General features: G+C 39.5%; 6 protein-coding genes across 12 annotated transcripts; 2 read left to right on the forward strand and 4 right to left on the reverse strand.

Annotated features, from left to right (window-relative positions):
• Positions 1–7,816: 7,816 nt before the first annotated feature.
• Positions 7,817–15,995, reverse strand: LOC111142258 (C-type lectin domain family 12 member B). The gene is made up of 6 exons (XM_022495304.1): positions 15,863–15,995; positions 13,709–13,807; positions 11,455–11,673; positions 10,796–10,950; positions 10,580–10,695; positions 7,817–8,049 (listed from the first exon to the last, which is right to left on the reverse strand). Exons 1-6 carry the CDS (start codon positions 15,951–15,953, stop codon positions 7,899–7,901), a joined length of 831 nt encoding a protein of 276 aa, XP_022351012.1. The 5' UTR covers positions 15,954–15,995; the 3' UTR covers positions 7,817–7,898.
• Positions 15,996–26,098: 10,103 nt separating this feature from the next.
• LOC111142326 (C-type lectin domain family 1 member B) lies at positions 26,099–33,191 on the forward strand. Its single transcript, XM_022495367.1, has 6 exons — positions 26,099–26,288; positions 26,895–26,993; positions 28,016–28,135; positions 28,290–28,441; positions 31,101–31,207; positions 33,047–33,191. The coding sequence occupies exons 1-6, from the start codon at positions 26,225–26,227 to the stop codon at positions 33,189–33,191; spliced, it is 687 nt and encodes a 228-aa protein (XP_022351075.1). The 5' UTR covers positions 26,099–26,224.
• Positions 33,192–36,888: 3,697 nt separating this feature from the next.
• On the forward strand, positions 36,889–49,669 carry LOC111141957 (C-type lectin domain containing 9A). The gene is made up of 6 exons (XM_022494844.1): positions 36,889–36,979; positions 38,628–38,708; positions 44,634–44,780; positions 46,711–46,862; positions 48,449–48,570; positions 49,242–49,669. Exons 1-6 carry the CDS (start codon positions 36,889–36,891, stop codon positions 49,372–49,374), a joined length of 726 nt encoding a protein of 241 aa, XP_022350552.1. The 3' UTR covers positions 49,375–49,669.
• Positions 49,670–55,282: 5,613 nt separating this feature from the next.
• Positions 55,283–77,409, reverse strand: LOC111142197 (C-type lectin domain family 1 member A). 3 transcript variants are annotated; one of them, XM_022495215.1, is made up of 6 exons: positions 77,295–77,409; positions 65,255–65,353; positions 63,254–63,430; positions 59,753–59,904; positions 57,503–57,621; positions 55,283–56,194 (listed from the first exon to the last, which is right to left on the reverse strand). In XM_022495215.1, exons 1-6 carry the CDS (start codon positions 77,407–77,409, stop codon positions 56,044–56,046), a joined length of 813 nt encoding a protein of 270 aa, XP_022350923.1. In that variant the 3' UTR covers positions 55,283–56,043. The 3 variants fall into 3 exon arrangements, with proteins under 3 accessions (XP_022350923.1, XP_022350924.1, XP_022350925.1); XM_022495216.1 differs by lacking the exon at positions 65,255–65,353; XM_022495217.1 differs by lacking the exons at positions 63,254–63,430; positions 65,255–65,353.
• Positions 77,410–84,041: 6,632 nt separating this feature from the next.
• Positions 84,042–96,861, reverse strand: LOC111142231 (C-type lectin domain containing 7A). Of its 5 annotated transcripts, XM_022495270.1 has the most exons (6): positions 96,759–96,861; positions 94,960–95,058; positions 93,525–93,662; positions 92,337–92,488; positions 90,461–90,579; positions 84,042–84,498 (listed from the first exon to the last, which is right to left on the reverse strand). In XM_022495270.1, exons 1-6 carry the CDS (start codon positions 96,859–96,861, stop codon positions 84,363–84,365), a joined length of 747 nt encoding a protein of 248 aa, XP_022350978.1. In that variant the 3' UTR covers positions 84,042–84,362. The 5 variants fall into 5 exon arrangements, with proteins under 5 accessions (XP_022350978.1, XP_022350979.1, XP_022350981.1 ...); XM_022495271.1 differs by lacking the exon at positions 93,525–93,662; XM_022495272.1 differs by lacking the exon at positions 90,461–90,579 and having other exon boundaries at positions 84,421–84,498.
• A 35,533-nt stretch (positions 96,862–132,394) lies between these two features.
• LOC111142260 (oxidized low density lipoprotein receptor 1) lies at positions 132,395–140,845 on the reverse strand. The gene is made up of 6 exons (XM_022495306.1): positions 140,758–140,845; positions 138,726–138,827; positions 136,804–137,049; positions 133,225–133,364; positions 132,805–132,920; positions 132,395–132,539 (listed from the first exon to the last, which is right to left on the reverse strand). The coding sequence occupies exons 1-6, from the start codon at positions 140,843–140,845 to the stop codon at positions 132,395–132,397; spliced, it is 837 nt and encodes a 278-aa protein (XP_022351014.1).
• Between the last annotated feature and the right edge of the window lie 3,334 nt (positions 140,846–144,179).

Here is a 144,179-nt window from a genome sequence, read left to right on the forward strand (position 1 = left end):
TTCTTTCTTTCTTTCTTTTGTTGATAGATGAAATAAAATGGAGTCATTTACGTCAAGGCGTTTTAAAATTGAAGTGGAAGACCATGAAGGAGGTGGGCCTTAGGCATGTCCTCACTGTTCTCCTCAAGTGGAACCATGAACTTTTGACCTGGGCCAAGCCGCAAAGATTCCAAGGACTCTGTGCGAACATCTACAACTAGCTACAATAATGGACTTTTGTTCAGCGAAAGCCTTAGCTACCAATTAATGTTTAGTCAGTGTTAGTTTTCTGCTGCCAACACTAATGAAAATTCTTTTTGAACAATGTATACAAGCATTCCTTTTTTGCCTTTAAAAACCCCTAACTTTTGTTTCCTAGTGGACACTCTTTGGGTTGCTGCCCAAACCTGTGTACCCTGAATTGCAATTATTTGATCCCAAATAAATACTTACTTATTGCCTTCTGACAATTTCAGGTTGACAGGTGGTTATACCAGTCATCCCATTTGGCCTCTCTTTGGCAAAAGAATTGGGTAAACTAGCACTCAGCCTTCAGGAGGAACATTCCCCACTGGGTAGGTGAGGACGTGGACTAGGGATGCCCCTCATCCCTCAAGAGCTCTCTCCTGTAACCCAGTCTCTCCTAATCGTTGTCCTATTCCAGGTCTCTGGCTACACTGAAGGGCACTGCACAGTGGGTATAGGGAGCACTGGTACCACTTCAGTAGGCCTTGGGTAGCAGTGGGTCTCCAGATCTGCACATCTAGAACCCATCCACAACCACCAGCATAGCCTCCAGGGTAGTGGCAGCCCATCCCCTGATTGTCATTCGCAGGAGGCAGCTACAAATGGGCAAGAATCTGTCACATTGGGACTTGCCACCTGATGGGATCGTGTGCTCCTCTAGCAAGCAGGGCTCTGTGGTGTTCCTTATTGGAGAATCCCCCAGCCCACGCCAACCTCTACTCTGGCAGGCATCCAGCATCTCTGGCTCTGCCTTCAGAGGTGTGTGCCCATTTGTATAGTATAGGGCTTAGAATAAAGCAGATGCCTTGTTCTCCCAAGATCTTGCCTCTCCTGCTTCTCCTGACCCTTGCTCTGCTCAAGGTCCCTGGAGAAAGAAGAGGAGGAGGAGGATTGGAGGCACAGAGAGACAGAGAAATAAGACCTTATTAAAAGTGACATACTTTAAAGGGACACAAACTTCTTGGGAACTTCCAGCCTCACAAAATCCAGCTCTAGGTGATAAAAAACAAACAAACAAACAAACAAACAAAAAAAAAACTTACATACATAATTTTAGGGAGAAGCTAGGTACACAAGTACTATTTTCAACTGTGTGTGTGTGTGTGTGTGTGTGTGTGTGAGTGAGTGTGTGAATGGTAATTTTGAGCCAGTTGTATCATATATATTATATAGATATAATTTGTCTTGTTTGGGTCACATGTCTACCCCTCAAACCAACCATGTTTTACCAAAACATAAAGTTCAGATCTGAATCCGTGGTCGTCTCTGTTGCTATGAGGGAGGGGATTCAGGGTGCCTGGAGAATAGAGAAATAGAGAACCTCAAAGACAAGAGGACATAATTTCCAAGAAAAAATAGCAAGGAGGAACTCAAACCTAGATGCTGAGAGGATATAATCAATACTTCTCCATTAGGTTGTTTCTCTATTCAAACACAAACTAAGCTAAAAAAATGGAAAAATAATGCAGCAAAACACATTTATATGTAAAATTTAGGTATTTGTTTAAGGTTGAGGTAAAATCAATATTTAAACAGAATTCTGAGGAACAGATGTCAAAATTTGTCTACAGTTTTTCTTCAATAAAAAGAATTTTTAGGGGCACCTGGGTGGCTCAATGGGTTAAGCCTCTGCCTTTGGCTCAGGTTATGATCTCAGGGTCCTGGGATTGAGCCCCGCATCAGGCTCTCTGCTCAGCAGGGAGGCTGGTCCCCCCCTCCCCGCCCCACCGCCTGCCTCTCTGCCTACTTGTGAACTCTGTCAAATAAATAAATAAAATCTTTAAAAAAAGAGATTTTTAAAAAATTTCTTTTATTTCTAAAAAAAAAATCTTATTTTAACATAACTTTAAGTTATTGCTACAGTTGTTGCAGGGTTCCTGAGTTCTAGTCTCACAGAGGTGAAGAACAAATCTCGGACATAAAAGGGTGAAGTGAAGTGAAAGTTTATTAAGCGAAGGTGAGAACAGAAAGGAAAGAGAAAAGCTCTCTAGAGGGATAGGGATCCCGAATGGGTTACCACTGAGTGTTGCTGGCAGTCTTTTATTGAGAACTCACTGGAAAGATTGTGGCCTTGAAATTCTTGTGCCCTCTTGGTTTGAGGAAGGACTATTGATGACATCCTTAATGGCTTACTTCTTCTCTGAGGTTTGGTCATTTTCTGTGATTACAACATAGCTGCACCCCCAAAAATAATAAAAATAAAAATAAAACACTCCCTAAAATCCTAGGCCAGGTGTTTGCTTATCTCTGGTTTTGGACACCTCAGCATTTCTCCACATTTGGGATTTATGTGAGCCTGTTCAGGGGAGTCAGGGCCTCCTACCTCTCCCTGACCAGACCTTAACCCTTTCCTTACTCACAGTTATTTCTTAGAAATGAACAAAATAAAACTTTGTGACATTTACAAATGATCAACCAAGTTTGTAAATTGAGTTAATGAATTAAAATATTTTTAAATTCTGTTTATCTGAATTAAAATCATAAAATACCACATAAGAATTGAGTCAAAAATATAAGTCTATGTTTTCAAAGGAGTTATTGGCCCCCTTTGAAAGTACCTACATTTTTTTGTATTTACAGAGAATTATCTGATTTAGTGAGGGTAGGTTATTTTGATTATTTCACTATAAAGTACTTGATTGAATGATGAAGCCAATCGCTTAGGGAAAAAATCAAACTTGAAATATTATTCCTCTAATAAAAACAATTATAAAAGACTTGAGAATCTAGGAAATAGACCAGAAACTCATGACTTGTCATCATTACCAAATAAACCTAATAAGAATTTAGAAGTTCTATCATATAAATAAATAAATAAAAGGCATATAAACTGCCTTTGCTCAGTATTATGCAAGTTCGAAGGCAGAGATTAAGAGCAGTCCATAGTGTCTACAAGTTTTTCTCCTGGCTATTAGTCTAACAGTCCACAGGTGGCTGTTTTTGCTATAACCTTGATTTATGCTTTCTCTGATTATGAGGTAATTCATTAAAAGTGGAGCAAACATCCAGAATATCAAACCACAAAACTTTCAAATTCCTTAGCTTGTGTACCCCTTCTAGTCTCACTGGTAGTCTACTGCCTCCTGCTGGTGAAGACTAGAAGCCTCCTCTGGTCTTTCATGACTTCTACTTCTCCACCTAAAAACCCAGCACCAGCCCGGACAACGAATAATCACAGAGGCTCTGGATGGAAAACCGCCAAGACAACTGCCTCCCCAAGCTAGAAAGAGAACACATTCTTTCCAGGTGTGGCTTTTTAAAAATAGGTGTTTGGCCTCCCAGAAACTACTTGTTTTGGCCCTTAAAATAGAGATTTACCTTGTCAGCTTGCTGCTCTATTAAGGGACACTTTCCCATTTCAGGACCTGGGGAGAGAAACTGGAGGTTATGTTCAGGTCTGCTGTTCTACTATCAATTCTACTACCCAATTCTGTTCTACTATCCAATTCTGTGCCAAAACTGGGACATTAAACTTAATCTTCCCATCCTCTCTCAGAATGTGTCCTGTGGTTTTTACAGACGGCCTTTTCCTCAGGTATTTGAATTTTTATGTTTATATATTATTATTATTATTTTATCACAATTGGTTTCATAGCCATCTAAATAATTTTTTAGGAATTTTAAGAAAGTGTTGGTAGTCCCAACAGATCTGGGAAGCATGAACATTAGCTACAGACCATATTTTATTATCCATACAGATTTGATTTATACCCATAAAGTTACATTTGCATATACAAATATAAAATGCATCCCAACCTGAAGAAATAATGAGAACATGAAGAAAACACAGAGCAGCTTTTGGGTAAATACACCCAAAGCTACCATTATCAATCCTTCTTCAGTATTTCCACATACAGCACTCACCAGATACCTCTAATATTATACCTATGACAGTGTCTATGAACACATTCCACTCTCACCTCTAACGCTGAACCTGAATGTTGAGAAAATAATTTCTCTATCTCCAAGTTATAGACAGAGACTAGAGGAAAATCCCCTAGAGAAATACCGAGTTCTTCTGTTCCTCAACATAGTAAAAAAATATCCTTTCATGTCAAATTTTCTCTTGAGTCTTTGGGTAATCTCAAAACAAGTATTAATTTAGAGGTCGCCATTTTGTTTAGCCCTATTGCTTCAAGATCATTAGGCTCCAGGACTATGAAAACTGAAAGAAGATCATAGGTTATTTACACAGAATAAAGTTAGAAATGATCTGCTGGGCCATTGAAAATGGCTTAATGTGTGAACCAGTGTGTATCAACCCCAGTGTGTTCTCCTCTTAACCCTCGTCTTTGTAGACTATTGAAAATCATGCCAAGATATATTTTTGAGAGTACTCGGGAGAAATGTACTTTATTACATTTATATTTTATATATTTTGAAAGAGAGAGAAAAAAACATGTTATTACTTCAAGTTACTCGAGCAGCAAGCTAACATGCCTGGGGAATGAAGCGTTACATTTGCTTTGGAATCACATTGCTAAATATGACTCCCTCTTCAGTCCTCTGCTTCACAATGAATTCTCAATTTTAAAAGTTAATTGTGTCCTCTTCCTGCCCAATTTTACTACCATCATACCTGCCCTGAGGAAAACAGCATTACTAACATGTCCTTCACGTCTTTCTCCACACATAAGCGAACGTATACAAGCTTGCTTACACATAATCTGTTCAGCATGAGGCCTCGATTATACCATAGACCCTAGCTTTAGATAATAGTTGATATGCCCGCTGTCTCAATGCCATGGAATCCTCCCCAAGGGAACTAGCTCACTTCCTCCTTTAGTATATGTTGGAGGGTTGGTTATTTTACCAACACAGTAGCCCCGCACCAACATAACGGTCACTAGAATGATCTCACTCCAGTGGTTTCCAAACTTAGCTGAAAATTATAAACATAAAAGTAGCATAAGTTTTTTTTCAATAACCAACCCCACTGATAATCAATTCAATCAGTCTTCAGAGGTGGGATAATCTCAGGCATTAGCATTTCTTCAACACTCCTCAGTATAATTTCAGTGTACAGCTGATTAGAAAACTATTTCCACAAAGCCAGATGGGTCAGATTGCAAAGCACCTGTCTACCATGACCACCTCCTCATTAAGGAGTTGTTGGACAAGGATAGGAAAATGAAATAGCTGAGCTTTGTAATTACTTTTGTCCCAATTTTGACCTTCCCTGACCTAATTTGGCCTACACATGACAAACTAATTTTACTGACGTTGCAGGAGGCACCATTCACTGAAATGATGGATGTGTTGACTAAATTTGTTGTGGACATCATTTCACAAAACATACACACATCAAATCATTGTGTTTTACCTCTTAAATGTATACAGTGTTATATGTCAATTATAACTCAATGAAGCTGGAAAAAAATTTAAAAATAAATAAATAAATAAATAAATAAATTTAAAGGCAGAAAAGAAAGAGCCTCCGATTTGAGGATGATTTCACCACCTTTGCTTCTGAATATGCTTGCTTAAGGAAGCTAGTATTGAGGTCTTTTATCTAAACGTTGTCAAATACCCAGGCAGAGTTAAGAGTCGCCAGAGGACTTTGTGAAACTTGCAGTTTCTGTCATTCTGCCCTCCAGTCATTGAGTCCCCAAATCTGACATGTGGCCCTGGAATCTGTCCTTTTAAGGGGGACTATCTGTATAAATCTTACATGAAGACAAGTTTGGAAACCTCATAAGTCCTCAATGAGGGAAGGATAGTTATCCAAAATAAATACAAAACATGGCCTTTCCCCAGGAATTTTGACAGTACATTTGTGCGTGTGTGCGTGTGTGTGTGTGGGGGGGGGGATATCTCCCAGGAATTTTGTGTAAGAAGGAGAGAATAAGAGAGAAATTCCTGTCATATGCCATGTCTTATAAGCCAAAGTACCAGAAAGCAATAAGGGATAACTTATTCAGGCAAAGAGATTGGTGAATTCTCAAGAAGACCTTTGGGTTTACTCCTCCACTGTAAAGGCTGCCAGGGATGACATCATGGTGGCAAGAAAGCAGGGAGACATCTATGAGCAATAGGATGTGATCCAATTCCAGAGCCACTCTGAGATCAGAAACAGAAATGTTCTCTTTACTGAGTGTGAAAGCCAGAGTGTGCATGAGAGAAGAATGAAGAGATACAAGATACCAGGGGTGGTGGTGGGGCAGCATGTAACCTCTTTATAGGAACAAAATAACCAACGAAGATATTTTAATTACTAAGAGCAGATCTTTCTATGGTTAGAAATAGAGGAATAAAAGAAGAAATGATCTTTCCCACGGGAATAAGGAAAAACCCAAATGTGTGGGAGTGAGGTGCAGAGCTGTTGACCTTTAAGGAATAGTTTTATCTTTGTGAGAAAGACAGTGGCAGTAAGCTACTAAAGAAATGAAAGACTAAAGTTTCTTTTTAAATCTGTGTGTATGTAACTTATATTTCAGTCCTGTATGATAATTACTAAAGCCTGTTCACTTGAACTATGATGAAATAATTATCTGTTTTAAAATTTGTGCTTAAATACATTTTGCTTATAGTTATCACCAAATTTTCACATTAGACTTTAATTCCTTTGTTCTAGACTTTTTGTCAGTGCATATATAAATTGTCCATTAGCTCACAATTTTAAATCTTTAGAGTATAACATGCTGCTAGATGTCCGTATGGTGATGTTCTTTTAAAGAACTCTCAAAATATTCTGAAAGGCACCTAGCTCAGAACTCAGATCCCAGTAAATTCTAGATCTCTGATTTAGACGAAATCAGTATTGCAAGTTGGTTTACTGTTTTCTTTAGCCTATACATAGCTATGCAATTACATGAGGAGCAAGTGAATACTATCTCCTTCTGTGTTATTCTTAAACCAGCAATTTTGTCCCAGAAAAACTCTCAAGCTCTAAATTTACAAGGTTTGGCATCTAAAGTGTAGGGACACTGACCAACTACGTTAAAGGAAAGTTCTTGAAAGTAAAGTATAATGGCTCTACTCTCTTCAAGTAATTTTTTTAGAATTTCTCTAAAGGAAATAACATTTATGGAAAGATTATAATCTCCCATTAATAATATCCAGATTACCAAACAATAACCTCAAAATGACTTAGTCTAAATAAATGAGAATGCAAATATTAAATGATATGTTACTTCACCTATATTACAAAGCTGGTACATGGGTGCAAACAAACCGTTTGCTAAGATACTAGGACATTCCCCAATCACTTGGCACAGTGAGCTGTGCTAGAGCTGCTGCTCTAGCCACCAGGATCCCTACCCCAGAAGCCCCCAGACCACTGTCACAGCAGGGTCTCCCAAATGTCATTCCAGAGCTGCGCCTTGTGTCAGTTCTGCCTGTTAAACATTTACATATCCCCCCTTTGCACTTGTGCATATGTAATAACGCAGGAAAAGAATCTTTTATTTGAGAGAGGGAATTCAGTGAAATGATGCTGAGATAGACTAATAGGGCCAGAGAAGGGCTATAACCCAGGGTCCCCAGCAATAACCAGAACATCAGAGCAGAAGGCATCAGATGATAAGTGGAGAATGTTCTGTGAAGTTTATTTGCCTGAGTTTAAATACACAGTCATTTTTTTCATGTTTTTGGCTCTAGTGGGTAGCTTTCTCTTTCTTCACATGAATTTAAACCCAAGTCCCTTACATCTCGGCGAATTTGGAAGAAGCATATTAATCCAAGTCTTCAATCTTCACTAATGTAGCCATCTTCTCACAAATCCAGGAAATTTCAGCACTGCAGCGGGAAATATAAATATTTCCTTTTTGAAAATAGGCACATCCTTTGGATCCATTGATCTGGGCATACTCTTTAGTGCTGAATCTGAAAATTAATCCACTTAAAATTAATTACAAATTTCATATTTCAAATTCGCTCACAACTCAATGTTCTTACCAGTTATCTGAACTTTGAGAGACTTCTGTTTCCATAGCCTATCAAAGTTCTTAAAGCTGGCAAATCTGAGTATTTCATTTCAAGTTAATCATAATCCCAGGTAGAATTATTTAAGAATACTTAAATCTGGGTTGAGAATTCGTCTCCTCTCCATTACCATGGTAAGAAGTACCCAGTACAGATTATATCAGAAGTACCAGAATTTCTTTGCTTTGTAACTTTATTAAGAAAAACAGACAAATGAAATCATATTCTGGGTAAAAAGTTACAACATTTCATTATGAACAAATAGAATTCTGTGTATACATAATTTTATGTGGAAGGTGAAGAGAGAGTAAGAGGGATTCAGACAGAATATGAACGATGATGTAGATGGGACTCTGATATCGGTCCCTAGTTCCTCTGCTAAGGAATTGTTGATAACTCCTCAATAATATCATTACAGAGGCGCCTGGGTGGCTTTCGTTGGTTAAGCCACCACCTCTTGATTTCAGCTCAGGTCAAGATCTCAGAGTGATGGGATCAAGCCCTGCCTTGGGCTCGGGCTCAGAGGGGAGTCTGCTTGAGATTCTCTCTCTCCTGTCTCTCTGCCCCTTCCCATGCTTGCTGTGGGCTTTCTTGCTCTCAAATAAATAAATAAATAAATAGATATCTTTTTTTTTAAATGTACAAAATTATGCTCATCAGACCTAAATCTCCTATATGCCTTTTTACTCAAATGATCTGTGCTACATTGCGGTATCCTTGCTTTGGTGTTGGGCTTACTAAACCCTCCCCTTGGCATATGCCCTTGCTGAGAGCAGCCTTACTCAGTAGGGAAGGTGATTCTGAAGCTCAGTTCCACCTAAGTGTGACAGCCACAGCCTCAGAGCATCCTTGTCCACAGACTCCAAACCTCACCACAGGTTTGGAGGGGACCTCCTCCTCCATATTTTCACTAGGAATGAGTGGGGGGATCCTGGGATGATGACAACTCCTTTGGGAGAGGGGACCCATCTTCTTAAAGGGGAAACAGCTGCATTTACAGGGTATGCTGGTCCTGTTCTGTAAAGCCTCAGTCTAGCAGCAATACCGCAGGTTAGTTGGTAATCATCTCATGCCGAGTATCGCTCTGTTAAAAAGAAGTAACTGTCGTTTTTGTTTGGGTGTTTATTACTTTGCACGTGCTTGTCACCATGATTATTTGAGTGAAACCAGAATCAGTGACTTAATATGACCAGTAGTGGACATTAGAGAGTGAGAAATTGGCATGAGTAGAAAAAACCGTGATATCATTGTGGGAAATGGGTGAAGATAAATATATCCAGGGAGAAAGTATAGACATATCATTGTCTAAACTGGCAGTCATAGCTGAAACCCAGTAACCTTGATGGAAATGAGTGATTATAATTCAGCTTAAGGAAACTGACAGTATGCATTAAGGAGTAAGTGAAGGAGTAAGTAAGGAGTAAGTGAATAGGTGAATAATTTAATGCGAAGGGAGGTGGAGGAAAAGCCTATCACACCCAGAAAGGTACCAGTGCTCTTATATTTCACGTAATACACAAATGTCATATATTACATTAAAAGTATAAATATCATATATCATTTTAATATAGTTGGGATAATATAGTTGGGAACACGGCTGTGTTCCTCAAAATATTTGTTCTGTAGCTGCTAAGAGAATTTTATAAGACTATGTGTTCCTTTCTGTATTTTTAATATAATACCTATTTTTTATAACTTTAAATAGTTGTAAAAACTGTAATTTTCAAAGTATCATATATCCTGTACGTATTTTAAATATTTCTCCAAAACCTTGAAGTGGCAGACTTAACTCATTTTAAGACATGTAAAACATTTGCCATGAAATCTAATTGATCAATCTCTATCACAAAACCAAACTAATCTATCAATTCAGACTTACTTGCTGCTAGAAAATGGCTGACAATTATTGAATTTAAATAAATGAGTTAATGTATGTTCTTATGATAAACGCCACCCTCGGGATTTTAAGTATTGGAGCCAGGGGAGCTGAGAGGCCAAGCTCATGGTCACAGAAGCACTCAGTCCTGACTTTGGCACTCAGGAGGTAGTGACCTTGGGCAAGTTATTTAATCTCTCTATGATAATTGTTTCATCCATAAAATAGGAATATAACAGTGCTTTTATCACAGAGCTAATATTTACATACCCCTTTGAACAAAGTAAGTATAAATATTATTTGTTAAATCAAAAAAATAAATTTAAACTAATAGATAAACTTCAGTGTCTTGCCATGAGTTTGTCACATACACAAAATTAGATACTCTGGCTTTCATTATTTCTTACTGAAGCTTTCTTTTCCATGTGTGTTGTACTCTTTTTTTGTATCTAGATTTATAATTCTTACAATTAGCATTGATTTTCTTAGCATTCCGTTTTTCAGTATCCTTAGCTTACTTTTTCTCCCCCTGCTCCCCAACAGTTAGAGACTTACAAGGATGGAGAGGGACCAGAGCCATCCTCCCATACCCAGCTTCTTCCAGATGGGTCCCATGACAAGCCCAACCAGAAGAAAGAGAACATGGGTAATGGCTGGGACTTCAGAAAATCCTAAGAAGAAGAATAGGGACAATGTCATGTGTGAACCACATTCCAGAGTGCAGAAGTAAGATGTTAATTTCTCTAACCAGGGAAGGAGAGTCAATCAGACCTTTTCCTCCAAGCTATCTATCTTCACCAAGGTGGAGTTCCTATCCATGCAGTTCTTCCTACTGTTAGTCCAGGTCCTCTCCTCATTTGTTGCAAAATAATAGCAGCTCTTCTGGTACCATTGCCACATCTTAGGACAAGGATTACACTTGTGGTCTGAAAAAGAAATTACACCCATTAGTACAAATAATTAACACTGGGGGGACCGGGGAAGGTTTTAGAAACTAAATAATTGAACTTGACGACAGCATCTGAGACCCAGTGTTCTGGAATCATACCACTTTAGGAGCCTGTGGAAATGAAGTCACTCCCAATTATGGGTTGCAGCAACAGGGATTGAAATTCTCACTTCAGGGCTCAGTTTCCTGGCCTTAGAATTACAAGCTCTACTTTTAACTTCTTAAAACATCAAAATCACCTAAAAATAGTTCAAATTTTAAGAAGCTGAAGTATCCAGGTTGGTATCATTCCAAGGCGTTTCCCAAATTCACCTCTGGTTTTTCGAAAACATTAAATATATTGATATCTTCCCTTGTCTTCTATAAATTTAGTGTTATATCAATAGAGGTCATCGGAGAACATACCTTTCTCATGCTATGAGGTGGTGCATGTGATCAATGCCAACAGATTGGACCCGACTGTCCAGTAGGTCCCAATTACCTGAATTGTGAATGATTAGCTCCTGGCAGAGTTTGATGGCCATTTGTCCCTGTCTCTTCAAAAGACTGGAGATCTGTGATTTGAGAAACTCCTCCTGGGTGGGAATATTCCTGTAGCTGTTCAGCTGCTCGGATGAGTTATCCTGCTGTTGGTGGATGATTTTTTGAAGTTGACTTAATTTCTCTGAATCTGAGTTAATTTCATTAGATGTCTGCAAAACTCCAAGACATAAAAGGAGCTAAGTTCATATATCCTCCCATTCTCATCATTGCCATCGATAATTCTTAACACAGAACCATTTCTCACGTTACTTAATATTTTTCAGTAGCTCCCAATAATAGAGGTGTCACGGAAGAAACACACCAGATGCCTTTCTATTCCAAATTGTTTGGAGCTCATCCTCACAATTTTATTGAGATTTTAAATATGATTATACTTGTATTAAAATAATAAATTAATAATTTTATATCTTTGACATTTAATCTAAGGCAGTGCCAAGCATTTTTCCAGTCATTTAGTGGAATACTTTTCTTTTTCCTCTTTGGAGTTGGTTCATGTAATTGTTGTTTTAACAGGAACAGAATCCTTTAAGGCAATGATTACCTTAAGGTATAGTATACAGATCACTTTTATCAGAATCACCCACATATTTGGTTTTATTTTAAATGCAGATTTTAATTCCATATTAGACAATTTCTGGCTCTGGACCCATAAAATCTGCCTTTTTTTAAAAAAAAGTTTTTATTCATTTATTGGAGAGAGAGAGAGAGCTTAAGCAGGATAGGGGCAGAGGGAGAGGGATGGAGAGTATCTCAAGCAGACTCCATGCTGAACATGGAGTTGGATGTGAGGCTTGACCTCATGACCCTGAGATCATGACCTGAGCCAAAACCAAGAGTCAGAAGCTTAAATGACTGAGCCACCCAGGCATCCCAAAATCTACCTTTTTAATTAATAGTTCAGGTGATTCATGGTCACAATAAATTAAGAATCATTACACTAAAAACACTACACTTCAGGAAAAAAAAAACACTTTACTTCTATGGTGAACCAATGAATATGTATCATTTCATCTTAATTTTTTTAAAAGTTGTATTTATTTTGAGAGAGAGAGAGAGAGAGAGAGAGAGAAAGCATGAGTGGGGGGAAAGGCAGAGGGAGAAGCAGACTCCCGGCTGAGCAGGGAGTCTGATGATGTGGGGCTCAATCTCGGGAACCTGGGATCCTGACTTGAGTCAAAGGCAGAGGCTTAACCAGCTGAGCCACCCAAGTACCCTTCATCTTCATTTTAAAAATATGCATCATTATAGAAGATCAACTGCTAATCCTCATAATGGTCAGCTATTGAATATTAGTAACTGCTGCTAGAACCCTGTATTTCTTTCCAAAAGAGCAAGCTACATCATTAGGCCCTATTTATGTGTCCAAATTGGTATGTCTAAATTTTAAGTATCTATGAAGTCCTACATATATAAAAATAAATGAAAGTAGCAAGGAAGATACTAGTGTCATTCACAGAATAAACTTTCTTGACGGCAAGTCCCCCCAAAAGGGAATACTGTGCCACTCACTACTCTGTCCATCATATGGTTAACAATATCCTACAGAGTATGGATTCTCGAGACATTCTTCCATTTATTGTTAGTTCAGAACTCCCTACCCTGTTCAACCCTGATGGCTCAATGAAAGGTCAGAACCAAAATAATATTCTTTTTTAGCTATTGTGCTTGGGAATGAAGCTTCCATTGTTACATGGAGGTGGTTCAACTTTATGCTTAGAGGGTAATGTATCTCAAGCAACTATTCCTCCTTGTTTGTATCTCTTTTTCCATTATAGCAGGCAAGCTATTTCTACACTAGAGTGGTCTTGAGTGAGTGGGTTAAGTCAGTCTTGTACTAAGTCTTCAGGGTGAATGAAATGGCATGTTCTTCCTTGAGTCCAACTCCCTTGGCTCCTATTTCTTACCACTGGGATAATAAGTGGATGCGTGTCTATGCGGAAAAGAAACTCCTTATTCTAACCAGTAATGAGAAATGTAAAAGTTGTCTTCATAATCCAGTCTAGTTTATCAAGAGAAAAAAAATGGATTCAGGGCAAAATCCTCATAATAATTAAGTCTCTCCCTTGCTTGTTTATGTTAGAGACTTGGAGAATGAAGGAGCTATGATTACATAATATAATCAAACCGGAATTTACATAGTTTATAAATGTATTTCCTAATCACTTTTCTTGGGTTTGATGAAATATACTTACACATAATCCCCAAGGTTACCAGCCCAATCAGCAGCATCAGACAAAGAGTTAGCAGACTGAGGGCAGCCTGACGCCAGGTGGGGGAAGGAGCTGGGTACCCTGAAAAAAGCCAACAGAGGAATTACGGTTACAAATGAATTTTTTATTTCTCTCTTATTCCTTTAATGCTCCACCTAGAAAATACCTAAAATGATGTTCAGTGAGGGCCCCACCATCAGTTCTCTTCCACTTCTCTTCCCCACCGTTCTCCTTTCCTTTAAGAGTGTCTCCTAGGGACGCCTGGGTGGCTCAGTGGGTTAAGCTTCTGCCTTCGATTCAGGTCATGATCCCGGGGTCCTGGGATTGAGTCCTGCATCGGGCTCTCTGCTCAGCGGGGAGCCTGCTTCCCTCTCTCTCTCTGCCTGGCTCTCTGCCTACTTGTGGTCTGTCTGTCAAATAAATAAATAAAATCTTTAAAAAAAAAAAGTGTCTCCTAATTTCCAGGTTTTTGTTTTACATCATCACACACCCTTCTTCTTTAAGTTTACTAAATGTACGTATGAGACCTTGTGGAAACTGCTTCTCTGGATGATCCTGACGATTGAAGAGACATCAAGTTTCTGAGACGACAAACTACCACGAAGCAAATGTTATAGTGCATTTTATTCTTATCTATTATCCAGGCTGTTTATCACCTCATAGATAACGAATGAGTATGGAATGAAAGACAAAACAAATGTGCACTCTAACCTACAATGTTTCTTTTTTTTTAATGTTCTTTTTTAAAATTTTATTTTATTTTTTCAGTGTTTCAATAACCTACAATATTTCTTAATTCAGACTCTAACAGCAGCTAGCCCAGTATCTCAGACAGATGGATTGCAAATTTCCAGGTGTGCTATCATACACATCACACCCACGACTCCTTTTCTCTCAAGGATTACAGCTATAATTTAAATAAACAAATAAAAATGTATAACCACTGTTATTAGACCCATGACAAGCCTATTCCCATTCTCTTTGTTTATCACCCCAAATTACACACACACACACACACACACACGTGCATGCATACACACACACACACATACACACACACAAAGTAAAAATAAATTCAAGAGAAAAAGAAAGTAGTTCCCATATTTTAGATGATTTAGGGCAACAATATGAACTGTCAACAGATTCTTGAAAATAAGGGATACAGTCTGATATACTAAACTGAATTCCTGACCACAGAGATTAATATTTCTTCCAACAAGAGATAAGGGAATGAACCAAAAACTAGCACTGAGTTTGGGTTTTACCAGTTGTGGGAACATGGTTAAATCATTTAATTTTCTTCAGACTCAGTTTTACCAATATTATTCCATTTACTTCACAAATACTTTGATAAAAATATGATATAATGCATATACAGTACTATATGGATATTGTTATTATTGATCCAACACTATTAATTATGCTAGGAATTTCCACTCCCCCCAAAATTTTAAACTACTTACAAAATGGAAACTTTTTCTTGTCTTATTTCTGACTCTCTTGTCCTCCCATTTCTCTCTTCAGTTATTTATACCTTTGAAAAGAAAAATTTCCTCGACTTTCTCTATTTTAGTGACCTCCAATCTGGCTACTAAAAAAATATTTGCCGGGCATCTCTCACAAAGTATAAATATAAGGACTTCATTTGTAAAAAGAATTCTTTTAGTCCCCAAGTTCAATTTCTCTCATGTCAAATGTTTCACTATAACACAAATACATAGTGATATCACACAATTTAAAGAGATCTTAGAAGTCACATGTTTTCTGGCCAAAACTGGGAACACTCATTCTACTCGTGTATTTCACAACTCCGTCTCCATTTTGGAGATTCCACAACACACCTCTCTTTCGCATCAGAACCAACGCATTTATTTATTTTTTTTTAAAGATTTTATTTATTTATTTGACAGACAGAGATCACAAGTAGGCAGAGAAGCAGGCAGAGAGAGAGGGGAGGAAGCAGGCTCCCTGCTGAGCAGAGAACCCTATGCGGGGCTTGATCCCAGGACTCTGGGATCATGACCTGAGCTGAAGACAGAGGCTTTAACCCACTGAGCCACCCAGGCGCCCCAGAACCAAAGCATTTATAACCCGTCCATTTCCCAAGGTCACATCATGCTGTCCCTGACCTCCTACCTCTTTTCCTTAGGTTATTTCTATCGCGGGTATTTCCCTCTCCAACAGAATCCTGAAATGTGAGTGTCGCGTAAGTCACTTCTTCAGACATTGTAGAAGAAAGCACTACTATAAATTATGTAATTAATGTTTCAATATCTTCAGGCCCAGGAACAGGTCGTTCTTCTCAAGGCTGGGAGCTTTTATAAACACACTCAACTGACCCAAGACACACCCCACAGCCCCTCTGTAAAGACAGAATGATAATCAGGGGTTTTTTTGTTTGTTTGCTTTTGTCTTGTTTTGTTTTTGCAGAGAAAGCAAGAGAAATCAAATAATTCTTTTTAGAAATCAGAATATCATAGATCTGAATCTGTCTGCTCTTTGCAGCATTGTTTCTTGTGAAGCTAAAGGGATACTAGGGAGCAGAGCAGAAATGGTGGTTTCTGGGGGAATCCCCATGATCTCCAGGGTAGAGGCTGTTCTGAATTATTCAATAAAGGGTCAGCTTGTCATTTTTACATGTGTCAAAGGCCAGCTAATCCTGTATGAAGACACTGGATCTGGTTTACACTCACACATATCAGAGAAATATGCACATGACAGGAAAAGCTGTGTAAAGACCACCCATACCTGCCCACTGTTTTAAAAATACAAGTGTGTGTGTGTGTGTGTGTGTGTGACAGAGACAGAGAGGCAGGCAGGAAGGGAGAAGCAGTGGTAATGGAGCATAGAGAAGAAATTGATAACCGTTAAAACTGAGCATGGATGGGTGCTCCCTTTGGCAGGGCTAAACCCCACAGAATAATCCCCCTGTGAATAACAACTAGCATGTGGTATGGTACCTTTCCTTTTCCTTTCCTTTTTTTTTTTTTTTTTAATTTGTTTGTTGAGTTGGTTTTTAACCTGAAGATAACCAACAGTCATTTTGTGCAGCTAAAATTCCTATAGAAAACATGCAGTCTTTTGGGTTCGAAAAATCGAAGATGGAGTTTGGGGCAACAGTAAGAACAGTGCTGGATACTCACATGGACCCCGGGATATGGGGAATCCCTAGAGCACCTTTGTGCCTTGAAGTCTCTTTGAGCTACAGGTTATATACATTTCATTTTAAAAATAATATGGGGTGAGGCACCTGGGTGGCTCAGTTGGTTAAGCGTCAGACACTTGGTTTCAGCTCAGATAATGATCTTAGGGTCCTGGGATTGAACCCCTTATCTGGCTCCCTCCTTAGTGAGGAGTCTTCTTGTCCTTCTCCCTCTGCTCCTCCCCAGGCTCACACATGCACACTCTCTCTATAAAATAAATAAATCTTAAACAAATTTTAAAAAATTATAAAATAATCAATCTGTTTTTTTTTTCCTTTCTTAAGACAAAAAAAAAAAAACAAAAAACAAAACCTGAAAAGGTGCTTCCAATAAAACTGAATTGCAACCACTTTGGAAAACGGTGTGGAGATTCCTCAAAAAATTAAAAATAAAGTTACCCTATGACCTAGCAATTGCACTACTGGGTATTTACCCCAAAGATACTGATGTAGTGAAAAGAAGGGCCATCTGCACCCCAATGTTCATAGCAGTAATGGCCACGGTCACCAAACTGTGGAAAGAGCCAAGACGCCCTTCAGCAGACGAAAAGATAAAAGAAGATGTGGTCCATATATACTATGAAACATTTCTCAGTCTTCAGAAAGGATGAATACCCAGCTTTTGTATCAACATGGATGGGACTGGAGGAGATTATGCTGAGTGAAACAAGTAAAGCAGAGAAAGTCAATTATCATATGGTTTCACATTCTTGTGGAACATAAGGAATAACATGGAGGACATCAGAAGGAAGGGAAAAATGAAAGGAGGGAAATCAGAGGGGGAGATGAACCATGAGAGACTGTGGACTCTGGGAAACAAACTGAGGATTTTAGAAGGGTGGGAGGTAGGGGGGATGGGTGAGCCTGGTGGTGGGTATCAAGGAGGGCATGTACTGCATGGAGCACTGGGTGTTATAGGTAAACAGTGAATCCTGGAACACTGCATCAAAAACTAATGATGTACAATAAGGTGATTAATGTAACACAATTAAAAAAAAATCTGAAGTAAACTCACTGCAGAAGGATTTAACTGTGATACTTTTTTTCAACAACATCACATGAGCAGTAAAAAGCAGACGGTTTATATAGAAAGCGTTCTGGTTATTATTTGAGGAATATGAGAGAAAAACAGCCCATCACATGTGTAGTTGGTCATTTAGTCAGTTGGTGTCAAACTCTTGAAGGACTGTATTTACTTCTAATGCCAGCATCACTTGTAAAATTTACTACTTCTATAATAAAATTCATTGTTGTTGAGAACTTGTGGAAGGCAGAATAACAGCCCCTCAAATCTGTGCCTGTTCCATCCCCAGAATCTCTCAGTCTGGTAGTTCACATGGCCAAAGGTATTGCAGATGGGGAGAAGATTGCAGACCTTGGGATGAAGAAATTATCCTTCACTACCTGGTGGGCCCAATTTAGTCACGAGTCCCTCAAAGTGGAGAACCTTTCCTAGATTCAGTCAGAGAGCTCCAATATTGTTGGCTGAAGGTGAAGGAAGAGGATCAGGAACCAAGGAATGTGGGCTGGAAGATGCACGGTAGGGATTGGAAACTCCCACAGAGCACCAGAAAGGAACACAAACGCTGCCACCCCCCACCCCCGCAGCCTTGATAATACCTCTGTGAGATCATGTCAGACTTCTAACACACAGAACTCTGAGGCCATAAATTGAGCTGTTTAAGCTGCTATATTTGTGGAATTTGCTAAAGCAGCAACAGGAAACTAACACAGAACTCTGCTATATGTGAGCAGAAGCACTAAGGAATCTTTTTTAGAGTTTCCTTTGGGGTAAGAAGGCGATTGCATGACTACACTGGGGGATGATTTGATGTAGGTTTTTGTTTTCAGGTGGCAGAAGGACGGATCTGAAACTTCCAAAGATCTTCCTGTATGTGAAGATTATCTTCGTCGAAGTTCTCCAGAATAAATTGCACCTTGTCTTAGAGGTGTGAATGAATTTCCAATAGGTTGCAGAAAAACAATGTAAAAATAGCAATTCTTCAATAATATTTATGTATGATTTCTAAAAACATAAATATACATTTATTTCTCATTTCTATTTTTTCCCAAACTGATGTGTGTTCAATCAAAAAAAAAAAAAAAAAGTGGAGGCTCTGAGTCATAATCAATTAAACTCCCCTGCCAAAGATGTAGAAATAATTAACAAATCTATGTTGATGTTTATTATTCTAATAACTTAGGTAAAAGCAGAGACCATCAACATGAGGAAAAGTTAAATTGAATACGTGATTATGAAAATGAGAACTCAGAATTTTTTTGTCTCATTTTTCACTTTCACCAAATTTTGCAAAGACTGAATTTTCATTTTCATTGCCCTAATTCTTTCACCTTCAAGCTCCCTAAGAAAGCATTTAACCTCTTACAGTCTTATCCAAAGCATACATGGGTAAAACAGTGATGAGGAATCTCACCTAGTTGCTAATAATTTCTCTAAGAAAAAGGACTGGTCGCACTTTCTATGCACTTCCTGTTACCATGATTCTAAAAGTCTTTTTATATATTCTTAGCTTATAATTTTATTAATTTAGAAATCACTGCTTATACTTGCCTCCCTTAAAAATTTCCAGCATCTCTGTAGCTCATTTTAGCAGGTTATGTTATCAAATATCATATCTTTTTGTAGACGTCTACCAAATTTAGGACATTTCTCCTAAATCACCATTAATCTCCTCATTAACACATCCGAGGCTCTTTCTCCAAATTCATTTTACTCATCCTATAAGCATCTAATATAATTGATTATTTATTTTAACTTAAAATTCTTCTCCAAAATACCCTGTTCTATAGGACACCATTATCTTGTTTTTCTTCCTACTTCACTACCTAATCCTCTCTCAGATTTGCTGGCTCTCTTTATCAGGCTCCAAAATGCTGTTGTGACCCAGAGTTGAGTTCCCGGTCCTCTGTCCTGTTTGTACTCATCCCTGGATGAGCTCTTTCAGATCCATGGCTTAGAGCGACAGCCATGCGTAAGGGATCTCCAAATATATATATATATATATATATATATATATATATATATATATATATATATATTCATGCCATGGTGTGATCACCAGACCCAAATATCTGACTGAAGATTTGGCATACTTATTTGCATATGCTATAGGGTTTTTAAATGTAACACATCAAAAAATAAATTAATAAACAACTCCTTCCCCGTGGTTTCACTCTATGCTTCTCTCCATTTCAGTAAATGAAAACTTCGCATATTTCCTAAGCCCCAAACTCAAGCTTCAAATTTTCATGCTGCTCTCACATCAAATCCCCCAGAAAATACTGTTCATTGTGAAAAATAAGGGAATGCAGGTATTAAATATGGAGCTATTGTTGGTCCGAGATACATTAAAAGAAATACTGAGTTTACACAATAAGAAGTTACCCTCTAACTCCCTTCTTCTGTGATCATTCCATGCCCACATATTACATGCCTATTCCAGAGAACACTTTCAAAGTACTTTCAAAATATCTAGCGATTGGGCAGAATGGAAATTAATTCACAAAAAGGAATGGAGAAAATGAAGATTAAGTCCAGAAGGATCAAAGACCTAAAGATAAACGCAGAAAGAAAAAAAATGACCACAAGGTGGAGCTGGAGGATAAACACATGATAGAATTTATTTGGGGGTATTTCTTGTTTTGGGGCTTTTTTTCCCTAGGACTTATTTTGAAATGTGTATTCATCCAATCAGGAAAATCAAATATCCCGATTAAAATAAAAGGTCATGCATATATATTGATTACCTTAAATCTCAGATCAACATTTAGTTGTCCAGCGAAGTGAACAAAACCTGGGTCTGCCCCAAGCTTCTCCAGTAAAGCTCTATTATTTCTTTTTTTTTTTTTTTCATAATACTTATCATGATCTGAAATTATGTTGCTTTTTTCTTCCTTTGCTTTTTTCCTATCTATGTTCACCAGCCTCCACTAGAATATAAGCTCAATAAGAGCACAGCTTTTGTATGTTTTTCTCACCATGTTATCCCAGGAAATAGAATAGTGCTTGAGACACAAAAAGTGATCAAGAAATGTTTGTTCAAATAATGGATTAATTCATGGTCCTTGCAATGTACATTTTATAGTGATTTTAACAGAAGACTTTACTTTTTATTTATTTTTTAAAATTTTTGTTTTGTTATGTTAGTCACCATACACCATTAGTTTTTGATGTAGTGTTCCAAGATTCCTTGTTAATGAATACTTTATATCCCAATATATTGTAACATGAATCCGCAGTTCAAATATGCTTGATCACTTTGCTTTCCTTGATCACACCACACTCGTTCATACTTTCACAGCTTTGTTCAGATGTTTGCCCCACCTGATAAAAAAAGTATTCCTTTCTTCTCTCTCTTCTTCTGTAATCTTTGCCTTTCCTTCAAATCTTAATTCAAGGCTTATATATTCTGTTTGATTATTATTTAACTTTACAGATATTTTGTATGCACATGTATGATAAACTTCTCATTGTGGTAGATGCTGTCTGACACATTTTCCCCTTTATTTTTTCTGCTCTGTAACAAAACATTCTGCCACAGTTGTCATCTGATAGTTATTCATTGTTTAGCTCATGAACTTTTATAGTTCTTTTTTTTTTTTAAAGATTTTATTTATTTATTTGACAGACAGAGATCACAAGTAGGCAGAGAGGCAGGCAGAGAGAGAGAGAGAGAGAGGGAAGCAGGCTCCCTGCTGAGCAGAGAGCCCGATGCGGGGCTCGATCCCAGGACCCTGAGATCATGACCTGAACTGAAGGCAGAGGCTTTAACCCACTGAGCCACCCAGGCGCCCCTAGCTCATGAACTTTTAATAAAACATGACACTTTTCAGTCCACATGTTTAAGCTTTCCAGAAATGAAAGAGAAAATATGAATTATGCTTTTTTTTCATGACAGGAAATTCTAGTTTTTATCAAGGATAAACGATGTTTGGTATGTGTGTTGAAGGCTAGTAAGTCAGAGGTGAACCAACAATATTAATGCAGAGGATTGAGAAAGAACAGGACATCACTGATAGTTACATCTAAGGGTTAGCATAAAAGTGATGTGCCTTAAAAAGTCTGAGACTCTTAACTGTAGGAAACAAACTGAAGGATTTAGATGGGAAATGGGGAGGTGGTCAGAAGGATGGGGTAACTGGGTAATGGGCATCAACGAGGGCACTTGACATAATGAGCACTGGGTGTTATATGCTATGTATAAATCACTGAATTCTACCTCTGAAACTTAAGAAAAGAAAAAAGAAAAAGAAAGTTTGTAAAAAAAAAAATCACCAGTTACAAAATTCTCCTTTCCTTTATATATTTTTTTCAGTTAAGAGACGTTATTAAAGCATCCATAATAGTCAACATCATTTTCCTTTGGTCTTTCTCTTTTACACACCCACTAGCCCTCATTATGTATTGAACAGTCTTATCCACAATGTTATGAATTCCACTGATTTCTTATTGAATCTCTACCCTGTCATTGTGAGTCTTGTGTTTACTCATTCTTCAGCTATAAACATAGATAATGGAGTCTGGACAATCCTCAAATTTGAAAGACTTTATAAAGTAGTTGAAAGAACTTGGAAACTAGGTAGATGGTACTGCTTTTTACAAGCAGTATGATCGTAGAAATGTCTCCAACTTTCTTAACCTTCCCTTTCTACGTGTGTAATATCAGGATGACGATGCCCTCATTTACCAAATATCTACCGGATGGTTACTGTATGTTGGACACTAATTTAGACCATGGTATATATTCTTTGGGGATACATGACAAAAATACCTGTGTGTGTGTGTGTGTGTGTGTGTGTGTGTGTGTGTGTGTGTGTGTGAGACAGAGAGGGAGAGAGAGAGAGAGAGAGTTAAGTGTAATGGAAAAGAGTGAAACAAGAAAGAGGAACAGGAAGGGTGCATGGGTGGCTCAGTGGCTTAAGCCTTGGACTCTTGATTTTGGCTCAGGTCATGATCTTAGGGTCATGTGATCAAGCCCCAGGTGTGTATCTGTCCTCAGTGCAGTCTGCTGGGATACTCTCTCCTTCTCCCTTCCCCTCTGCCCCTCTCCCTGCTTCTGTGCAACGGCTCTCATAAATAAATAAATAAATAAATAAATAAAGAGGGACAGGAATGTGGGCTGGCATATGGTAGGATTTGGGAAGTCGTTCTAAGTACAAACAAATCAAGATTAGATAGCTAAAATCTAAGACTGCTCCATAAAGAAAAATACCATGACTTTCTCCATGAATATTCACTGCCAATTTCAGTGTCTGAAATTGTTAAAATATATTTGCTTTAAAATTAAAGAGATGGTTTTATTTAAGTGCCTCTTAATCTCTCAAATACTAACCAAAGATTTTTATTCCAAATTCAAACTCATCAGAATATTTGCAATAAGGACTTTTTCTGTTATACTTTACTAAGCCAAGAAAAGAGGGGCAATAAAATATACAAACATACCAATGACAGACCTTGTAGGGTGAGTAAGAGATATCTAACAAAGTAGAACCTGGTTGGTTCAGTTGGTACAGCATATAACTCTTGATCTTGGGGTTGTGAGTTTGAGCCCCATGTTGGCAGAAGAGCTCTCTTAAGAAAAAAAAAAAAGTGGTATCTAGCAAAGCCTCTGGATTTTGGAAAAGGAAAAAGAAAAGTTTATAATCTCTCTTTCTTTTTCCTGCAGTTCTCTGCTTAATTTTTGCTGAGTAACTCAGCTTGTATTTATAGCCTATGTAGAGGAAGAAAACAGAACGAAGACTAATGTTATCAGGGACTCCTTTGACCCTGAGGGACTCTGTACTCAACCAGCATATTTCCTAACACCTCCAAGCCAAGTTGGGGGCTTACAAATAAAGGCAAATATATTTTTGTGGAGCATAGATATGGACATAAGACCCTCAGCCTGCGACTAGTGTATCAAATATCCAAAACCCAGTGATGCATTGCAATCATTAAAAGGAAAAAAAAAAAAAAAGAAAGTCCCGAGGCTGAGCTATGGGTAGGAAAGGAATATCATCTGAGGCATAGGTTTCTTAAATGTACAATGTTAAGTATTCGTGAATCAAGTAAGTCCAGCATATTCTTTGCTATTTGCAAGAAGAATAAATGGGATATTTGATAACTCATCCAATTGTCCAAGACCTAGAAATGTGGAAACCACAACAAATCAAGCTATTATGTTTCATACCTCCTGAAAGTATCTGCTAATTGAACATGAAAATGTTTACAATAATTGTAAAGGCTTCCAAATGTCCATGGATCTTGCACTTACATATTTGATTTAATTTAACTATAAATTTTCAGAAGTTACATATTTGGTTACTAAGAGAAATGAGTAAAAGTTGATTGAAAAACTAACTTGAACTAAACCCTCCACATTCTTTTCTGTGACTAAGTCACAATTATTTTTTCAGGATTTCTGAAAAAAAAGCTGATGTAAGATAGTGACAGGAAGAACATGGAACAGAGGAGTAAAGGTGGAAGAAAAGCCTCAGAACTTGGTGTATGAATAAAGGGGGCCAGAAAGGGAGGACTAGAATAACTCCCAGGCTGTGCTGGGAGATGGGGGTTAGCATGCACTGCTAGGAAGAGCTAACAGTCCACTTTGATTGAATGAGAAATTATGCAGATGGAAGCAGAGGTAGATTAATGATCGACTAAAGATCTGGATTTACCCTGCTTATGACTGGGAAACACTGAATATTTTACCTGAGCTACAAAACCCAGTGAAAAAAATGGGTGTGGGGCTTAAGAAATTTGATTATTTGATTTTCAGTACTTTAATTAGATTTGATATTTATTAAAAGTGGGGTTTTTGAACAATGATTGGTTTTTAGTGAAAATATTTAAATCATGCTAAGTTTAGGTTCCTTAAATCAGGCAATGCCTTTCATGTTTGTTTGTTTGTTTATACTTTACCTCACTTTTAAAATTATTTGAGTTGTGTAGGGCAAGAAATTTTAAGATGAAATATTATTTTAAGTGAATTGACAAAGAATTCAGAGTGAAGGAGATAACAGAAAAGAAGGACAAATATGTATGAGATGTACCAAAGGGAACATTAGTAATCAAAATACCTGCTGTGACAACTTACGTGATTTCTATAATGAAAAGTAAAGTCTAAGACACTACTAACTAAAGAAACCATAAAAATAAGATTATTTATAATAAAAATGCCTAGAAGTTACTTAGAAGTAACTTTCTGGCCATAAAGGTTTAACAAAAAAATAAAAAATACATATCTACTCCAAAACTATATAAAAGCTACCCAATGACAAAATAGACAGCACCCTCACTAATATCCTTCATTAGTACAGCAGCTAGCCTTCTCTAGCTATTCTAATTCCTTTCAATGTGAGCTGCAGTAATAATTTGAAAACCCATTTTATAGTTAAATGTGTTTAACTATAGTTATAGTTACATATAGTTACTATAGTATAGTCACACTCCAGTGTGAAGGGCACTAGGAACCTGTCCCTTCCACAAATAGCTCTTCTTTGAAGCACCACTGTACTTGAAATTACACAATTTCATGTAAGATTTTTCCCTTCCTGAATGTTCACTTTAAAGTGAAAACATTACTGAAAGACAGTAATCACTAATTCTATATTATTTCACTTTATTTGATTGTTTTTTATTTGATGCCTAAATCCAAGCAGTATGAAGTCTGCCTCCTGTGGAGTCCTCAAATTTTTAAACAATATGATTTGTGAACGATGCAAGAATTTGGATGAATTCTAGATCATAATTAGGAATGGCATCTTCGAACACAAGACCTTGAAACATCTACTCTAGGTCATTTTTGATCAAATTACATTAGACGTGCTCCTCACAATGGAACAGACTATGTATCTGCTCGTGTTTTATCCACGAATTTTCGTCAGAAAGCAGTTCATTTAAACAATACTATTTAGACTCCACTAAGGTTAAGATGAAGCACGAACTTTTGTTCTTTGAAAGGATATAATAAGGAGACATTCCTTCATTCAGAGTTGAAGATAAGAAAACAGGAAACAAATGTGATATCTACTCCTTTACTGCAAGTTATTATTTTTATATTTTTATGCTCAAGGTCCATGTATCTCTGAACAGCTATGAAAGGGCTTCCTGGAAGAAAAAAGATCCAAAAAACAAGAACAAAACAGGACCAAAAATATGTGCCCCAACTCATATAACTCCACCTTACCAGAAAGAGGAGGAACACGGACTGGCAGGCACTGAAATCTATAAGAGTGGACACTGCAATTTTGCAAAGTCATTGAACCCTGAGCTCACTTGCAGTCCAAGGGAAGCCATGCTGGACGAAGATGGATACATCACTTTAAATATTAAAAATCGAAAGCCAGCTCTCACCTCAGGTAAGAATACACAGAACCAGGGATCTGGAAGTTAATTATTGAAATAGGTCAACCCCACTTTCCTTTTTCTACTAGTGATAGCACGTATCATTTTATTTTATTTTCCCGATGACCTTCCTGCTCTACAGAATTTGAGTAATACCTACTTAGGCTCAGACAGATTTATTTAGAATATAAGCAATAAGAGATGAAAGCAGAGAACTTTATGTTAAGGCTTATACAGTTTAATGTTGGGTAGAATAGAAACCAAGAGAATAAGAGGAAAGAATGTGTTATAACCTCATTTTCTCAGTTGTTGGCAAATAGGTGTGATTCTTCATTTGTTGCTTATAAAAGCAATTGTTTATGGGGTTGGGCACAAAACAAGACACAAAACACAAACCTCTGTTTTGACTCAGAGAAAAGTCCATTGAAAAAGGACCGATGTGTGGAATTGGAATGGGCTGTACTTTCTATTGATGATCCCCAAAGGAACACCAGCAAGACCTGGCAATGAAGCTATTTACATCACTCAGAATGCCTTGAGAGGGCAGGGGGCAGGGGTGACACTGCCCCATAGCTACGCCATACTGCCTTCCCCCTAACATCTGTATTCTATGTCTACAGTTGACCCTGCTTCCTCACCTCTGTGGCGTGTGACGGCTTTGATTCTGCTGGTCTTGTGCATGGGGTTAGTTGTTGGGCTGGTGGCTCTGGGGATGATGTGTAAGTATTGACTCATTGCAAAAGATTTGTTCTGAGGAAAGCACAACCTGAGTCCTGGTGTATGCCACTAAGCTTGATTGTCACTGTGTGTCTCTTTGTTGCTGCTTCAGTCATCTTATACTTGGCTGCCAAGATATTCTCAATAATGGAGAGCTCTGACTTTTCCTTCTGATTCAAATCACTTTAAGTGAAATTATTTCAAGAACTTTAAACTGGTCTTTAAGATCCCCCTTAATCTAGATTCACACTATCTTCTCTTTTTTTCTCTCTCTCTCTCTATCCTGCATATCTTCAGTTCCAGCCAACATGGACTTTTCTGTTTCACAGATAGATCCTCTTTCCCTGCCTGAAATTTCTCTCCATTGTATTCCCTCTTCCTAAAATGCCCTCCTTCTCACTTTGTTTAATGAATGCACTTACTTTCACTCAGAAGCAATTCATATCCCATCTCATTTATATATATTTTCTTTTTATAAATCTAAAAGCCCGCAGTATCACATTACCATCCATGTAGCTGTTGCCTGTTTGTGTGCTTGTTTATTTGTTCACAAGATATTTTGGAATCTTTTGTTCACCATTGTTTATTCACTTGAATATCATACTATTTTGGGCACAAGAAATTAGTGTTTTTTAAATAAATGGATATTTTGATATTACATGAAAAACAAAATAACAGGTGTCATTCTCCTCTGAAATCTGCTTAGAAATCTATATTCAAAGGAATATCAAAACATTCATTTTGGGCATGCAATTTGATCATGGCATTTTTCTTGTTTGTGATTTTCTTCTTCATAGAGTTCATGTCTTCTTTTGGATAAGCATCAGGTGTCAGTTTTGCATAGTTCTTAATTTGTTCTTTATATCCTCCTTTACCCAGACCCCTTTGCAGTACTCATTTACTCATGTGTATCTAGTAAACACTTTCCAGATTGGCAGTTCTACTGAAATTAAAGATCTTTGAAAGGACTTTGCATCACCCATGCGATCCTGATTACAAATTATTATCTAATTTTTACACCTAGCTGTCAGAGAGCTAAACCACCAACAAGTGGAGAATAAAAATGTCTCAGGAACTCTGCACCAAGTAGCAAAGAAGTTCTGTCAATATTTAATAAAACAATTGGAACAAAAGAACAGTGTCAGTAAGTATGGTTTTGTAACCTCTTCATCTCCCCTCCCCCCCTGGAGTAGTTCTGTGATGTTATCTGTAGGGAATCTGGAGATCTGCAGAAGACACTGATTATGGGGAAAGTGAAAGTAAAAAGTATGGATTCCTCTGCTTGGTTTCACCTTAAGGCCATAAATGCAGCCCATGTGACAGAAACTGGAGATATTATGGAGATAGCTGCTATGGATTCTTCAGGCGCAACTTGACATGGGAAGAGAGTAAGCAGTTCTGTATTAACATGAATGCTACTTTGCTGAAAATTGCCAGTCAGAACGTTCTGGTAAGGAGATTCCTATGTCACGTATACTCGAGTCATAAGAAGAATCTTAAGTGAAACATTCGACTTTAAAAAGTATATATGTATATTTTTTCTCTTGTCTTCCAGCCTGTGCTAATCTGAGAGCCTTATCAAGCCCAGTAGAAATGACCACATTTAAGAATAGAAAGGGTTAACATGAACTAATGAGACTGAGAGTTCAGGTATTATCTCTGTGACAAGTCATTTCACTTTTCTCAGTTTCCTTGATTGCATTTACTAATCCATAAAAGGATCTGAAAGTACAAAGAAACTCTAACATTGTAAAATATAAATAGCATTGTCATCCCAATATTACATGAGTCCTTAGTTCCTGCTAAATTGTTGAACAATTGAACTTGAACAAATGATGATGCAGACTTCACCTTTTCATAGGCTCTTCCATAGTTTTGGGAATAATCTCATTTGTGAAACACGCAGGATTTCAGTTGAAATTTTTCTACTAAACATGTCTCCTCTTCCACATTTTCCTCTTAAACAGGCTCCACATTTCCTCTAACAAAGGCTCTACTTTGAAACAAAATATGTTCACATCCACTTATGCACTCTCCCTTTATTATTTAATATAGCCTTTCTCTTTTTTGTGAATCCTGGGAACAAACCAGAAACCAAGCCTTGGAGTCTCCCTTCTGCCAAATAATAGATTTATTAAAACATTTTTTAAAAAGCAGAAATTATTTATGGTGCTTAACCTACAACTTCCAATATGGTATTTATTCAGATTCTGTATATTAAAAATAAAAGCAAGTAGAAGATCTGGTTTGGGCTGTGTGCAGACATTAAATTGAACTCAAATAGTCAAGCCAGTCATATTCTACAGAACTGCTATAATTGATTAACAAAACTGATTATACTTTTCCTGAGATGAAGTCCACAGTAATGGACCAGACATGAGGAGATCATTCCCTTGACACTCATGATCATTTGTTGCCTTGTTATTCTAACTGCTGTACCACTCACTAACTGCTTTTGTGGACTCAAACTCATAGAGAAGATATTCAGGTAAGTAAATTAACTTTCTTTCCAATCAGGCAAAATAAGAGTGTCCTAAAATCTCAATTTCAATAACAAGAGGCTAAATGGAAGTATACAAATATGTCTTGAATCTTGGTACTCTAAACTGATACCAGGTTGGAGGTTTATACATGAGAGAGGAAGTACTGTCATTTTTGAGAAACAAAGAATAGTTGAATTTCAGGGAGAATATACTTCGTATAGTGAAGTATGGCATGTGGATGTATCTTAAAGAATGGAACAGGAGTTAACAGAAAGGGGTAGCTCACGCTTTAAAAAAACAAGCAATGGGGTGCTTGAGTGGCTCAGCCAGTTAAGCATCTGACTTGGTTTCAGCTCAGGTTGTGATCTCAGGGTCCTGGGATTGAGCCCCATTTTGGGCTCCATGCTCAGCGGTGATCTGCTTGAGATTCTTTCCCTCTGCCCACCCCCTGATCACATGCTCTCTCTCTCAATCTAAAATACATAGATAAATCTTTAAAAATATAAATAAATAAGGGGCGCCTGGGTTTTTTGGTTGGTTAAGTATCTTCCTTTAGTTCAAATCATGAGCCTAGGGTCCTGGAATAGAGTTCCATGTAGGGCTCCCTGTTCAGAGGGAAGTCTCCCTCTGTCCCCTCACCCCTGCTCATGCTCTCTCTCACTATCTCTTTCTCTTAAATAAATAAAATCTTTAAAAAATTACAATAAATAAATAAGCAGTCAAAAATCACTTTCACACGTTATCTCTTACTCTGTGTTTCACTTCTGTTAAGAAGCTTGAGTCATTTTTTTATTTGCCAAGAATGCACTCTCACCTATCTGTTTTTCTGGGAGATATGAGAGTATATGACTATTTGACTCTTTTTAATTTTGTTACCCATGAATTGATTGATTGACTGATTGATTTCTCCATTAATTTGCCAAATATGCCCTGGAACTATTCCAGAATCTGAACCTCTGCAGTTAATAAAACAGACAGCAGTCCCTAACCTCAGGAGCTTATGTTCTACTTGGAGAAAGAGGCAATAAACAAAACAAATGGATATAATGTATCATATAGTAAATAGTGATAATTCCTAAATTAAAAAATGTAAATTAGGAAAAGCAAATGCTGTTTGTAATCCCTTTGAGAATGACATCATATAATTCCTTTTACTCAATCAACCAAAACAAATTAATATTTACAATGTAAATATTGTAGGCTACTACAGAACTAAGTTGAACAAGAATCCAAAGCAAGTAGAAGTTAAATGTAGGGAGTAATAATGTTTCACCAACAATATATTTCTTTCTTTATTTTCCTTCTCTAGTCATTCACCATTATCTTATTTAAGAGCCATATTTGGTACTCCATTTGAAACTCTAGTCTTCAGTCAATGGAAGATAAACATAAAGAAAGGTTACAATATCTGCATTCTGTAAACATTTTTTCTGTATTCTACAAGCAATTTTTTATTCTAAAACAAGTGAACTTGGCACAATTCTAAATATTAAATATAATTAATTAACATTCACATAGACATACATCTAACTTGTTGTTGTTCAGGGTCTTACCATGAATGTCTTTACATCGTTACAAGAATTGTGCAAGCAGGTTGACCATTATATTTGTCTGTATTTGCAATAGGAATACATGAAGTCCAGGACTGGATTAATTCGTTGGGTTGGATTGTCCCGCAAGAACTCTACTGAGGTCTGGATGTGGGAAGATGGCTCTGTGCCCTCCAAAAATGTGTAAGTCAATGGACATTCAGAATACAAGGCACAATGAGCAGACTTTTATTCTTGAGATCCTCTACCTTCTTGAAAGCGAGCTACTTAAAAGTTGGAGGTGGCTCCATGACCTACTGTGTGCTATAAAAGCAGCAGCACTCACTGACACCCTACTCCTAATAAGTGAACCCTGGTAATAAGACAATTCTACTGTACTTACCCTCCCATTCCTATGCTCTTTATCTAAGTCACAATCCACCTCTGTTCTGGTATTTTTCCCCATTCATTTCTACCCTCAAATTTACCATTGGAGTATGTGTGTGTGTGTGTGTGTGTGTGTGTGTGTGTGTGTGTGTGTGACTTGATCTGACTCCCTTCACATATTTTTAGAACAAAATGATCATTCTTGTTATTTTATGGTTGAAAGTGATTGCGTTGAGGATTCTTTTCACTTTTCAGTATCATTTTACCTACTTTTCCTCCCCAGGGGTCTCCAAGATTCAGGCACACCATCATTCACAAGGTGGTTCTAGTATTCATATCACAATGCTCCATCCTTCTACAGATAATCCAGGCAAAGGAGGCATTACAGTAAGAGTTATTTAGTGTGGGTTTCCAATCTCCAATCTCAAGACCTTTGGTCATCTTGTATATCAAAACTGTAAGGTCTCTCCAGTTAAAATTAAAACTGATAAACACAACTTGTATGATCTGATCATTACTTAAATTTTTAATTCATTTTTTTCAACAGATACTTAAATGTTTACTGTGCGTAGGAGCAAAGGATACTGCAAGTATAAGCAAACTTCTTCATAGATCTTGAGCTTTATCTCTTATCATTTGCTGCCTCCTTCACAATATTGCAGGCAAACTGGGAAAACTCTATGCTTTCAACAAATAAAACTTGTTTTGTTGTCTTAGGGCTTTTATACTTACTGTTTTCTTCTAGAATGCTCCATGTCCAGACTCCATGATGGGCTCCCCCTTGTGACTCACATGTCTGTTTAAACATCACTTCCCCAATGAGGTCAACCTTAATTACCCAAACAAAATTAGGTTCCTTCCACCCACATCCACTCAAGTCCATTATCACACCATTTCATTTCTTCCTAACTCTTACCACTCTCTGAAATTTTCTATTTATTGGCTTCTTACCAATATCCTCTTACTATGATGTAAGTTCCCCAGTAGAAGGGACCATGTGTCTGTTTACTCTACCCATACTGGCACACACAACAACTTTGGCATGTAGTTGGTATCCCATAGATATTTGGCAAATAAGTTAGATCTATACATTCTTTGTTCCCTTGTCATAAGCAGCACAGCTGGGCATATAGACAAGTTAATAGGCGATTACAATAGACGGTGCTGCCTTATTTCTGTTACCCTACAACATAAATCTTCATTTCAAAATTATTTAATCAACTTACTTTTCCTTGAGCTTATTTCATCTTTGTGCAGCTATTTGCCCTACAGGGCTCTCCTGTCTCCTCTCTGTTTACCTAAATCCTACCCTTCTTTCAAGATATAACCAAAGTGTGATCTTCTATGCAAAGATGAAAAGATAAAAGCCTTTCCTGTCATTTCAGACCCCATCCATCTCTCTCTCCCTCCTACTGTTCTTACTGCTCACCTTTTGCTTAGTCAAAGCTGCACTGAATAGCTATTGACTTAAGCAGATGTACGTACTTCATATTCACAAGCATACTGAAAATTTCTCAAGGATCTGACCATTGTCTTTTACTTTTATCCCCATGCTTTGTATTTCCACTTTGTGGACAAAGTACTTTCATACAGAGTTGAATTGTTGACTACTTATATAGCTTTTAGAGGAACTCATTCTACCTTTTCCATTCACAGGTTTGAGCTTTCTGGAAATGAAAGAGAAAATATGAATTGTGCTTATTTTTATGATGGGAAAATTTACCCTACCTTCTGTAAGAACAAGCATCATTTGATGTGTGAGAGGAACGCAGGCATGGTGAATGTGGACACACTACTTTAATGCAAAGAGATGGGCGAGATGTCACAGACAAGTTCTTGATTATACAATGAAAGATCTGGGTGGACTCACTAGCCATAAAATTGCTTATTTTTCCCTTTATTCCCCTTAGAGTCATCTTTATATTATCTTTTCTACCAATACCACCTCATCTTTTCTTTATATATCCCCTTTTACTAAGGGATGATTTCATCCCTTCTTTATATATCCAGAATTCTGTCTGTGAGTTGATCATTTGTTCTCAATTCTTCTGTTTCCATGGACTTTCTTCGTGATTTCCATTCCTAATTATCTCAACATGGTATGATTCACCACATCTTTAGACATAAACATATACACTTTAAATTGAAATAGGAAAGGCTAGGACTTAAGTTGTGCAAAATATCTAAGTCTGAAAGACAGCATAAAGCAGTGGAAAGAATACTAAACTTGGAATCAGTAGAACAATCTAGATGGTGTGATTACTTAAAGTACAACCATGGGCCAACTAGTCATGTAGCCTCTTTACTATGCATTTTCTCATATTTCAAATAGTATAACACCTATGACTTCACAGTTGTACAACTTAATAAAACACTAGCTATGTCAGAAATTCCATAAAGGCCAACACCGTGACTTTCCCATTTGTCGTTGTATGTGAAGCACCAAGCACAATTCTGGCTCACTGGAAACAGGAAAATAGTTGTTTCTCATTATGTGAGAAGCACACAATCTGTAAAACACTAACAATTATAATTTGGATTCCAGGTCCACCTTTGGTCAGATTCAACAGCAAGGAAATTATAAAGTTTCATTCTGTGCAAGGAAAATAAAATTTCTGTGCAAGGAAATTGATAGTGTTTGACTTCTTAACAAGGCCTTTAGGCAAGTAGACAAAACAGCAAGTACAAATGCTTTATCTTTTCCTGACAGTTCTATGCTTGGTTTTTGCTGAGTAACTCATGAAGTATTTATAGATATGTGGGGAGGCACACTTTCACAGGATAATAGGCAAACATTGCCCTTCTTTCCCATAGCTTCCCTGAGGCTCTTTCTTCTCACATCAGTAGTAATAAAATTCATGAATATGAGTCTCAAACATCTCAACTGAGATGTTTGTTAAAACATGTGGATGTTCGGGTGCCTGGGTGGCTCAGTGGGTTAAAGTCTCTGCCTTCAGCTCAGGCCACGATCCCAGAGTCCTGGGATCAAGCCCCACATCGGGCTCTCTGCTTGGCGGGGAGCCGGCTTCCCCCTCTGTCTCTCTGTCTGCATCTCTGTCTGACTTGTGATCTCTGTCTGTGAAATAAATAAATAAAATCTTAAAAAAACAAAAACAAAACAAAACATGTGGATGTTCAAACACAGATACTTAAGGTTCTCAGTTGGAAGGCTAAGGAGACACTGAGAACTGTGCTTTTAATAAGCTCTCTTACTTGATTCTGATACAAGTAGTTTTTAAATACATTTTGAAAAAATTACATTGACACTTACTCCTTATGTAGCTTTTGCTAAGTTACTCTGTTTCCTCATTTACGAAATGGGCTTAACATTACTATTTTACTCTTAGGTAATAGCAAGGATCATTTAATATAGTATATAAAGCACTGAGCAGAGTATCAAGCATGTAATAAACACTCAATAAATATGCATTATTTTATATGTTTGAGTACTAATACTCAAAGACACTTGAATCTTTATCTTATTTTAGACTATCAGTAAACAAGCAGATTTTGGGGGACTGAGGAAAAATAACACAGGTACCTCAGATTCTGCTTCTACTTCAAATGTCTTGAGATCTTGGGTTTTTGGGGATAGTGTCATTATTTTACTGTTTTTTACTTAATGATTTAGAGAAATGGAATAGGAATTAATAACTCAGAAATTCATCCAAAAAACAACCAACCATGTCTCTGGACTTTCATGTTTTATACCTACAAATGGAAAAACATATATTTATATATTACTATATGGCACAAGTAAATTTCAAAGAATAATGTCTTAGCTTGTGGCAAAAATCCAATTAAAATATGTTAACCAACCAACCAACTATGCCTACAAAGATTCTTTTTTCTGGTACTCATATCAAAGTCATCTTACACATGAAATCGGAATAGCACAGATTTTAATAGTACAGGCTCTGTGATCAGACAGCCTACTTTCAAATACTAACTCTTCCACTTACTACCCAAGTGAACTTCGGTAAATAATTTGACTTCTCTGTTCTTCAATGTACAATTAAGTTACAATGTACTCATAATAGTACTTACTTCACAGAGCTGATTTAAGAATCAAACTAATTCATGTAAAAGCCTTTTGAAACAGCACTTGGAATGTAATGAATAATAAGTAACAGGTGGTATGATCTAAAACATCAAAAGCAATAAAAGTAACATTAGTCCTTTATTGGGAGAGCCCAATGTTTCCCCCAAAGAAAATTATCAGAGAATATACTAAAGCAGAAAAAACTAGATCTTTCTGAGCTTGCTCTTTAGCGCTGATAAAATTTGAGAGCTCCTGGAAATTATTGACAACTCATTAAACTTCTGTTCCTGTGCTCCCGACATTAGTCTTAATGCATATTTGATATGTTCCTTCCTCCTTTTGTCCTCAAGGTAGAAATCATTATATAAAGAAGGCTACAGAAAGTTACATCACATTATTTTTCAGGTCAAAATCTCAGGCCATTTGAAATATTTGGAGACTTTGCTGGATATTCTCCATTTACATCTTAAGAGCCTCTCAGCCCCACTCTGTGCCTTGGGAGGCAGAACTCAAATGAACAGCACTATCTGGAGCAACTTTCCTCTGGCTTCCAGTAAATTTACTTATTGAGAAGTACTTGCAATAATCAAAGGGTGAAAGCAGAGAGTGGTCAGGGTACTACTCATTCCCTTGGCTCTCTCCTTACCATGCCATGTTTGGCAAAGACTGCATGTTCTGTATTTGAGGTCATGGCCCCTATCAGATACCCTCCCCTTAACTCCTCGGGCCTAGGGGTAATAACATCCTTATGAATAATGCATAAGTCACCTCTTCTTTCTGTTCCCATTAGTCTTTCTCTAAACTTTACAAACAGTGTCTTGATTCAATGCCCTGAGATTACTCCTTGAGTATGTCATTTGTTTTCCTTTGTTATACACATCAACGATTGATCTAGCAAGATACTGAAACAAAAGAGAACATTGTAATTTTGCAGATTGTTGAGATTTGCGAACTATAAATTACCAATACATGACCTTTGGCCATCAGGACAAATGGCCAATACGTGAATGATAATTAAAATATCAAGTTTCTTAATGCTGTAGTCACAGGATGTGGCAGAAGTGGCCATCTATCCACTAAATAATTCATGCTTCTCATTTAGAGTACAGTTGTCATCAAAAGTTTGCTAGCCAGGGAAAAATTACATTTATCAGGCCCAGCCTTTTACATCCAAACACGGGCATTATGTTCGTGGATGTAGAACCCAGAGGCCATTTCCAGTTCAGTTTCTTTTCTCATTTCCTTCTTTAACAAGTTGTACTTTGGCCTAAACTTCATAAACTTTTACTTTCTAGATGAAGATGCACCTATTGTATCCCTTAAACCCAAACATAGTTTCCCACTGATGTGAGAAGTAGCCAATTTCAGTTCTTTCATGAGCCTGCTTCTACCACAAGAAGAGTTGTTTGTCTTAGCTTCTTGTGTGGCCTGCCTTACCTATCGCAGCATTTCAGACATGCAGGAGGAGGACACATATGCCTCTCTTCAGTGGGATCCCCCAACACCAAGTCCTTACCAGAAACATCTGTCTTCTGTCAAATATTCAGGTAACCATCTGATTATTTAGTCCAAGACTTTGAAGTTTCTGCTTTGTTTCCTGTTCTGTGATGAGCCCAAGGTGATTTTTCTAAGATAACCCACATGTGCTTCTGATAATGTGCATTATATAATAGCATTAAAAAGTGAGGTGATGTGGAAGAGTAAGTAAAGGTGCAAAAGGAAAAGAACAATGGATTTGACAAATACATAGTACCTTTTTCCCTCTCTCCTGCTGGAAAGACAAAGAATTCCGGGATTTGGAAGATAAATGAAAGAAATCCTATATATTTTTATTTTTTATTATTTTAGGTCCTGCATAAAATGCCCTGAAAATTATCTGACAAAAACTAGGAAATAAAGAGAAAACACAGGTTGAAAAACTGACAAAACTTAGCAACCTGGAGCTGTGTGCTATGGTGATCAGTTCTGCTGTTCTTCTTTAAGCTTTCTATTAGCTTCTTGTTATTTTGATAATAAATTATCACAGACCAAGGGGATTAATACACTATAAGTTTATTATCTTATAGTTCTAAAGATCAGAAGTCCAAAATAGGTCTCACTGGGCAAGGTGTTGTCAGGGTGCCTTCCTTCAAGAGGATCTAGCCAGGGGAGAATCCATTTGTTCTAGAGCTGCATTTCTTGCTTCACTTGGCTCATGGCCCCTTTCTCCATCTTCAAAGCCAGCAACACTATGCCTTCAAGTTTCTTTCTGCTTCCTTCATCAGATAGCACCCTGACCACTGACCTCTCGCTTATAAAGGCTCAGATAAAACAGGATAATGTCGCCATCCCAAGATCCGTAACTTAATTACAATTTAAAGTCTCTTTTGTCATATGAGGTAATATTTACAGGTTCCAGGGAGTAGGACGTGGGCATCTGGGACAGGAGCATCATTCAGCCTACCACATAATCCAAAGATAACTTTTATCTGATTTTTTCTCTGATTAGTGTTAACAATATAACAAGTCACACATTCTTTATTTTTCTTTCCTGAAGAGATGCAAAATTACCTGGGGTGGGGGAGGTATTCCTCATTCAAAATTGTATGTTTAAAAGAAATAGCTCTGAATCAATCGTGTTCAAGGGGTGCAGAAAAGAGATGAGGAGATGCACCACAGTGTTTCTGCTTTCAAAAACGAAAGCCTGCATTCTGGTTTGCTATAGTCTCTAAAAGATCGTTGGAATATGTAACTAGTTGGTAAGGTTAAGACCTCATGAAAGGATGAGAGGAGTAAATTACTTAACCTATTGGATTTGACATCTTTCAACATCCAGGCTGTTCTGGGGTCCTTGGGTGGTTCAGTCAGTTAAGCATCTGCCTTCACCTCAGGTCATGATCCCATGATCAAGCCCCACAGTCAGTAGGGCTCTCTGCTCAGCAGAGAGTCTGCTTCCCCCTCTGTGCCTTTCCCTCCCCCTGCTTGTGCACTTGCACTCTCCCAAATAAATAAATAAAATCTTTAAAAATATATATATATTCCAAGTTATAACTTGCATTTCAAAAAGTTGGAATTCTTTTCTCCTATTACCACAGTTCCCATGGCGTCAAGGATTCTCTAGTAAGAATGCTCATTCTTTCACTGAGCCTAGTTTCACACGGGCCCATCTCTTTCATCTTCTTTAACTCCGTGTCATTGCCCTTTTGCTTTGTTCAGGAGCATGGTGTCTGGTGGTGGTGATCTCATGTATTCTCTGCGTGGGCTCAGTAACAACCTCTGTTTTCTTGGGGATCAAGTGTAAGTACAAAAGCATATCTTCAAAATAATCTATATACATGTATTTCATATACTTTATACACAATTATACATTACAAAGAAGAAGTCACTTAAAAAAGGGGTCAGGAGAAGGGGATAGATGGTGACAATGTCAATGCTTATTTTTTGTTGGGTTTTGTTTTGCTTTGTTTTGTTTTTTTGATGTTGCCATTCCATGGATGTAGTACTTATTAAACAATTTTTTAACTCCCAAAACAAAAATTGGGTGAAGAAAATATTTTGATAAGGATAAAGGAAAGCTAGCCAGAAAGTAAAGTATTTAAAATTTTTAGTAATTTCTGGAAATTGTCTACTAGTAAAAGTTTTGGCTTTCTTTTGTTTTGTGTTAATAGTTATAAATACTTCTAAAACATTTAAATATTATTACATAAATGTAAAATATTTTTACCATTGGCTTTTGTTCAAGTATAGTGACTATACTATTGCTACCAAGCCAGTCATTTGCCAGAGTCATCTCACACATTCTCAAAAACATTCTTAGGGCTTTTATTATATAAAGTTAGTTACAGAAACAAGAGTTGTGTTAAACAAGAAGCAGCTGGTTCACTTCAAATTTCCTAACCAACTGCTTATCCTTGCTAGTTATAGATTATGTTACAGACAGTAGATTTTGAGTTATAAATATCATGTTTAATTTTTAATAATTGTATCATCTTAATGATCATTCCATTTCAACAAAATGGAATGTTAAATGTTTTCTCCACAAAAATTTTCAATGTAAGAGAAAGGTAAATACTAATATTTAAATTATATATATAGGGGTGCCTGGGTGGCTTGGTGGGTTAAAGCCTCTGCTTTCGGCTCAGGTCATGATCTCAGGATCCTGGGATCGAGCCCCACATCGGGCTCTCTGCTGAGCAGGGAGCCTGTTTCCTCCTCTCTCTCTCTCTGCCTGCCTCTCTGCCTGCTTGTGATTTCTCTCTCTGTGTGTCAAATAAATAAAATCTTAAAAAAAAATTAAAAAAAAATTATATATATATAACCACATATGATGTATATAATCTAATATACATAGTAAAAAAAAGGACATGTTTCTGACAAAGAGTAAAGAATGAAATCTATATCCTGTTTAAAGTACCTTGATATCAAAGTAATGAATGGGTTAATTTACAAAATTAGTCTTATATACTATTAAAAGTGCATCCATAGATATCTGACAATAAAATAACTGATAAAAATCAATGATGCTACATTGATATAAAAGAATACACTGCAGTAATTTAAAGAAGTCTTCTAGAACTATTGTTACTAACATGGAGTTATGGTTATGCAATATTTTACCATGAAATAAGCAGATTAAAAAGTCAATTATGGAAAAATATAGTTTTATAAAATTGTATGTAAAATAGATTTTTTTTACATACAAATATGGAAAAAAGTTTCAATAGATATAAACTAAAGTTAACAACTGTTATTTGAATGGTAGTTTTAAATGTAAGAAGTAATTTCTTGCTTTCTTTCTACTATTTTGTTTTTTTTTCCTACCATATGACCTATACTAATTACATTCTATTTAAAAAAATCTATAGTGAAAAATAATTTCTATAAAATCAGATTTTTCCAATTGTTTTTACTAGTCTTTTTTGTTTTCCTTCTTTTTTTTTTAAGATTTATTTATTTATATGACAGAGAGATCAAAGGAGGCAGAGAGGCAGGCAGAGGGAGAGGGGGAAGCAGACCCCTTGCTGAGCAGAAAGCCTGATGTGTGGCTAGACCCAGGACCCTGAGATCATGACCTGAGCCGAAGGCAGAGGCTTTAACCCACTGAGCCACCCAGGCGCCCCTCTTTTTCATTTTCTTAATCCAACAATTAGATGTATCATATAACATCATATAATAAGTGATTTTATTTGGGGGGCTTTAAAAACATTTGTCTTACAATCCCCTAAGTAAATGTATTGTTTAATCTATATTCCTAACTTGTTACAAATTTATTACAAGCCCAACACCAGTAAAGGTGCATTGCTTCCCATATAAGGGGAAACTAAAGAGAAGTATCATTTCCCTTTCTCCAGTTTTATTACAGTTTTATGTAGTACAACCTTTTCAGATAGTAATAAACAAAACAACAACAACCTCAAGAATATAGTTGATCTAGAAAAAGTTCATCAAAATTCAATATTTTAGAATAATACTTGAAATTCCTAAAAGGAAATCTCCAAACATGCCAGATTATAAATAGAATAAAATAAATAATATCAATCTCTTACTCCCCACTCTGGTTACATCCAACCTTTTGCTAAGAAGGAACATAACCCAACCCACTAGCAGCTGGGATTACTTGAACCATTCCACAAATGGATAAGACATAGCTCCTGAGCAAAATATAGAAAAGAGGGAGAGAGTCCTAGAGCATATTGAAAAGATTAGTATAAGTGTAATAGTAGACCTCAAAGTAGAAGACAGAGTTAGAAAAAAGTAGTATTATTTTAAGGCTTGCTGGATGAGTTGGGTTAAGGACATTGGGGAGGGTATGTGCTATGGTAAGTGCTATGAAATGTGTAGGCCTGATAATTCACAGACCTGTACGTCTGGGGCAAATAATACATTATATGTTAATAAAAATAATTAAATTAAAAAGAAATAAAAGCAAGATATTTATATGAAAAAAAAGATTGACTGGATGAATATTTTCCAAAATTGATTGAAAACATTAAGTTATAGGTTCAAAGAAAATCAATATCCATATTAAGAAAAATATTTAATAGAATAGGAATAAATACTGTATAAAATTATTTTTAAGAAGAACTGACTTGGGGGTGCCTGGGTGGCTCAGTGGGTTAAAGCCTCTGCTTTTGGCTCAAATCATGATCCCAGGGTCCTGGGATCGAGCCCCGCATTGAGCCCCACATCGGGCTGTCTGCTCGGCGGGGAGCCTGCTTCCCTTCCTCTCTCTCTGCCTGCCTGTCTGCCTACTTGTGATCTCTGTCTGTCAAATAAATAAATAAAATCTTTAAAAGTAAATAAATAAATAAATAAAAATAACTGACTTGGGGCATTTGGATGATTTAGTTGGTTAAGTATCTGCCTTCCACTCAGGTAATGACCCTGGGGTCCTGGGATGGAGCCCTGCATCGGGCTCCCTGCTCAGTATGGAGCCTGCTTCTCCCTCTCCCCCTACCTGTACTCTCTCTCTCTGTCAAATAAATTAAATTTTTAAAAATATTTTAAAAAAAGAACTGACTTAAAAACCTTGTTAGACTTATAAGGAAAGAACTCTAAAAACTATAAAAATAATATGAAAATGGGAGGCCTGGCCTTACCAAATATTGAAATAAATTGTAAGTCTAAAATAATGAAGACTATGTGGTACTGACCTAGGAATAGATAAGCAGGTGGATTGAATATCATGAACACAATAGAAATATATCAAACTAGTTTATTGGAAATTAGAGTAAGCTAAAGATGGCAATTAAAAGAGAATGAGAAAGGGGTTATTCAGTATATGATTTGAGACCACAATGTCGCCATCTGGGGGAAAAACTTGGAAGTCATACCTCATAAATTCCAACAAAATAAATTTCAGCTACATCAAAATATGGAAGTGAACTATACTTGTAAAAAGTATAATCTCAGGTGTAAGACTTTTGCTCAAAATGACCCAAAAATCATCTGATGTATGTGGGATAAACTACCACAAACAAAGTCAAAAGACATACTGGGAAATTCATGGCTCATATCATGTATTAGCTATTCTTACCCATTAAATGTAAGTGCACTAACACATCAGTTAAACTAAACAAGATTGGTTGCTAAAGAAGATTCCCAGAACCTGAAATGACAATGCTTACAAATTTATAGTTTATTACAAGAAAAAGATGCTGTTTAAGAACCACATTAAAGTAAGGGTATAGTCTGGGGAGTCCAGACAATGCTTACAAATTTATAGTTTATTATAAGAAAAAGATGCTGTTTAAGAACCGCATTAAAGTAAGGGTATAGTCTGGGGAGTCCAGGTACAGAGAAGTACTTTGTCCTCCCTCTGTGACTATTTTCTCAGGACACAATTTCTCTCGAGTCAGGAACCACTGATGTGTATGTGCGCTAAACACTCTGGTAGCAGAGAGCCCAACATGGAGTCTTGCTTGGTAGTTTTTATATTATGCTGACCACATCAGCATATTTCTTTCTTTCTTCTTCTTTTTTTTTTTTTAAGATTTTATTTACGTGTTTATTTATCAGAGAGAGAAAAAGAGAGAGCATAAGCAGAGGGGAATGGCAGGCAGGCAGGCAGAGGGAGAGTCAGGCTCCCTGCTGAGCAAGGAGCCCAATGTGGGACTTGATTCCAGGATGCTGGGATTGTGACCTGAGCCCAAGGCAGATGCTTAACCTACTGACCCACCCAGGTGTCCCCACACAGGCATATTTCTTCCAGGTATCCAGCTTCGATAGAAGAGCCTGCTCAGGATCTCATTGTAAGAGGGGCGAATCATCAGTCACGCGGCATCAGCAAACAATGCTGACAAGCTAGTATCATCTGACCAAAAAGTCCTCAGACTGATGATTATAAAGCTACACTATTCATCAGTATACCTCACACCTTGTCCAGAGGTCAGTGCCAGGCAGGAACTTTAGAAAACTAACAGGCAGGAGCTTAGAAACACTATGCAGGCTGATCCCAGTCCTGCTCCAATGAATTCTCATAGCACAATATCTTTATTGTATAAAACAATAACAAAAAGACTAGAAACACAATGAAAAAAATTATGTAATTACATATAATTATACAGTTTATAGAAAAGGAAATGCAACTAACATTTTTACGTATGAGAAAAAGTTTCAACACCAAGCATAAAAAGGGAAATGCAAATTCAAATAATATTGAAAAACCATTTGCAGCAACTTACGTGGAGGGTAATTTGGAAATATCTAATACAATTTAAATGCAAATAAACTTTGACCTAGCAACTTTTCTTAAAAATATACTTACATATGTGTGAAATTATGTGTGACTAAGGTTCTTTATTATAGTATTTATTTTTGGAACACCAAAGGATTATAAGTAGTCTAACAGTCAGTAGGGGGGCACATGGGTGGCTCAGTGGGTTAAGCCTCTGCCTTTGGCTCTGGTCATGGTCTCAGGGTCCTGGGATGGAGCTTCATGTCGGGCTCTCCGCTCAGCGGGGAGCCTGCTTTCCCCCCTCTCTCTGCCTGCCTCTCTGCCTACTTGTGATCTCTGTCAAATAAATAAAATCTTAAAAAAAAAGAGTCAGTAGGGAATAACTAACATAAGTCAATTGAATCTGCTAAAGTTAGAATGAAAGATTGAGAAAGCTCTTTATACAGTGAGATGGAATTATGTCCAAAATATATTTTAAGTGGTAAAATATGAAATATGAAAATGTGAAAAACCATATACATAGATCGTTACTGTTTGTATAAAGAGGGGGCATTTTATATTCATTTACTTGTAAAATTCAGAATATGTGTGGAAGAATTAAAAAGAAATGGGTAAATTGACTGTGCTGGGGGAGAGGAGTTGGGTGCATCTGGAAGGCAAAGGGGTTTTTTGCTCTGTATCCTTTGAAGTTTTTTATTCTTTTTTTAAATTAAAAAAAAATTTAAGATTTTACTTATTTATTTGAGAGAGAGCACAAGCAGGGAAGAGGGACAGAGGGAAAAGGAGAAGCAGGCCCCCTGGCAGCGGCTAGATCCCAGGTCCCCAGGATCAAAACTTGAGCTGAAGGTAGAGGCTTAACTGACGGAGCCACCTAGACACCCCAAAGTTTTGATGCTTGAACAGTGTAAATTTTAAACAAAACCTTAATGCAAATTGAAGTCACAAAAATAATAATTTCTAGTTGTCCTTAGTCTGTATAGAAGAATTACTTTGTTCTAATTTGTCAGTATTTTTAATTGAGAATTATTGTCATTTATCGTTTGAAGTGTTCCAGGTGTCCACTATTGCAATGAAGCAGCAAGAAAAACTCATCCATCAGGATAGAGAACTGTCGAACTTCACACAATGGAAGAGAAACCATAACCTTCAGATGAAATGTTGCCAAACCTTGAGGCAAAAGTCTTTCAGTTCAGGTAATTGATATAAAATCAGCTTTCAAAATAAAATAAAATAAAATAAAATCAGCTTTTGCTGTGCAGATACAAATGCAGGCACCAATTCCTCAAAAGAAACAGGGCGCACATTTTATTGTCTGTAAAATTGCAGACAGAATTTTAAAATTAGGAGGGACGTAATTTTGATCCACACTCCAGTTCAATTTTTTAAAATATATATTTACATATTTCATTAGTATGTGGAAAATACTGAGGTCTCAAGAAATGCAGATTTAGAATCATACAAATTTCAAAGGGAAATGTGTAGGATTAGCAGATTGGGGTTTTTTTTTTTAAACATTTTATTTATTTAGTTAATAGAGACAGCGAGAGAGGGAATGAGAGAGGGAACACAAGCAGGTGGCTTGATTCTAGGACCCTGGGGATCATGACCAGAGCCAAAGGCAGATGCTTAAAGACTGAGCCACCCAGGCACCCCTGGATTTTTTTTTTTAAGCAGCATTTTATGTTTTATGCAATCACTCAAAGTTTTAAGTATATTTTTAATTGTAGTTCTAAATTCTTCAATATGCTTAGTTTAAACACTGCTTTAGATTCAAATTTAGATATCTCTTTGAGAAGAAGAATCATTTTTTTAAAAATCAGAGTATTTACCGTAACATTATAACAGTGCAGGGTTCAACTGTTTTTTAAAAATTCTATAAAGTTACTTCAGTTTTTATCTTTTATATCTCTTACTAGAATCTTAAACCTAAAACAGCCTTATTTCTATGTGTGGTATAGTTTGTCATGTATTCTGTGGTGACTTAATTGACATTAATTATCCCTATAGTGGATATCATTTAAATTATCACCAATTAGAGAGCTCAAAAAACCACCTCCTGGCTGAAATTTAGTCAAATAAATGTTTACAGAATCACTGGGTGCCCAACAGTGTTTTTAAATAGAACAGGCTTAGGCAAGCATGAATTAGCCCTTCCTCTGAGCCATTAACCTTAAGACAATGGTAATAACCATTGTGGAGAACTACAAATCTAATATGTCTTCCAACATTTCAGCTGCTTTTTTCAACACCAGTCTTGCTGTAACACTAGTCAAGACACTGATTAGCATAGATTCCAAACAAAGGATACTGAGAAGCTTTAAATAACTCAACTTTTGGACCCTGGACACTGATAACAAACTATTTGTGACCTTAAGTAGAAGGCCTTTCTGTCGAAACTAGAGTTCTGGAAATTTCAGTGTCTTTCCCTCTGTGCAAGAAACACTTGGTCAAGTTCTTGCTTTTTGGTGCCCCTTTTATAGTCTTGAGCACAATTCTTTTGTGAATATATTCTTTCTTAAGACAGCCTTCATAAAACTGATTAAACCACATGGCTTACTTCTAAGTTACATCCAAGTCCTGAAAAAGCTTATTGGTCTCTTATGATTTTCTTCAATTTTCCTCACCCACATATTTTCAAATCAGTCTTCAAAGTACACTGTTTGTCCTGTCCTTTCTATTGGAAACATTTTCATGTTTAACTCTCAGAATTTACACATCAACTTGAAACTTATTATCAGCTTGCCTAGTGGTCCAGTATATATTCCAACTAAATTGGGCCAGTAAGAGTAACAGGCATGAAACAATAAACAAATAATGAAGACTATACATAACATAAGCTTAAAGAGGGGAAAGATTTATAAAAATAGAATAATCAGCTCAATTGTATAGAAGAGGAGCCATTTGGGATAAGATATTCTGAAATTAATTTTATCTTAAGCTAATTCTTACAGGCCTGTTGCAGTTGGAAATATATAAATCTTTCCATGGTAAGACCAACTTATCTGACCCATTTGGTTACAATGTTCAGCTTCACTTGGGGGTGAGACAAAGATTTCCTTTGAGGATATGCGCTACTAATATTTTTATAATAACTTTAATAAAGTAAAATGTTTCTATTCAAAGCCCATAACTGCAACCCTTGTCCAAACAACTGGATTCAGAATGGAGGAAGTTGTTACCGTGTCTTTGAAAACTGGAAATTTTGGCACACCAGTAAAGAGGACTGTTTGAAGGAGGGTTCTAATCTTCTACAAATAGACAGCAAAGAAGAAATGGTAAGCACCCTCTTATGGTTTCATATCATTCTGAAAATACCCTGATACACATTAAAAGAAAGGGCTGATTCTAATTAGACAGGATTTCTTAATATTCTGTAACAAAACTATATTTAATATATATAATAAGGGTTTAAAAGAGACAAAGTAGGAATTACCGAGGTTTGTTTTCCTTTTCATTGGACAAACAAACATACAGGAAGTTATCCAGATTAAGGGAAATATATTAGTTGTATGTCCCTTTTTAATGAAAAAGGAGAGGGGGTAAGGAGAATACCATTTTGTTGCTTGTTAATCCACTCTAAGATATATATATATATTATAATTTTGTATATGTTTCAAATTTGTTATTTTCAGTGCTGTAGGAAAGGGTAACAACCATTAAATTTTGTTATTAAAAGAAAAGCAGAAGTATAGAAAGGGAAGTGATGTCACGAAATGGTGAGGTCTATAAGAATAAGCACTAGGTAAACGAAATATTTAATTAACATTAAGTCTACTTTACTAACATCTTTTTTTTTTCTTTTTTTTTGACAGACAGAGATCACAAGTGGGCAGAGTGGCAGGCAGAGAGAGAGGAGGAAGCAGGCTCCCCGCTGAGCAGAGAGCCCGATATGGGGCTCGATCCCAGGACCCTGGGGCCATGACCTGAGCCGAAAGCAGAGGCTTTAACCCACTGAGCCACCCAGGCGCCCCTACTTTACTAACATCTTAACAAGCAAAAAGAGTTTTCCTGAAATCATTTTACCCCTAAATGTGTGTGAAATAGAATATACAGTTACACATTTCTGGCCCTATTAAAAATGTATGCTTGCTATACTCAATAATTAAAGTTCATTTCTCAAAAAATGATGACAGAACAATTCAATTAAGGGGGCGCCTGGGTGGCTCAGTGGGTTAAGCCTCTGCCTTCCACTCAGGTCATGATCTCAGGGTCCTGGGATCAAGCCTGGCATCGGGCTCTCTGCTCAGCAGGGAGCCTTCTTCCCCCTCTCTGCCTGCCTCTCTGCCTACTTGTGATCTCTGTCTGTCAAATAAATAAATAAAACTCTTTAAGGGTATGTTAAGGATATGCAGTTAACCAAGGCAACTTGGACTTACAACAATTATAGGTTTATACTATTTTTTCTGTGCAAATTTGGTGACAAAAGGCAATAATGTTTTTTCTAACAAAATACGCCTACAGGTAATTTGCCTCTGGAATATCTTAAACTATTTCTCATATTGAAGTATACTGGGAAAGAATGATCTATGTGGTCTATGATGTCAAGGATGTTTTCACTTTTCCTGTTAATGAGTTTCAGTATAACACCTTGTTTTGACATATATTATCTGCCAAACTCTGAATCTGTTAAGATTATTTTAATACCAGATGCCTATTTTCTGTATAGTCCTTAACACCACACCTATTAGATGGCAATTTTAAAAAGTCTATAAAAGGCATCACTTCTTTTAAAACCTTTTATCTTGGTCTCCACCTCTAAAGTTCCCATTTCTGTCTGTCTAGGAAAAATGCCACACTTTATATTTCATGATAGTTTGCTGTTGTTTTCCCCTCAGTTCACTGTTAGGTCTGTTTCTTCTAGGACTTTATCACTGACAGCCTGAGTAATGTCAAAAAAGGCTATGATTACTGGGTGGAGCTGTCTCATGATGGACTCAGCAGACCTTGGCTTTGGAAAGATGGCTCCCCTCCTTCACCTTCCCTGTAAGTGTCTGAGAGAAATATTATAAGAAAAAGAAGAAACATGAGGGAATTCCAAATTTTATTTTATTTTATAACTCAGATTTTCTCCAGAAGACATAGTCAGCATGATAATTACACAGGCTTTTGATTGCAATCAAAACTGAGGCTTCCAAGTCTTCCTACTCCTTGGCCATGCTGCCATTAAACTCCAGCACATTCACATCAAAACTTGAGAATCTGAATGAACAGTATAATTATCACAGATGTTTCCTGTGTATTATTTAATGACTAGTGAGTGGTCAGGGAAAGAAATTGTCATAAGTATTAAGACATTTCCTTATTAAGCTTTTTACTTTTATTTATTTATTTTTCCCTATTAAGCATCTTAGATAGAGCTAGGGAGATTAGTGAACAGAATTAGGTGCTTTCGTATTTTGAGAATTAAGTCAGTAGAGAGATCCCAAGTTAGAGCCTATTTTTGTGGATCTATTTCCTTTAATATGATGTTTTTTTTTAATATTATGTTAACATTTTTATTGAGTAAAAACATCTCTATTACTGAAGAAGGAGGGTGCCATAGGAGGGTACCATATTAAAACGAAACAAAAAGCTACCCACCTCTCATCATTACCCACAAGAACAACACTGTAAGCCCCCTACCTAATGTCAGATTCACTGACTTGCTTCTCCAGATCGCCAGTACAGACACTCCAATCAACTGGCCAGCTCTGTGGATATCTCAAGGACAAGTTCCTTTCTTCCACTAACTGCAGCAATTGGAAATATTTTATCTGTGAGAAGTATGCTTTAAGATCCTCTATCTGAAAGAAATTGTACCAGGAAAATCTATTATGATAGTTATGTTGAACAGGACATTGGAAAACCTGCCACAAAATTCCATAAAGCAGATGCAGAAGTGAACCTATGTGTGGGCTATGATACCACCTACCTGGGACTCAAAACCTATCTCTATACTTACACTTGGCAATTTTCTTCAATACTTTCCAGAACTTCAATTGACATTGTTTAAATTGCCAAGAATTAAACCGATTTATAGTTTCAGAGGACAAAATCCTGAAAGGTTGAGAACAAACTGAAGAAAAATAATTTCTTTGTGCTTGCTTTCTTTCTTTCTTTCTTTCTTTTTTTTTCCCTAGTCTAGAATGACTATAAACTCCACACAAAAACCTATAAGCCACTGGGAGACGGAAATGTATTTCTAGCTGACTGGTTTTTCTTTTTTCTTTTCTTTCTTTTCTTTTTTTTTTTTTGGATGTTGTTCTTTTATTTTAAAATAAATAAATAAATGTGGTCTTTTAAAGTCTCTACCTGCCAGATTTTCTATACATTTTCTGTTATCAATCTGGTAGGATGGTTGGACAGAGATATGGATTTTCAAATTAGAAGGAAGACAGGCAGCTATCTGCTGCTAGTAAGACAATACCTTTTTAGGACTGCAGAATTCTACTGGACACATGAACCACCAGCTCTTCATATAAGTGGAAGGAATAGTCAGGCTGCCAATACCCATGCATCTCCAGTAAAAGACAGCTGTGAACTCTCTTCCTCCCTCTCACTAACCATCCTCACCACTCACAAATCAAAGGGTTCAGGTTGGAACTCTCAAGGTTAACACTCTAGCACTTCTTTTCTTAGTTTTTAATTTTAATTCCAGCATAATTAACACACAGTGTGATATTAGTTTCAGGTGTACAATATAATGATTCAACAATTCCATACATTCCCCAGTGCTCATCACAAGTACCCTCCTTAATTTCCATCACCCATTTCACCCATTCCCCCTACCCACCTCCCCTCTGGTAACCATCAGTTTGTTCTCTGTAGTTAAGTGTGTTTCTCGGTTTGTTTCTCCTTTTGTTTTTTCCTTTGCTCGTTTGCTCATGAAGTTCCACATATGAGCTAGATCATATGGTGTTCGTCTTTCTCTGACTTGTTTCACTCAGCATTATATTCTTTAGTCCCATCTGTGTCATTGCAAATGGCAAGATTCCATTCTTTTTTATGGCTGAGTAATATTCCAATGTGTAGTGTGTAGTGTGTGTGTGTGTGTGTGTGTGCGCACACGCGCACGTGTATCACCTCTCCATCCATTTATCATTGATGGACACTTGGGCTGCCTCAATATCTTGGCTATAGTAAATAATGCTGCAGTAAATAGGGGTGCATGTAACCCTTTGAATTAATGTTTTTGTATTTTGGGGGTAAATATCTGGTAATGTGATTACTGGATTGCAGGATATTTCCATTTTTAAAGGTTCTGAGGAATGTCCATACTCTTTTCCATGGTGGCTGTGCCAGTGTGCATTCCCACCAACAACACGCAAGCGTTCTTTCTTCTCCACATCCTCACTAATGCTTGTTGTTTCTTGCTTCTTGTTTCTTGAGTTTTTTTTATTTTAGCCATTCTGACAGGTGTGAAGTGATATCTCATTGTGATTTGGTTTGCATTTCCCTGGTGATGAGTGATGTTGAACACCTTTTCATGTGTCTGTTGGCCATCTGGATGTCTTTTTTTGAGAAGTGACACTGCAACACTTGCAACTATATCTCTCTGTGTCTCAATTTCTTCATTGTAAAATAATAATAGAATTTATTTCAAAATATTGTTTGAAGATTAATGTATGAATATATGTTAATAGCTAATAGTGCCTTCTTAGCGTTTGATGCTATATCAGTGCTCACTTCTATTATCTGGAGTAAATCACCAGTCATCTCTAGGCATCTAGAAACTAGACCAGATAAAAATGACCCTTTTTCTTGCTCGTGTTACAGGAATATTGAGAAGGTAAAGCTTATATGTAAAATGTCAGCAACTGTCTAGACAGAATATCTGTTTTAAAGTTAATGAATCTCCTCAAATGAAGCCATAGACAATCTGTCTCTTAGGTCTGGAGGCTCCTTGGACATAGATTAGCTTTTCCCAAGAGACAGGAGATATGAAAGTATCTTATGATCCATAAGAAGAAAAATTCACTAGTTATTATTATATTACTTTTCTACCACTTAACATCCTTAGAATAACTTACTACATGGTAAATTCTCATTCAATACCTGCTAAATTCAACATAATTTTATTTAATCTTTCGATTCTTCACAAGGAGTAGTTGAACTACATTGGAGTCTCATCTTTCTTTTTGATAAAGAACACCACTAAAATAAAGTAAAATAAAACCCAACTCATGGAGATAGTGGAAATCATTTAAATGAACTTAGAAGTCTATTTTTAAAAGGTGACCTTTGAAGGATTAGGTCCTTTAAGGGTGGAAAGGGCATGTTTTCATGTTTTTATTTTTGTTTTAATTTACCCTTGACCTGGAGTTTAAATAGTGGGCCTTTCAGTAAAAGGGATTTTTCTAATTTTTTGCTGAACCTAGAGAAAGAAAATAGCATGGAAAACACAGTATAAGTTGAGTCCTGTGTTTGGTTTTCACAGCTGACAGCTGGCAGCTGAATATAATAACTTGGAATGAAGGAGAAACAGTAACAATTTTTAGTGGTAAAGACTGTTTGTCTTCTAGATTCTTCAGAGTATTGTCATGGAACTATGTTTAGAGAAAGGATAGGAAGCATTTAATAACTCTTTTAAGAAAAAGTACAATGAAGCAAAAGGCAAACATCCTTTGGCTGATGTCATCCCATTAATATGTGACGTAGTCTCTGCAGGTCAGAATCTTATCCACAGTGCAGCTGCCATAAACTCCTACAAATCTCCTCTGTGGCAATGAGTGGTAGATTTTTTTTTTTCCCCTGCAGGTTGCTTTTGGTCCAAAATATCAAGATCTTTTTCCAGCCACTGGTAAGACATTAGGCCTTAGCACTGGGATGACAAGTTTTAGTTCTTGGTCTCACCAATAATAAATTGGAAATTTTTGACCCATTTCACTGAGATCCAAGTTAGCTTTAAAAAGGGGGGAGAAGGGGGGCCTGGGTGGCTCAGTGGGTTAAGGCCTCTGGTCTCGGGGTCCTGGGATCGAGCCCCGCATCGGGCTCTCTGCTCAGCAGGGAGCCTGCTTCCCTCTCTCTCTCTGCCTGACTCTCTGCCTACCTGTGATCTCTCTGTCAAATAAATAAAATCTTAAAAAAAGGGTGGGGGGAAGGGGAAAGGAAACAGAAAACTCTGTCCTACCAATGTGAAGAAGCTTTTTTTATACGCTACGGTTAAACTGCACTAAGTGTGTAAAAAAGAAAAACATTAGAAAAGTGATATTGATAGAATAATAATATTATTAGATCCTAAAAATCTGTACATCCTATGGACCTTGTAAAACAGTTACATACACCTTAAATCAGATTATGATGTTTTCCATATTCTTCAAAAATGAGAGAATCCCTTTACAAAGTATTTGACTTTCCAAATATTAAGGCCAAAACTGAGGCAATCTACTAGACTCTTCTACCTTTTTCAAAATCGCTTCTGTCCCCAAAGTAAGATCTCCCCTTATACTTCTCACACATCCTGCTATTGCAGGACTCATGACCTGTTTCCTGTTGATAAGTTTCAAGAGCTAGTTCTATATCCTCAGGAAAAGAAATAGCTCATTGTGTACCCTAGGGAACTCAGATCTACCAGGAAAGGCTATGTTCCTCATGTGACTTTTCCTGAAATTTCTTCGTAATTACCTAAACACACAAGAGCCTGGAAGAGAAAACTTCTTCTCCAGCCAAAAATTAATTCATGGGGCGCTACACTCTGATTCTCCATGGAAAAATGTTCTCAGCAAATCATGTCCTGATTATATCCTATTCCTAAATTTTAAAAAAGTTTGTGGAGAAAATGTTGTGCCATACGAGTCTTCTGTTCTTGGAGTATTTGCTCATACTGTGATTAGCGTTGTGAGTTTTGTTATACAGATGATGGGATTGAGGACAAAGATGGAGAAAAACAAGGTCAAGAATAGCAAAAACATCAAACAAATTCTATTTTTTCCCCTTGTCATCCAACCTGCCCTAGACTGCACTTATATAGGACGCCAGGGGTCAACACAATGTGTGTCAGGTCCCTATTTACAACTTAGTCCACAAAGTCATTTGACTTTCCTCCGGTTAACCACATTTTCTTCCTGTTGTAACAAGACTTAAATTACATTTAACTGCTTAGCTGAAGTCCTCATCCACACTTCCTGTTACAACTTTATTATATTAACTTGCATCCATTAAATATCCATACTGATCATAGAAAATATTTGGTACTATCCACAGCCTTCCAATGTAAGTGCCTCTTTACAATTTACTAAAGAATACAGGTCTCTAAAAAAAGGGTTGTTTTTGCTTGTTTGTGTTCCCCTATTAAAAAAAAATTACTAAATCCTTTTTCTACATATTTTTAATATCCTTGACATTTTATATTGCAATTTGGATTATAAAACTAATTTCACATTTACTTCATTTCAGCTAACAACAGCACCATGAGAAAATTATAAACATTTACACTTTATACTTAATGAAATAAGCTTAGTGAAATAAAGTGATTCACCCAATAACAGATCAAAACACGAGATTTAAAACTCTAATTTTATGACCACAAAGACAGTCTTTCTGCATGACACAATGAATCAACACAAAATCTGTTCAACACTGAAGAAATTTCATAATCAACAGAAAACCAAAAGGAAAATTCATAAGGAAGAAATGCGCAAGTAGTGATTGCTAAGTAACACAGTCTTATGAAAATGAATACAGAAATGTTCTTATCATATGTTTGCTAATTTAATGTCATTTCACCATGTGATAGGTGTTTACTGAAAATAAAACTGAAGCACCCTAGTTTTCATTGCTGAAAAATAAAGATTTATACTAGATGATCCTCACTAGCATTAAACCCCTAAAACTCATTTATCTGTAAATCAACAAAGTCACTGGATGTGATGGTCTTATTTGCAGTAATCCCTGTTAAGATTGTGCATATTGGCATCCTGAGCAAGGGGGCACAACACAAGAAACCAATGATGTGTGCAGATGTCACAGTCTCTCTTCCACTTTCCATGACCTTATTGGATAATTCACCCTACTGAGATTTTATTTACTCATTTTTAGCTATGTGTTGATGGCAAACTAGCCTCAAAGGATTTCATCTAAGGAAACTGTTAAAATCATCTTCTTGAAGACAGCAAGTCTTTCTCAAAGATTTATCTTCCTCAAATAATCAATACTGTTGTAGAATCCCTACAAATTCTCCATAAGGCACAAACAACCAAAACACAGATTCCTATCATTTTTGAAAAGCATCTCCACACTGAAATTGTCCCCAAATCACAAATCTATTCTCCAATCACACACATTTCACATTATTTACATTTATTATTATTAAATATCCAGTACCTCAAAGGCATAAACACGGATCAAATGGAAAAAAAATAGGAGCTGAAACCAAACTATTATAGACCCACATAAAGAGACTGATTTTTGCTCTGGTCTTCAATCTTTCTGAAGGAAACATCAGGGACAGTAATTTGGATATGGAACTGAGCTGAAGATATTTTTTTCCTGGAAGAATTTCCTAGGGAAAGGACAAAATCATTGGAGTACTTTTTTTTTTTTTTTTTTTTTTTGAGCAAGAGGTCATGAGTGGGGAGGGGCAGAGAGAGAGGGAGAGGAGAGAAAAAAAATCTTAAGCAAGTTCCACTCAGCAAAGAGCCTGATACAGGGTTTGATTCCAGAACCCTCAGGTCATGACCTGAAACTGAAATCAAGAATCGATGCCTAACTGACTGATCCACCCAGGTGCCCCAGCTGTTGGATTCTTCAATGGATATGGGGAGATAAGTTTGGAAGAAGTTAAGATTCTAATAAAGAGAATTATCCCAGTAGGAAGCAGGTCATAGACATGGCAGATAGGGGCTTTATTGAGAGACTGGAAGGGAAAAGTATGGTGGGAAACAAACAGAAAGAATTAATTATGTATTTAGAAGCATGGTATAGAAAATGATTGTTAATTTCTTACAGACTATTTGACATTTGGGGCAAACAATGTTATGCACATTATTTCCCCTACTTCAATAAGTTTCTCACTTCTCCAAATATGAAGGAAGACATGGAAACAGGAAGATGATACTAGATATTGAGAAGGAAGAACACTAGAAAGTGATCTCTAAGTCAAGAAGGTGAATTACAATTTTGCGAGATTCTGGGACTGGTTGTTGGTACATGGGATTTCTTTGTGACTAAATACATGCATGAACCCAAGCTCAGAAGTTCTGGGGATCATGAAAATCCCTCTTGCACCAGTCAGAAAAATTGCCTCTCCTATTTTTTTTTCCATGTTCCAAAGTTTCAAATATCCTTTGCATTGACTTTGCTTGACTCAACCTTTTTGTTGAATTGTTGTATAAATATGGACCACATGGGAGAAAATAGGAACTGAAACCAGACTCTTAGAGCTGCACATAAACAGACTGACTTCTGTTCTGATCTTCAGTCTCCTTGAAGGGACCATGATGTTGCAATTATGGTGGGAGAATCCATGGCTCAGGGAAGCTAATGGAAGCTCTCGGGCTTCACTGTGGCTGCCCTTCTTTCACATGCACACCGCCTCAACTCTTTGCAGTCCTTTGAGAAAGCCTTTCCATTGAGGATGGTCACACAGTCTCTGCTTCTTAGGCTGGTAAAATCTACTATAATCTCAAACCTTAAAGAGAAAAAAAAAAAGGTTTCACTGAATCATAGTTTACTTCTAAAATGAAATGTTAAATACCCTGAAAGTACATAGGGAGTACTCCTAATGTGATAAAATTAGAGACTAGATACACGGAATGAATTTACTGGAGAGATGGGGTTACCAAGCTCTTTCTTTTCAGCCCCTTGATTTCCATACTTGTTCCTAGAAGCATCAGTTCATCTAAAACAAAAAACCGTTTGTAACTAAAACTAAGATGCATACTATAATCCAAATTTGTCATATTTTGCCATCATCTGAAAAATCAGCTACTTTCTCGGTGACTCCATTTAATTAACTATAAAATAAGAATGATTACATTGAATATGTCTTATCTATTGGGAGAATAAATCCCATATGATATATATAGAGAGAAGAAAGATGTCTGTCCAAACATGGCTTCAAATTGTAATATATTTTACAACAGATATTATATTGACCTATTTCAGAAAGATATCATGCACAATCTCATCTAAATACTCACATAAGTAAAACCAATTTTTGGATAATTTTGCTCCTTATAGCCTCAGTAAATCTATTCTCAAGACTGTATTTTTAAAAATTTTATTTATTCATTTATTTGAGAGAGAAAGAGAGAGAGCATAAGTGGGGGTGGGAAGCGGAAGGAGAGGGACAAGGAGACTCCACACTGAGTACAGGACCATTAGATCATAACCTGAGCCAAAACCAAGAGTCAGATGCTTAACTGACTGGACCACCCAGGTGCCCCTCAGAAACTGTACTTTTAAAAATGTGCTCCCTATTACGCTGCACAGAAAGCCAGGAATTCTGAGGTCTTATATTATCTCTGGGTATTGATAAGTTGTGAAGTTGTGTGGTCTTACCAAGTTATCATCTTAACCTGGGTTTCAGCTTATTCATACATAAAATCTCTCTTCCCCTCTTCCTCTTCCTCCTCCTCTTCCTTCTTTTCTCTCTCTGTGTCTCTGTCTCTGTCTCCCCCACTCAGCAAATCCCAAATACTTAATAATGCTCCAAGATATATCAGAGGCTGAAATGAAAACTCTGAAAGCATCCAGATAGAGAACTGTCCTTACTATTTTACTAACATTTTGTATGTCTCCTTAACTGGTTTATAAATCAGTCAAAAGCAAGCACTATGCTTTATCATTATACATCCCTGTACATCCTCCTACAAACATAGTATCCAATACAAAGTGGAGGTTTGATTAATGCTTATTGAAGCAAGTTGCTGAACTCGGTCACTCAAGCTAAGTTCTCTACTAAATTCTTTTCCCACAAAATGTTCTGAAGTCTTACAGTTCGGGGGAGTAAAGGGCTCCATCGGTCCACAGCCAGACTTTGCCACTGCCGTTGCGAGATAGCCCTGTCCAATAAGAGTAGAAAAACTCAGAGTAGCTCTGAGGCATGGCAAACTCCTGCGAAGGCACACAAGAAGATCTTTAGGTTTAGAGATGTTATACTGTGTAGTTAGAGAGATGCGTAGGGCCAGCCAGCACTTTTAATAGGAAAACAGGACATGAGTCCTGCCCCACGTAGGTGATGGTATACTTGAGGGAAAAAGTGTCCATGCTCAGGTCAGTTTGTTCAAATTGAAGAATTTATCTTGTCTTACTAAGTCTGATATATACTAAAACCAAGAATATATTCTAAATAAATATAAAGAATATATTCTAAAACCAAGAATCACATCAACGAAGATTTATAAATGACCCATTATTTTCAAGCCACAGGGTAAATGCTAAGACTTATATAAAAAAAGACAAGGGGGCGGATTTACAAAGAGAGGTGGGTTGACTGTGAAATGGAAGAATATGGGAAGAAAAGTGTAAAAATGGGGAAAGTAATCTTTATAAATACCTGCAAAGGGACTGACCAGGAAGAAGAGAACAATGAATATACTTTAATGCAAAAAGAGGTAAGAGAAAATTTGGAGGGATGACATATGTCTCAGACAAGGAAGGGGAGAAAGAAATTTTTCATATATATATGTGTATTTATATTTTTATATAGTATTTATATACACACATATATATAATTCCTTCTCTAATATTTATATTGAAAATTTTTTGAAAATTTTTAAAGATTTTATTATTTATTTATTTATTTATTTGAGGTGGGGAAGAGGGACAAGCAGACTCTATACTGAGCAGGGAGCCCAAATTGAGGCTTGATCTCATGACCCTGAGATCTGACCTGAGCTGAAATCAAGAGTGAGACACAACTGACTCTTCACTATACTATGAGTTCTTTAAGGATACATACTTTGTTTTATGTCCTCAACCCTTCAGATAATTAATGGCATAGTTTGGTTCAATAAAAGATCTTTGGAAATAGATATGAAACTATCACTAAGCAATAGTCATCTAGTAGGCATATCAAAGGAATTGCAGTTGAAAATACTTCCAATTTATGGTAGACACCTCAAATTAAAAGTTCTAAAAATAAGTCATATGAAAATGACTTAAATGTATATAAATCTTTGAAGTGCATGAGACAAAAGCACTATATAACTTTTACAATATTTCCTACCATTATATATAATACAATTCAATTATAATAAACCTGTGTCCTTGGTTTGTGCTAGAGGTGGAGGAAATGAAGAGAATAAGAAAAATTAGGTGGGCTTACGGTAGGACACATTGTTTCAGTCAAATAAATTACCTCCTTTTCTGCCTAAATTGAGCTGCTGAGAAAGGACAAAAAATGTTATTTTAGTAGAGAGACATTTCTGAGTTACATTCACCACAGATTTCAGAAAAGTGGGTAGGAATTAAGATGTAACTAGAAGGATGACAAGAATTTGCATAGTGAGCGAAGCATTTATTTCAATTAAATAATCCTTTGTTGATAAATTACTCTGTGCCAAGATTTCTGCTAAAACAATGATAAATAAAAATTGGTCACAATGCTTAAGGGAGGAGATCCAGTGGCGCAATTGGTTAGCGCGCGGTACTTATACAATGCTTAAGGGATTAAATACAAAGGCAATAATAAATATTTTTTAAAAGGGTGGGAAAAATCACATGATTTTACAGTTTGTCTTAGTTGCATATACTTAATACATGTTAATTTATAATTTTACTTTCATATTTGCCTCAACTAGTCTATTTTAGGTATAAATTTCTGGAGGACAAGATATTTATCTGCAGGTTATAGTAATGATTTAATTAAATGTTTTTCAATTAAAAGCTTTGTCTTTTTATAACAGAAGAACAGGAAATGCTATTTTCATCTTTCTAACATTGCCTCAATACCGCCTTTCTTGCCCAAAACAAAAAAGGTAAGAAATTAAGGAATTTTTTATTTGATTCCTGACTGGTGGGGATTTTGAAGAGCTTCCTCTTAATGGGTTTTTGTTTTGTTTTGTTTTATTTTGTTTGTGGAGAGCAGAACAGTTTTTATATACTCAAGGAATCACTCAAAACAATAGGAGTAAGAGATTGCAGTAAGGGCGAAAGTCTGGGGACACTGACTCCTTAATATTCTTGTATAGCTCTTTTAAGGATCTCTTTTTGAGAATAATTCAAGCACTGACCAGGATCTTACCAGCACTTCCTGTGTGTTTATTTTCAGCATGGTCGCATTCTCAGCAATGCAAAAATATTCACAGCCTTGCCAATTCTTGCTCTCTATATAGAATCGGTAGCATTTGTCCCCATGCCACTTCCATTCTTCTGGACAAGGGCTGCATCTGTGCTCTTGGAAAGAAACCAATTTTAATACTATTTTCTATTCAGGTCTGCCGTCTTCCTGTCCTGGAATTATATAGTATTTGATGACTCAAATATTCTTAATATTTAGAGTACTTTCTTTTAGATATTTAATTGCCCAGGAATGGTAATGACAAATGCTTATAAAATACTCTCCATATGCCAGAAACTATAATTAATACTGAGTGTATGGTAAAAATTAAAACAGACACTACCTGCTTTCATGGAATTTGGAATCTAGCAATGAATGATTAGAACTTCCTTGATTCTTGCCCTATATAATTCAACCCACAGATGATATTCAATTTCATAAAGAACTTCTCATATGTCCAAAAACTCATTACAGCTTATATTTAAGAAAGAACTGAAGCTTCCACAATTTTCTTCTTCAAAATCCTCTTATATAATTATAAAAGGATTGCTGTAATTCAACATACACCAATAAGATATGGACCCTTTTCTTATTCTAAACACAAGTAAATAAAATTTTAGAAGAAAAAGACATAAATACTAAGCAAAGTATGATTTAGAATGATAAATCTCCATTGTCAGAAATTAAGGTGGACACCAAAGTCAGCAAAGTAAGTGCAGAAGTCAAGGGTGAGATGGACTACTGAGGAAGAGGTCATAAGTATAAGAACTAGTCCCTGAGAGCCATGGTTTTAACTTTGATGAGGATACTTGAGCCCTTGAGAGTTGTCACTTGTAATCAGCTCCCTGATGGTGAGATGGGAACTCAATCATTCCATAAAAATGTCTTTATTTTAAGAACAATCCGGTGTCAAAATGTTAACATGTTAAAAGTTGAATGATCAACATGCACTTGGATATTATGTTATTGTTTTCATTTTTTCTGTATATTGGAAACCTTCCTTAAGGTAAAAAAGTTTAAAATAAATAAATAATTGAGGAGATGCCTTTGTATGTCAGTTCATATTTCTGGCCCAGACCTTATACCAAACTACTTATTCAGATCTCTACTTAAACATGCCCAAAATAGCACTCCTGCTCCCTAAACTTCCCCACTCATAACCACAGAATTCTTCCCCATTTCATTTGATCACATCTCTCCTAATTGCTTTGCCCCAAAACTCTGGAACCATCCTTGACTCCTTTATTTCTCTCATGTCCCCTTTTATTCCATCATGCATTCATCTCCTCTGATAATATCGTAGTTTGAGGCACCATCATCTCTCTCCTGAGTTACTTACCAAAGCCATCTCTTAGGTGATTTCTCTGTTTTCACTCTTCCTCCTTCCAGTGTATTTTCAACATATTTGCAGTGTGAGCCTTAAAATGCTCATGTCAGATCTATATTTCTTCTGCTCAAGATCCTGTAATGAATCCTTACTTTGCTCAAAATAGAAGCCAAATCCCTGGTAATGTCACCTAATGCAATATATAATCACTACCACATCTATTTGTCTCACCTCCCTCACTCTGCTTCAGGCACACAGACTCCATATTGTTCCCTGAATATGCACCTCCATTCACACTTCAGGGCACTTCCTGTTTTCTCTACCTGGCTTATTCTTTCTTCATATGCTTACATATGCTTACATATGCTTTCTTCATATGCTTACATAACCCCCCTAACTCTTCAAATCTTTGCTGCTATATCCTTATCTTAATTAGGAATTTATGGTATCCTTATGTAAATTAGCAACCCACCATCCTGGAATCCTGATGCCTCTTATTTTATCTACTTCATTTTCCATAGGATTGATTACCTTCTTATATATTATATTTAGTTTGGCCAACCATTCTTGTGTGCCTGAAACCTAGGCTTTCCCAAATTGTAGGACTTTTCATACTAAAACTGGAGAAGATTTGAGCAAACTGGGACAAGTTGATCATCTTATTTTACCTTTTTTGATTATTACCATCACTGTAATAGAATAAGAGGTCTATGAGGGCAGAAATCTGTATATGTTTTGCATCATATGCAACAGTATGTGCTCAGTAAATCTTACCTTGTGTGGCAGAGTAGATGGATGGTTGGATAATGGGAAAGAAATGGAGAGAAGCAGAATAACACTGAGAACTAACATCAAACCAAAGCTTTATGAACATTTTCATGGGAACAGGAATATCATGAATACATTTGCATATAGATTTTATATTAAAACAAAATGTAGTTTATTTGTATACACAGTTTTCTTTTTGTCTTTATGCAGCTAGATGTAAATTCCCAAGACCACTGGTTTCAAAGAAACTTGGATTATCTTTTGATGACATGGCCCCCAACAAACACACAGTGGGTTGTCAGAAACATAAGAAGAGAAAACAAAACTATGTGAAGTGGTAGATATATTAATTATCTTGAACTTGATAATCATTGTATAATGTGTATGTATGTCAAATCATCACGTTGTACATTTTAAATACATTCAATTCCATGTGTCCATCCTCACTAAAGTTAAAAAAGAAAAGAAAAAGAAAAGAAAAAAAAAAACTGTGACCGATGAGATCATTAATCATGTGGGGAAGAATCACTTAGAGAAGTGGTAATGTGCTTGTGGGTGTTATTTCACTGGGTAACCACGCAATCTGGCCTTCTGGTTAGTGTGGGAAGTGGAAGAGGAAGACTTCATCCTAATTTAAAGTCCCCAAAAGAAAAATAAAAAGTGGTGACTTAGAATGTATGTTGTTTCCTATACATGCAAGATGAGTGGAACAGAAGGGAAGGCTAACTTGAAGAGTTAGAAGCTACAAAACCCCCAAAAGATGGGAGGGAAAGGTACAAGAATGAAGTGATGCTTCCTGTCTTGTCCTGACATGATTATCAAAGCATGGTTCATCCCCACTGGCAATGTCATTATTACTGAAATGCCAATTTATGGCACCCAGACAAGGCGCAGTGGATTTAAATAACTGTAATTTGATTCCGCCCTTCAACATTTTTAAACTGATCCCCATATGATTCTTGAAATGTGAGAAATTTTATGAGCTCGTTAAATTCTTAAGGAGAAAAGTGTATAAACATATTATGAAATGTATACTACTGGTAGGTCTTTAGGTGCCGAGGTAAACTGAGAAATAACCCTGTGTTATATATTTGCAGTGTTATTTTGGTTATTGGACATTAATTGCTTTTATTGTTTAAAATGTCTGAGTTTGAAGAATCCCTTTATGTATTACAACACAGACGTATCCAAACTAAACGATCCCAATGACGGGGGATGACCCAGGTGCCCAAATTCTTCATGAAGCTTGCCAGACAATTAACTATATGACATGTGACTCCCAGGCACTCGGATAGGAAGGTCAGCTGTATAAGGACAACTAGCCTGAGGGAGCCAACTTTAGCAGAGGGAGCTTAGCGATCCCTACTCACCTCCACTTTTGTTATAGAGCTCACGACACAGTTTTTCAGCCACACGCTGCAGGATTTCCGCAAGCTTCCTGTTCCTGGTTTGGAGAGACTGCAGCTGTCGGGAGAGATTCCCCAATCTTTCTTCCTTGTGAGAAATGCTGTCTTGCTGGGTATTTGAAAGCTGGTAGAACTGAAAAACTAACCCAAGTTACCAAGTCAGACTGGACAGGCCACATTTTCATTTCTATTTCTACTTTTTCATGTGGGGAAGACAAAACGTCGTATTGTTTAGATCTCATGCTCTGCGATTTCATATTGCCTGTGTTCAAGTTGAACTGTAGCACATGATAAACTGCATTGTCTCGGGCAAATTAATATCTCTGAATCCATCTTTTTGTCTGAAAACGTAGAATCATAGTCCTATGAAGTTTCTAACTTCAGGACTCAATTCCTTAACCATATCTATTGCTCAATAAATAGTTTGTGTATACTCTTAAACCACTGCTCAACCTAAAACCACAAATCCATGTATCTATTGATTATTATATTGATTATTGAGTATTGACAATGTACCACATATAGTTATCTCATTCATTCATAAAATAGTCATATTATCATTTCCATTATCTTATATCTTCCAACCAGGGTCAGTGAGAACAAGCAATTTCCTTAGTATCACTTGGCTAGAAAATTTCAACACTTAGGTTTAAGCTCCAGATTTCTAAATCTAAATAGAGAAATCCTTCATGAATCATGAAAGTTGCTTTATATCCCTAAAAAGAATGGTGGTTGTGAAACAAATTATATCAAAATGAAGTAATAATTGGGAGGTCATGAAAGAAACACTAAGAAATACATTTTTTTTTAATTTTAAAAAGTTACGATAATGAAGGAAAGTTCAAACATTTCTTAGAAAAACCAAATGTTTGACCTGCTCTTCAATGTAACCTTTTACCTTAAGCCACCTTCTTCAACTGGTCAGGAAACATTACTGTAGGGTCTCAATCTCATGAAGCAAATTCACCCACTTTTTTTTTTTTACTTTTTGAGCTTGTCTTCCATGTTTGAAAATAAAAGACTTTTTCATAAGCATTTTTCCTTTTTCAGTTTTCACAAGATTTTGCAAAATGATTCTATAATTTCCTGAAATTTTTGAAAAATACTGTAGAAATTAAGAACCTATTCTGCTCTCCTTATAGGAGGAGGGGAGTAGCTATAAACGAAATCTCCTCTCTGTATTAGCTGCTGAGCCATGCATACTAAGAGCAAAAACCACAGCTTGTACTGTTTAGTAGAATGAAAGAGAGCTAAATCATACATTCATTAAAAATTGTTGATTTTAGAGGCTCAGTCGGTTGAGCATCTGACTCTTGATCTAGGCTCAGGTCATGATCTCAGGGTCATGACCCTGGTATAGCTCTGCCCTCATCCTGGTGCCTGCTTAAGTTTTTCTCTCTCCCACTCCCTCTGCTCCTCCTCATCTAGAGACCTCCCCTGGCCCGCTCAAAAAAAAAAAAAAAAAAAAAATTGCTGATTTTAAATATTGGCATGTAGACAAACAGATAAAACCTGCTTATCTCAAACAGAATGTGAAAGTCTAGCTGTCGAGTGATTGCTGTATTTTAATGCTGCTTTCGCTGCTCATCATCTCAATAAGTGCTTTAGAATAAGTTACATTGAGGGGCGCCTGGGTGGCTCAGTCATTAAGCATCTGCCTTCGGCTCAGGTCATGATCCCAGGGTCTTGGGATGCAGTCCCGCATCAGGCTCCTTGCTCAGTGGAAAGCCTGCTTCTCCCTCTCCCACTCCCCCTGCTTGTGTTCCCTCTCTCCGTGTCTCTCTCTCTGTCAAACAAATAAATAAAATCTTCAACAACAACAAAAAAAAAATAGAATAAGGTGCATTGAATTATCCACAGGCTCCAGAATTAAAGTAAAAAAAAAAAAAAATCCATAACAAGTATTTCTCATCCTAGACAAACCTTAGAACCATGGTCCTCCCCCTAGTCAGAGTGCAGACTTACACACAAGGCCCAGGGCTAACAGGCCGATCAGCAGCACCAAACACAAAGTCAGCAGGGTCAGGGCCACTGGACGCCAAACTGAAGAGGGAGGCCGGTGCCCTGCAGGGAACAGAGAGGAAAAGGCAGGATTTCAGTTTGTCTTTCTCTTGGATCCATTCCACCAGTAAGTCAGAAGAGCTGGTTCTGGAGAAGAGCAACAGTAAGCAGAGGCTAGATAACACTCCCTCTGTCCTTGGAACCACTGTCAGAAGGCTCAGTGCCAAGACTCCCTTCCACAGCAGGGTTCCCTCACGTGCCTGGTCCATTTCCATAACCCTGACACCCTCAGTTCTACTTAGCACCGAGTCAAGTTATGCATTGCCCTTATCTTTATAAGGTTGCGTGCATAACCTTCTTTTTGTAAAAATTCGAGTTATGAAAGACATGTGAATGCCTGAACAGGGAAAAATTTTTCACATCATCAGAGAAGAGATGAAAATAATTTGTTGTTACTTTTGCAAAACACCTTGCCACTGAGTTCCATATGTGCTTCCACTGAAAAGAAAATAGCATATTGGTAATGAGAAATGATCATTTTACTCTTTCCTTTTTGGGATTTCTTTATTGAAAGTCCCTCTTTTAGTGCATTGGATTTCTATCTCTGCAAAAATGGATTATAAAGAGACATGATCATCAGTTTATCAAGGACGGATCTAAGCTAACTCAATTTTGAACAGTTAAATAATAAATGCTACGCCCCCACGAGTTTGCCTGGTGTTAATTACAGAGGCTCTACTGAGTCAATAGTGAACCCATCATCTAGTGAAGTTAGCCGTCATTCTAAATGACCTGTGATATCAGACAAGGAAGACCCTCCCACACCTTAACCTCTGAGGTGCATGTAGCATCTAGCATTGTGATTAAAATGAAACAAAGGGAGAGCCACAACCTCAATAAAACTTCCATCAGTCTCCAAGACCTGTGTTTCACTTCATTAGGACTTGAATTTAAAAGATTAAAGACATACAAATTCATTTCCTCTTTAGCAAAGTCCTCTACATAATGTAGTCTACGTACAGAGATTTGTGTTACACATTATTTCCAAGTGGGGAATGATAAGTGGGAAAGATAGAAATGGAAAATGTGATTACTATCCCTTGGAATTTACAATCTAGTAGGAAAATAAGGAAAAATCATGGAGCAGACATTGAGATTGATATATTTTAAAAAGTGAATCTTATTTTCCCTTAATCATGTCTGTTAAAAATTTTCAGTGGATTGCATTACAGTTAGAATAAAATCCAAATCACTTCTTCTGAAGATTCAGATTTCTCTTTTTAACAAAATTGAAATTTGATTATGTTAGTTCCCAACTTAAAAACTTCCAATAACTTTTTTGCACTTAAAATTCTGCCAGAGTCTTTTTCTTCTGGACCCTACCTACTTCTTGCACCCTTTTCTGAACTACTCTCCCTCCATTCAAGTGTTCTACATACAATGGTCTCTGTTTGTCCTTGAAACAAACAAGCTTGTCCCAGTCCTAGTACCTTTGGAGTTAGGGCTGCCTCTGCTCCCTGTTAATTAACCTTCAGCAAGTTGTTGGTAGGCTTTTCCCTGATACTCAGCTTTCCATTTAAATGTGCATCCTTGAAAGAACTCCATGAGTTCATTTCTAATACATAACACCATTACATAGCTTTCTTAAAAATTAGATTATTAATATTTTCATGGTTTTCATGTGTTTGTTTTCCTCTATATCCTCCTTCTCATGGAAGGTACATTCCATGAAAATAGTAATCTTTTTTTTTTTTTAAGATTTTATTTATTTATTTGAAAGAGAGAGACACAGTGAGAGAGGGAACACAATCAATGGAAGTGGGAGAGGGAGAAGCAGGGAGCCTGATGCAGGTCTAGATCCCAAGACCTTGGGATCATGACCGGAGCCAAAGGCAGACACTTAACAACTAAGCCACCCAGGTGCCCCCATGAAAACAGTAATTTTGTCTGTCTTGTTCACCAGTATATTTCCAGTACTGAAAGTAGTACCTGGCACATAAGGGCTGAATACGTATTTGAATGAGTAAATGAATAAAGAATAAAACTGTAAAAACTTAATATGACTTTAACTATGTAATTTTTATAGAGGCACAGAGGATTAACTATAGTCACACTTCACTGATTTTTTTTAAAACTCTATTGACTTTTCAGCAGTATTTCTGACAGCAGAAGTTAGATTCAGCTAAATTCATTTTCTAGCCATGCTGGTCTCTATTCAGACTTGTGTGAGATTCTGAAACATGAACAGATATTGGAGAGATTTGTTTTCTCGCTTGCCTAAGTAGTTTGGTCTAAATTTTCCTGGAAATTGTTGGCTTCAGAACATAAAAGAACAAGATCAGAGGGCAGAATACAGCTTGAGCTAAACATCCTCTCCAAACCCTAAGTCTCTTGAAAGTTCTGTGTATCCCAAGAAACTTAAGTAGGTAGATGATTCTAGATTTCAGAAATACCAGTGCATATGTGGACCCACCACTGTGATGGCTTTATCTTTCTCCATACATCTTATTACCATCAAGTATATGATATACCTTACTCATTTCTTTTGGTTTATAGCTGTAGAAAGTAAGCTCCTTTTGGAGAGGGTTATTATAGTCTGTTTATTCACTAGAAGAACATCAATTTTAGCACCTAGAACATCAGATGGAAGAAGCTCAATTAACATAGAATGAATGAGTGTGTCATTTATATATAAATGTCTGTTATATGCCTGTCTATCCCTGCTCAAACCTATTAATATTAGTACACATCTGAAAGGCATAAACTATTTTTAAAAGTATTTTATTTATTTATTTATTTATTTGAGAGAGGGAGAGAGAGCAACCATGAGCAGGAAGGGCAGAAGGAGAGGGAAAGAGAGAATCTCAAGCAGACTCTGTGCTGAGCACAGCCGGACACGGGGCTCGATCTCAAGACCCTGAGAGCATGACCTGAATCGACACCAAGAATCTGTCACTTAACCAACTAAGCCAACCAGGCACCCCAGGCATAAACTAATTTTTAAATGTTGTTCCTTCTTATAGTTGCTATTTCCCTGGCCAAAATTATCTTACTATTTAATAAGAGGGTAAAGGAAAAGAACAACTGTGGAAATCAACCAAATGATCCCTTAAGAAACCCATCTTTCCTTGTATAATACTCAGGCACCAGAAGTGCTAATCTTCTGTCCAAAGGATCAAAAAGAATAATCTTAAATCCTTACTGTAGAATGAGGGCATGGACTTAAGGAATTAGAATATTATTTAATAATAGTTATATCTGTGTAAACAGATCATCCTTCCTAAGATTGTCTCTAAGACAGAAGATCAAAGAAGTATATGATATCTTCTGCTAAGGAACAAAGTTTTAAAAATTCTCTTCCAATGAGTCATCTCTCCCTGGTCATTTGGAAATTTTTCTACTCTTGATTCTTCTCTCTCTCTTTCTTTCTCTCCCTTCCTCCTCCTTCCTTTTCTCCCTCCTTGCCTCCCTTTCTCAATATTCACAATCTCTTTGTTTTATCTCAGGACTGAGAAAAACACAACCCCAGGGAGTTTCTAGAGCGCATATGGCAATTTCCTAGAAACCTGGCTTCCATGATGGAAAGACCATGGAGCTGAAAGTTTCATTTTTATTTTTAAGATTTTATTTATTTATTTGACAGAGAGAGAGGGAACACAGGCAAGGGCAGAGGGAGAGGGAGAAGCAGGCTTCCCACTGAGGAGGGAGTCCCATGCCGGGCTCCATCCAGGACCTTGAGATCATGATCTGAGCCGAAAGTAGACGCTTAATGACTGAGCCACACAGGTACACCTTCATTTTTTTTTAAACTATGGAGAACAAATTGAGGATTGTTGGAGGGAAGTAGAGTGGAGGGATGGGTTAAATGGGTGATGGGGATTAAGGAGGGCTCTTGTGATGAGCACTGGGTGGTATATGGAAGTGATGAATCACTAAATTCTATACCCAAAACAAAAGGGAAAAAAAGTGAAACTTTTTTAATGCCATTTTTCCCTCTATTTTTCTAACTTTAGGTTTAATATCCCTAAATTTTATCCCAAGTGCCTTGATCAGAATGAAGTCTTTCTCTAGGGACCACACCCACCCTAAAATAAGAAAAATAAGCTGCCTGGGAGGTGCTTCAGTTTGGTTTGGCTTTATTGTGATTTATTTTTTGGAAGAGAACCCATATTCTGTCTCCTGAGGCATGTTTAGAAAAAGGTGTGGACAGGGCAAGGAATGATATAAACATCCTTAGGAATAATAAGATATATATAGAGAAAAACAACCCTTTCCTGTATCCTTTTACTATAACTATACTATAAAAGGCTACAGTGCTAAGGTCAAGTTTTGAACACAAATTCCTTTGTAGGTATAAGAAACTTTGGTAGGTGAAGAGCTTTCATACTTGACCAGTTATTCTTCCACAGGCATCAGAAAGGGGACATTTTATATACCTCCATTCCCAGAGCTTAGGAGAAATGAAACATATATTGCCAGATGTAATCTATTAGTATGACTCTGAAATAGAAAGCATAATAAAAGCTGGGAAAGACACAGAAGCTTTATTTTTTTTAAATATTTTATTTATTTATTTGAGAGTGAGCGAGAGAGAGCCTACAAACAGCGGGGAGGGGCAGAGGGAGAGAGAGATGCAGACTCCCTGCTGATCAGAGAGCCTGCTGGGGGACTCCATCCTAGAACCCCAGGATCATGACCTGAGACATCCAGGTGCCCCAGGAAAAACAAAGAGACTAAATAATTTGTGCAAAGCAACATTGCAAACCAGGGGTGGAACCAGGATTAAATTGCCGTGCTTAACCCCACACGTTGTATATTTCCTCTTGACCAGAACTCACAAACAAATGGGGAATACACTGGTGACAAAGTGCATAATATTTCAGAAATTACTTTTAATATATTTTAATCATGAGATATTGCTCATTGGATATCTGACTTTTGGATATACTTTTAAAATTGTAAGTGTTGTCAGGGCACCTGGGTGGCTCAGTGGGTTAAAGTCTCTGCCTTCAGTTCAGGTCATGATCCCAGGGTCCTGGGATCGAGCCCCGCATTGGGCTCTCTCCTTGGCAGGGAGCCTGCTTCCCTTCCTCTCTCTCTGCCTGCCTCTCTGCCTACTTGTGACCTCTGTCTGTCAATTAAATAAATAAAATCTTTTAAAAAAATTAAAAAATTAAAAAATAAAATTGTAAATGTTGTCTTTTTAGCAACTTCTCTTTGTTTCCTTAAGCACATACAGCACATAATAGATCTCATCATGGGAGAATGGTCAAGGTTCCATGAGTTAAGAGTATTTTTCAGTGTTTGTGAAAATGCATGTTTTCTTTATCTTATGAGTCTATTTCAAATATTTGATTTTTTCATTCTCACTAAAAGTAAATGGGTGTTGGTCTTCCTATAATTTCAAAGGAATATACATCCAAAAATGTATAAACTATTTCCAGATTATCATCAAGTTTTCAACTCATGGCAATTAGAAAGTCAAATATATCTATATATCTATATATGGAGATATATAGATATAGATATTGGTATATATACTAAAATCTAGCTGAGTCAATTTTATATCCCAATTAAGGAGTTTCATTTATGAGATATAATTTAAAAATAGCATCACTATTAATAACAATTGCTAACACTCCTGGAGTTACTAAGATAAATGCCTTGAATGCATTATTTCATATCATATAACAGCCTATGAATAGATACTATTATGGTCCCCATTTTATAGGTAGGTAACTGAGTCCTAGGGAGGTGAGCTACCTTACCCATGGACACACAGCTTCTGATAACAACTCCTGAGTATATTATGTATGCTGTAGTGTTTCATTTGACTCATCCAAATATTTTTTAAGATGGAACAATTTTTAACCCTTGTTTGGATTTTTAGTACTTAAGAATTGCCTAATCTGCTTTGGTTTGCACAGCTGGTAAGTGATGGAGCCAGAAGTACTAATACTCTCCTTCCAGATCTGAATATTTTAAATCATTTTCTTATTCTTCCAACAAATACCACATTAATATTTGTGCTTATATGGCAGCTCCTTATGAAATTGTAGAAAGACTCTACTGCTTACTACTTTTCACTTCTTTATTATGAAATATCTCAGGAATAGCCACCTTAAATTATACATTCTCCACTCTATCCCCAAGGTGAACTTTCTCAAGTATAAATTTAATCTCTTCCTTAAGGAAAAAAAATAAATAAAGTTTCTTAGCATGCTATATAAGACACTGCATAGTAGAATCTCATCCTACTTTTTAGCTTCATCTGCCCACATGCCCCCTCATATGCCCTCCCTTTGAGAACTAACCATTCCTCAACCCAATAATCTACCTTGCCACTGTGTTTGAATCATCTGCTGATGATTCCCAAATGATCTTATCCTGTTCTAAATTCCAAGCCAAAATTCACACCTCTCCTTTTCCCTCTGAGTTCTTGTCTGTCTTCATTTTACACATTAATATGCTGCACCAAGTTAGCTCTCACCTATCTGCTTTTATCTCTGCACATGTAGTCCTCACAGCTAGTTTCCATCTTGCTCTAGCTGGAAAACTTGGACTCTGCCTTACAGACAAGAGCAAATGTCATCTCATTCAAAAATACCCACATGAGGGGCACCTGGGTGGCTCAGTGGGTTAAAGCCTTTGACTTCGGCTCAGTGCAAGATCTCAGGGTGCTGGAATTGAGTCCCGAATCGGGCTCTCTGCTCGGCAGGGAGCCTGCTTCCTCTTTTCTCTCTCTGCCTGCCTCTCTGCCTACTTGTGATCTCGCTCTGTCAAATAAATAAATAAAATCTTTAAAAAAAATACCCACATGAGTAAATGCAGTCAGTAACTTATTCATCCCTATTGACTTCTGCGGTCTCCTACATATATCCAATAGCACTACATAACATTTCCCTATAATTGATTCAAATTGTTCCTTCCATTTCTTCAAGCACCTAAAAATAGGGTCTCCCCATAAATACAGAAAACAAATGGATGGTTGCAAGCGAGGAGGCAGGTGGGAGGATGGACAAAATGAGTGAAGGAGAGTGGGAGGTATAGACTTCCAGCGATGGAATGAGTAAGTCAAGGGAAAGAAGGAACAGCATAAGAAATGTAATGGATGGTATTGTAATAGTGCTGTATGGTGGTAGATGGTAGCTCCTCTTGTGCAATATGTAATGCATGAACATGTCAAACCACTTTACTGCACACCTGAAACTAATGTAGCATTTTGCCTCAAATATACTTCAACAGGGAAAAAAAAAAAAAAAAGGTCTCCTATGCCTACCATACCACTTGATATTAAGTAGGTTGCACTAAAGATTTGTAGAATCAATTAGATGTGATGTGAATCAATTTAGCTTTGACACTTCAATGAAGATTTATGCTTTAGCAGAGGAAATGAAGCTAAAAAGCTAGAAAAATTTGAGAATATTGTAATTAATATCAGTAGGGGCGAAAGTAGAACTTGAATTTATCATTAAAGGGTTTTAATTTTTTTCTTAAACTCAAATAAGTTTTCATGTTCTTTTGATAAGTTTATATTTAGATTAGGTAAGAATTCTAGTTCATCAGTGATTTTATTCTCTCTCCCTGGTATATTATTACTGTGATTTGCTTTTGCTGCACTTCTTTTCAAGCTACAATTGAGTTAGAATCTCCCATCTCAAAAAAAAAAATTAAGATGCATTCATGCAAACTCATAATACCTCAGATCTCACACTTTATCTTTTCTCTTTATATCTGGCTTCTTGAAAAGAGAGAAAATTTTTAAAAAAGAAAGTGACAAAGTATTTATTTTCCTGTTTAACTATGGTCCTTTCAAACACCTGCTATTAAAAATTACCAATAATCTATTTTTCTCCTTACTGCTAAAACAACAAATTGTTTTTAACCTTCCATTTACTTGAACTTTCTGCAGTATTTATTGCTTATTATTTTTTAAATTCACTATTTATTACCATTGACTTTTCTGTCTTGCAGGAGAGTATCATTTCATGGCTTCCTTAATGTCTCTCTCTCCTGGTCCACTTCTACTGCTGTCTATCATTCATTCTTAGTACTTTTATTGAAATCTCTCAGTCATCCCCTCCCCCACCTCACTTGGTATATTGCCTAAGATTCTCTCCTTGGTACTCTATTCCTTTGGGCTTTTCATCTTTTCATTTTCCTTTCTCATCCTCAGTGATATTGCTCATCCTCAGAAAGTTTAATTCCTACCAAAATGTTGACAATTCTTACATACAAATGGAGCTCGGGATCCTTACTTATCACCTTCCATGCAGCATGTACAAGGGTCTTTGGGTAACTCCAACTGTATGTTCCAGGCATCTCAAACTCAAATTGGATTCAACATCATTTCTATTCCTCCTGTAGCTTCTATCTTAGTTATCAGCACCACTTACATAACATCCGATGGGACTTAGTCAACCTATGCTCTTTCTTACCTTGTCTTCTCACTCATAACCAGTCACCAAGTCTTTAAACTCTACCTCCTCAGCTTCTGATTCCTCCTCCTCATTTTCATGCTACTTCAATTCAGGTTCCTCTAATCTTATGCTTAGACTAGTGCAAAATACCTACCTATTAGCTCATCGAGTTTCCTACTCCTTCAATTCATCTTCCTCATTGCAGCCAAGGCAGTCTTCTAAGAACACAAAACTCATTATGTTACTCCCTGTTTAAATCTTTCCATGAGCTCATTTTACAGACGTAGAATCAAAATTCCTGAGTATGATATAATAGGCCCTTTTTAACTTTCCATACTGCTTGTATTGCTTATTGTTCTCCAAAAACACAAAGTTACTTAAGACCTCCAAAACTTTTCTCTCATGTGTCTGTCTGACTATAGCAGCCCAGGCCTTTAAACCCTCCCATTTTTGCTTTCATATAATGTGGAACCTCTTCAAGTCAACTCAACTCCATGGCCATTTCCTCCTTCAAACCTTGCCCAATCTCCTCTACCCCTACCAGATAGAAGTGACCAGGCTCTCCATTGTATCATGTATATACTTCCATCGTGGCACCTTATCATACTTATTGCATAGCTAAGAGTTTTACTAGACTTTTAAGTTTCCTTATAAACAGGCATCCTATCATATTTGGCATTATACCTGTAGTACTTTTCAATACACCTGGCATAACATGAACCTGAGCATGACCTGAACATGAACTTTCTTTGGAAAGACGGTATGAGGACATTGTCTTTCACTTTTCCTTTTTATCTTCTTAATTGTTTAGCATTTTTAAGAATGAACATAACTTTTATATTGAAAAATGAAAATCAAAAAAATAAATGAGTAAACATAATTTATCTTTATTAATTCTAAAGAAAAAAATTTAACTTTCCATTCATAATGATGCCACAATATTATGTTGAATTTAAATCTTCTGCATTGCCAAAATATTCTTGGAACAATTTTTGCTCTGTTACTTTTAAAAGAAAAATTACATCAAATCATTTTCTAAGACACAACTAAACTTCTGTAGGGACATTCCTCTACATATTTGCCTTATAACAAGATGAAAACAAGATATCATATGTGTAGGGTAAGATAACTGTTTACAGAAGTTTGCCTTCAAGGCACTTTGTAACCTCTACTCCTACTGTTTCAGTTTCCACTTCTATGGAAAGATTGCCAGATGTTTCTCGCTAAGTGTTTCATCCTGCCCCACCTACCTCTCACCCTTGAGTTCAGTAGAACTTATTTGTACACTCTGTCCCTGATTATGCTGATCACCAATCCCTGTGAGAGTTCCTGGCTCTAGTCAAAGGTGAAAAATGAAGTTATACACAAGCCACTTAAAACCACAGCCCTGAGAGCTGATTCTTCACAGGATTTGTTGGAGGAAAATATAACGTATCTTATTACACATATCCGGTGACCACAGAAACTGACATCCCAATGTTGTCATTTGCTTCCCATCAAGGAGGCTGGAAGTCCCCACTATCTTCTTACAGCTTAGTAGAGGGTTTAGTAAAAAGAAAAAAAATAACGTCACATCAGGGGGTCTCAGGTGGTAATCACTCAGTGAACAGAAAGGGAATGGAAAGGTTTAACAGGGGAAAAGGAAGAAAACCTAAAAGCTATGTGATAAAGGAGAAGTGGAAGAGAACAGTGAAAATGTGTGTGCCCAGATTTATAGAGGTAAAGGAAACCTGACTGTCAAAAGAGAAAGGACATACTAAGATACAGTCACTGAATGAGACTCACTCTGATGTCAACTGACACAAAAATGTTAAACAGAACACTTGGGAATTCTCAAGGAATTCTATATTGAAGGAAAATGCACATTTCTGGTATGTCTGCAATATGGCAAGATCTTTACATAACTTGTCCACCTTATACCCCAACCACCTTATAAGAGAAGTGTTTGAATTGAATTATAAAATACTTAATTTGTTACATTTAGCTTCCAACTTATACTTTCATTTCCAAATAATTCACCTTCTGACATAGTAATAAAAATATTTTTTTTCAGTTCCTACAAGACAGAATTCACATACATAGAGAAGGATCTTTTTCCTTGGGCAACTCAGCCAAAGTAAGGCAGAAATGTGACTTGAGTTCTAGTGGAAAGACCTCACAGTAGAACACAAACAGGACTAGGATTTAAAAGCAGGTGTGCTGGGGTGCCTGGGTGGCTCAATGGGTTAAAGCCTCTGCCTTCGGCTCAGGTCATGATCCCAGGGTCTTGGGATCGAGCCCCGCATTGGGCTCTCTGCTCAGCAGGGAGCCTGCTTCCTCCTCTCTCTCTCTCTGCCTGCCTCTCTGTCTACTTGTGATCTCTGTCTGCCAAAAAAAAAAAAAAAAAAAGCAGGTGTGCTGCTTACAAACTGTGATATTGGGGATGCCTGGGTGGCTCAGTGGGTTAAGCATCTGCCTTCAGCACAGGTCGTGATCCCAGAGTCCTGGGATCAAGACCCACATCAGGCTGCCTGCTCAGTGGGGATCCTGCTTCTTCCTCTGCTTGCTGCTCCCCCTATTTGTGATCTCTATCTCTCTGACAAATAAATAAATAAAATCTAAAAAAACAACAACAACAAAAAAAAAACTGTGATATTGGACAAATTAAGTATTCTGGGTTCTCAGTTTCTTCATTGATAAAATGTTTCTGACAGTAAACATGTATATAGTGAGTATTATGTGCCTAGAATTATTTTAAGCACTTTTATATGTAAAGCATCTCTCTTATAAGATGGTTGGAGTATAAGGTTAATAAGTTCTGTTTTATGTATGTATGTGTGTGTGTATATATATATGTACATATATATATACACTGAGTTGCCCAGGAAATAAGATCCTTCTCTATGTATGGGAGTTCTCTCTTCCATGGACTGAAAAATAATAAAAGGGAATGAGATGGGATATAATTGCATCTGAGTCCACTATTTAATCAGCAAATAACAGAATTTTAGAGCTAAAGGACCTTAGAAAACATTTATTTTAATCCCCTCTCATTTCACAGATGATAAAACCCAATATGATTCTCCAAAGACCTCACAACTTCAAGATGCAGAATTATGACAGCAGAACACCAGGGTTGGTGTGTCTGCTTGGAAACCTCCCTCTAAAGCATGAGCTCAAAACTAGCAAAAAGATAGCCTTTATAAATCCAAGTTTCCAGATCAAATCACAGATGGCAAACAAAGCAGCATTGGATCTGGCCTTCACAGGAATCCAGGAAGGGACAGAAACAGTGCTTGAATTCTACATACAATCTCACTTTTGTACACTATACTGACTTGTTAAAAACAACACACCCTTGACTGCAAACCACTGTGCCAACAACATAATCGTAGAAAAACAAAGATCTGTGCATCTACTAGAGTTTAATTTTTCAGATGTTTGTATACATGGCACACAAATTATGGAAAATGCACAGTTATTACATATAAGTGTAAGTCATGAAAACACTTTCTCCTTCCCTCACTTTGCACATTCCTCAGAGACATAGTTCATCTCACGTACTGCTCAAGAGTGACCAGTTTGGATAGCTGGAGACCGAGTACCTGTGTGCCTAGCCTCTGGCCGCTGGGTCGTAGAAGAGGCTCGAGATGACACACTCATGACGGTGTCCCTATCAAAGTCCAGCATGTCCCTCGTGCTGCTGTACTTGGCCTGCATCTGGACTCCTGCAGGGGTGAGGCTGCGCTGCGGTTTGATTGCCCCGAAGCTGTGTAGCTACTGGGAGACAGTGCAGGAGCTACGGTGCTGAAAGTCATTCCTAATGTTCTTCTTTCCCAGCGAGTAGCGGGGGAAGCCTCTGACTCCAGTTCCTGCTTGGACAGGCCCAGCCCCTCTCCTGGGAATTTGTACTCTAAAGGCCAAGTTGGTCAGGCAGGGAGGAAATAGCATGTGTTTTCTATTTGGGCGGTCTCTGTCTGAACAATTATTGAAGGGTTGTCCTTCTCAGATCCCTTTTGTTCATTTATTTGTAATTCCTGTGTAAGTATAGTGTAAAAAAGGCAGACTATACGATCACACAGAGATTCCTTCAGGCTCTGCGGAGTAATAATCAAGCAAAGGAATACATATTATCCAGTCTCTTACGTACCAGACACTCATAGTGTCACTTAAATGAGGTTTAACTTCTGAAAAGAGAAGAGATCATAGGACCAGCTTCTTCCTTTCTCCAAGGGCATAGTTTAAAGCATCATATCCATGAAATGTCAGCACAGAGTCTTTTTGAGATGCTCTATGGATTCTACATTTTCATTTTTACAAAAAAGGAGATGGAAGCCCAGTTAGATAAAGTGGTTGTTTTATTTTTTATTTTATTTTATTTTATTTTTTTTTAAAGATTTTATTTGTTTATTTGACAGAGAGAGATCACAAGTAGACAGAGAGGCAGGCAGAGAGAGAGAGAGGGAAGCAGGCTCCCTGCTGAGCAGAGAGCCCGATGCGGGACTCGATCCCAGGACCCTGAGATCATGACCTGAGCCGAAGGCAGCGGCTTAACCCACTGAGCCACCCAGGCGCCCCAGTTGTTTTAAAGTCACATAATGTCTTAGTGACAGTATGAGCTTCAGAAGTGTTCTCCTGTTGAACTTCTCCAGGAACAAAGGAGCTGTGAGGTGCTGTTACCCTTCCCTGCCCCTCAGCATAAACAACAACCAACTGCAGAAACCAATGTGGTGCCTAATTTGCCAACACACACACCCCTAACCCCCAACACCACACTCCACACACACACTTCCACACACCTGTCCCTTCTAGTTATGTTTGCCTCATAACCGCGGGTGCCCTCACCCAGGAGACTGGCATAAACTGGGCCAACACCCAGTCTCCTACCCCCACACACTTTTCCGGACCCTGGGCCAGCTTTGGTAGTGAGCAGAAGACATGAACAGACATTTCTCCAAGGAAGACATTCAGATGGCCAACAGGCACATGAAAAGATGCACAATCGCTCTCATCATCATGGAAATGCACATCAAAACCATAGTGAGCTATCACCTCACACCTGTCAGAATGGCTAAAACCCAAAAATCAAGAAACAGCAAGTGTTGACAAGGATGTGGAGAAAAAGGAAACTTCTTATCCTGTTGGTGGGAATGCAATCAGTGCAGCCACTGTACACATTGATAGATGAACGGAGATACATATATGTCATATATATATATATGCATACATATATATATATATGAATATTATTTAGCCATTAAAAAAGAATGAGATCTTGCCAGTTGCAATGACTTGGGTCGAGCTAGAGAGTGTGATACTAAGTGAAATAAGCCAGACAGAAAAATACAAATACCATATGATTTCATTCATATTTGGAATTTAAGGGAAAAAACAATGATAAACCAGAATAAAAAGAAAACCAGAAAAAAAAAGAGATAAACCAGAAAGAGATTCTTAACTACAGAGAATAAACAAATGGTTAGCAGAGGGGAGGTGGGGTGACAGGTGAAGGGGATTAAGAGTACACTTATCTGATGAGCACTGAGTAATGTATGGAAGTGTAGAAGCACTGTATTGTACACCCAAAACTAATGAGACAATGTATGTTAACTACACTGAATCTTTTTTTTTTGAAGATAAGGAATCTGTTTATTTTTTTATAAACATATAATATATTTTTAACACTGAATCTTTTTTTAAAGTATTCTATTGTCAATTCAATGATCTTTCTTCTTATAGTATATGAACTCAATTTAACATTTTGTAGACCATGGTCATGAACAAATTACACATTTTTTAAATTTTTTAATGATTTTATTTATTTATTTGAGAGAGAGAGAGAGAGAGCATGAGAGGAGAGAGGTCAGCAGGAGAAGCAGACTCCTTACCGAGCAGAGAGCCTGGTGTGGGACTCGATCCCAGGACTCCAAGATCACGACCTGAGCCGAAGGCAGTTGCTGAACTAACTGAGCCACCCAGGTGCCCCAACAATTACACATTTAGCGGGAAGTCAGGACTTTCAGAATTATTGCTAACTACATGTGACTTTACATGTGACTCCAGGAAGGCAGGTAATAATTTTTACCTAAATTTCCTAAGCTGAGAAGGAAATGAAAAGACTGTTTTAGATAATGTCCAAAAATCCTTCTTGAATCAATAAAATATAATTGTATTATTTCATCAACACTTTTCTATGTTTGGGTTATTAGCTTAGCTAAATCAAGCATACCAAATAATAAAAAGAAATGGAGAAGATGCTTGGGAGGGAACAGGCAGGCCCTAGGAGGGAGGGATTGGGAAGCACATATTATTGATTTATTATATGTCTCAAACTATGTATTGTTTATCAGGTCATTCTAAATAAAACAAACCCAAAGAGACCTTTCTCTTGCATCAGGCCTTGTAAAAAGTAGAATAAAAAATTATCTGGTCACTCGCATTGGATTGATGTATTAGAAAATGCTACAGGAGGGGCGCCTGGGTGGTTCAGTGGGTTAAGCCTCTGCCTTTGGCTCAGGTCATGATTTCAGGGTCCTGGGATTGAGCCCCGCATCAGGCTCTCTGCTCAGCAGGGAGTCTGCTACCCCCACCCCCCGTCCCCTTCCTGCCTCTCTGCCTACTTATGATCTCTCTTTCTGTCAAATAAATAAATAAAATCTTTAAAAAAAAAAAAAAGAAAATGTTACAGGAGATAAGGCAGTAAAAAAACTTGAAGGAAGAGGTAAGTGAAACACATAAGAGAAAGGAGAGGGAAGGTCAAATATCAGAAATTGCAACAGCTGGGGCCTGAAAGAATACATTTAGAGGGTGCTGATAATGATGAGTCTGATAAAGCAATTAAAACTATTCTGCAAACTTCATTGACTCAAGTAGATCCTTGATGCTTTTCACCAAATAACTTACACTAACATTTTTTCCTACTTGTCCTTAAACACTTATTTTTTCAACAATGACAAAAATATCTTTTTTTTTTTTTTTAAAGATTTTATTCATTTATTTGACAGAGAGAAATCACAAGTAGGCAGAGAGGCTGGCAGAGAGAGAGGAGGAAGCAGGCTCCCTGCTGAGCAGAAAGCCCGATATGGGGCTTGAACCCAGGACCTGGGATCATGACCTGAGCCGAAGGCAGCGGCTTAACCCACTGAGCCACCCAGGCGCCCCATAAAAATATCTTTTGACAGAACACCTAATTTATTTCAGGTGCTATTCTCAGATTCTAAGATGCATCAGTATAAAACAAAACTTTCTGTCTTTTAGAACCTATGTTTTATGGAAGAAGCCAGATAACATGAAAGATAGTAAGTGAATAATAAAGCATATGAGAGTATAATAAGATGTATGAAAATATGTGGAAGGTATGGAAGATTAAGAATATACAAAAAGGAGGGGCACCTGGGTGTCCCGGTATTTGGGTGACGGACTCTTGATTTAGGCTTTGGTCATGATCGCACAGTTGTAAGATTGAGCCCTGCATCAGACTCTATACTCACTGGGAAGTCTGCTTGAGATTCTCTCTCCCTCTGCCCCCCCCTAAAATAAATAAATAAATCTTAGAAGTAAAGAAAAAGAATATACAAAAAGGAAGGTTGGTGATTTTATTTTATTTATTTATTTTTTAAGATTTTATTTATTTATTTGACAGACAGAGATCACAAGTAGGCAGAGAAGCAGGCAGAGAGAGAGAGGAGGAAGCAGGCTCCCCACAGAGCAGAGAGCCCGATATGGGGCTCGATCCCAGGACCCCGGGATCATGACCTGAGTTGAAGGCAGAGGCTTTAAACCACTGAGTCACCCAGGTGCCCCATGGGTTGGTAATTTTAAATACGGCAGTCAGACTCAGCCTCATTAAGAAAATGCTATATGTGAGACTTTAAAGAAGTGCAGGAACAGGTCCTGCAGTATCTAGGGTAAGAATCATTCAGGTGAAGAGAACAGAAAGCTCAAAGGCCCTGAGGTGGAAGCATGCGGGTCATTACGAAACAAGAGAGAAACCAGATGGAATGAATGAAGAGGACGAAAGTAGATTAGGTCAAAGGAGTAAAGTGGCCCACAGACAACTGAAAAGGTCTCTTCCTTTTCATTTCGATTTATCTATATTTGGTTTTACTCAGAGGTACATGGGAAGTCAAGGAGATTTTGAGTAGGGGGCTGAGATGATTTGTTTTAAATTTAAAAGAATCACTCCACTATGTTTGAAAAAGGAGCTTAAGAGGACAAAGGTGGACACTGGGAGATTACTTTGAAAATTACTGCAATACTTCAGGCCAGAGAAGATGGTCCTCCAGTAAGTGTTTCCTGTAGCATGATCGTTACTCAGCCTTTTACCCTTTTACCCTTTAGACAGAAGTTCAGCTAGTAACTATTTTCCCTTTTCTGTCTCTTGGAAAAATGGGTGTTTCCTGTTCATTCCCATGTACATGGCCATGTAAACTGTGATAAACATGTATTAACAAGTCAGGTATAATATGCTTGGACAATCTAGAGCATCTTACTTTATACCATCATTTTGTAATAGTCACACTTTTATCTTTAAATCATAAATATTTAAAAAACAAATATTGTTGTCTGTTCTAAGTCTGTTCTAAGTCTGGAAATTCCTCATCCAGAATTATTTTTGATCATTATGACTTCTCAAATCATTCACGCCATCCTAAGGACCCAGGAGGAACTGATCAAACCAAAAACAAAATTAAAAGACATGATATCTCTTCAAAATCTCACCTTGTACCTTAATTTAACTCTCAAATTATCTTTGCCTTTTCCACATGTCTTTTCATATGGTGACAATACAAGTGTGTATATTAAAAAGCATTAGGAATCTTCATAAAAAATGTTTATATCTTCTTCTTTTCAATTTTTAAATATTTAAGATCCCAAATTTATTCTTCAACATAAAACTACTACTATACTACTTCTTCCCAAGTGCCAAGTTCACCAATGTTTTCTTATGGGGAGAGGGCACGTTGTCATAATGTTTACTACACACAACATTTGGATGTCAAAGTTTCTTTGATTGTCATTTCTTTATTACAGTGAAATTCACATAACAACTTGATGTAATTTTTGTTCACATGTAAATAACCATAGGAAGGATGTAACTCCCTCTCCAATAATATGGAAGTCACCTTTGGAAATAAAAACAGGACCAGGGGGAAAATTTAAGAGAAAATAAGAAAAAGACAAATTATCATATAAGGATAATGTTCAAATAATACCCTTTAATGGTAATTACTGAAAAATTGATAAAAACTGCAAAACAGTAATCATCAAAAATAGTAAGACAGGTTTTGCCTTCCAGAATGTTAATACCTCAGCCATAGGATTGTTTTGTTGGTTTTTTTTAGATTTTATTTATTTATTTGGAGAGAGAGAGCACATGAGCAGTGAGGGGGCAGAGAGAGAGGAAGAGAGAGAATCTCAAGGAGACTCCGAGCAGAATGTGGAGCTTGACATGGGGCTCAATCTCAGATCCTGAGATCACCACCCCAGCCGAAATCAAGAGTTGGATGCTCAACCAACTGAGCCACCCAGGCCCCCTGGATTATTGTTGTTGTTCTATATTCATTACCAGATCTTTTTTGATTGATAGTATTTACAAAGGAGAACACTTTTTTATAAGAGCAGTTACCACACTATTTCACAATATACAAGATCTTATTAGTCAGATATGTGGCAAACATATCCCCTGAGCTACTTGAAGATAAAAAAGAGAGGGAGTTGCTGTTTTCTTCATGATTTTTTTTTATCATAACCATATTGATGAACAAAATAATAAAATAGCTCTGATTGTAGTAAAGATTTTTTTCTCATTTCCTCATTTTGCTGTTCAGAAATACATTCTTCCTTCCACCTGTGTCAGATACACTTATCGGACATGGAGAAACATGTCATGGAAACACAACATATGTACTCCAGGGGCACTTTTTTTTTTAAGATTTTATTTATTTATTTATTTGACAGAGAGATCACAAGTAGGCAGAGAGGCAGGTAGAGAGAGAGGAGGAAGCAGGCTCCCAGCTGAGCAGAGAGCCCGATGCGGGGCTCGATCCCAGGACCCTGAGATCATGACCTGAGCTGAAGGCAGAGGCTTTAAACCATTAAGCCACCCAGGCATCCAGGGGCACTTTTTTTTTTTTAATTTTATTTATTTATTTGACAGAAAGAGATCACAAGCAGGCAGAGAGGCAGGCAGAGAGAGAAGAGAAAGCAGGCTCCCCGCTGAGCAGAGAGCCCGATGCAGGGCTCGATCCCAGGACTCTGAGATCATGACCCAAGCCGAAGGCAGCGGCTCAACCCACTGAGCCACCCAGGCACCCCCCAGGGGCACTTTTTAAGGACAAAAAGCAACCCTAGTATACCCAGAAATAATTATCTTCTTGAAACACCAAGGATTTATGGCTAATTCCATGTTAATATTAAGTCAGAAGTTGTAAGTTCAGCTGACCTGACTCCATTTCTAGGGCTCTATTAATTAGAACCTAATACTGATCTTCCAATTCATTTGGTAAGTGCAGAATTATAGCTTCTCCATTCTCATCTAAGATTAAAGTTGGCTGAGCTCTCTTGATATTTTCAGCCATTATTTTGACCTCAAATATCTCTTTTCTGTGTTGTTTTCTTCCCTTCTTATTATTTTACATACTTCCTTCTGGTCTTCCACAGTGACACCCCAATCATTTTATTGACAACTTCTTCTCACAAATACTGTATGAGGGCACACTACAAAGTTGGTCATAAATTATTGACAGGTGAATCCACACACAGTTGTGAGATGAGCTTTCTTGGGTTTCTGTGCTTCTGATTTGAAACCTGTTAAAGTATAATAAAGCAATTAAAACAAATATAAGAAATACTGTCTACTATCTACACAATGCTGAAATAAATTAGCAAGGATATGGGCAAGGATTTTGGTGAAAAAAGTTCCTAAGTGGTTATGTTATCGGAAAAGGAAACTTGAACTTAGGTTGCATTAGTTCTCAAATGGGAACAGAAGAGCCTTTATTATTAAGGCATAAAAATGACTCAAACATTTGTTAAGAAAAATACTATTAGTTACATAAAATTAAATAAAGCTTCTGACAAATAAAAAAGTCATTTAGGGGGCGCCTGGGTGGCTCAGTGGGTTAAGCCGCTGCCTTCGGCTCGGGTCATGATCCCAGGTCCTGGGTTCGAGCCCCACATCGGGCTTTCTGCTCAGCAGGGAGCCTGCTTCCTCCTCTCTGCCCGCCTCTCTGCTTACTTGTGATTTCTCTCTGTCAAATAAATAAAATCTTTAAAAAAAAAAAATCATTTACTATTCTATAGACAGTTCTTTATCTTTCAACCTCTTAACTAGAAGTATATTTATCAAATAAAACAACAAGTTCATGAAATTATCTTCATGTATATTTAGTGAGTAGACCAAGCAGAAGAGTTATTATTGAGAAGAATTTAGAACTAAATGAAGAATCATAGGGGTGCCTGGGTGGCTCAGTCTTTTAAGTATCTGTTTTCAGCTCAGGTCATGATCCCAGGGTCCTGGGATTAAGTCCCACTTTGGGCTCCCTATTCAGTGGGGAAGTCTGTTTCTCCCTCTACCCCTCCCCTCTGCTTGTGATCTCCCTCTCTCATGCTCTCTTTCTCTCAAATAAATAAATAAAATCTTGGGAAAAAAATAAATGAAGAATCATACATATCAAGGCCATTTAAAGACAGGGAAAACAGTATTATATATATATTTTTTTTTCAGCATTATATATTTTAATGCATTCTGAAGATGGAATTACATTACAATACAGTGATAGACAATAATGATAATTATCCTGGGGAAGTGGGAGTATGACTCTGTTCTATTTTCTCTTCAGTCTCCTGAAGGAGTGGTGATAATTAGTCAAGCTTAAAAGGTAACCCTGAGCTTCACTGTAAAGGCTATGGACTAGTACTCTTCATCTTGTGTATCTAGCTCTAAAGAGGCCTGGGACTGGAGGGTTGAGAGAATTCTTTTGTAGAAATGGCTAGGCTAAAAGTATGAGACAACTTTGATTCAGGCCTCAGGGAGAATTTTGACTGGTGTTCTCTAAAATTTTCCTTGACGTTGAAGGGTTTTTTTGAGTATGGACAGAGCTACACTAAGTTACTGCCACCCAGGAAACCAAGGCATTGTAACATATCAAAGTGTCAATTTGGGCCCACTTTTGTGATTTTAGAAAGTGTCCACTAGTCATATGTTTAAGTAGCAAAAGAAAACTCAAAGACAAACAAATGCTATAAAAAATGTAGGACATATACTTTGTTAAGATTGTTAGTAAAATCACTGTGCTTAGGCTGGTGGAAGTGAAATAGTTAAAAATCAAAATGTAATCATACTCAGCAGTTTGTATTATTCACACTCAAATAATGCCTACCAGAAGCAATAAAAAGCCACTCTGTAAATTTCAAATCTACAACATTTAAGATATAACGTTAAGCACACTATCAAAAATAATCAGGTATAAAAACAAATAATCCGATTAAAAAATGGGAAGAAGACATGAACAGACATTTCTCCAAGGAAGACATTCAGATGGCCAACAGGCACATGAAAAGATGCTCAATAACTCTCATCATCAGGAAAATCCAAATCAAAACCACAGTGAGCTATAACCTCATACTTGTCAGAATGGCTAAAATATAAAATTCAGGAAACAAGTGTTGAAGATATGAAGAAAAAGGAACCTTCTTACACTGTTGACAGGAATGCAACTGGTGCAGCCACTGAGGAAAATGGTATGGAGTTCCTCAAAAAATTAAAAATAGAACTACCCTAAGATCCAGGAATCACACTACTAGTTATTTACTTAAGAATATGAAAGCACTAATTCAAAGGGACACCTGCACTCCTATGTTTACTGGAGTTTTACTTACAGGAGCCAAATTATGGAAGCAGCCTAAGTGGCCAACAATAGATGAATAGATAAAGAAGAGGAGATATATTTATATGGATCAAGAAGAGGATATATAGTGGAATATTATTTAGTCATAAAAAGAATGAAATCTTGACATTTGCAATGGCATGGATGGAGCTAAAGAGACAAACCAAAAAACAGACTCTTAACTATAGAGCACAAATGGTTACCAGAGAGAATGTGAGTTGCAAAAAGGTAATATAGGTGATTGGGATTAAAGAGTTTACTTTATCATTAGGAGCAGTGAATAATGCATAGAATTAATGAATCACAATATTGCACACCTGAAACTAATAAACACTACACGTTAATTTTACTGGAAGTAAAATTTAAAAAATAGTAACAAAATAATCAGACATATAAGAAAAATCAACATGAATGAGAAATAGGAGTAAAACAATACAAACAGACATACATGAGTATAAGACATTGGAATTACCAAACACAAATGCTTAAACAGCTATATTCAGCATATTCTAGGAGTTAAAAGATAAATTCGAGAATGTTGGAAGAAAGCTAGAAATTATAAATAGTGACAAAGTAGATCTGACAAAGAGCCAAGTTTCAGTTATAGAACTGAAAAAATCCACAAAACAAAATTAAAAACTTAATGAAGGCTTTTAACACCAAATTAGCCACAGATGAGAAAAAAATTATGAAATGGAAGATATATGAGAAGTAAATATATAAAGAAAAAAGGATGAAGGATTAAGCAAACGAGACATACAAAATGTTGTGAATGGGTCTATAATGTATATAACTGGAATCCCAGAAGGGAAGAAAGATAGGATAGAAGCAACATCTGAAGCAATTTGGCTGAGAATTTTCCAAAGCTGAAAAAAGGCACCAGATTTAAAACATATATTACCTTCAAACATCTGACCTTTCAAAAATGGTAATAAAAAATAGGAAGACATTAGAACAACATCTTTGAGTGATGGGAGAAACAAACTACATATTTCCAATTTTATCATCAAAGAAAAGTTGAAATAAAAATAGTATTAGATACAGAACTAAACTCTAAAGGAAATAGTAGAGAGTATTCTTCAGGTTTAAGGAAAATGGTTGAAATGGAAGGTAGGAGAGACAGAAATAAATAAGAACTAATGCAAATCATAAATATGTGGGAAAATCTAGATGAATTGTATATAAATCTATGTATCTACTGTTTTCTAGGACTATATTTTTACTAAATCTGAGGTGCCATCAATTGTGGAGAGATCATTTATTTAACTAATGCTGTGAAATAAATTCATCCAGGATGGAATTTAGTAGAAAACCCTGCAGAACAAAGGACAATTCTTGTGTAGGAGTAAATGAAAACTAAAACTACAACCAAAAAAGATGAACCATGAGACGTGCCTGTCTCAATCTTGCCCCCAAGTGGAGGATGGGAGAAAAAAATTAGATCCCCTGAGAAGCTGAACCACAAGCTGGTACTTACAGGTCTTCTATTTGAATCCATAATACCAGTGTATTTAAAAAAACAAAACAAACAAACAAACAAAAACAGGCAGAGTGTTTTAGTAATCTCAGGTTTATGGTGTCTTTCATTGACTGACAGAAGCAAACACTAATCCTTCTTGATAGGGCTTGACTTCAGTTCAGACCTACAGTGATGATAAAACACCAGCAGCTGTAAGACAGGTGCCAAATGTGGGGAAAGATGTGAAAGCATTAAAGTACACAAAAATAATAGCATGTAAATTGGGGAGGGAGGACAGAGAGTAAAGAAATATTCTAATATATTTTTAAATTGCCCAGGAAGAACATTATAAAACAATTAATATTAGACTTTGATGAGTGAAGAATATGTGTTATAATCTTTAGAGAAACTTCAAAAAATTAGTAAGAGTAAATTCTAAATTGATGTAAGAAAAAATGGAGTCATAAAATTATTAAACGTTTCAAAAAGAAGAAAGACAAGAAAAAGTACTTTGAATGGCCTGTGTACTGTACAGTATAAAAATTCTAAATCTATATGTGCCTAATAGTACACCATCAGCCAAACAAAATCGTCACAGAATTGTAAGTAGAGTCACAGTGGGAGATTTTAATCTACTTTTCTCAACAGGGGAAGAAGAAGCAGATAAAAGTCAAAGGATTGCAATCACATGTACCATGTTCTCCGACCACAATGGAATTAACTAACACCTGAAGCAAAGGGATAATTATAAACACACAGATATTTATAAATTAAGAAGTGCATTTGGAAGTAACCCATAGGTCAGAGAACAACTCACAATGGAAATTAAAAAGTATGATAATAATAAAAATACATTGAAATATAGCCTTAAATAAACATACTTTAGAAAAAGAAAGGGGAATTTCAGGAGTCAAACATCCATAAAAGAAATTAGAAAGAGAATAGCAAATAAAACACAAAGAAATTGAATGGGAAAAAGTAATAAATATGAGAACAGAAATAAACATATATTTTTTAAAGGACACAGAGGAAAGAGAGAAAGAATCAACAAAACCTAAAATTCTTTCTTTGAAGAGAGAAATTGAGTTGGAAAATAAACCTACTGAGAATAATGGGAAAACAAACAAACAAAAAAAAACAGACATTTGCACATATATATATACATGCTAATAACAGAAATTTAGAAGGAGAATATAATTTCATATTTTTCAGGTATGAAAAAGAAAATAAATGACAATTACAATGAGGAGGACCTCAACATTTTGTGATGGTTAATTTTCTGTGTTAACTTGACTAGCCACACCCAGATTCCACATTATTTCTAATTATATCTTGAGAGTGTTTCTGGGTGAAATTAGCCTTTGAATCAGTGGACACAGGAAAGTAGACTGCCCACCCCATGTGGGTGGGTATCATCCAATCCACTGAGGGCTTAAATAGAACAAAAAGTGCTCAGGAGGAAGACTTTGCCTTTTCCTGCCTCACTGTGTGAGCTGAGGCATGTCACTGTAGTTCATCTTTTTCCTTTCTACCTGAGCCCTGAGTTTTACACCATTAGCTTCCCTGGTTCCCAGCCCTTCATACTTGAAGGGAATTTATAGCCCCAGGCTATCCTGGGTACCAGCTTGCAGATGGCAGGTTATGGGCCTTCTTAGCTTCCATAATCTTGTGAGCCAATTCCTCTTAAGAAATCTCCATGTATCAGTTATTCCTCATTGTGTGGATCAGTCAGGGGTCTTCAGAACCAATAGGTCTGTATAGATCTTCTTCTCTAAGGAACCCTAGCTGATCCACACACAATAAGGGAGAATTTATAATGTAAATGAGAAATATGTTTAAAATAAATTTATAGAGTCTGAAACGTGGTTGCTTTCAAAATTAATAGTAATGTGTGTCACAAATTTACTAGGTGTTGGATGCTATGCTAAGTGATTTGACTTTTATCTCCTTTACCTTAAAATCCTAATAGAAAGGTTTTACTTTTATTCTTATTTACAGATGAGGAAAGAGGGGCTCAGGTAGGTCAAGCACCTTATCCAATTTCACACAGAGAGGGGGCCAATCATTGTTTCAAGCTGAGAATTGACTCCAAAGCCCGTGCCCTTCACCTCAATTTTACACTAACAGTGATGACTCCTAACTGAACTACTTCAGACAGGTGCCAGGTGTCCCCCTTGTAAGAAAGCTGAGGAACATTTGTGCTGCACTAGACGACCACTCAACTCATTTTGACTGGAAGGTTCTCCTCTGCCTTGTTTTCTTTCTTTCTTTTTTTTATTTTCCTGATTCACTCTTTTTCTCTCTATCACCATTTCTCTTTCTCTCATTCTCATAAGTGGCCCACAAATCAGGTCCTTAACTGCTTTGCATGCTCTTATCCTTCTGAGAAAGGGTATGAAGTATTGTCCTTCCAGATACTTACAAGTTAGAAGAGAACACTGAGCCATCCTCCCAGAGCCATGGTCCTTCAGTCTGATGGCGAGAAAGTCCTATCCAGAATGAGTTATCAGGTTGAGAAGACAAGTGCCTTACTATAAATTCCTGTAGGAAAACATAAATACAAACACATGTCAAAGAGTCATGGAGAGAGCGAGACAGACAGAGATGATAGAGATAAAAAGATGGAGAGAGACTCTCATAGACATTGAGAGAGACAACAGATTGAATCACCTTGGTGAAGAATGCAGGCATACACTGGCATCAACCGAAAGAGAAGTACCAATTATTGATTGTCATTGAGTGTCTAAAAAGTACATTTCGTTTCTTCAAAGTCATTATTGTTTAGTTTTCCAATAAAAAAGAGACCTATAATGTCAAAATTATAATGCCTCCATGCAACGTGCTTGACAAGACCCATGAATGACAGACCTCCGAGGCAATTTTCATGGAAAACAGGCCACTATCTTCTCCAATTGAATATATGAATTTGTAACACTTTTGTCAAGAAATGCTTTGCAGAGTTAGATAAAAGTATAAAAATAACTCCATTCCACTTCATGTTCTATGAATAAGTAATTTGAGGTTTAATGCTGACATTTGACAAACAACAGGAACATTGAAAAGCCAGACAGACTTCCAGTATCATTCCTTTTCTTTGCTACACTCTACTTCCGTTCATTTTCATGCGAACTACAACTGTTGGGTAACACAGGACAGAAACACAGAAGTTGAAAGGAAATGAAAGTAAATGTAGGAGTTACAGAGTGTTTAGATTTGTAGTGTAGAGTGTTTTCTGACTATTAATGCCTTCTCCTAGCCCAAATGAATTCTACCCTTCATTCAAGATGCATTATAACTCTCACTTTTTCTGTAAAACTTTATGTATCTGGACATCTCTCTCTGAATTCCTATGTCATTGATTGCCAAAAGCAGATATTTAACTGTTAGCAACTGTTGAGTTGTTTCTTTCTTCTTAGAAACTATGTAAGCATTGAATTAGCAAGGTTATTTTTTAAACCTCTTTGCCCTTCCCAGTATTTTGCAAGGAGTAAATGATTTATAAATGTATATTATTGTTGCTGCTTTTTTCCTTGATAATAATGATGACAAGGGGGAGAATTTTCTATTTTACTCAACCAAATTTGAGAATTGAAATCCAAACCCACAAGAATGAGTAGTGGCCCGATTGTCATAGTCATGCAAATTTGTAGTGTGTTTGGATAGATTTGTTTTCAAGTAAAACACATTGGGGCCCCTTGGTGGTACAGTTGGTTAAGCATCCGACTCTTGGTTTTGGCTCAGGTCCATATCTCAGGGTCATGAGATCAAGACCTGCATCAGGCTCTGTGCTCAGTACAGAGTCTTCTTGAGACACTCTCTTTCCCTCTGCCCCACTCTCTGCCTCATGCACACACACTCTCTCTCTAAAATAAAACAAATAAAACTTAAAAAAAAAAAAATAAAGTGAAAGTATTTATTTTTTGAATTAATTAAAAAACCATATATTTTACCCACTTAACACATGCTGTTTTAATTATGGCGGATATTAAGTGTGACTTTCTCTTAGGGAAAATTTTTTTAATATTTTATTTATTTGAGAGAGACAGAGAGAGAGTGCTAGAGATAGAGAGCATCAGTAGCGGGGAGGGGCACAGAGGGGGGATAACTCCTCACTGAGCAGGGAGCCAGATGTGAGGCTCCATCCCAGGACCTTGGGATCATGACCTGAGTGGAAGGCAGACACTTAAGTGACTATGCCACCCAGGTGCCCTCTCTTAGGAAAATTATCTTTACCTGTAATTATGTATTTTTCTGCTCAATATTGACCACAAATAATTATAACTGAAGTCCACACTTACCAGTTCTTCTGCACTGTCTATCTTCAGGAGGTTAGAGTACAGTTGAGAACACTGACTTTTACTTCTACTCCAGGAAGTTAATGATGTGCTAAATAGATAACAGTTGTTCTTGTGTATGATCCAATTAGGAGGACAAGAGCTGGAAAAATCTCCTGGAAATAAAATGTAAATACAATGAGGTTCATAACAGTTCATAATAATAGGGATGTGATTTTTATAGAAGACACCACATTGAAATCCCCTCATTCATTTAAAATTTAAAAATTAATTAACCATAAACAGTTTTAGAGAGTCAACCCTCCTTTCCTTCTTGGCCTCTCCTCCATTCTTTCACCTTCAGTCCAGAACTCCCTTTCTTCATGATAATTTTTAAAATAAATCAATTCAAAATCAATCTTCAAGATATACAGTCATTTCATGTTAACTTATTTTAGAGTTGTGAGATCCATTTAAGAATGCAATTTTCCAAATGAAAAACATATAAGAGCAATTGTTCACATTATAGAGCATATCTACTTTCTATTTTTAGCTACTCGATATAAATAGTGAGAAAGTATGGGTCCAGAGATGGAAAATTGAAATCAAAATATTGGCATACTCAATTTTGATACAATGAGAAAAAAAAGGTTGTGTATATGAAGTTGCAATAAAATTAATGAAATTGTATGATTAAAGAAAAACAAATATAACTAGAGTTTTCAGGACTATATCTATTAGGTCTATGTCTTTTGTGTATGTTTAATTCACATACAATTCTTATTTCTTAGCATATTTTCCCTTCTTTCCTTTTCTCTCCCTTTCTTCCTTTCTGACCTCCAATTTCCTATTCTATCTCTGTTACTTTAAAATGTCAATTCTCAAGGGGGGAGAATATATTTCTTTCCTTTGCATTAAGTTATAGAGCCTCCTACGGGTCTAAATATGTAGAAAGTGATATATTTGTTGCTGATTTGAAAAAAAAAATCCAACTTATAAATGGTTGGCCAAATGCATGGGATATTTATATGACTTTATTGCATATATGATAGGGACATACTATATACTGAGGTAATACTGATGTGTGCTTTCGTGAATACTCAATCCTTGCCTATAAAAGTATTGTCTTTACCCACCCTACTCCAGGTCTTAGCCCCAGTTATTAACCTTCCTGGATTAAGAATTCCATTCATCTTTTAACCCTGTCCTTGCCTGTGGTTCTGAGAGACTTGGTAGGAGTCATGTGGTCTTCTAAAGATGATTGTGTGGGTAGACTGTGGTTCTCTTTATTTCTTGATGGAAAGGTGTCGTTCTTCAATGGGTTGCTCCCTGAATTGGATTTCCAAATAGCTTCATATACCAACAATTATAGTGACAGAAAAAAAAAGTCATTCTACTATATTTGAAATTATAATTCCAAGATTCATATTTTTGTTGGAATACAAAGGGGTATATTTTTATTAACAATAAATAGATAACACATTGCTGATTGAGAGGTAAAAATAGATGGTAGATAGAGAGATAGATAGGTGATATGTTATGGAATAGATGATAGATAAGTAGATGGAAAAAAAAAAATTACTTCCATGAAGGTGTAGTAAAAATTGGGAGAAAAACAAAGCAGATAAAGAAGAATATGAAAGAGAAAGCAAGAGGCACATGAAATACCATCAACTGGACCCATGATAGATTTGAAATAGTAATAAATCTTCTACTTTTCTTCTGTTATTTAAAAATGAGAGCTCCTTGAGGAGACTCCAAAGGCACAATAATATCTTATTGACAATAGAACATGTGAGATACAAAATCTAAAGGAATTCATTCACCCATCACAAAATATCTATTTAGTAAGTTCCTCAGGTAATCCCTGGTATTATTCAGAAGAGTTTAGATTAAAGATTAGGTATAAAATAATTTCCTTAGATCATAAGATTTGTAAAAATAGTTTATAGTCTTATTAGGGAATTTATTTCATTAAGAAGATAAGCACCTTATTGTACTTCCTTCTTCACTTCCCCTGGTTTACTACCATTAACGTATCTTGGGAATTTCACACCTTTAAAACAAGCTATTCAAGGAAGACAATAGAGCGATATAGTTAAGAGTATGCATTTTTTTTAGGGGTGCCTGAGTGCTTCAGTTGGTTAAGCCTCCGACTCTTAATTTCAGCTCAGATCATGATCTCAGGGTCATCAGATGGAACCCTGTGTCAGGCTCTGTAATGAGTATGGAGCCTGCTCCAGAATCTTTTTCCCTCCTTCCCTCCCCCACTCACACTGGGATCTCTCTACCAGGAGAAGGAGGGGGAAGAGGAGGAGGAGGAGGAGGAGAGGGAGGAGAGGGAGGAGGAGGGGGGGAGGAGGGGGAGGAAGAGAAAGGGGGGAAAGAAGAAATAATATGCATTTTTTCAGTCTAATCATGGTCTTACCACTAACTAGTTTATGGCCCTAAAAAATAAAATGCACCTCCCCCCACCTCTCACTTCTCTTATAAGTAAAATGAGAATGTGTAGCACTGATTCAATTGGGGTAATATACAGATTCTGCATGTCAAGCTCTTAAGAGTGTCTGGCACATAATAAATGCTTATCGAATGTCTGTTATAGTTGTTGTTGTTGTTGTTGTTGATCTCCCTCACCAATACTCACCCATGGTACCCAGGATCACAGCTATGACCAGTTTTAGCAACCATAGGATTCCCAAAGTCAGAGCAATGGAACGCCAATGAGGAGACGTAGCACAAGTTACTAAGAAGAGAGAGGGAAGAGAAATTAAAATGAAGAAATATGATAAATCACAGAGAACTTCAGTTCTACAATGCATCAAAATCTGGAAAAATCTAAAGTGAATTACTAATCACTGACATACAGATAATCTAGTCATCTAGGATTATCTGAATTTTCCCTCACATTTGGCATACCTCCTTAAGCTCTGGAACTGCAATTTCAGCACAGTGCCCTGATATCTGCACACTCCTAATTTCAGGTTCACACTGATGGTCCTGACATTACCAGAGTTTCTGAAATCCCACTCATTTTTATAGAAGACAGCTGGCTGTCTTCTATAAAAATAGAAGATAGCCCTGGTTACTGAGAACAACCTTCTCTTTTCACTTATTCGTTGCACAGCCTTGGGCAAATTACTCCCTCTGTTTATGCATTTCTCTTTGTGAAAAACTGAGGTAATAATACTCCAGAGTTTCGTTGTGGGAACCAAATGAGCTAATACATAAAAGCACCTAGTCTAGAGGCTACTAGCACATTATACATAACTCACTGTCAACAAATACATAGAAACATACATCTGCCACCCTACCTCTTGCATCATCCAGTTTTTCTAGTCCTCCTCAACTGGTTGAGCAAGAAAAGAATTGCATACGTGGTAAAGGGAAAATAATTGTGCAATGTGGGTTACCACAAAGCAGAAGAGAGCAAATTCTCATGTCAAGACTTAGGAATAATCTTTCTCCTGATAACAGGGAACTCATTTTATGTTAATACCATTGCACCAAGGATATAGTTCTCCCTTTGAGAATAAGCATTACAAGCATTTCAGAGAATTGTCAAATAGGAGAGCCATAGAGGAAACCACATGATTCGTTCTGTTAAGGGAAAGAGCTTGTAATGCCTTTCTCCATATTTTATTCCTTTTCTATTATGTTTAAGACTCATGTTCTGCAAATGGAATCTTTTCATCCAGCATATATATTTTCCTTCACTAGTATACAAAAGACTCCAATTTGATTAAGAAAAACATCCAAATCAGTGTCTTACCTCAAAAAACACATTTTGTGATTCCAAACCCTATGACTTCTGAAGTCCCTTTGGCCTTTACCACAAAATCACAAATCTGTTTCTTTCCTCACCTATCTCCTCTCTTTTCATTCTTCTCTTTCTTATCTCCAATATCCTGGTATTGTTCACATATATTTCTTTAAGTTTCCATGACTTCCATTCTATGAGTTATTCCTTGCTACCAAACAAGCAACAAGTCACTCCTATTGAAATTCTTACATCTTTGCATTTCATCACACTTATTTACTGTTCCTTACTGCTGAAGAAGGGACAGAGAAATTCTATTTTCTTTTTTTTTCTTAGATTTTATTTATTCATGAGAGAGAGAGAGAGAAGCAGAGTGAGAAGAAGGCTCCCTGCGGGACTCAATCCCAGGACTCTGGGATCATGACCTGAGCCAAAGGCAGAAACTTAACTGACTGAGCCACCCAGACACCCAAGAAATTGTATTTTCTGCTATGATAATAATTAACTTAAATACTGATAGTCACCAAATGCTTGCAATGAGGAAAGATATTTCAAAATATCTTCAGTGAATTCTGAAAATCTTTTCAAAGGTTTTCAGCCTACATATCATAAATCTCTCAAATTTTCTCCACATAAGTGTTTTCATTGATGAGAACAAGAACATTGAAGGTAGAAAGAAAAGATACCTTTCTCTAACACCACACGTCTCCCAGTGACGCCTTGAGAGTGGAAGTCTAATTGAGTATAACCATCTTCATCCAAATTTTCTACCTCAGCACAGGATTCCATTGTTCTACTGAGTTCCTGAATTGACACAGCACTTGAGAGTTCTCCTTTTCTTTTCTAAAGACAACTGTCTGTGGACAAAAGAGGATGTATGGGTCAAATCATGTGGGGTAGGCATTTACTGAGTTTTAACAAGTTGAGCTCAAGTAAGTAGTCCAACCAGATATAGCCAAAGGCAGGAAATGAAAACTATGCTGTGATAAATTCCCATTTGTAACTTTAGATCTTGTTTCTAAGACTGATGAGTCTTAAGAAAAGTATAAGGCAGCACAATAGACAAATCTTTGTTTCAGACCAAATATAAGAAAAATAAAATGTGAATTCATACACGCATTCATTTATTCATGTACTTGTTCATCCACTAAACATTTATCAAATGCCCATCTTTTCAAATGGCAGAGCTGAGGAGCTGAGGATATAGGGATAAAAGATATCTGTGAAGAAGCTCATTGTGTAATAGCGGAAACCTACAGACAAATATGTAAAGGATGCCATAAGGAAGCATTGTAACAACAGAGAGGAGAAACAAATTTCTTTAGAATTTGTCAGGGATTGATAATTCAAAGTAGTAATTATTTATTGAAAATTACTCTCAGCTAGGTACACCCATTGCTCATATTTTCTCACTCAATCTCAATTTTCCAGTAAGTCCATATGGTATATATTTATTTTATTTTTTAGAGAGTTTATTTATTTATAGTTTGAGAGAGAGAGAGATCACAGAGGGAGAGGGAGAAGCAGACTTGTCACTGAGCCTGATGCCAGAACCCCAAGTTCATGACCTGAGCCAAAGGCAGAAGCTTAACTCACTGAGTCACCCAGGTGCCCCTTTATTTAATTTTCAAATGAAGATAAGGAGATATAGAAATTTTAGTCCCTTACCCAGTTTTAAGAAGCTAATAAAAATATTGAAGCAAAAAATCAAACCAAAGTGCACTTTTGTTGCAAAATGCATGATCTTTTCATACACTTATAAGTACATAGTCTCCCTCCTTTAATTGTGGTTTTTGCTTTGCATGGTTTCAGTTACCCCCAGCCAACTGCGGTCATAAAGAAGATGATCCTCCTGATGTATCATCAGAAAGTCAGTAGCAGCCTAAACCTACCTCACAAGGCCTATCACATAGGTACTTATGTACAAGAAGAAGAAAAAAAAACAGTATATATATAAGATTCAGTACTATCCTTGGGGCAGACCTTCACAGGGGATCTTGGAACAAATCCCCTAGAGATAAGAAAAAATGAGTGTGACAACTTATGGAGAATTCTGGGACTAAAATATTATGCAAAATACCCCAATTAAAGACATATGGAAAACACTTATCTTTACTGGAAACCAGAAAGTTACTCAATCCACTTACAAAGACTATGAAGCAAGTAGAATGAAGGAGACATCTGAAACAAACCCAGACACTCATTAAAGCAGGGAGGACAGATTTCATTCAGTAATACAATTACAGTGGAGAAGAGTGACCAGCATGAAGGAACTGAACCTCTCCAAAACAAAGTATTAAAGACTTTCTTTTTAAAGGCATGCAAAAGGAGAGACACTGAGTGGTATTAAGGGGTCTTAATTCATGTGAAGATTTGTTAGTTGGTACCTATTTAGGAGAGAAATAAACTCCGGTCTTTAGGATGGTGGCAGCCATACATGTCAAAGCAAGATGGTGCCCCTGGTGAAATTAGATCTTTATGCTCCCACAGGGACAAGGAGAGTGAGAGTCCTCTCTCTTAACTCCCTGGATGTTTGCATTTCAGAGAGATGGCTCTCAGCTCCTTGAAGAAATAGCTTCATTTACTTTTCAAAGGTCAGAGAAAGGAATTATAGTTGCAAGATTTCTAAGGTAACTGCTCTAAGAGGGAATTAGAGCCCTGTCCATCACCAAGTTTTGACTGGAGCAAACAGTACATTTTCCTGGAAACACTGAGCTTTCTCAGGCAAGCATTTCAGGGGATGGGGGCGGGAGGGAGGGGTTTCAATATCATCTGAGGGACATTAAGGTGCCAGATGATGTCAAGTCTGTTATTGCAGAAGTTTGGATGAGATACAACCAAGAGCTCTGAGGTTCTTACTACAACATATCAAAAAGGAAGAGTTCAATGGAGAGTAAATAAGTGAGTTTCTCCCCCTCACTTATCCTGCCATGAAAGTTTTGCTAACTTTTTGTAGATACCTTGCAAAGTAGTCATGTGGTTCTTAATCTCAATGTCCATCAGCCTCCCTGTTCTATAACGCAGTCTTTGCAAAACAGGGGATTTTTCACAGATTGCTTATCTGGTTCAAGGAAAAAAGGTCAGCCTGCTAACAGAACAGAAATGAGGCAAGCACCTTCCAGGCAATAATAAGAAGCTGGCTTTCTACTATCAATCCAGGCCCCTCCATTGGGTGAATTTTGTATAATAACTTTAATTTTCTAGGAATCTCTTCCTCTAATCACAATCCTACAATAAGGAGAACGGGCAGTGTACATAAATAGATAAACAGAGTTGTAAAACTTAACAATAATTGCAAAAATGATTCAAAACCTAGGGTAGCAAAAGGTATTTTCAGGGAATATTTGATCATTGGCATTGTTAAATAATGCTGATGATAAAAAAAACAGACTGACTTTTTAAAAAATTTTTATTTATTTATTCTTTTTCTTTTCAGGGTCCCAGAATTCATTGTTTATGCACCACACCCATTGCTCCATGCAATACGTGCCCTCCTTAATACCCACCACCAGGCTCACCCAATCTCCCTCCCCTTCCCCTCCAAAACCCTCAGTTTGTTTCTCAGAGTCTACAGTCTCTCATGGTTTGTCTTCCCCTCTGATTTCCCCCAACTCACTTCTCCTTTCCAGCCTTACTGGTCTTCTTTTTTTATCACACAAATACACCGATTTGCTCCTGTCTGAGAGACTTGGCCCTTCCACTTTGGCTATGTGCTTTGCCTCCAGAACTTTGCATGTGGGATTCTTCTGCACAATCAGTTCTCAGTTCAAACATCATTTTCTCTGGGCAGCCTTCCCTGATTCCTCAGTCCAAAGCAGAATACAACCAGGGAGCCCTCCCATCAATCTGAGTCAAATTGTTCTTTACTTTTTTCTTCAAAGCACTTCATGCTATTTGAAAATCATTCATCTGTTTATAATTATTCTCCCCCTATTCACAGGTCTGTAAGCTCCATGAGTAAAGAATTTTGTTTGTCTTGTTCACAGAAATATCCCAAGAACCTACACTAGCTTCTGATTTATGGTGCATTAGCAATAAATACCCGTTAGGTCAATGTATAAATTAATTAAAAACCTTTGAAAGTAATAATATATGTGCAAAATATATACATTTCCCTTCATATATTGTAGCCTAAAATTATACAATTCTATTGTCTGATACAGTTTATAAACTCCAAAAAGACAGGAATTCTGTCTATATGGGTATTCTGGGTCCAATGTCTACTACAGTGCTCCAGAGTTGTGTCTAATTGGAGGTTGGGATAGAAAACAAGCAATTATAAGAACCAAACTACTGGCAATTCTAATTTATATTTCTGAATCACAGCCAAGTTGTCTTTAAATTTCCTTTGGAGAGCAGAGGAAAACAAAGGGCAGTGAGTGTCATTTTCAAGTGGGAAGTTTTTTTTCTGTGTTTATTCATTTGTGATGACTGTGGCATTGTCCCTCTCTCTTCCATGCATGGTAGCTCTTATTTCTCCATTGTGTTTACTTTTACATTGCTACACTGTAATGTGCATTAGCTACATGTAATTACATTGGTACATTGGGCATTCATGTTTTAGTCAAACATGTCTGCATTGACTGTATTTTCATTTTCTCCTGTACCCTTGAACTCATCATCTTTAATAGGGAGAAAGATACAGCAAAATGTGATACAGGAGAGGGCAAATGGGGAAATCTCTAGACTGCCCCAGTATTGATACAACCAGAGTATCTCTGATTTTGCTTGTGGTTGTTGTTTAACTAGTTCAAGTCCCATGACCAACAATGGGCCTTGAACTCAGGACCCTAAGATCAAGAGTTACATGTTCTACTGCCTGAGCCAGCCAGGTGCCCTTGATTTTTATTGTATTATATGTAGAAATTTCATACATAATTTCATTTAGAAGAAAAGCTATTGAACCCACAAAATACTTAGAAGCTCTTCACCTGGTATATCTTATTTATTTATTTATTTATTTATTTATTTATTTATTTTGGAGAGAGGAAACAACCCAAGGTAGGGGACTAGAATTGCATAGGAGGAAAAAAATCTTTCTCAGAAATTCCTATTGGCAGAACCTTCTTATTGGCCTGGCCACTCCTGATTCTGTCACTGATTGAATTTAGTATTTTGTTTAACTTTTTTTTTTTAAATCTGCTTTTTTCACCAATAAAATGGGTATGATGGGTCTTCAGGGCGGCCCTGCAGACGTGGGGCACCCGAAGCAAGTTCGCTGGGCATTTTCCGGCCAATTCTTGCGAACGTTCTGCCCAAACCGGGATCAGTTTGGGCAGAACTCTCGTGAGAATTGGGCAGCATTGGGCAGCCCTGCGGACCGCCCTGTCCCCCGTGGCCGAAGGCCCTTTTTCGCTCGGGGCATGTCCCAGCCACCCGGAAAATGCGCCCAGACAACGCAGCCCACCCGGGGTTCCAGGCGTAGGGGAGCTTTCCCGGAGCAGAGTTGAGGGAGGGGTTGTGGCCGGGCGTCTGCCTCCGACTTTTCCGGCAGATGGGGCGCCGATAGTTGGGGCTTGCCTCAGTGGGTCATGAAGGTTTCTCTCGTTCCAAGGTTTTTTCTCAGCTCTGAAAGGCACGGTTTCCGCTTGCATGGCCTATGGACCCGTGGGGTTGGCCTAGAAGTCCCAATCTGGAAGGACAATGTCTGTGTGGCTTTAGACCTGTGGAGGGTTTTCCCAGCTGCATTAGTAGTCTGTGGAAGGCTCGGCAGTGCCGATTCATGCCACTGGAGGGCTGGTGAGCTGTGGTGCCCGAGAGCATGGTAGGGTGCAATGCTGCTTGCCACCACTGGGGCAACGGTGAGCTGCTGTGGCAAACACACCAGATGAGGAGCCTGTGCAGCCTGCTGGCTCTGAGAGCAGTCTTGATGTGCTGGGTGAGAGACTCGGAAACAGGCACTGCAGCTTGTTTTTCCATGACAAGAGTGTTGAGCTGAAGACTCTGTTTCCCCAGGCTCAAGAGTGGTGGTAAGAATTGCTGGAGCCAGGCCCCCACTCAGTCAGCACTGTGCCCCGTTTCCCCAGATTGGATGGGAATGTGCTGTCATGATGGTTCAGGAGGTTCCTCCCGGTGGGGGTCTGGAGCCGGGGGAACCAAATTCAACCCATGGCGCCTTTGGAACCGAGGAGTTGAGTGTCTGTTTGGAAGAGTCTATTTGCTTCTCCAAAATGGACAAGGGCATTGGCTGGCTTGAGAAGGAAGTGAATGACCACTTAAGAAACAAGCATGTGTCTCTCCTCTTCCCAGGAATCGGAGCAGTTGTGTAGGCTTTAGGTGGAAGGCGCCTACTTATCTGCACCTGACAACCCTTCTTCGCTCTGGCTCCACAAGACCTGAAATTTGCTAATCAGGGTCTGAATCCATCATGCAGCTTGTCCCAAGACATCAGCATTCAGAGAAAACAGTAGGCCCGTGGGGCACAGTGGCACATCCCCGCCAGCATGGGAGGTAAAACTTCTCTTTCACCCCAAACATCCTGGGTTTTCTCTCATCTCCAGTGGAGCCAAAAAGTCACACGAATGCAGTTGTCAGCAATGGAGAGTGGGTGCTAGGGTTCCTGAGTTTCCTTGCAGGGAGCACCTGGCAGGGGATCTCATTTTCTCTGCTTCTTTCTGGCTCAGAGAGGTATTTGAAACATCTCTTTCCTAGGCAATCCCTTGGATTCTAAAAGGAAGATGAGATGGACTTGGTGTGTGTTTGGGACCTAGAATGCGTTCTTTCATTGAACAGTGTTGATTCCATGGGTCCTAGGCTGTGGTGGAATGGCCGGCATCTAGAGTGAAGTGGCTGTTTGTGGTCAGATAGAGGCTTGCAGGATGGCTTCTAATGTATTTGTCTTTTTTATCCAAAGAGTTCTGGTGAGGGCAGAGGGAACATTCAAAAGGATTCCGAGGAGACTTGGACAATTGAAAAGGGTAGCTTGACTTTCTAGTTTCACTCGGTGGACCCTCTAGAGAGTTGGCCATGGCATCCTTTCTCTGCAGTTTCATGGGTGGTGAAGTCAGAAGGAGAGTCTTTGGGAATTCCACTGGATAGAGGCATTCTGATGACTTCCCAGGGCATGGCGTCAGGAACCCTGGGGTGAATTTCTGGGACTGCTTGCCGGACGCTGTCTGAGTCATGTTATCCCCCAGGTTTTCTGTTTCCTCCTTAGGAAATTGCTGGCAGGGAATGTTCTGCTTCCAGTGGAACCCTCCTGCACTGTCGGTGGGCATACGGGTTGTTGCAGCCACTCTGGAAAAGAGCATGGTGGTTCCTCCGAAAGCTAAGAACTGAACAACCCTAGGATCCAGCAGTTGCCCTCCTCGGTATTTCCCTCAAGGGCACAAAAATGCACATTCAATGGGGTACAAGCACCGTGATATGGACACCAACATTATCAACCATAACGAAACGATGGAGGGAGTCCCAATGTCCATTCACTGATGAGCGATATGTGTGTGTGTGTGTGTGTGTGTGTGTGTGTGTGTGTGTGTGTATATATATATATATATATATATATATATATATATATGAACGTAGTTATCTAATCTCCCACATATTCTCAATGGAATAGGAGCCAGGTTCAGAAAGAATGAAATCTTACCATTTGCAAGATGTGGATGGATCTAGAGTGGATTTAGCTGAGCAAAATTAGTAAGAAATGACCAATTGCCTATAATTTGTCTTCTATGGAATTTCAGAAAGAAAACATGAACATAGTGAGGGGAGAAAGATAGGTCAATGAGGAAAGAGACTCAAACTTAGAGCACGAACCGAGGGCGGCTAGAGGGCAGGGGTGTGGAGGGAAGGGTTCAGTGGGTGACAGCTCTTAGGGAGGGCACTCATTGTGATGAGCTCTGCGTGTTCTGTGCAGGCAAGGAATCATTAATCCTACCCCTGAAGCAAAGGAATGAACACTGCATGGAAACAAATTGGAATGGAAGTCAAGGAAGGAAAGAAGAAGACCATGTTCTACTTCATGAAGAGTGAGGTAAAAATGGAGTGATTTTCTCTCTCTTGTTCTCTTGATGATCATTTGCAAATACATTGTGGTACGATACACTAGATTCAGTTTGCATAAGGAGCCCTCAGAAAGCTGCCAGGAAGATTCAGATGTCAGAGCACATCCGTGTTCCATGGATATGTTCCTTCCAGTTTGCCCAGATACAAAGGTAAGTGGAGAGAAATAGGGCAGAAGAGGAAAGGAGGTGTTAAGCAGTCAGGAGGTAGCCTTCCCCCTTTATCAAGAAAGCCTTGGGCTGATGTCAATTGAGAAGAAGGAGCATGGATCCCAGAGCTTTGCGGCAGGCAGGGGAGTTCCAGGTCTGCCTAGAGCTGACAGGGGTCCCTGAGGAGAGCTGAGGTAGGGGTGCAGCATGCCTGAACTGCTGGTCTGGAGGTGGGTTCCCCGAGGAGTCGAGTTGAGGATGGTGGACAGGTGGCGGTATATCATGCTTAGGGGACTGCAGAACGTGGGGGAGTACTCATGGAGACATGCAATTTTTCACCAGTTCTGAACGTCCTGTGCAGCTCCAAACAGACTGATTACCTGCTGGGTGGCAGGCGGATTCCTATGGTGTGACTCCAGGGTTCCCAAGACAGAGAGTTTGTGGGAAAGGCCCCTGTAGAAGGAAGCCTGAAAACACAACTTAGGGTTAGGGTCATGGCCTTGGGGAATGGCTGCTCCGATTTGCCGGCGCCAAGGCGGGCTCCCCCTGGAGTTGACTTGAGGAAATGAGTCCTGCAGTGTGTCAGAATCTGGCTTTCTGGCCAGGGGGCCCAATGCTAGTGGGGGTGCTTTACGAGGGAGACCAGGTTACTTCCGGTCCAAAACCGTGATCGGTTTGGGCAGAACGCTCATGAGAATTGGCTGGCATTGGGGAGCCCTGGGGACCGCCCAGTCCCCCATAGCCAAGGGCCCTTTCTCGCTCAGGGCATGTCACAGCTACCCAGAAAACTCCCCAGAGGACTCAGCCCACCAGGGGGCCCCAGCGCAGGGGAGCTTTCCCAGAGCAGAGTTGAGGGAGGGGTTGTGGCCGGTCATCCGCCTAAGGCTTTTCGAACAGCTGGGGCGCCCAAAGATGCAGCTGGCCTCAGTGGGGGCACAAAGGTCTCTCTCACTCTGAGGCTTGTCCGCAGCTCTGAAAGGCACCATTTGCACCAAGGTGGTAAGGGGCATCGTGGCGCGGGACTCAGTGTTCTCCAGTTGGAGGCCCCGAGAGACAGGACCCTGGAAAAGGAAGGCTGAAAGCGGTTGAGGGTGCGAGCCCAGGCCTTGGGGCTGTCCCGGCCCCATCTCCCAGCGGCGGGGAGGGGAACACTGGAGCTGAGGAGCGGGAGGCATCGGCCTCGTCTGCACCTGACTCGCGGAGGGCTTTCTGGTGGGGTTCGGATGCAACCACTCGCGATCCCGGGCCAGGCCCAGGGGGCGACCCTGCAGACGTGCGGCACCCACAGCGAGTTTGCCAGGCATTTTCCGGCCAATTCTCACGAAAGTTCTGCCCAAACCGGGATCGGTTTGGAGAGAACGCTTGTGAGAATTGGTCGTCGTTGGGCAACCCTGTGGACTGCCCTGTCCCCCGGGGGCGGGGGCCCTTTCTCGCTCGGGCCATGTCACGACCACCCGGAAAACGCTCGAGATGACTTGGTCCAGCCGTGGCCCAGGCGCAGGGGAGCTTTCCTGGAGCAGATGAGGGAGGGGTTGTGGCCAGGCGTCCACCTCCGATTTTTCAGGCGGCTGGGTCGCCCAAGGATGAGGCTGGCCTCAGTGTGGGCACAAAGGTCTCTCTGGCTCGGGCTTGTCTGCAGCTCCGAAAGGCACCATTTGCACCAGGGTGGTAGGGGGCGTCGTGCTGGGGGACTCAGGGTTCCCCAGTTGGAGGCCCTGAGGGACAGATCCCTGGAAACGGAAGGCTGAGGAAGCAGGCAAGCGTTCGTGCCTGGGCCTTGGGGCTGTCCCAGCCCCATCTGCCAGCAGCAGGGAAGGGAACCCCGGAGGCTGAGGAGCGGGAGGCATTGGCCTCACCTGGGCCTGACAACCGAAGGGCTTTCAGGCGGGGGTTCAGACGTGACCACTCACAATCCCGGGCCAGGCCCAGGGGGCGACCCTGCAGGCGTGCGGTACCCGAAGCGAGTTCGCCTGGCGTTTTCTGGCCAATTCTAGCGTTCGGCCAAAACCGGGATCAGTTTTGGCCGAACACTCGTGAGAATTGGCCAGCATTGGGCGGCCCACTGACTACCCTGTCCCCTGTGGCCTAGGGCCCTTTCTCACTCAGGTCATGTCGCAGCCTCCCAGAAAACACACCAAGACGATGCGGCCCAGACATGGGCGCCAGCGCAAGGGAGCGTTCCCGGAGCAGAGTTGAGGGAGGGGTTGTGGCCAGGCATCCGCCTCCGACTTTTTGGGCAGCTGGGGCACCCAAGGATGGGGCTGGCCTAGTGGGGGGATGAAGGTCTCTCTCGCTCGGAGGCTTGTCCGCAGCTCTGAAGGGCACCGTTTGTGCTGGGGTGTTAGTGGGCGTCGTTAGCGGGACTCAGGGTTCCCCAGTTGGAGGCCCTGAGGGACAGGACCCTGGAAACAGAAGGCCGAGAAAGCGGTCAAGCGTTCGTGCCCGGGCCTCGGGGCTCTCCCGCCCCCATCTGGCAGCACCATGGAGGGGACCCCCAGAGGCTGAGGAGCGGGAGGCTGCGCCTGACTCACGAGGGATTTTTGGCGGGGTTTGGATGCGACCGGTCGCGATCCCGGGCCAGGCCCAGGGGGCAGCCTTGCAGACGAGTGGAGCCTGAAGCATGTATGCTGGGAGTTTTATGGCCAATTAACACGAGCATTCTGCCCAAACCGGGATTGTTTTCGGAAGAACACTTGTGAGAATTGGCCGGCGTTGGGCATCCCTGCGGACTGCACTGTACCCCGTTGCCGTGGGCCCTTTCTCCTCGGGCCATTTCAGGGCCACCCGGAATACGAGCCGAGAGGACGCGGCCGAGCCGGGGGGCCCTGGCGCAGGGGAGCTTTTCCGGATCAGAGTTGAGGAAGGGGTTGTGGCCGAGTGTCTGTCTCTGACTTTCAAGCAGGTCAGGTGCCCAAGGATGGGGCTGGCATCAGTGGGGGCACAAAGGTCACTCTTGCTCGGAGGCTTGTCCGCAGCTCTGAAAGGCACCGATTGCTCCGCGGTGTTAGGGGATGACGTGGCGCGGGACTCAGGGTGTCCCAGTTGGAGGCCCCGAGGGACAGGACCCTGTAAAAATGAAAATCAAGAAAGCGGGCGAGGGTTCATGCCCAGGCCTCGCGGCTGTCCTGACCCCAACTTCCAGCCCCATGAAGGGGACCTCCAGAGGCTGAATACCGGGAGGCATCGGCCTCGCCAGTGCCTGACTCATGGAGTACTTTCTGGTGGGGTTTGGGGGCGATGGCTTGCGATCCCAGGCCAGGCCAAGGGGGCGGCCCTGCAGACTTGTGGCACTCTAAGCGAGTTCGCCGGGCGTTTTCTGGCCAATTCTCACAAGCATTCTGCCCAAACAGGGATCAGTTTGGGCAGAACGCTCGTGAGAATTGGCTGGTGTTGGACAGCCCTGCGGACCGCCCTGCTCCCCGTGGCCGAGGGCCCTTTCTCACTCGGGGCGTGTCACGGCCACCTGGAAAACGTGCTGAGACGACGCAGACCACCCAGGGGCCCCAGCACAGGGGAGCGTTTCCGGAGCAGAGTTGAGGGAGGGTTTGTGGCCGCGCGTCCACGTCTGAATTTTTGGGCGGCTGGGGCACCCAAGGATGGGGCTGACCTCAGTGGGGGCACAAAGGTTTCGCTCCGAGGCATGTCCAAAGCGCCACAAGGCACCACTGGTGCTGGACTGGGAGGGGGAGTCATGGCGTGGGACTCAGGGTTCCCCAGTTGGAGGCCCCGAGGCACAGGACCCTGGAAACGGAAGGCTGAGGAAGCAGGCGAGGGTTCGTGCCCGGGCCTCAGGGCAGGCCCGGCCCCATCGGACAGCTCCAGGGAAGGGACCCCCGGAGGCTGAGGAGCAGTGGCGGCAGCCTCCTCGGAGGCTGCCTCCCAGAGGCCTTTCTGGTGGGGTTCGGGCGCGACCGCTCGGGATGCCGGACCCGGCCCAGGCGGCGGCCCAGCAGACGTGCGGTGCCCGAACCAAGTTCGCCGGGCGTTTTCCGGCCAATTCTCATGAGCGTTCTGCCCGAACCGGGATCGGTTTAGGCAGAATGCTTGTGCGAATTGGCCGATGTTGGGCGGCCCTGCTCCCCGGGGTCGAGGGCCCTTTCTCACTCAGGGCATGTCGTGGCCACCCGGAAAACACGCCGAGACTACGTGGCCCACCTGGGGGCACTGGTGCAGGGGAGCGTCCTGGGAGAAGAGTTGAGCGATGGCTTGTGGCCTAATATCCGCCTCCGACTTTTCGGGCGGTTGGGGTGCCCATGGATGGGGCTGCAGTCCACGGGGGTAAGAAGGTTTCTCTCGCTCCAAGGCTTGTCTGAAGTGCCAAAAGTCACCATTTGTGCCAGGGTGGGAGGGGTGGTCGTGCAGCGGGACTCAGGGTTCCCCAGTTGGAGCCCCGAGGCACAGGACCCTGGAAACGGAAGGCTGAGCAAGCAGGCGAGAATTGGTGCCCGGGCCTCGGGGCAGGCCCGGCCCCATCAGACAGCGCAGGGAGGGGACCACCAGAGGTTGAGGAGCCATAGGCGTCAGCCCGACTGGAGACAGCCTCCCGGAGGCCTTTCTGGCGGGTTTCGGACGCCACCGTTCGGGATGCCGAGACAGGACAAGGGGGCGTCCCTGCAGACGTGCGGCGCGTGAAGCGAGTTCGCCAGGTGTTTTCTGGCCAATTCTCACGAGCGTTCTGCCCAAACCGGGATTGCTTTGGGCAGAACGCTCGTTTGAATTGGCCAGCGTTGGGCAGCCCTGCGAATGCCCTGCTCCCCGTGGCCGAGGGCCCTTTCTCGCTCAGGGCATGTCGCGGTCACCCAGAAAATGTGCCGAGACAACGCAGACCACCCAGGGGCCCCGGTGCAGGGCAGCATTTCCGGAGCAGAGTTGAGGGAGTGTTTGTGGCCGGGCGTCCACCTCTGAATTTTCAGGCGGCTGGGGCGCCCAAGGATGGGTATGACCTCAGTGGGGGCACGAAGGTTTCCCTCCAAGGCATGTCCAAAGCACCACAAGGCACCGCTGGCACTGGGCTGGGAGGGGGTCATTGCGCGGGACTCAGGGTTCCCCGGGTGGAGGCCCTGAGGCACAGGACCCAGGAAACTGAAGGCTGAGGAAACAGGAGAGGGTTCATGCCCGGGAATCCAGGAAGGCCCGGCCCAATCAGCCAGCGCGGGAGCCCCATCTAGCTTTGCCAGAGCCTGATTCTCAGAGGGCTTTCTGGCGGGGTTCAGATGCGAGCTTGGGATGCTGGGCCAGGCCCAGGGGGTGGCCCTGCACACGTGCGGCGCCCCAAAGGAGTTCGCTGGGTTTTCTCTGGCCAGTTATCACGAGCGTTCTGCCCAAACTGATCCCGGTTTGGGCAGAACGCTCGTGAGAATTGGCCAGCATTGGGCAGCCCTGTGGACAGCCCTGATCCCCATGGCCAAGTGCCCTCCCGGGGTCCCGGCGCAGGGGAGTGTACCCAGAACAGACTTGAGAGAGACGGGTTGTGGCCGGGCATCCGCCTCCAACTTTTCGGGCGACTGGGATGCCCAAGGATGGGGCTGACCTCCTTGTGGGCAGGAAGGCTTCTCTTGCTCCGAGGCTTGTCCGAAGCGCCCAAAGGCACTGTTTGCGCCGGGGTGGGAGGGGGAGTCGTGGCACGGGACTCAGGGATCCCCAGTTGGAAGCCCCGAGGGACAGGACCCTGGAAACAGAAAGCTGAGGAAGCAGGCGAGGGTTCATGCCCAGGCCTCGGGGCAGGCCTGGCCCCATCAGACAGCACCAGGAGGGTACCCCTGGAGGCTGAGGAGTAGGAGGTGTCGGCCTCACCAGACCCTGCATCCCGGAGGCCTTTCTGGTGGGGTTCGGACGTGACCGCTCGGGATTTCGAACCAGGCTCAGGGGCGTCCCTGCAGATGAGCGGCGCCCAAAGCGAATTCGCGGGGCATTTTCCGGCCAATTCTCACGAGCGTTCTGCCCAAACCTGGATCAGTTTGGGCAGAACGCTCGTGAGAATTGGCCGGTGTTGGGCAGCCCTGTGGACTGACTGCCCTGTGCCCCGTCACCAAGGGCCCTTTCTCGCTCAGGGTATGTCGCGGCCACCCGGAAAATGCGCTGAGACGACACAGCCCACCCGGGGTCCCCGGCGCAGGGGAGCGTTCCTGGAGCAGAGTTGAGGGACGGATTGCGCTGGGTGCCGGCCTCTGACTTTTTGGGCAGTGAGGGCGCCCAAGGATGGGGCTCACCTTCGTGGGCGCAAAATGTGTCTCTGGTTCCGAGGCTTGTCCGAAGTGCCGAAAGGCACCGTTTACACCAGTGTGGGAGGGGTGGACGTGCAGCGGGACTCAGGGTTCCCCAGTTGGTGGCCCCGAAGCACGGGACCCTGGGAACAGAATGTGAGGAAGCAGGCAAGGGTTTGTGCCCAGGCCTCAGGGCCGGACCAGCCCCATTGGACAGCGCCAGGGAGGGGAACCCCAAAGGCTGAAGAGCAGGAGGCATTGGCCTCGCCGGAGCCTGCCTCTTGGAGGTCTTTCTGGCAGGGTTCGGTTCAACTGCCCGGGATGCCGGGCCAGGACCAGGGGGCATCCATACAGATGTGTGGCTCCCGAAGCGATTTCGCCGGGCGTATTCTGGCCAGTTCTCATGAGCGTGCTGCCCAAACCGGGATCAGTTTGGACAGAATGCTCGTGAGAATTGGCCGGCATTGGGCAGCCCTGCGGAACACCCTGATCCTCGCGAGGAGGGCCCTTTCTCGCTCAGGGCACGTCATGGCCACCGGGAAAACGCGCCGTGTCAACGCAGCCCAACCATGCGTCCTGGCGCAGGGGAGCATTCCTAGAGCAGAGCTGAGGGTCGGGTTGTGGCCGGCCAGCTGCCTCCGACTTTTCAGGCAGCTGGGGTGCCCAGAGATGGGGCTGACCTCCGTGGGGGCACGAAGGTTTCTCTCACTCTGAGGATTGTCTGACCCCCCAAAAGGCACCATTTGCACCTGAGTGGGAGGGGGAGTCGTGGCACAGGATTCAGGGTCCCCAGTTGGAGGCCCTGAGGCAAAGGATCCTGGAAACGGAAGGCTGAGGAAGCAGGCAAGTGTTCGTGCCCGGGCCTCGGGGCAGGCCCAGCCCCATCGGAAAGTGCCAGGAGGGGATCCCCAAAGGCTGAGGAGCAGTAGGCGTCAGCCACAACGGACCCTGCCTCCAGGAGGCCTTTCAGGCGGTGTTCAGACACGACCAATCGGGATTTCTGTGCCAGGCCTAGGGGGCGGCCCTGCAGACTTGCGGCTCCAGAAGCGAGTTTGCCAGGCATTTTCCGGCTAATTCTCATGAGCGTTCTGCCCAAACCAGGATCACTTTGGACAGAACGCTCGTGGGAATTGGCTGGCGTTGGGCAGCAGTGCGGACCACCCTGCTCCCCGTGGACGAGGACCCTTTCTCGCTCAGGGCAGGTCAGGGCCAACCGGAAAATGTGCAGAGACGACGTGCCCCACACAGGGGCCCCAGCACAGGGGAGATTTCCCGGAGCAGAGTTGAGGGACAGGTTGAAGCCTGGTGTCCGACCCCGATATTTCGGGCAGCTCAGGTGCCCAAGGTTGTGGCTGACCTCCGTGGGGGCACGAAGGTTTCTCTCACTCTGAGGCTTGTCTGAAGCGCTGAAAGGCACCATTTGCACAAGAGTGAAAGGGCGAGTCAAGGTGCAGGACTCAGGGTTCCCCAGTTGGAGGTCCGAGGCAAAGCACCCTGGAAACGGAAAGCTGAGGAAGCAGGCGAGGGTTCATGCCCAGGTCTCAGGGCAGGCCCGGCCCCATCAGACAGCGCCAGGGAGGGGAACCCTGGAGGCTGAGGAGTAGGAGGTGTAGCCCTCGCCATAGCCTGCCTCGCAGAGGCCTTTCTAGCAAGGTTCGGACGCGACTGCCTGGGATGCCGGGCCAGGCCCAGGGGGTGTCCCTGCAGACGTATGGCACCTGAATCGAGTCCGCCAGGCGTTTTCCGGGCACTTCTCACGAGACTTCTGCCCAAACCAGAATCGCTTTGGGCAGAACGCTCGTTTGAATTGGCCGGCGTTGGGCAGCCCTGCGACTGCCCTGCTCCCCATGCCCGAGTGCCCTTTCTCACTCGGGGCACATTGCAGCCACCTGGAAAACGCACAGAGATGACGCGGCCCACCCGGGGGCCACAGCGCAGGGGAGTGTTCCCCGAGCAGAGTTGAGGAACAGGTTGCAGCCGGGAGTCCACCTCCGACTTTTCAGGCTGCTGGGGCGCCCAAGGATGGGGCTGACCTCTGTGGGGGCACGAAGGTTTCTCTCGCTCCGAGGCTAGTCCGAGGCTCCAAAAGGCACATTTTGCACTGTAGTGGGTGGAGTAATCATGGCACGGGACTCAGGTGGCCCCAGGTGGAGGGCCCGAGGCACAGGACCCTGGAATCGGAAGGCTGAGAAAGTAGGCAAGTCTTGGTGCCCGGGCTTCAGGGCAGGCCTGACCCCCTCGGACAATGGCAGGGAGGGGACCCCCAGAGGCTGAGGAGCAGGAGGCATCAGCCTCGCCTAAGCCTGCCTCCCGGAGGCCTTTCTGGCGGGGTTTGGACGCGACCACTCGGGATGCCTGGCAAGGCCCATGGGGTGGCCCAGCAGACGTGCGGCACCCGCAGCGAGTTGCCCGGGCATTTTCTGGCCAATTCTCAGGCGCGTTCTGCCCAAACCAAGATTGGTTTGGGCAGAACGCGCCTGAGAATTGGCCGGCATTGGGCAGCCCTGTGGACCGTCTTGCTCCCCGTGGCCGAGGGCCCTTTCTCGCTCAGGACATGTCGCGGCCACCCGGAAAATGCGCCAAGAGGACGCGTCCCACCCGGGGGCCCCAGCGCAGGGGAGCGTACCCAGAGCAGAGTTGAGGGACAGGTTGTGGCCAGGCATCCGCCTTCAACTCTTCAGTCAGCTGCAGTGCCCAAGGATGGGGCTGACCTCTGTGGGGGCACAAAGGTTTCTTTCGTTCTGAGGTTTGTCCGAAGTGCCGAAAGGCACCGTTTTCACCAGGGTGCAAGGGGGAGTCGTGGCGCAGGACTCAGGGTTCCCCTGTTAGAGGCCCCGAGGCACAGGACCCTGGCAACTGAAGGCTGAGGAAGCAGGTGAGGGTTCGTGTCTGGGCCTCGGGGCAGGCCCAGCGCCATCAGTCAGCACCAGGGATTGGATCCCCAGAGGCTGAGGAGCAGTAGGTGTCAGCCACGCCAGAGCGTGCCTCCCGGAGGCCTTTCTGGCGGGGTTCGGACGCGACCGCTTGGCTTGCCGGGCCAGGCCCAGGGAACAGCCTTGCAGAGGTACAGCGCCTGAAGCGAGTCCACCAGGCGTTTACTGGCCATTTCTCAACAGGGATGGGTTTGGGCAGAAGGCTCATGAGAATTGGCCGGCATTGGGCAGCCCTGTGGACCACCCTGCTCCCGGTGACGAGAGCCCTTTCTCGCTCGGGGCATGTTGCAGCCACCTGGAAAACGCGCTGAGACGACGCGACCCACCCATGGGCCACAGCACAAGGGAGCGTTCCTGGAGCAGAGTTGAGGGACAGGTTGCGGCCAGGTGTCTGCCTCAGACTTTTCTGGCGGCTGGGGCTCCCAAGGATGGGGCTGTCCTCCGTGAGTTTATGAAGGTTTCTCTCACTCTGAGGCTTGTCCAAAGCGCCAAAAGGCACTGTTTGCACCGGGGTGGGAAGGGGAGTCGTGGCTCGGGACTCAGGGTTCCCCAGATGGTGTCCCCGAGGCACAGGACCCTGGAAATGGAAGGCTGAAGTAGTAGGTGAGTATTCGTGCCCCAGCCTCGGGGCAGGCCCTGCCCAATCGGACAGCTCCAGGGAGGGGACCCCCAGAGGCTGAGGAGTAGGAGGCGTCAGCCTCACCTTAGCCTGCCTCCCGGAGGCCTTTCTGGCGGGGTTCGGACGCGACCGCTCCGGATGCTGGGCAAGGCCCAGGGGGCAGACCTGCAGACATGCGGCGCCCAAAGCGAGTTCGCTGAGCATTTTTCGGCCAATTCTTTTTTTTTTTTTTTTTCCGGCCAATTCTCACGGGTGTTCTGCCCAAACCGAGCTCGGTTTGGGCAGAACACCCGTGAGAATTGGCCGGCATTGGGCAGCCCCGCGGACCACCCTGCTCCCCATGGCCACGGGCTCTTTCTCACTAGGGGCATGTCACGGCCACCCGGAAAACGTGACGAGAGGACGCGGCCCACCCGGGGGCCCCGGCGCAGGGGAGCATACCCAGAGCAGAGTTGAGGGACTGGTTGCGGCCGGACGTCCACCTCCGACTTTTCGGGCGGCTGAGGCGCCCAAGGATGGGGCTGACCTCGTGTGAGCACGAAGGTTTCTCTCGCTCCAAGGCTTGTCCAAAGCGCTGAAAGACACTGTTTGCGCCGGGTTCAGAGGGGTGGTCGTGGCACGAGACTCAGGGTTCCCTAATTGGAGGCCCTGGGGGACAGGTCCCTGGAAAGGGAAGGCTGAGAAAGTAGGTGAGGGTTCGTGCCCGGGCTTTGGGGCATGCCTGACCCCATCGGACAGCACCAGGAAGGGGACATTTGGAGGCTGAGGAGCAGGAGGCGTCAGCCTGTCCAGAGCCTGCCACCCGGAGACCTTTATGGCGGCGTTCGGACGTGACTGCTCAGGACGCCGGCCCAGGCCCCGGGGGCGTCCCTGCAGACATGAGGCTCCCGAAGCGAGTTCGCTGGACATTTTCTGGCCAATTCTCACGAGCGTTCTGCCCAAACTAGGATCAGTTTGGGCAGAACGCTCGTGAGAATTGGCCGGCATTGGGCAGCCCTGCAGACCGCTGTGCTCCCAGAGGCCGAGGGCCCTTTCTCGCTCGGGGCATGTCGTGGCAACCCAGAAAATGTGCTGAGATGACACGGCCCACACCGGGGCCCCAGCGCAGGGGAGCGTTCCTGGATCAGATTTGAGGGACGGGATGCGGCCGGGCGTCCGCCTCCGACTTTTCGAGCAGCTGGGGTGCCCAAGGATGGGGCTGACCTCCGTGGGACACAAAGGTTTCTCTCACTCCAAGGCTTGTCTGAAGCACCGAAAGGCACCGTTTTCTCTGGGTTGGGAGGGTTGGTCGTGGTGCCAACTCAGGGTGCCCCAGTTGGAAGCCCCGAGGAACAGGTCCCTGGAAAGGGAAGGCTGAGAAAGTAGGCGAGGGTTCGTGCCCAGGCTTCGGGGGCAGGCCTGACCCAATTGGACAGCTCCAGGGAGGGGACCTCCGGAGGCTGAGGAGCAGGAGGCATCAGCCTCGCTGGAGCCTGCCTCCCGGAGGCCTTTCTGGCTGGGTTCGGATGCGACCGCTCCGGATGCTGGGCAAGGCCCAGAGGGCGTACCTACAGACGTGCGGCACCCAAAGCGAGTTCACCGGGCATTTTCTGGCCAATTCTCTTGAGCGTTCTGCCCAAATCGGGCCCTTTCTCGTTTGGGGCATGTGTGGCCACCTGGATAACACACCGAGACGACTCGGCCTACTCATGGGCCCTGGCGCAGGGGAGCTCTATTGGGAACATTGGATCGTGACTAAGAAAGGTACAGGATAACTAAAAAAATGAAACCAGATTCCATGGGGTGTGTGATCTGAGTGAAGTCAGGACAAACTAATCAAAAATATTTAGCAAAATTTGGCAGAACTGAACGAGGTGATGGTGCCATCTGCTACTTTGTATTAGGAATTTCAAGACAAGTTAGAAGAAGTGAATCTATTTTATTCACTTTTAAGTAAAACTGAAGAATTTCTGCAGGTTGGACCCGATTCATAATAAAAATGTGACTTTCACTCTGCTTAAAGGCATCTGTATTATTGCCATGTATGCTTATTTAATTTTTTTAAAGATTTATTTATTTTTTAGAGAGAGAGAAAGCATGAGGACATGAGAGCATTGCAGGGGGATGGGGTGGTCAGAGGTAGAGAATCTTCAAGCAGACTCCCAGCTGAGCAGGAAAGCCCAACTCTCACAAACCATGAGTTCATGACCTGAGCTGAAACCAAGAGTGGGATGCTTAACCGACTGAGCTACCCAGGTGTCCCTAATTTTTAACTTCTTAACTTTTGCCACTGTATCATAAGTTCCCAGAAGGCAGGGACCTTGTCTTTTTCACTACTAATTCCCAACATCCAAAATAGTGCTTGCACATGTTAAATACATGAATAAAATTGTATACATGTAGCTATTTTTAATTTGTTGTCTTTCTTTAGCCACTCTAGACGGTAAGCAGCATGAGAATAGGCTCTATGTATATTCATTACTGTTTACACTGTTAGTATTAAAGAAAGAAGGCACTCAAGAGAGCTGTTAAATAAATGAATAACCAAAAAATGTAAATGAGAAAAATATTTAATCCACATCTCCCTGTGAAAGTAAATTAGAATAACTTGGAGAAAACAAAATATCCTGATACTATTATTTTGGTATTTCAGTTACTGAAATGTATAATCAGCTATTTTAAAATTAAATATTAGGTATCCTACATTATTTCCAAAATGTAACACATGTGCTTAATATCATAGTCATAATATTTGGAAAAATTGCTCACTCGAATGTTTTTCATAATGTTTGAGATTTGTTGCAAACAAATAGAAGACTTGGTCCCATATAAGCATATTTCAGAAAAGGGCTTAGTGAAGGCAGATCATTTGACATTTATGAATGTATTAAGGTGGATTTCTGCCATCAGTCTTATAGGCTACTTTACTGAACTTGAATAATTTATACTACTACTGGATTGTCTATTCTCTAATGGTAGAATTATAAATGATCTGTCAGCTGTGCTCTTAATGGAGTAAAAGAGCCAGGGAAGAGCTGAGCCATGTAACTGTTCACTGACGTATGATATGGACCATTAAGTTTAATTGTGTCCCAACTAAGAACCAACTCAATAATGTTCAAAGCCACTTAGATTTTCTTATGGTCCAGGTACAAGCCAAATGGCTAATACTCCTACTTAGAATTCTGAGTTTCCCAACTATGCAAATGCTCAGAACCACTTACTTCTCTCATGTTTAAAATTTGCTCCCAGGAAACATGGTCCATCAAGTCTCTGGTCCATGGAATCCTTGGCAGATTAATACCATGCACACTGTGGGGATGAAGATAAATGATCATGGTAGGGCTGAAGTTGGAAGTAAATGTAGGTGCAAAGAAGGTACGTTTGGAGATACTAAGTTGTGAAGGTTGGATATTTAAAATTTGCTCATTTTACTCACTAAGATGTAAAAACTTGAGTGATAGATTCAGGAAAGTATGCATATTCTGCTCATGTCTCCAAACCAGCATAGATAGCCTAACTCTGTGAAGTACTCTAAGGTAACCCAATATCTGAAATAATATTCACTTATATACACCATCCACTCTCATACTGACACAAATGCCTTGCAGAGCCCTGATTAACTCAGAAAATCTCTACAAAGTAGAAAGAAAGAAAAGTTGAAAAGCAATTTTTAAATTTAATTGATTAATTTTTTTTTTTATTGCTAAGGAAACAAGTGCCAAGTCAGGGTACATTCTACAGCACACTATTTCAAGAACAACAACAACAATAATAACAACAAATTCTAAGCAATGTTTACAAAACACAATTAAACCTAGGTTAAGAAAGTCTTTAAGTTATTTGGCCAGAATTTATTGTAAGAGGTTGAGAACCTACTATTAGAAACACTTGTAGCACTTTATAAAAACAGGAAGAAAATGAACTAATAATATAAACAACTAACATTTCTTGAACTATTGACAAATCTTGGGCATGACGTGAAGTTTTATGTAAGCATTATCCCATTAAATTCTATCTATAAGCTACTAGATGTGAAGATCTATGAGTTACTAGCATGATATTTATATCTTTCAATTAAGGAAATCAAGATAATAAGATATCAGTTAAAGATTTCAATTAAGGAAATCAAGGTACTAAAATATCAAGTAACTTGCCTTCATTACAGAGATGGTAAAAGAGCAGGATTTGAACTCCAGTAGTCCAAATTCAGGGTCCTTGTGCACATCTTTAATGAGAAATAAACACAGCATAAACATTAAGTTATTTATATCAGGAGTCAGCAAACTTTTTTGTGCAAAGAATGAGAGTAAATATTTTAGACTTTGTGGATCCCTTACAGTCTTTGCTGTGTATTTTTTTTTTTTTTAATAACACTTTAAAATGTAAAAACCAGCCTTTGCTGTCAGGGTATACGTAAATATGCTACAGACCAAAGGTTGTAGTGGTTTAGCAATAACTTTATTGATTAAAGTGATTCAAAGGAAGCAAGAAACAATCACTTAAACTAAGAAAGAGAGAGAGATCCCAAAATTGACCAGATTAGGTCAATTGCCTCTAAATCTAAGGTTTAAGAAGAGAAGCCACCAATGTCTGTAAGAACTGGAGACAGAAATAGCAAGTGTGACTGGACAGGTGACTCATAGGCACTGTCAGCTTGGCTGACAGCGACAGCTCTGTCATCAACTTGGAAATAGAAACTCTATTAGACACAGAGGCAAGAAAGTCATGTTCTAGAATTTTTTCCCCAGGGATTCTTTCAGCTCAAACTATCTTCGTTCAGAGATATCAGTAGCTCCAACAGAAAGAAAAATGTAAGTAATTAATTATGAAATCCTTCTCTTGGACTTTTGCTTAAAGCCAACACGGATTTACCTTTTCACTTGAAACACAAACAAAACCAGGCATATCATAAAGCAGCAGTTCTCAAAACACTGCTTATGAGACAACAAGGGGCCATGATTCATGGCAGATGGAAAACAAACAAGGTAAGCTCTGTTGCCTGTCATGGTTACAGTTTGCAGGCCACACGCAGGGAAGGGGAAAGGAGGAGGGTACTGGAAGACACCTGAATTGAGAAAGAGAAAGACAGGAGTTTGGAGAAGAGTGAAAGAGAAACAGCTGCCCAGAGAGAGAAGACATTTGCAGAGGGTCCACTGTGAGCAACCAGCAGGGGGCAGAGCAGAGCATGCCTGTGAGGGAACTGCCAGGAAACTGGGGGAAAGAACCCTCCAAGAAGAAGAGGGAAATACTACACAGTGTTCAGTCAGGGCAGGCAATAATGCCCTTTCTCAACAACAAGGCTGAAAAAGAGCACAGTTCATAGACCACTGAGAAGAATCCTCAGAAAATCTTCCCTTGGTTATGGAGAATAGTTAACCCCAGGGTAGAACTTCTTTGGTGCTGCCTATCATAAAAGGAATAACCAGGAAGATTGTACTCTTTCTATATAACTCAAATGCCTCTCACAATAAGATTTGGGAATACTTACAGGAACACAAAAATATCTGGCATTGACCTAGGTAAAATTAATGATGCCTGGCTTTCAATTGAAGATTAAAAGTCATGCCAAGAGTCAGAAAAACATGACCCTTATGGGAGATGAGGTCAGGAGGAGAAAAATAATCAAAAGCAACTCAGAGGTTAGAATTAAAAGGTCCAGACATTAAAATAGTTCTATGTTCTTATTCATATATTTAAAAAGCTGCATAATGACATGGAAGATATTTTTTAAAATGATAGGGGCACCTGACTGGCTCGGTTGATAGAGCACATGACAACGCTTGATCTCTAGGTTGTGAGCTTGAGCCTCACAATGGGTGTAGAGATTACTTTAAAATAAAATCTTTAAAAACAACAACAACAACAACAACAAAGCACACTTCTAGAAATGAAAACTATGAAGTGTAAGAAGAAAACCACACTGAAAGGTATTAATGACACATTCAGCAAAAGAGATTAATGGATTTGAAGATATAACAATAAAAACTATCAAACGTGCAACATGAGAGAAATAACTTTAAAAAAGAAGGACGAGAGAAAGAAGGAAGGCCAGGGGGAGGAAGGGAAAGTGAAAGGAAAGAAGGAAGCATTAGGGTACTGTGAGATATCTTCTGGCCACCTAATATACATGTGATTGGAGTCCCTGGCAGGCAAGAGGGGTTCAGGGTGAAGCAAAATACATATTTGAATAGATAATAGCTTAATAGCTTCAATTTTGTCAAATGTGTTCAAAAAGCAGAAAAAATTCCTCACAAACAGACCTTCTCAACAGGAAATGATAAAGGAAGTCCTTCAAGACAAATGAAAACGTCACATGCTGATAATGTAGATCTAGGGGGGAAATGAAGAGAATCAGAAATAGTAACTACATGGGTAAATATGTCTTTAAAAGATGATTTACTCCTGGGGTGCCTGGGTGGCTCAGTCAGTTGAGCAGCCAACTCTTGATTTTGGTTCAGGTCATGATCCCAGAGTTGTGGGATCAAGCCCTGCGTCTGCCGGGGATTCGCTCTCCTTCTCCCCTTCTTTCCCCAGAGCATGTGCTCTCTCTCTCTCTCTCTCACACACAAATAAATAAAATCTTCTTTTTTTCAAAAAAAGATGATTTACTCTTTAAGTAAAAATAATAACTATGTATTTTAGTGTTCATATTATATATGAAAATGAAATATATGGTACCATTAGCATGATAGCTGGGAGAAGAGAAATGGAAGTATCGTATTGTCGGGTTCTATTCCTATACATTAAGTTGCATAACATCACTTCAATAAGTCATGATGGTATTATAAATCCTGAAACAACTACAGAAATAACATATTGAAGAGATAGCTGATAAACCAAAAGGGAGATAAAATGGGATAGTTAATTAATACAAAAGTGGGTAGCAAGGGATGCCTGGGTAGCTTATCAGTTAAGCATTTGACATTGGCTCACATCATGATCTCAAGATCCTGGGATGGAGCCCCACATTGCCCTCCTCACTCTGAGTTCAGCAGGGAGTCTTCTTCTTGCCCTCTCTCTCTTCTTCTGCCTCTTCCCCTGCTCCTGTGAAGGCACTCTCTCTCTTTCAAATAAAGGAATAAAATCTTTTTTTTTTTTTTAAAGGAGGCAGGAAAAGGAAAAGGAAACAAAGGTAAGTTGAAACAAATGGAAAACAAATATCAAAAAGATTTAAATCTAATTATATCAAAATCATATTAAATGTAAATAGTTTAAACACCCAAAGGATAGAAATTGTCAAGTTGTATAAAATAATAAGACTCGGGGCACCTGGGTGGCTCAGTCCTTAAGCCTCTGCCATGGGCTTGGATCATGATCCCGGAGTCCTGGGATCCAGCCCCCCACTGGCTCCTTGCTGGGCAGAAAGCCTGCTTCTCCCTCTCCCACTCCCCCTGCTGTGTTCCCTCTCTTGCTGTGTCTCTCACTGTCAAATAAATAAATAAAATATTTTTAAAATAAACAAACAAATAAAATAACAAGACTCAACTATATGTCACCTAGAAGAAATACATCCTAAGTGTAAAGAGAAAAAATATGTTAAAAGTAAAAGCACTGGAGCACCTAAGTGGCTCAGTGGGTTAAGTGTCTGCCTTCAGCTCAGCTCATGATCTTAGGGTCCTGCCCTCAAGCCTTGCATCAGGCTCTTAGCTCAGCCGAGAGTCTGCTTCTCCCTTTCCCCCTGTGCTCTCTCTCTCTCTCACTCTTGCTCTCTCTCAAGTAAATAAATAAAAATCTTAAAAAAAAAAAAAGGTAAAAGGACTAAAAAGGATACACCATGTTAACATTACTCAGAGAAAACCAGGAATGGCTATATGGCTACATCAATTTCAGACAGATAAATACACAGCAAACATTATTAACAGAGATAAAGAAGTTCATTTCATAATGACATAGGGGTTAATTCCTCAAGAGGGAATAACAATCCACAATACTTACGCCTCTATTACCAAAGCTTTAAAATATATGATACAAAAACTGATTGAACTACAAGAGAAACAGGTAAGACTATAATTTATAGTCAGAGGTTTAGATATTTCTCTTTCAATGATTGATAGGATAATAAATCCCCCAAAATCATCAAGGATGTGGTAGACTTGAACTACTTTCACCTGTTGCACATTTTTAGAACACTCCACTGAACAGCAGAATACACATTCTCCTTAAGTAGACATGAAAATTTTAACAATAGGCCTCAATACATTTAAAAGTAAAGTTATAGAAAGTTTGTTTTCTGCCTAGAATAGAATTAAATTAAAAACCTATAGCACATATGTTGAGTGCTGTGAAGTGTGTAAACCTGGCGAGTTACAGACCTGTACCCCTGGGGCTAATAATACATTATATGTTTATTAAAAAAATTAAAAAATATTTAAAAAATTAAAAAAAAACCTATAACACAATGATCTCTGGAAAATCCCCAAATATTTGGAAACTGAATAACACATTTCTAAATAACCAGTTGATCAAAGAAGTTGTTGGGGAAGGTTATTGGGGAAAAAAAATGTAACTCTTAATTGGCCCGTGAGCTCACCGCTGGGAAACTCCTCACCCCCTCCTCTGTTTCCGGATATGATTCCTCTTGCTTCTCCCATGCCCAGAGGCTGCTCCAAGATCATAGGCTTGAGATAGTGTGTCTTGTTGAGAACATCTGCATAGTGTAGGTGACTGGACCTAATTAGGGTCTCTACACAAACTTTTAAATTGGTGGGCGTGGGGTTTCACTGTCTTATAACAGCCCAAGATGAGCTTTTTATCTAAGTTTCCTTTGCTTATTAAACCTGCCCCCTACCAATCTGGAAAGGCCTGCCTCTTTCCTTCATCTCTCTCTGCCCTTGGTGAATATGGGGCTGGTTTCAGGGTACACGGAGGAAACTCCCAAGAGGGTTGCAAACAAACCACTGGTGAGCCAGCAACGAGACTGAAGAAACAAGCCATGGGAATGAGGGATCTCGTGGGGATCCGTTGATTTTTATGTGGGGAGGGTGGTCAGTACATCAGATGCTTGTGGACCAGGGCATGACTCCAGGGACCGCCCCCCTCCCCGGGAGTGCTGCCTGCTGTAATGGACTTATTGGAGAAACTGCGGACAGCGCCCTCTGGCAGAAAAGAGAAGCACATGGGTGCCGCATCAGGCTGGTCTCTACGGTGGGCAGCTCGGCTGGCCACCAATGCCCAACTAGAGGCTGAAGCTTGGGTTAGAAAGTTGGAAAAGCCGAAGTTAGAGAAGGGTGTGTGGGTGTCCACTAGTCCGCCTAGCGTGGGCCAGCTGCCAAAGTGGGAGAGCAGGATAATCAGTTGGAGTGCTTAGCATGCTCTTTTGCAAAGCTAGGAGGGTGCATGCTGCCTCTGATTAAGATCCAGGCAGTGGTGACAAAGCCTGATTAAGAGGTGGAATTTCTGGGAAAGATGAGAATGAAGAGGACGCTTTTATGGTGATTGATGAGGGAACAGACAAAATATCCCATGACTTGGGATCCTTTATACAAAGAACATTTTAAATAGCGATCACCCCAAAAGCTCCAAGAGAAAACTTACATTCTTTCTGTGTCCTTTTGAGTTGTAAACCTTATCATGTTTTTGAAATGTAAACAACCAGTAGATAACCTTTGCCCACAGAGACTGAAGGAAAAAGCGGGGAGAAGGGCTTTTTAAAATACACAGTGCTGGAGAAGTTCCCTTGCCCCAAAATTAACCCTCAAAAGATCACAAATATCCATGAAAAACTTAAGCCATGGGAGTGGGTACCCAATTCACAGCTGGAATTTTGGAATGACAGTTGAATGGGTTTAGAAAACTGTGGAAGGTTTGCGGAAAAGGAGTATTGAGAAAAGAATTTTACCTGTAGTCAAGCTAAGATTAGATTTGATTTCTGGAAGGTTTTTTTGTTTGTTTTAGAAGAGAGTTTTGATTTCACAAATATACCATAGTAAAATTAAAGTTTGGTTTTCTCTCTGTTAGGAGGAAAAAGTTTTTGTAGATTAGTGGTCTGCTTTTAATAAGAAATTATAAACAAATTTTTTCCTTTACTTATAATGTAATCTGCCTAGAAAATAAAGATTCCATGTTTTTTCTTTACCAGGTTTTTTATTACTTAAGAAACTGAGTCTTATCTATTAAAAAAGTTGAGTTTTTTTTTTAACAACTATTTTTTTGTCTATGTTAAACTTGATGAGAAGCATTGCCGACTCAAAAGTGGTGCTAAACTTTCTTTAGGATATATTTGTATACAATTACTAATATCTGATATGTCCTGGTTTAATGTTACCAATCACAATTTTTTTAAGATTTTATTTATTTATTTGAGAAAGAGAGGGAGAACACACAGGGAGAGTGAGAGGGAGAAGCAGGCTTCCCACTGAGCAGAGAGCCTTATAAGGGGCTTGATCCCAGGGTCCTGAATCATGACCTGAGCCAAAGGCAGATGCTTAACCGGCTGAGCCACCGAAGTGCTCACCAATCACAATTTTAAAATGTATGTCATATAAATAACCAAGTTCTCTTGTCAATTTCATCATAATGACCTCTCCTCCAGTCTTTAAGCATGGCCATTTTTAAGTTTTTTTGTCATTCTCAGTTATTGTTTTACTCTGATGCTTGGTTAAAATAAAATAAAATAAAAAAATGTCTTGTAAAAGTGCTTCACCTTCAAGGAGATTTGTGGAAAACACTTGGATAAGCACATGTTTCTGATAACTAAGATCAATTTGTCTTCATGTGGGAGAGACAATGATGAACTTTTCAGTGCTCCCTCAAGTCTGCCTACACAGCACCACCATATATGGGATGGTAACTGGGACCTGTCCCTGTTGTCCTTCCCCACATCAGTAAAATGGGCCCCTTAATGATGATACAGTATTAACGTGGGAAGACCTGCTTCTGCTGCAGGACACTCGTAGCCTTTGCTAGAGCATCTGTAAGGGAGGAGATGGGTAATGGACCTACCGAAAATCCAAAGCCCGGGCACTGCTATAACATTTTGGATGTTGCTGGTGGGGTAAAACCCATGTTGCCCCAAAAGCTGTACTTAATAAGGTACAAGCCTTTGTAGGGATGATGGGGTTCTGGAAGACTTTTATTCTCCACCTGGCCCAGCGCCTCCATTCCTTATACCACCTGGTAAAGAAAGGGTACATATGGGACTGGAGATCAGAGCAGCAGTGAAAAAGCAAAAGTTCAAGTTAAGTAGATTAAATCTCTGGGCATCTCTCAAGCAGGGCTTCCGTTTGAGTTACATGTGTGTATGACTCCAGAAGGGATGAGTTGAGCACTGTGGCAGAGATAACAGAATAGGGAGTGCCCCTAGGATTTTGGTCCTGGCTCTGTAAGGGGACAGAAACCCATTTTACCCCAACAAAGCAACAACTCCTAGTGGTGATCCCCGTGTTTCTCCAGGGAGAGCCTCTCACGCAGCCAGTGCACTGAGCTCAAAGCAGTTTGTCTGGTGATCACTCATGAGTCCTGGTCATTAATCCTTTGTACTAACAGTGGGGCTGTTTTCAGAGGGATTAATCCTATGACTTGGACAATGGGAAGCCAAGGGATGGATGATGATACATAAACCCTTGTGGGGGCTGCATATGTGGAAAGACATTTGGGTCCATCTGCAAGAGCCTGTGGCACTCTTCGCTGTCCTCCATGTCCCAGCTCACAAGGAACTGATATCCCCTGGCCGTCAGAAAGCTGATACTCTAGCTCAGTTACAAACCCTAACTACTGACCCTTCAATAGATTCAGCAGATGGGGCGCATAGAAAGAGGGGCCACTGGGGCACCTGGGTGGCTCAGTTGGTTAAGTGTCAGCCTTCGGCTCAGGTCGTGATCCCAGCGTCCTGGGATCAAGCCCCGCCTCAGACTCCCTGCTCAGTGGGAAGTCTACTTCTCCCTCTCTCTCTGCCTGCCATTTCCCCTGCTTGTGTACTCTCTCTCTTTCTCTCTCTGTCAAATAAATAAAATAAAATGAAAGAGGGACCTCCACAGTGCCTGGTGGGAAGGCATATTGCCAAGGATGCTGGATTGCCCTTGAAATACAGTGACTTGGTTCATGAAGTAACAGCACACCCTCTGTATTCTTCAACAATGCCCAGGACAACTGCCGAAAGATTCTGGGACCATCCACTGAAGTTTCCAAGCCGTAAGGAACTGACGAACTGATTATATTAGCCACCTTTCTCCGAGTGAGGGTTCTAAGTATGCCTTAGTTTGTGTGGACACTGAATCTGACCTAATCCAAGCTTTCCCCTGTCACTGGGAAACCAGACTACCACCATTAGGAGATGAGAGAAGCTGAGTATTAGGAGAGATGGTAGTGAGGGGTCACATTTCAAAGGTCATGATGTACAAGACTGGGCAAAAGAGTTGACATTGGCTGTTCCATGTCCTCTATAAATGGCAAGCAGCAGGGTTGGTAGAAAGGAAAAATGAAATATTAAAACAGCAGATTAAATTAACAGGTAAAACCACCTCGACTGAGTGGACTAAAGTACTATCCCAGGCTTTAATAAATTTGAATGATCAACCAGTAGGGCCTGTCACCCCACATGCCAGACTGGGGACCCTGGCTGAGGCACAAATACCATAAAGGTATGGAAGTCTTGGGAAACAGCCATTGACCTGATTCTCACTGAGGATCAATGTTCCATGCTGTTGAGAGCACAAAGCCATGTTATGACTGGGGGAAAAAAAAATTATCTACTGGAATTTGCCATAGTATATCCCCCAAGATGAGTGAGCTATTTGCACCCTCTGGGTGAGGGGAAATTATTCAATCTCCACTGAAATTCTGTTGTCCTGATGCAAGATGGACCATGTTGAAATATATACATGGACTAGAACACACATCACTGAAAGAGAGGAGAAGATAGGGGTTCTGGTCTGACATATCCTGTCCCCAGGCCATCTCCTCATGCCTGGCAGTGCTGCCTCCCACAGAGGTATGTACAACCAGGTCAGGTTCCTAAAACTGCCAACCTTCCTCTCCTCAAGCCAGGTGGGCACATTCTGTTTTCTACTGGTTTCTTATTTGGCTGCTATCTTTGCTCCCCATTGGTTTAGAGGAGGTTATGGAACACAGAGAAGCCCTTACTAAATTCACTCAACAAGCCTTAAATGATAGTCAACACAGCCTGTTCTTACTGAATGCCAAAATGACTCTAATGAGAGTCTTCAAAAAAATAGAATGGCCTTAGACATTATCCCTATGTCTCAAGGAGGCACCCGTGCCATTACCCAAACAGAATCTTATGTGTTCATACCTAATACATCTGCTAATGTATTATCTTTATTAAGTCATAGAGAGATAAAGAAAATGCCCTAAATGATCCAACTCTCAGCGCAGGGGACTTAATAAACCAGTGGTTGGGATCTTGGTCTCTTGGTTAAAAAAAAAAAAAAAAACGTGTCACTGATTTTGGACTCATTGCTTTCTCTTACATGTACCTGTGTTATTGCTGTGGCATCTGCCTCCAGGACAGCCAGAGGGCCACCAAAGGAGCCACCTGCATGCTGGTGAAACCCCTTGCTGACTGCTCAGGGCACACTGTAGAAGATGGAAGTACGTGAGATTATAAGATAAGAGACAGTCATAAAGGGTGGAGTTTTGGGAAGGTCATGGAAAAGGCATGACCTTCAACTGACCTGTGAGCTGGACCAGCAATGTGCAGTTCCTCATACCCTTCCCTGTCTTTCAAATGTACGTTCTGGGTCACCTGGGTGGCTCAGTGGGTTAAGCCTCTGCCTTCAGCTCAGGTCATGATCTCAGGGTCCTGGGATGGAGCCCAGCATTGGGCTCTCTGTTCAGCAGAAAGTCTGCTTCCCCCTCTCTCTCTGCCTGTCTCTCTTCCTACTTGTGATCTCTATCAAAAAAAAAAAAAAAAAAAAAAAAAATCAAATCAAATGTGGGTTCTGTTTGCCTTTCCTGCTCCCAGGAGCTGCTCCAAGGATTTGAGACAGTGATGTGATGAGAACACCTACCTAGTGTGCATGGTTGAGCCTAGTTAAGGCTTCTGTATAAATTTTTAATATTTGGAGGGTGGGTAGGGGATTAACTAGTCTTGCTGCCACCTGAGACAGGCCTTGTATGTAAGTTCCCTTTGCTTATTAAACCTTCCACCTAGTAGCCTGCCTGTCTTTGGTCCCGCTCTTGCCCTCTCAGTAAGGGAGATGAGGCTGTTTCAGATTTCAACCAAAAACAGGAAGCTCCCAAGGGCTTTATGAGACAACAGAAACTAAAGGGAAATTGGTAAGTATTTTGAACTGAATAAATATGAAAAAAAAAAAAAAAACAGAATTTGTTGCATACCACTACAGTTAATGCTAAAGGGGAAACATAAAGCACAGCACAGATATATTTAAAAAAGAAAAAATCTGAAATCAATGAACTGAGCTTTCATCTTAAGAAATTATAACTAGAAGAGCAAACTAAAACATAATTAAGTAGAAGAAAGAAAAAAATCATTGAAGCTGAAGTTAATAAAATAGAAAACAAAAGTAATAGACTTTATTTTCTACAAAAAAAGTAATTTCAATGAAGAAAAGAGTTTCATCAAGAAGAAAAATGAACTTTTTCTTCTAAACCAAACTAATTTAAAAAACAAAAGACAAAAATGAACAGTATCAGGAATGAGAGAAGTTGCATTAATACAAATTCTAGAGATATTAAAATGACAATAAGAAAATACAAAGAAAAATGTAAGGTTAAGAAATTAAATATTTAATAAAGTGGACGAATTCTTTGAAAGACACTAATGCCCAACAAACGACACTCAAGAAAGAATTCTTTAAATGGTATTACATCCATGAAGCTGAATCTATTGTTAAAAATCTTATAAAAAAAAAGAAAACCTATGTCCAGATGACTTCAGTGATAAACTATATCAAACACTTAAAGAACAAATAGTACCAGTTCCACAAAAACCTTCCAGAAAATTGACATTGAGGAGTACTGCTCTAAAACATAAACCAGACAAAGCCACTACACGAAAAGCAAATTACGATCAATATTCTTCATTAACACACTTGGAAAAATTCTAAACCAAAGTTTAGCAGAATTAATCCACCAATATATTAAAATGATAATAAATTCCAAGAACCCAAGGTTGGTTTACCCTTTTATAATTATTCAATGTAATTCATCATGTTAAAAAATTAAAAAGAAAAAAACTAAAATATCGATCATCTCAATAGATGTAGAAAAAGCAGACGTAGACAAATCAATACCCATTCCTGATAAAAATCTCTCAGCATTCTAGGAATAAAAGGGAACTTTTTCAAATGAATAAAGAGTATCTATGAAAAATATACAGTTAACAGCATACTTAATGGTATTAACATGGATTTCTTCCAAGATCAAGAACAAAATAAGGACATACACTTTCACCACATTCTTTCAATGCTTACTAGAGTGTCTATTTAGTATATGAAATCTAGCAAGGAAAAGAAATAAAAATCATCCAGGAAGGAAGAAATAAAAATGCTTTTATTTATAGATGACATGATTATCTATGTAAAAATCCAGTGGAATACACATACACACACACCACATACAAATTATTAGAAAAAATAAGTGTTTCAAGATCTATGGTTGGTATAAAAAATTTTATTATAATTCTATATACTATCAAGAGACATTTGGAGATTAAAATTACAAATGATGACAATGCCGTCTCTAGTAGCATCAAAAATATGAAATATATGCTGATAATCTAAGAAAATATGTAAAACATCTATACAGAAAAAATTGCAAAACCTTGCTTAAAGAAATTAGAAGAACACAAGTAAATGGAGAGCTATACCTTGTTTATGAGTTGAACAAATCAGTATTTTTAAAATTTCAGTTTTGCCCACATTTTTCTAATAGGTTCAATGCAATCACATTCAAAATTTCAACAGGATTTGTTTGTTTGTTAAGTTTAAGAAATTCACAAGCCAATTCAAAAGTTAACATGAAAATACAAAGATGTAGATTAATTGAAACAGCTTTGAAAAAGAACAACATTTAAGGGTTACCGTGAAGGGTTACATGATTTCGAGAAACTGATATTCATGGTGGTGTTGTAAAAATCTATTAAGTAAGTCAACAGAACAGAATAGAGAGACAGAAGTCGACCCATCCATATATGGGTAACTAATTGTTGACAAAAGCGCAAAGGCAATGTAGTGAACGTAGTCTTTTCAACAAATGTTGCTAAATCAGTTGAGTATTTATGTGCAAATAATAATAATAGAAAGAGAGAGAGAGAGCACTTTAATACGTGACTCACAAACTAACCCAAAATAAGCTATAGATTTCCATGTAAAACCTGAAACTATAAAATGTCTAGGAGGAAACAGGAGAAAATTTTGTCACTTTGAGTGTGGTAACAAGTTCTTAGAAACACCAGTAAAAACACAAAGATGGACTTCATCAAAATTTAAAACTGCTTTTCCAGAGAATTAAAGTCAAGCCATAAACTGAAAAACAAACAAAAACGATCAAAACGAAATCTGATAAATTTAGGACTTTTACCTAGCATATACAAAGGGTTCTCAAAATGTAACAATAAAAAAAAAAAACCCTTAAAACTTCTCTGAAGATTTGTATTAACGTTATCAAAGAAAATATGTAGATAATAAATAAGCAATATTAGCAAATAAAAAGACCTCAAGATGATTTTTCATTTAGGAAATGCAATTTAAACCACAGTAATATAGCACCAATTACAAGACTGACCATACCAAGTGGTAGCAAGGGTAGATGGAATTGGAACATTCATACATTGCTGTTATGAATACCAAATGGTACAACTTTGGTAAATAGCTTGGCAATGTCTCAAACAGCTGAACATACACCTACTGAGACATCCTGACATTAAACTCCTAAGCATTTACCCAAGAGAAGAGAAATTCTATGTACAAACGAAGACTTGTACACAAATGTTTATAGCACCTTTATTTGCAATAGACAAATACTGAAAACAACCCAAATGGACATCAACAGGTCATTTATCAACAGATTGGGGTATAATCATACAAGGGAGTAATACTCAACATTTAAAAAGAATGAAAAATTGATGCAAGCAACAAGATGAATGAATCCCAAAATGGTTATGCTAAGTGAAAGGAACTAGACCAAAAATAAACAAAAAGGCATGCTGTTTGACTCCATTCATATAAAATGCTACAAAACATAATCTGAAAGCTAGCTGGTGGTTGTCTGAGGAGAAGGCATTGGGGAAGGGGATGATAAAAGCAGGAGGGATGATGGAAATGTTCACTATCTTAATTGTGGCAATGATTTCAAGGGAACATGTTCACACATACGAAGATTATTGTGTAATCAAATATGTTCAGTTTGTTATATGCCTATTAAACATCAATAAACGTGCTAAGCAAAGAAAATATCTCTTGTCTTCCTAGGAATAATACAATTTTTTGTTTTTTTTATAAAGTTGGTGCTGGATTATGTACAGTAAAATGAAAAGGCTTCCTTTAAAAAGGAAAAGAACCTGTGAAGGAAGGTAGCAAGGGAATAAAAACACTGAAAATAGAAGGAATACTTCTGATTCCACCTGTTTCTATTCAGCTATATTTCCATACCTGGCTCAGTTTGTTTTTTAGTTGAGTATCTTCTTATTTTTGTCCTGTGTGTTTCTGCACTAACACAACAGAGTTGAGAAGAGCTCATTTACAAATGGTGTTTGGTTAAGGAAAAATAAAATCTATTATTTTTACCTCAGGCCCCATGTTTCTAACAAAACTATTCTGAAGGATTAAAGAGATTAAGCTGTCCTTTGATAAAGGATGAAAAAAATAATTACAGATTTCGAAACCAATAATGAATTGTGATTAATTCGCTGAAAAGATCATTCAATTTGTAATTACCTCCTGGGACATTGCAAATGCCCCCAAAATGTGATGATGTGGGGGAGGGGGTGTTGTGTGTGCATGTGTGTATCTAGTGGAATCCAGAGAAAGATCACAATTTAAAAGACCAACAAGTGGTAGATTTTAACATTGAGAACCCAAGTTTCTGGATTCCAGCATGGCCTTTTCCCCTTTTCTGTTTCTTCTCGGGCTGTGTTTGCATGCATTTTTCCATGCACCCACCAGGTGGGCAAGTTCTCCATGTTCCATCTTCTATGTGGTTTAAGAAGGTGAGGGGAAGATGGTACTGAGGTAGAGGATTGAAGAGGAGTAAGAGTTTAAAATTTAAAAAAAAAAGGGAAGGCAGGGAGACTTGGGACAAGCTAGGTGAGAAACACAGAAAGAGAGAAAGATGGAATTAAAATTTCTGATATCAAAGTGCTAGGCAGCCGAAAGCCCAGTCTCTGCTAAGGAGTTCTGCCGTCAGCTAATAACAAGCAGTTCTCGGGCCTCTCATAGTTGGCACCTCATTAATCGAAGAACAACTTAAATTCCAGAAGAGAATTCTCCTTTTCTTCTTCCAGAGTCTTTGAATTCACTGTGGTCTCAATAGATTCGCCTTCTTCTGACATATACTGAATGCCGTTAAAATGCAGTTGTCGGCAAAAACAGCTCCTCTTTGTAGATAGGCACAACTGCCTGAAGGATAGATCTGGGAAACAGGACCGTGGAGTCTGAACCTGCAGATGGGGGGGGGGGGGTAAATTTACTGCCACCTTGTGTCAGAAATTTAGCCTTGTCTTAAAGCTTCAGATCAGTAATGAATGTGGGAAGATAAACTGGAGAGAATGTCTGAATGGCTAAATGGACAAGTCCTTGTCTGACAGAGGTGGAGAAGGAGATGTTCCTGAATTTCCCCCAAGCTTCTCCCTGACAAGAAGAGGACATTATGTGGAATGTGGAAGCGACGTCACTAACACGTTCAGCAAAAAATAGGAAACTTACAAGTGGGGCGTCAAAGGAGAGCCGTCCTCCCAGAGCCATGAGCTGCTGGGTTTCCTCAGAGACAACCCCATCCAGAACGGAAAATTGGAATGGGCACTCGCTTGCCGGATGAATTCCTGTGGGGAGGAATGTTTATCTAAAGTGATGATAAAGTCAGTGTGGTCATTTTACATTAGATTCACAAAACCAAAGAACCAAAAGAGATCTTCGACATCCTTTCCATGGTTTTACAGACCTATTTACTGAAGCCTAGAGATACTATGTAACCTCTCTATCCGAGGTCATGCAGTCATTAGCCAGATGAGGCTAGAAAATAAGTAATTTGATTCTCAAACATGTGCTCCTCTGCTAAGGGCGTAAACCCGATTTATTTCCCTATAATGCACCACTTCAGCCCAACGTACCACCATAAAAACTCACCAAATCATCTGTGCTATTAATTTTCAGCATCTGGGCATCCAAAGACAAGCAGTTCTCCTGGCTTTTTTCCCAATTAAATGGGCCAGAGGAAAATCGGTAACAGTTTTCTTCATGCCAGAGCCAGTCTTGGGGACAAGGACCTAGGAAGTGTAGCATATCTGATCAGTGAGTGATGTCTGAGTAAAAATATTTCTACAATTCTTGAATCAATTTTCCCCTCAGGACTGTCACGTGCAAAGCATCTCTTCTTAATTAGAATTATGGGGGGGCTGGGTGGCTCAGTCCTTAAGCATCTGCCTTTGGCTCAGGTCATGATCCTAGGATCCTGGAATCGAGCCTGGCATTGGGCTTCCTGCTCCATGGGAAGCCTGCTTCTCCCTCTCCCACTCCCCCTGCTTGTTCTCCTTCTCTCTCTGTGTCTCTCTCTGTCAAATAAATAAATAAAATCTTTTAAAAAAATTAGAATTATGTCCAGTCTTCAAAGACTTCAATAGATCCATAGTCTTTATTTCTCTTAAAGTATTCTGATTTAAGTAAATTAAATGAAAAATAAGGCTGTTCCAAAGCAAAATTTGAGCTGAGACGTAACTATAGAATGTGACCTATTTTTTATAATTATGTTTGGAAGAATGGAAGTAAGAGCTCAGGGAATGGATCCATTAATAGTTACACTGCTATTAAGAAGATATGCTCCGGGTACTGAGCTGACTCACTCAGTGAAACGTGCAACTCTTAGTCTTGGTGTGGAGGCCCATACTGGCTGTAGAAGTTAATTAGAAATAAAATCCAGGGTGCCTGGATGGCTCAATAGGTTAAGTGACCAACTCTTGATTTTGGCTCAGGTCATGATCTCAGGGTGGTAGGATAATGCCTCTTGGGCTCTGTGCTCAACACAGTCTGCTTCTGGATTCTCTTTCCCTCTGCCCTTCTCCCCCTCACAAAGTGTGTGCGCTTTCTCTCTTTAAAATAAAAAAAAAAAAAGAAAAGAAAAAGAAAAAGAAAGAAAATCTTTTTAAAAAGATACATTTATGCATTTTAATACTTCAGGTTTTCAAATAATGAATTTATGCTTAAATGTTGTGTTTCCTGTTCCTAGGCATGTGTTGTCCAATACATAGCATATGTGGTATTCAAACTACCTATGTTTCTTTTAATTAAAAAAAAAAAACTTGTTTTAAGTAAACACTACACCCAAGTCCCCAAGGTGGGGCTCAAACTCATATCCCCAAGATTAAGAATCGCATCCTTTATAGACTGAGCCAGCCTAGGGTCCTTTTTTATTTATTTATTTTTTTAAGGAACATAATATCACCATGTTGGCAGTACTTTTCACACATTAACACATTTAATCCTCCTAACAACAGGATGAAATAAATTCCATTCATTTTCTTCATCTGGCAGATAAAGGGGACCATGAACCTTGGCAGGCTTGCTCTCGTATCCACGTGTTTAATCACGACAGGCACTGCCTCTCAAACTTCTGAGTTTGAATCAATTGAGGAAATATCTTTTGGGGCCCTTCAAGATATTTTGATACAGAATCTAGGGGTAAACCTGGAAACCGCCATTTTTAAAAAGCTGCCATAATGATAATGTTGTCAACCAAAGACTGACAGGCACCACTAATTTCTGTCCTGAACATAAAGTCCCTGACTGAAGACTCCACGCCTTTCTAGCTAGACGACCTTCTGCAAACCACTTGTTTGGTAACTTTTCAGAATCTCTCTCTCTCTTCATATCTACACTGTGGACTACAGACTTGTTAGTAAGAAAGATAAAACTTGTCTCAAACTTAAGGAAACCGGTCTGTTTTTTTCCTATGCAGTATTTTATTATTAATATTTTTGAGAAACTTCTCAAAGCTGCTTGATGAAAAGCAGTACTTTATCTGCTATCTCTACTAATTGGCCTTTATCTGACACTGTCAAGGAATGGAACATGTTACCTGGGACATCTACCAGTGAAAAACATATTACTTAATATTTTTGATTGGTTGCCCATGCCTGGAATCTCTGGGAGATGGTTCTGGATGGTCCTGACGTAGATGTAATATCATAAAACTGATAAAAAAATAAATTTTAAAAAAACCTGTTTAACAGCCCCATCGGGGGAATAAATCATTGGTTGGTATGTAGCTATGTCTGTTTATATGAAGATTCCTATCTTTGCTAGATTAGTCTCCCTCCTTTATACCTTCTTAGAGACACCACATTCTTTGGTTTCCTCAATAGCTCTCTCCTTAATAAAGACATTAAATACAGGTTTGATACTTGCTAAAGGTCAGTTTGTCTAAAAATCTCTGCTTCTTTTGGAAATTTAAATAACCCTATAAATATTGAAGGGATTTATTAACTCCAAAACTTTATTTAAAAAAGAAAAACTACAGGGGCGCCTGGGTGGCTCAGTGGGTTAAGCCTCTGCCTTCAGCTCAGGTCATGATCTCAGGGTCCTGGGATCAAGTCCAGCATCCGGCTCTCTGCTTGGCAGGGAGCCTGCTTCCTCCTCTCTCTCTCTCTCTCTCTCTCTCTGCCTGCTTCTCTGCCTACTTGTGATCTCTCTGTCAAAAAAATAAATAAAATCTTTAAAAAGAAAGAAAGAAAGAAAAACTACTTATCATTATTATCACCACTTAACTTCTCTGGCTATCAATTTTTTTCCTCTATAAAATAAAGACCTGGGGTATTTGTGAACTGTTACTATATAATCCGTTTTCAAAGAAATTGCATAGTTCAGACCAAGTGAGATGTGCAAGCAAGAAATTGGAGAAATCTCTGCTTATTAGTGGCAATTAGTTACTAATGCTGAGAATAGGGTACTCATTCATACACTGCCAAGAAAACAATGCATCTTTGAGAATAATTCCATCTCATATCCCTTAAATCTCCCTGTGATGAAAAGCATACACCTGATTTAATCACATGTTGTCCAAGACTAAATGACACAGATAACACTGTAATAACATCAGAGTTCACATCATCATCCCCTTCTTATAGATGCTAGTATTTCTACCTGCCTCCTAGATTCCGAGATTAACTTAATTCTTATATAAACTGACTTCCTGGGCTCTTTATATTTTTTTCTTACCTAAAGTATCTACCCAACACTTCCAAGTCAGCCTACCTCCATTCATTTTATTTAAATTGATTGTTGTATACTTTAAGAAATAGGGTTACAGAATAAAATTAATGTAGACCTTCCCAGAGACAAAGGAGACCCCATAGGGAAAGAAATCAATGATTAAGATATATTGGAAGAGAAAGAAATAAGAATTGATGGCAAAGGGTAAGGGCAGAAGAATTCTTCCAGAAAAATCTCAAATCTAGATTTTAAAAATAAAGAAGAGGTTCTTATGAGAAAATAAAATTTAAATCTGCCAAAAAACTGCACTTAATTAAATCAGGTATCTCAAGAATTTAGCAGAGGGAAGGGTGGGGATGATAAAAATAGAGAAATTCTGGTGTCATACATTATGAATATATGTCGATATGTCAATTTTGTGCCTAGAGACATTTTCAAAACACAGTTAAGTTTAAACAGAGCAGTTTCCACTACTTCTTTTCACCTCTCCATCCCTCATACCTGAAAAGTTTGCTGCTTTCCTCAGAGCCTCTTGGAGATTCAGGTTCTGCTGATGAAGTTCCATCTGTTTTTTGGAATTTTCATCCAGCTTCTGGGTAAGGGTTTCTATCTTTTTTTTGAGTTCCCTTTCTGACTCCTGGGAAGCTTTTTCCGTCTGGCGCTGTGCTAAGATCTGTCCCTCCAGTATCATTTCCTGGTTAGTGAGGTTTGCTTGCTGTTGCTTTAGGCGATCAGACACCTGTAATACTAAATGACAGCTGAAATAAGAACTCCATTACCAATCCTGAATAAAAATCCCTCCACTGGATTTTGAGGAAATCGAAGAATCAAATCAAATAATCCATTTTGACAACGATAAACTGCTGGAAAATTACTCAAAAATTATGGATTTAAAAGTTATTTGATATTCCTGTACTATATTTTTTTTAATGTTAGTAACTGTCACAGGCACATTTGATTAAAACAACAACAACAACAATAACAACGGGATTTTACTTGTTACTGATGGTTCCAGACAAGTTTAAAAGCAATCATAAAATAAAGGTATGTCAATGGCATAAATAAAATGCAGACAATCTGAAATAGATGCCAACCAGACTCAGTGATTAGTAATAGTTGTCATCAATGACTTACTCTATTTGTGTTTTTATTCCTCTGCTAACTCTCTACAACTCCAGACTTCCTAATTTTATTTAAAAACTGTGACACCCCTTTTTTGAGACACCCTCCCACAGAATTATTTTAAGTTGCTATGTCATAACAATTTCAATAATTTTTTGTTTCTTTTTTTTTTTTTCCACAGTACATTTAGGAAGAGTGGGGATGAAATGAAGTTTGTGAAACCCGGCAGGCAACTAATGTTAAGGGTCAAATGTCTCAGTTCTAGAAGCTTGATGGTTGAGTACAAAACAGACCCTTTGGCTTGAAGGCTGGATCTGAGACTGTTTTAAAGTGATTCTTCTCATGGGAAGACTCATCCAATCACCACCACTGAGTCAAGTGCACTTCTCCTAGTTGTTAGGGAAGGCCCTAAGTGTTAACAGATTGAAAAAAATAAATGGTTGGTGACTTTAACCAACAACTGAGAATCAAATAGCACTTCAAAGGCCTTAATCATCTAGATTCTAGATGGACAAAAGAACTCAGATCTACAACCTGAATACACAGGCAGATTATATGATGATCAATATCATTTTCATTCCTTCTTGGCCACTCTCCTTCTTCTTATCACTTCTTTTCCTCTCAACATCCTCTTTTCTAAGTGGCCATATTATAAATTTGAATTACAGTTATTTTAAATGTCTCATTTATTGATAGGGTATTTCTTTGAATTGGTATTTAATCATCTCTATTAAAATTCAATGTAGGGGTGCCTGGATGGCTCAGTAGGTTAAGTAACTGACTCTTGATTTCAGCTCGGTCGTGATCTCAGGGTGGTCAGATCAAGGCCTATGTCAGGCGCTGTGCTCAACATGGAGTCTGCTTGAGATCCTCTCTCTCCTTCTCCCTCTGCTCCTCCCCCCATGGATGCTCTCTCTCTCTCAAGAACAACAAAAACAACAACAACAACAACAAAAACAACCTCAATGTGAACTATATAACATTTCTTTTCCTTTCGGGTCTCTCAGGGGATCTTGTGGCTTAGGAGTTTCAAATTATTTTCTTTTTCATCATTCCAGGATTTAAACAGACTTTGTCCATTAAGTTATAACAACAAAACAGAACAAAACCTACCATTAATAATCTTAAGTCCGTGTCCCAGTCAATTTGAGGGACAAGCACAATGTACTTATTCATGTTCCCACTCATTCTAAAAAGTTAGCCTAAAATGTATCTGAATCGAGTTTGTTTATAGTTATTATGAAACCAATTAATAAACCATGTTTGTAAGTTCTCACTTTTTCCCTCTCTCCAGTACTTACATTGCATTGTCAGTATAATAAGGGTTACCAGTAATCCCAAGCAAAGGATCCCCAGGGTCACAGCCATAGGGCACCACCACCGAGAAGAAGGAAAATGAAGACCTAGAGTGACAGAGGATAGAATCAGAAAGACATAAAAGATGGAAGCAAGTCATCAAACAATTCTTTGGAAACTATACCTTGTACTTTGCATTTCTTACCTTACTAGTCCTCCCAAGGGCTCTGCATATAATTCATTGTCTATACTTACAGATGAAAAATATAGACAGAATTTAATTAATTTGCTCTTGGTCACACAACTGACACAATTTAAGAGCCAGAATTCAGTATCAGATATGTGATATTAAGTATCTGATTCTTAAGCTTACACTTTATCTACTTCTACCATAATGACTAAGAAACTCTCAGTCCAGCTTGGCTGGATCAACTTCATCCAAAGAACAGACAGCCTGGTACTTTTAATAGAGACCATGTCAATGCACACACACACACACACACACACACACACACACACACACCTCATACACAATATGTTTTATAAGTAGTATACCAAAGAAGAATGTCAGACACCAAGAAAATAAGCTTTAGTTAGTTAATCAACAGATCACCTCAAAGAATTTAATTTTGTGTTTTCAAATTTTATTCCACTAAAATTACATCTTAGAACTGAGGTTATTGACTGAAGAAAAGTAGGGATTAAACTTCAATATTCATTTGACTCATTAATGTCATGTCCTATACTTACACCAGCTATGGCTCTTGTTGTTATAAAAGTTCACCATTATTATAGAAACAATAAGTCCTATAGCTCACAGCTCCACCACTACAAAAGCACAGATATTTTGGTTCAATAGGAAAATATTTCATATAATCTATGTGAACTCCTCACCCTGTACAATAAACAAATAGAGTACTGGTAGTGTTATCCTCTACATGCAGATAAGGAAACTAAAGTCTCAACGAATTGTATAAGATGACACTGATGTTAAGATCCAAACAGAGGTCTTTAATCCAACTTTAATTGCTACATAGCTTGGAACGTTTCATCACAAACTTTCTAGTGCAAATGTGTAATGATCTAAATCAATCAATGGTCAAATATATTCACAGAGTCAAAGCCTTTCTGTTAGACTCTAGAGAAGAGACAGAAAAAATAGAAATTTTAACAGGAAGAAACACAGTTCATTCACTGATTTAAAAGTCATTAAGCTCCTGGAGTGTACGTAGCAAGCTGGCAGAAAAGTAGAGAATAGTTGTGTCTCTTGCTTAGAATTCTAGCTTGAGGGTAGATATTTGTGTAAATCTGTCAACCAGTATTTCCCTCTGGTCAATATTCATTCTATACTATAAGTGTATGCCTACCACTCTTGAGTGTAGAAACTCCTGAATTTTTAAAAGCAAATCACAACTTCCACACCTGTGCAGGAAAGGTGCAACCCCCATTTTCTAAAGGACACCCTTTGTCCCATTTCTTCCGTAGGTAGAGACCATTAATCCAACCTGTTCCCATTAGTGATTTTCTGATCAGAAAGCAATTGGATTATTTTCAGTAGGTGACTGATCTAATCAGGTTCTGAGAGATTTAGCTTCATAATTGTAGTGAAATTCGGGCACTCAATATTTACAACATGAAGAATGAATGAACAAACAAACAAATGACTCCTGTTAACTTGGATGTCTGCCTATAAACGCTGATTCAGAGAAATAATGCATGTAAAGTGAATAGCATAGAACCTAACCTATGGTAATGTTTAATAAAATTTATCTGAATCTATATACATCATCACTCATACCAAGTTAGTTCATTCACAGATCATCATCATCATCATCATCGTCATCACCATCACCATCACCATCATCATCATCATTATCACCATTATATCTGAATTGTTTTTCTTTTAAGTAAATGTTATTAATTCTACATTTTTCCATCCTTGGGCATTTCAACTATCTAATCCTATATTCAGTTAATTTACATTTTTGAGCTAATCTTAGAATTCTGTTGCTGTGCTCATTCACCCACCCCTAGTACCTCTAGCTTTCTTTCCGTTTGGCTTCTGATCAGGTTGATCCTTCATAGTCTTGTTCTTGAAGTCATCAAAAGTCATTTCTGAATTCATTCCAAGAATGAGAGAGTGAGGCAGTCAAGGACTTCTGCAAAGTAAAAATTTGGAGTGTTTAAATAGCTACTCCTGCTGGAGTGTTTAAATAGCTACTGCTATCTAATAGAAGAATGACTCAATCATTGGTAGGAGGAAGAAGAGATTTTGCTTCATACGGGGAAGTTGGCTGACGCAAATTCTTGGGTTATGCCTATTGCAGGTGGGGAAAGTGGTGATTCTGCTAGTATTTCAGGATGTTTCACTAGGTAATTTATGAAAAGGAAAACTGTATTTTCTGTGAGCATTAGAGGAGAGGCATTTGTATTCACTCTTCAGATAGGGAAACTGAAACTCAAAAGAATAAGTCACATTAAATTTGTGGAGGACTGTGCATTTAAACCAGATTACTTAATTCCATTGTCCATATTTGTTTACTGCACTGTAGCAGACCCTCTATACCGTGGCTTTTGTGAGCCTCACATTTTCCTTTTTAATTTTGACTGTTTAAATCATCATTAGGTTAGAAATGTTGGAGTTAATCATGTGTGACTCATCTCCAGCCATGGTGACGTGTGTAATTTTAGAAGTTAATTAGGAGCGCTGTTTCATACAGTGGCAGTATAACATAGCAGGAGTATAACAAAGCAGCAGAAATTTGAAGCCAGATGGAGCTGGTTTCGGATCTTTCCTTTCCTAGTACCTTAGTCTATAATCTTGGGGAATTACTTAATACTCTTAACTTGTGTCTTTGTCCATAAATTGGGACATTGGAATTTCCACTGGATAATGTTGATAATGTTGCTATCAGGATTCATAAGAAATAGTGCATGAAAATGCTAAATACTATACTTCAAACATAAGAACTCAATAAATGATAGTTATTAATATTAGTAGTAGTAATACTCAGCACAATTGAATTGCCCATCAAAGGATACATTTTACACATAAATAACTGGAGTCTCAAAGACTCTTCAGCGAGCTCCCCATAAGGCTGTCTATATGAATTCATTGATAGAATTCTCACCTATTTTCCCTCCATAACCTCCTAACCAGAGAAGAAACATCTCATTGCAGTTATACATGCTTTAAAAAAAGAAATTCTGTATTAAAGATATTTTCTGAAGTATTTACAGCCAAAATGATATGATATCTGGAATTTGCTTTAAACTACATGACGAGGGATGCCTGGGTGGCTCAGTCGGTTAAGCCGCTGCCTTTGGCTTGGTCATAATCCCAGGGTTCTGGGATCGAGTCCTGCATCGGGCTCCTTGCTCCGCAGGGAACCTGCTTCTCTCTCCGCCTCTGCCTGTCTGCCACTCTGCTGGCTGGTGTGCGCTGTCTCTCTCTCTGTGACAAATAAGTAAATAAATAATATCTTTTAAAAAATAAAATAAAATAAACTACATGACGAAAAAATAAAAGGAGGGGATCCATAAAAGAACATTGGAGAAAAACATACAAATAAAATATCTAGGAAACTATTTAGAAAAATCACTGATCTTGACAGCCTACTTAAGATTCCATTTCCCTCCTCTTTCCTGGATTACTTGTATTACCTTTTTCTGTGCAAGTATCTGAGACCAAATGGAAAATAGGTCACCTGTCATTTAAAGTTTTACTCTATGGGATGTTTGGGTGGTTCTGCCTATTAAGCGTCAGATTCTGGATTTCAGTTCAGGTCATTATCTCAGGGTCATAATCTCAGGGTCGTGAAACCAAGCCCCATGTCAGGCTCTGTACTGAGTGTGGAACCTTCTTGAAGATTCTCTCTCTCCTGGGACACCTGGGTGGCTCAGTGGGTTAAAGCCTCTGCCTTTGGCTCAGGTCACGATCCCAGGGTCGTGGGACTGAGCCCCGCATCGGGCTCTCTGCTCAGTGGGGAGCCTGCTTCCTCCTCTCTCTCTGCCTGCCTCTCTGCCCACTTATAATCTCTGTCTGTCAAATAAATAAATAAATAAATCTAAAAAAAAAAAAAGATTCTTTCTCTCCTTCTCCCTCTGTCCCTCTGCTAGCTTGCTCTCTCTATATAAAAATAAATAAGTAAATAGATAGATAGATAGATAAATATTTTTTAAAATTAAATAGTTTTACCCCATGATACAGTTCACTAAAAAAAGCTCAGCCTATAACAAGTATATTCTAGTCAAACCAGCTTGTAACAAATAAATGCTACTTACCTTTATCACTCAAGCCCCACAACACCTCCCTGATCTTGAGTGCCAGGAAGCAAAATTGCTACCTGCATTCACCATGCTGACTTTCATATAAGTAGAATCTCAGGGAAGTGTTTTTATTTTTTATTTATTTATTTTTAAAGATTTTATGTATTTATTTGTCAGAGAAAGAGAGAGAGAGAGCACAAGCAGGGGGAACGACCTGCAGAGGGAGAAACAGATTCCCCTCTAAACGAGGACCCCAATGCAGGACTTGATCCCAGGACTCTGGGACCATGACCTAAGCTGAAGGCAGATGCTTAACCAACTGAACCACCTGGGCATCCCAGGAAAGTGTTTTTAATAATGAATTAATACTGAAATCATATCACAGTGAAGAGAACACTTTTTCATTCCCCAGTGACTCAATTATTTTGCATGCCATTAGTATTCTAGTGGATTAAGATGTGATATGGAAGCGCACTTGTTGATATGACACATTTTTTCCTTGTGAGCTCGTCACTTCCTAGTAACCTTTTATGGATTGTCCTAGGAAGAACTGTCTTAGAAGGACATATATGACTATATACCTAAAACATTCAAGGTTACACACAACACTAGAAATAACTACATTCTTTAGAGAAGGTCTCTAAGATTGAGCTAGATCTCTCAGACTTCAGTTATTCACATTCATACCCCACCCATGAAACCCAGGAGAGAATAATCATCCATTGTGTTTTTGGGTCCACACTGATAAAAACATCACTAAGCAATCCAGGACCTGGTGATAAGGTCTACAAATCCTGTACTCCCTTCAAATACAATTCATTTTTTTTTTCTTTAAAAAATCCTCTGTATTCAAAATCTCAAGGTAGGATTGCCAGCATTTTTTACTCTCTCATTTTATATACTCTGATAGTGCACTCTATTGATTTTCAATTCCATTACAATTATTCCCTCTCTAAAACCAAATTACAAGTTCTTTAGAAATAGATAGATCTCGTTCTATCAATAAAAACTCATTCTTTCCTATCACCTTGGTGTACCATATAAATTGTAATATTCTGTAATATTCTGCAAGCAGTAAATAGTTAACACTTGAGATTCTTAGTGATTAAGACATCACCCAAGTAAGTTGGGTTTTAAAAATATAAAGAAATTTAAGGAAAATATATCTCGGTTCTTATTTTGAGAAGGTG

The sequence above is a fragment of the Enhydra lutris genome, unplaced genomic scaffold, assembly GCF_002288905.1.
Source record: "Enhydra lutris kenyoni isolate GAN:26980312 unplaced genomic scaffold, ASM228890v2 scaffoldscaffold7, whole genome shotgun sequence".
NCBI lineage: Eukaryota > Metazoa > Chordata > Mammalia > Carnivora > Mustelidae > Enhydra > Enhydra lutris.

Excerpts from the sequence above, each read along its gene's own strand:
- LOC111142258 (XM_022495304.1), bottom strand. The coding sequence starts at position 15,953 with ATGTCTGAAGAAGTGACTTACGCGACACTCACATTTCAGGATTCTGTT. Across the intron at positions 13,808-15,862 it reads AAATAACCTAAGGAAAAGAG|GGTACCCAGCTCCTTCCCCC; the intron begins GTAGGAGGTCAG and ends GGCTTTTTTCAG. Across the intron at positions 8,050-10,579 it reads TCTGGTCCCTCTCCATCCTT|ATTCAGCACTAAAGAGTATG; the intron begins GTAAGTCTCTAA and ends ATTAATTTTCAG.
- LOC111142326 (XM_022495367.1), top strand. The coding sequence starts at position 26,225 with ATGCTGGACGAAGATGGATACATCACTTTAAATATTAAAAATCGAAAG. Across the intron at positions 28,136-28,289 it reads GGAACAAAAGAACAGTGTCA|GCCATAAATGCAGCCCATGT; the intron begins GTAAGTATGGTT and ends TTTCACCTTAAG. Across the intron at positions 28,442-31,100 it reads TTGCCAGTCAGAACGTTCTG|GAATACATGAAGTCCAGGAC; the intron begins GTAAGGAGATTC and ends TATTTGCAATAG.
- LOC111141957 (XM_022494844.1), top strand. The coding sequence starts at position 36,889 with ATGCAGGAGGAGGACACATATGCCTCTCTTCAGTGGGATCCCCCAACA. Across the intron at positions 44,781-46,710 it reads GCAAAAGTCTTTCAGTTCAG|CCCATAACTGCAACCCTTGT; the intron begins GTAATTGATATA and ends TTCTATTCAAAG. Across the intron at positions 46,863-48,448 it reads TAGACAGCAAAGAAGAAATG|GACTTTATCACTGACAGCCT; the intron begins GTAAGCACCCTC and ends TGTTTCTTCTAG.
- LOC111142197 (XM_022495215.1), bottom strand. The coding sequence starts at position 77,409 with ATGCAGGCCAAGTACAGCAGCACGAGGGACATGCTGGACTTTGATAGG. Across the intron at positions 65,354-77,294 it reads GCCAGAGGCTAGGCACACAG|GGCACCGGCCTCCCTCTTCA; the intron begins GTACTCGGTCTC and ends TGTTCCCTGCAG. Across the intron at positions 56,195-57,502 it reads GCCCTTTACTCCCCCGAACT|GTTTGAGATTATAGTAGATT; the intron begins GTAAGACTTCAG and ends TTTCTCTTTAAG.
- LOC111142231 (XM_022495270.1), bottom strand. The coding sequence starts at position 96,861 with ATGGAATCCTGTGCTGAGGTAGAAAATTTGGATGAAGATGGTTATACT. Across the intron at positions 95,059-96,758 it reads ACGTGTGGTGTTAGAGAAAG|TAACTTGTGCTACGTCTCCT; the intron begins GTATCTTTTCTT and ends CTCTCTTCTTAG. Across the intron at positions 90,580-92,336 it reads TAGACAGTGCAGAAGAACTG|GAATTTATAGTAAGGCACTT; the intron begins GTAAGTGTGGAC and ends GTTTTCCTACAG.
- LOC111142260 (XM_022495306.1), bottom strand. The coding sequence starts at position 140,845 with ATGAATTCAGAAATGACTTTTGATGACTTCAAGAACAAGACTATGAAG. Across the intron at positions 138,828-140,757 it reads AAACGGAAAGAAAGCTAGAG|GTCTTCATTTTCCTTCTTCT; the intron begins GTACTAGGGGTG and ends CTGTCACTCTAG. Across the intron at positions 132,921-133,224 it reads TTAATAGCACAGATGATTTG|GAATTCATCCGGCAAGCGAG; the intron begins GTGAGTTTTTAT and ends TCCTCCCCACAG.